The sequence below is a fragment of the Astatotilapia calliptera genome, chromosome 1 (genome assembly GCF_964374335.1).
Source record: "Astatotilapia calliptera chromosome 1, fAstCal68.1, whole genome shotgun sequence".
NCBI lineage: Eukaryota > Metazoa > Chordata > Actinopteri > Cichliformes > Cichlidae > Astatotilapia > Astatotilapia calliptera.
The window spans coordinates 2,342,930-2,463,899 of record NC_137422.1 but is presented as its reverse complement, the minus strand read 5'-3'; the positions used below and the strand labels follow the sequence as shown (position 1 = coordinate 2,463,899).

At 40.9% G+C, this 120,970-nt stretch overlaps 6 protein-coding genes and 7 long non-coding RNA genes across 14 annotated transcripts; 7 read left to right on the top strand and 6 right to left on the bottom strand.

Moving 5' to 3' along the window:
- The first annotated feature begins 22,835 nt into the window (after positions 1 to 22,835).
- On the top strand, positions 22,836 to 32,971 carry LOC113024925 (ankyrin repeat and death domain-containing protein 1A-like). Its single transcript, XM_026172229.2, has 8 exons — positions 22,836 to 22,987; positions 23,072 to 23,170; positions 23,639 to 23,737; positions 23,837 to 23,935; positions 26,303 to 26,398; positions 29,598 to 29,790; positions 31,418 to 31,549; positions 31,744 to 32,971. The coding sequence occupies exons 2-8, from the start codon at positions 23,078 to 23,080 to the stop codon at positions 31,803 to 31,805; spliced, it is 774 nt and encodes a 257-aa protein (XP_026028014.2). The 5' UTR covers positions 22,836 to 22,987; positions 23,072 to 23,077; the 3' UTR covers positions 31,806 to 32,971.
- A 410-nt stretch (positions 32,972 to 33,381) lies between these two features.
- On the bottom strand, positions 33,382 to 35,689 carry LOC145428698 (uncharacterized). The gene is made up of 2 exons (XR_013909015.1): positions 33,907 to 35,689; positions 33,382 to 33,595 (listed from the first exon to the last, which is right to left on the bottom strand). It is a non-coding gene; the product is annotated as an uncharacterized LOC145428698 (long non-coding RNA).
- A 3,815-nt stretch (positions 35,690 to 39,504) lies between these two features.
- On the bottom strand, positions 39,505 to 40,074 carry LOC145428695 (uncharacterized). Its single transcript, XR_013909012.1, has 2 exons — positions 39,941 to 40,074; positions 39,505 to 39,769 (listed from the first exon to the last, which is right to left on the bottom strand). It is a non-coding gene; the product is annotated as an uncharacterized LOC145428695 (long non-coding RNA).
- Positions 40,075 to 44,135: 4,061 nt separating this feature from the next.
- On the bottom strand, positions 44,136 to 55,872 carry LOC145428692 (uncharacterized). Of its 2 annotated transcripts, none has more exons than XR_013909010.1 (3): positions 55,445 to 55,872; positions 54,939 to 55,104; positions 44,136 to 44,353 (listed from the first exon to the last, which is right to left on the bottom strand). It is a non-coding gene; the product is annotated as an uncharacterized LOC145428692 (long non-coding RNA). The 2 variants fall into 2 exon arrangements; XR_013909008.1 differs by lacking the exon at positions 44,136 to 44,353 and adding an exon at positions 54,438 to 54,805.
- Positions 55,079 to 55,910, top strand: LOC145428694 (uncharacterized). The gene is made up of 3 exons (XR_013909011.1): positions 55,079 to 55,240; positions 55,482 to 55,657; positions 55,865 to 55,910. It is a non-coding gene; the product is annotated as an uncharacterized LOC145428694 (long non-coding RNA).
- Positions 55,911 to 59,877: 3,967 nt separating this feature from the next.
- Positions 59,878 to 62,911, top strand: LOC145428691 (uncharacterized). Its single transcript, XM_080301242.1, has 6 exons — positions 59,878 to 60,512; positions 61,028 to 61,154; positions 61,772 to 61,942; positions 62,027 to 62,061; positions 62,296 to 62,460; positions 62,569 to 62,911. The coding sequence occupies exons 1-6, from the start codon at positions 60,474 to 60,476 to the stop codon at positions 62,707 to 62,709; spliced, it is 678 nt and encodes a 225-aa protein (XP_080157368.1). The 5' UTR covers positions 59,878 to 60,473; the 3' UTR covers positions 62,710 to 62,911.
- Positions 62,912 to 64,263: 1,352 nt separating this feature from the next.
- On the top strand, positions 64,264 to 67,660 carry LOC145428690 (uncharacterized). The gene is made up of 7 exons (XM_080301237.1): positions 64,264 to 64,441; positions 65,041 to 65,120; positions 65,245 to 65,268; positions 65,499 to 65,752; positions 66,760 to 66,876; positions 66,951 to 67,072; positions 67,164 to 67,660. The coding sequence occupies exons 1-7, from the start codon at positions 64,376 to 64,378 to the stop codon at positions 67,236 to 67,238; spliced, it is 738 nt and encodes a 245-aa protein (XP_080157363.1). The 5' UTR covers positions 64,264 to 64,375; the 3' UTR covers positions 67,239 to 67,660.
- A 9,325-nt stretch (positions 67,661 to 76,985) lies between these two features.
- On the top strand, positions 76,986 to 78,131 carry LOC113035698 (serine/threonine-protein kinase pim-2-like). Its single transcript, XM_026191755.2, has 3 exons — positions 76,986 to 77,294; positions 77,381 to 77,551; positions 77,641 to 78,131. The coding sequence occupies exons 1-3, from the start codon at positions 77,063 to 77,065 to the stop codon at positions 77,730 to 77,732; spliced, it is 495 nt and encodes a 164-aa protein (XP_026047540.2). The 5' UTR covers positions 76,986 to 77,062; the 3' UTR covers positions 77,733 to 78,131.
- Positions 78,132 to 84,300: 6,169 nt separating this feature from the next.
- Positions 84,301 to 86,664, top strand: LOC113026139 (uncharacterized). Its single transcript, XR_003272876.2, has 2 exons — positions 84,301 to 86,139; positions 86,451 to 86,664. It is a non-coding gene; the product is annotated as an uncharacterized LOC113026139 (long non-coding RNA).
- Positions 86,665 to 87,074: 410 nt separating this feature from the next.
- Positions 87,075 to 91,911, bottom strand: LOC145428686 (uncharacterized). Its single transcript, XR_013909004.1, has 3 exons — positions 90,255 to 91,911; positions 88,497 to 88,628; positions 87,075 to 88,302 (listed from the first exon to the last, which is right to left on the bottom strand). It is a non-coding gene; the product is annotated as an uncharacterized LOC145428686 (long non-coding RNA).
- A 7,535-nt stretch (positions 91,912 to 99,446) lies between these two features.
- LOC145428681 (uncharacterized) lies at positions 99,447 to 101,070 on the top strand. Its single transcript, XR_013908999.1, has 2 exons — positions 99,447 to 100,671; positions 100,806 to 101,070. It is a non-coding gene; the product is annotated as an uncharacterized LOC145428681 (long non-coding RNA).
- On the bottom strand, positions 100,719 to 102,954 carry LOC145428680 (uncharacterized). Its single transcript, XM_080301219.1, has 2 exons — positions 102,569 to 102,954; positions 100,719 to 101,680 (listed from the first exon to the last, which is right to left on the bottom strand). Exons 1-2 carry the CDS (start codon positions 102,826 to 102,828, stop codon positions 101,410 to 101,412), a joined length of 531 nt encoding a protein of 176 aa, XP_080157345.1. The 5' UTR covers positions 102,829 to 102,954; the 3' UTR covers positions 100,719 to 101,409.
- Positions 102,955 to 110,447: 7,493 nt separating this feature from the next.
- Positions 110,448 to 115,423, bottom strand: LOC145428215 (uncharacterized). The gene is made up of 7 exons (XM_080300088.1): positions 115,246 to 115,423; positions 114,567 to 114,646; positions 114,419 to 114,442; positions 113,935 to 114,188; positions 112,811 to 112,927; positions 112,615 to 112,736; positions 110,448 to 112,523 (listed from the first exon to the last, which is right to left on the bottom strand). The coding sequence occupies exons 1-7, from the start codon at positions 115,309 to 115,311 to the stop codon at positions 112,449 to 112,451; spliced, it is 738 nt and encodes a 245-aa protein (XP_080156214.1). The 5' UTR covers positions 115,312 to 115,423; the 3' UTR covers positions 110,448 to 112,448.
- Positions 115,424 to 120,970: the final 5,547 nt, after the last annotated feature.

Below are 120,970 nucleotides of genomic sequence, written 5' to 3'. Positions count from 1 at the left end.
CAAAAACAACACACGAAGCTAGAGATGGACCGATCCGATATTACGTATCGGTATCGGTCCGATACTGACCTAAATTACTGGATCGGATATCGGAGAAAAATAAAAAATGTAATCCGATCCATTAAATATCACGAAAGCACCTCGCAAAACTTGCAACACGCCGTAACTCACCTCAGAACGTTAGCACTCGGAGCAGTATGCATCACGTGATAGAGCAGCTGTGGCATGCCGGACCTGTCGGTGGTCTGGATAGCATGTGGAGCTTCGCTAGCAACCTGGCATTTCATCTCCGACAAAGTTATCCCCGAGAGAAGTAAAGCAAGTGTGTAAGTCCATCTCTGAATGTTTGTAAAGCATTCCCACGTTAAGCTTAACAAGCGACTGCCTCTCGCTCTCCGGCTGCTACTTCAATCATGAAACTGCTTAATGATCAGCTGATCGGCTTTTCTGTCGCGAGTCCGTCTCTCTTGTTTGTTTTTGGCCCACTTTGCACCAGAAAGAGGAAACCAGCGGCTGAACAACAGCAGCACGTTTAAGCTTGATAAGCTGTTGTTAGAATTTATTTATTATTACTTTCTACTCGAGGATCTTTTTCTACGTAGCTGACGGCTGGTAACTGTGCAGGGGCGGATCTAGCAAAGTTTAGCCAGGGGGGCCGATAGGGCATGAACAGGGAAAAGGGGGCACAAAGACATACTTTTCTTTCTTATTCTCATTTAAAATGTCTAGCTTTTAATAAATAATTATCTGACACCCAAAGTTTTAATTTGATGTAAAATGAATAGAAGTCAATTACTGTATATAGTGACTATTAAGTCTAATATATACCCTAGTAAGCTATAGTACTTTTTCCTTTGGGAAGGTACCATCTGTGCAGTCTGCAATTTTGTTGAAGAAAGATGTTGAATCTATTTAATATTTCTTGAAAAATAATTGATTTCTGTGCATTTTTTTTCACACTGCATCAAATTAAGGTTGATTACGTCGATTAAGCATCATGAGGTGGAGCGTGAGGGGTGGTTCCCTATTTTTTATTTATTTATTTTTGTTGTTGCTGGGAGTTGGAACCCTATTAGTTAGGTTGCTTAATATTTACGCTAAGTACTCTTTAAAATACCAGAATAGGGAGGATGGTGTAGGTCTAAGTTTATTAGATTGATCAGTATTGCTGAACTATGAAATATTTTTTTTGTATACAGGTATAACAGAATAGCTTTAGTGTAGTTGTTGTTTTAAACTTGAGTATGAACTTGCAGACTTGCAAAATGCAGCAAGATATTTTAAAAAACAGTTTTGTTGATTAAAAAACACTATATCGGATTCATATCGGTATCGGCAGATATCCAAATTTATGATATCGGTATCGGTATCGGACATAAAAAAGTGGTATCGTGCCATCTCTACACGAAGCACAGAGCGCACCGTCGTAAATTCCCCCTAATTTTGATATGATCCGAGCTCAGGCACTAGGCGACTGAGCACAGCACACATGTGAGCGAGAAGCTGCTGCCTGCGAGTTTGCTGCAGACAGAGGAGAGCTTAAGTTTGACCAGGTACCAAAGCAAATCATTCATACTGAACTAATAATGTAAATATGACGGTGTATCACAAAAGATTGATATCAAACTGATCACTTGGTTGCGTTACTTGCTCTTCGAGTGAATCAACAAATAGACAAATAAAAAGCCGAACAGCAACGCTGATTTTTTAGAGTCTTAGCTTTCATTTCATATTTTCAGTTGTTTCCCTCCACGGCTAAACAAACCCTCTCAATCGGTTTCAGTTGTGTACTGATGAACACAACAATGGACATAAGGAGCTTCTTTCAAAGAAAAAACTCTGGTAGATGTTATTTTATATATTATGCTTTGTATGTTGTTCAGTATATCTATGCAAAACAAGAGGGATTTCAATACACAGCAGGATATTCACAGTTGAAACCAGATGTTTACACTTTATGGAAAAAACATAAAAACTTTTTTCTACTGTTAAACATCAGTTTAGAGTAAACTTCTGTTTTAGATAAATAAATATTGAAATATCTTTCGAATTAGTTAAATGTCAGAATAAAGAGAGACAGAGCTTCTATTTTTATCACTTTCATCAAATGTAGGAGTACATATACACTAAGTTTATTGTTAATTAATAAGAAAACTGCAGACGATTCCATTCTGAGCTGAAGAAGCTTCTGATTGGTTCGTAGAGTCCATGTGAGTAAACTGGTGGCACAGCTGTGGATGCATATAAGGCAAAACACAGAGCCTGTTTCTGTGACATGGGAACATCAGGAGATGTCAACCAAAACACCAGGAACAGAATTGTGGAGCTCCATAAGTGTGGCTCAGTTTGAATACAATTTGGTGCCATTTGCAATTAAGAAATACAGACAGTTTGATGCAGCCCCGACTTTGTTCTGCCTTGCTGCTTAATTAAAAAAATAGTTTAAGGTGTCCTGCATATGTGATTTTTTTTTCCTATATGAAGTCATTCTTTTTTGAACAAAACTCAAAATAGAGCCTGATAATCTTTCAGTCATTTCTACCCTCACCTAATTTCCTTAAATTCCTGTGTGAGAGCTGCTCGGCTCTCACACAGGGGCTCAGCTATGCTCCAATCCCTCCATACTGCGGCCAATCACATGCGAGGATATAGGATAATATCATTATGTGAAAAACAGAGAGGGTGAGAGACGCGACAGTCACGTGGAGCGTGCGTCTGTCCTCTCAGTGAGTAAGATAGTGGACAGCGGTGAGGAGGGCTGTGTGAAAGCAAAAACACATAAATATGCCTGACACCCGTAAACGAAACAGCATCTGGCTGCAGTTTAAAGACTTTTTTTGTCTCGGTCTTTGTCTCATCTTAACTTGGTTATTTCTTGGTCTCGGATTAGGCGGTCTTGACTACAAGTGTAATATTATCTCACCAGTGGGTCTACTCCAGGGCTTGTCCCAGTGGGACATGCCCAGAACACCTCACCCAGGAGGCATCCTTGTCAGATGCCCGAACAACCTCAACTGGCTTCGTCCGATGTGGAGGAGCAGCGGCTCTACTCTGAACCCCTCCCGGATGGCTGAAATCCTCACCCTATCTCTAGGGTAGAGGGCAGCCACCCTTTGGAGGAAGCTCATTTCTGACGCTTGTATCCACAATCTCATTCTTTCGGTCACTACCCAAAGCTCGTGACCATAGGTGAGAGCAGGGACATAAATCCACCAGTAAATCGAGAGCCTCAGACTTGGATGTTCTGACTTCCTGTCTGTTCACACTCTGGTGCTAACCACTCCAAACAAAATCAAACAAAATTGGTGTCAATCAATTGTGCTACATTTCTGCTGGTTTGTGCTACAAAAATGTTCGTTTGTGCCGCTATCATTTTAAAGATATTATCTAAAGTTTTTAGAGAACTCACACATGCACTGATAAACACAGTCCCACCCACATTCCAAGGATTCCCTCTATAAACCACCACTGTGCAATAACTATTTATATGTAAATACTGTCCAATACTGTCCAAGTGCTGCAGAAACTAAAACTCACTTCCTGCAACCTCCATCCGGTCGAAGCAGATGGCTGCCATGACCTCTGTTTACTTGTTTATAAGACAGGAGGGAGGTCTTTACCTTACAATATAAAGTGCTTTGAGGCAACTGTTGTTGTGATTTGAAGCTATAAAAATAAAATTGAATTAAACTAATTGAATTTAGAGTGGAGTAGCCAAGAACTGAACCACTGACCTTCCAACTGTTAATCCAGCTTCCTTTTTTCTTTATAAAAAAGGAAAGAAAAAGAAACGAAAAGAAACGAGGTACATACTGCAGGTATAAAGGCGATTCACTCGAAGGATGTCATTGGCACTCATCTCTGTAGCTCTGCCAATGGCTACATTCTCATCGGGTATGGGAACGATGGTTGGCTCCCTGTCTCTTGAGAAGGCAAACCTGGGGTGCAAACACACAGTAGTAAGGCAAATTGTGATTGTAGTCTCAAACAAGTGTCATTATAACAACTACAAAGAGAAGGCTAAAAACATGAAATTATAATATGGGCTTCAGCTTGAGCAATGCAGCAGGGAAAGGTCAGTCAAGAGGATTATCTACCTAATTATTACCTAATTGACTCTGCCAAACAGAGTCCTTATTGCCATTTCAGACATTTAACAGAATGGGATATAAATGTTTCAAGGTTTATCATCTGCCCAAAAAGAGCCCAAAGGCAAAGTCCTGCACGCCATTATTGTCCATCATGTAGCATTTGCTCGTTAGGCAGCAAGCTAGCACTCTGTGACGAGCTAATGTGGCTTTTGTCTATAAATGTGTGCGTTGTAGGCAGCTGCAATATTATTACTGATAATAAAATTATCATCATTATTATTGTTATTATTATTATTGTTATAGCACTCAATGTGTAAACTGTTTCATTGGTTACCACAGCTTTATACTGGTTTGAATTACTGGTTTTCTCAATGGCCAGTGTGGTAAGAGAAGTTGATTACAACACACATGTACACAGGATGTAGAAAATTAAAATCTTGAAAATGAAAGGACTGAAAACAGATAAAACTGTGTCAAATAAAACTGTGTTATTATGACATAATTTTTAAATAAATATACATTTGAAGCATGTTCAGGGAGTGAACTGATATCTTACCTTCCATAGTGCATAACAGAGTTGTAGTCATAGGGAGTATCAAGGTTCCTTGTGTTGATTTTCCTAAAGTTATGCTCCATCCCTGTGGGGGTTCAAACAACTCAGTCAATGTTTGTCTCTTACTCCAGGCTGAGCATTAAAATGTCACAAAAGTTCAGTTCACCCTACAGCTGTGTGAGAGCACCTGGGTAACTTTTTTCCTTTGCACAAAAACAAAGAAATCTATTGATTTGTGTCCATGGACACAAGAGCTTTCCAGCTTTAAAGAGAGAGCTCTCCATATGGACATGGGAGGGCTGGGACAGTTGTAAGTCATTTCACCTTGCGCTTCCACATAGTGACTTGTGCATTTATTTTGATGCTACTTTTACACTTAAGAGGTGTGACTTCTTTTGCTGCTGACTTCCATTTTGAATAATGTTTGCCTATGTTAACCCTTTCACGCATGGTGGTTGCTACAGTTTACAGCTATTTAAAGGCTGTGTTCTTGTATTTGTGTCACTGCTGATGGTATACTTGCAAAATAAACCATTACACACTGATGTGTCACACCCACTGGTCGTTTAATGTTACAATAGATGTATGAAATGTTTCATTGTAATTTTATTATTTAACCCTGTCATGCATGAATTATGACAAACTCAATCAGGATTTATTTGTATTCATCTTTTCATGCCTAAAGATGAATACAAATAAATCCTGATTGAGTTTGTCATAATTCATGCATGACAGGGTTAATATACAAAAACTACTCAGGTTTGGACAATAAAATTACTTGGTTAACTTTAATACTTTTTGTTAATATTCAATTCAATTTTATTTATACAGCACCAAAGCATAACAAGGCACTTTATATTGAAAGGTAGACCCTCCAATAATACATACAGAGAAAAACCCAACAATCATATGACCCCCTTTGAGCAAGCACTCTGGCGACAGTGGCTCAGGGAGGGGCGCCATCCGCCGTGACAGGTTGGGGTGAGTGAAGGAATGCAGGTCAAAAGACTAATATACAACACATATCCATCCATCCATTCGCATCCACTTATCCTTTTCAGGGTCGCGGGGGGCGCTGGAGCCTATCCCAGCTGTCATAGGGCGAGAGGCGGGGTACACCCTGGACAGGTCGCCAGTCTGTCCCATTTTATCTACATATCTTAACTATAACTAACTTTGAGTGTTATTATATTGGGATATATCATAGGTTCAATAACAAGACACCCCCAGTGTAATGTCTGTGGCACTCTGGATGCTTTGTCAGGTAATTCCCTGGAGAAAACTTGTCAAACTTGCCAAAATAAATAAATAAATTTTTTTTGATTGTGACACTGGAAAAAGGTGTAAATTTTATTTGTAGTTTCCTCTAACTAGTTCCTGCACTTTTGAATTAAAGAGCGCCTCTTGGGTTGGATTGAGCCAAAAGCACAATGGAAGGAAAAAGGCATTAGAACCGAGAAAACAGCAATTTTATCTGCAACATTAAGGTCTTCAAAATTGCGACTGAATATCTTGTATCAGTCTCCATGCTAAGCTTTGGCAAAGCTTTATATATAATTTTATATTACATCTATCTGATACAGATTGATGTATATTTAGGTTGTTTTTTTTTATATATCGGAGGAAATTTATGTGTAACTTGTCACGGCGACGGATGGCCGGTACTGAATAGGACTCAGGTGCAGAAACCCAGAGCGGAGACAGTAGATGATTCAACAGTTTATTACGGTTAAGTGCAAGGGGGGAAAAAAAAGGAAACGTGGCAAAGACAGAAAATGACGAGACGTGGAGCCTTGGTGTGGCGTGCCCAGGGGAACGTGGCTAGGGCGAGGGAACGAGGCCTGAGAAGTGGAACGGAGCTGAGTGGGGAACAGTCACACTGAGGGGAGAGGATATAGGAGTTAGGCAGGTAGTGAAGGCAGCTCAGAAGTGGCCAGTATAAGTGCAGCAATTCTTACTTGCAGTTAGGGACCTGGAGTGTTTGAGAGGGGGATGATGAAGCCGACAGCCACACCTTCTGCCCTGGAGCGTACCGAGGAGCTGGCGACCGTAGACGATCTGCATAGCGGCAGTGGCGGGCAGCAGCTTTCTTCAGTGCCTCCTGGGTCCGAGTCCAGACGCGGCGGCAGCGCTGGAGATGGTGCTGGACGGAAGGCACAGCCAAATCAGCCTCTTCCTCAGGGAAGAGGGGAGGCTGATAGCCCAGGGACGCTTCAAATGGAGAGAGACCAGTGGATGCGGAAACATGAGAATTGTGCGCATACTCCGCCCATGGGAGATGTGCTGACCAGGTAGCCGGGTTATGGGAAACCATGCAGCGGAGCATGGACTCCAGCTCTTGGTTGAGCCTCTCAGTCTGCCCGTTGGTTTGAGGGTGGTAACCAGAACTGAGGTTGGCTCGAGCACCCAGGGCAGAGCAGAAAGATTTCCAAACCTGGGATGTAAACTGAGGTCCCCTGTCAGAAGTGACCTCGGCAGGAATCCCGTGGAGTTTGAAGACGTGGTCAACCATCAGTCTTGCAGTTTCCGTGGCAGTGGGTAGTTTCTCCAGGGCAACGAAGTGAGCTGCTTTTGAAAACCTGTCGATTACAGAGAGTATCACTGTTTTACCTGCTGACCTAGGCAGTCCAGTGACAAAGTCCAGGGAAATGTGGGACCAAGGACGAGAAGGTACGGCTAGAGGTTGTAGAAGACCGGATGGTCGCTGATTTCGGGTCTTGTTCCTGGCGCACACGTCACAGGCAGAGACGTAGTCCCGCACATCATGTTCCAGAGTTGCCCACCAGAAGTGACGACGTAGTAGTGCGATGGTGCGGCCGATTCCAGGATGGCAGGAAAACCGGGAGGTATGAGCCCACTTAATTACAGCCGAACGGGTTGCTGTGGGAATGAAGCGGCGGCCCGGAGGACCTGTGCCAGGGTCTGGTTCATCCAGTAAAGCACGCTGGATGGATTCCTCTATGTCCCAGGATAAAAACGCTACGCGGCAGGAGGCAGGAAGCACAGGAGCTGGTTCGGTGGGTTCAGCGTCTGGGTCGTAAAGACGAGACAGGGCATCAGCCTTGGCGTTCTTGGAACCTGGACGGAAAGAGATGGCAAACTTGAAGCGATCAAAGAACAGAGACCAACGGGCCTGGCGGGCGTTTAGACGCTTAGCTGTTTTGAGGTAAGTAAGGTTTTTATGATCTGTGAAGATGGTGAATGGGTGTTCAGCTCCTTCCAATAGGTGACGCCACTCTTCCAGGGCTAACTTAATAGCCAGCAACTCTCTGTCTCCTACATCATAGTTGCGTTCAGCTGACGAGAGTCGACGTGAAAAAAAGGCACATGGGTGTAACTTGGCCTTGGAACCTGAATGCTGTGAAAGGACCGTTCCGACGTCGGACGCGTCTACCTCTAGAACAAATGGCTTGGAGTGATCTGGGTGACACAATACTGGAGCTGAAGTAAATAGGCGCTTGAGCCTACTGAATGCTACCTCAGCTTCAGGTGTCCAGATGAACTGTCTTTTGGTGGATGTGAGTGTAGTGAGAGGAGTGGCTACCTGGCTGTAGTTGCGAATAAACCTCCGGTAGAAATTGGCAAAGCCGAGGAAACGCTGTAGGTGCTTGCGTGACGTGGGCGTGGGCCACTCCAGGATCGTGCGGATCTTGGCTGGATCAGTCTTCACCTGCCCTCCTGCGAGTATATAGCCAAGAAAAGTGACAGATTGTGCATGAAACTCACATTTCTCGGCTTTGACGTAAAGTCGGTTTTCCAGGAGGCGTTGGAGGACTGCTCGGACGTGGACATGGTGTTCCTGGGGGGTCTTGGAGAAAATGAGTATGTCATCAAGATAAACAAAGACAAACTGGTTCAGGAAATCACGGAGCACATCGTTGACCAGGTTCTGAAAGACAGCGGGGGCATTGGTTAACCCAAACGGCATGACCAAATACTCAAAATGACCTAGGGGCGTATTAAAAGCCGTTTTCCATTCGTCCCCCTCCCTGATGCGGACAAGGTGGTAGGCATTGCGGAGATCCAGTTTGGTGAATACGGTGACTTCATGGAGGGGTTCGAAGGCTGAGCTGATAAGGGGTAAAGGATATTTGTTTTTAATGGTGATGTCGTTTAACCCTCTGTAGTCTATGCATGGACGGAGTGATTTATCCTTCTTTTCCACAAAAAAGAAGCCGGCGGCCACTGGAGAGGAGGATGGGCGGATGATACCTGCAGCTAATGACTCGTGGATGTACTTTTCCATGGACTCTCTTTCTGGTCTGGAGATGTTGAATAGCCGGCTAGAGGGAAGCGGAGCACCAGGTAGAAGGTCGATAGCGCAGTCATAAGGCCTGTGGGGTGGTAAGGACGACGCTTTGTCTTTACTGAAAACTTCCTGGAGGTCATGGTACTCAGGTGGGACGAGTGTGAAGTCAACCGGATCAACGCCCGAGGTGTTAGTGTCAGGGGCACCCGGCGGTAGGGCAGACTTGAGGCAGTGGGCTAGACAAAAAGGGCTCCAACTAGCGATTTTACTTCCAGACCAGTCTATATGAGGGTTGTGTTTCTGTAGCCAGGGGTAGCCTAGGATGAGTGGTGAATCAGGAGAAGAGAAGGTGAATAAGGTAATGGCTTCATGGTGGTTCCCAGAGGTGACAAGGGTTACGGGGCCAGCCTGATGGGTTATCTGAGAGAATATTTGATCGTTTAATGCGGTAACAGGGATGGGAGGATCGAGAGTCTTGAGTGGCAAATGAAGGCGTCTACCGAGAGCTAAATCTATTAAATTTTGCTCTGCTCCGGAATCAACGAGAGCATGGAGGGGGTGAGAAACCTTATTTAGACACAGGGTGACTGGTAGAATTAACCGGGGTTTGGAACTGAAAGAGGATCCGCCCACCTGTATCCCCGAAATTACCGGCGGGCGGAGCCTTTTGGCCGAACCGAACACTGCGCTAACCTATGCTCCACTGAGCCACAGTAAAAACACGCGCCCGACCGAAGCCGTCGTTCTCGCTCCTCTGGTGTGAGACGAGAGCGGCCGATTAGCATAGGCTCCGGAGCGGCGTCCGTTTCCACGGAAACGGGAGCGGATGTTGACACCGGACGTGACGGTGGAGGAAGTGAAAACGTACGAGGCGCAGGTTTACGATGTTTCTGGTTCTTTTCTGCCTCCCTTTCCCTCAGGCGATTATCTATCCGAAGGGAAAGGGAGACCAAGTCTTCAAAGGATTCGGGCTCATCGCGGGAAGCGAGCTGGTCTTTGAGCTCGTCGTTTAAGGCGCGACGGAACACTCCCCGAAGGGCATGATCGGGCCAATTGGCCTCGGCGGCTGCGGTACGGAAGTCGATAATGAACTCAGCGACACTCCGGCTCCCCTGTTGCAACCCGAGCAACCTTTCATCAGAACTACCCTCCGATACTGGGTGAGTAAAGGTCTTTTTAAACTCGCACAGAAAATCATCAAACGAGCAGGTTGGGAGCGGGTGAGCTGACAGGTACGCCTCGGCCCATAACAGCGCCTTGCCCTGTAGCTTAGCCACCAGATATGCTACCCGAGCTGATTCGCTAGTAAATGAACGGGGTGAATGCGTGAACGCGAGAGAACATTTCAGTAGAAAGGCCGTACAGCGGCCCCGCTCCCCAGAGTACGGCTCGGGTTCTGGGAATGCAGCATCGCGAAACACGGAGCCCGAAGGGGTCGGAGCTGGGGAAGACTGGGGAGGTTCTGCCACGGGCGCAGGGGACGCGGAGGATGGGCCTGGAGGAGGGGAAAGAGCCGACTGAATCTCCTGCAGGGAAGCTAAGATCCTAGCCTGGGTCTCGCCTATGGCTTGACACCGGGTGTCGAGAACCTGCAACGCTTGCTCATGAGCCCCTAAAATGGCTCCCTGCTTGGAGACTGCTGCACGTACTGGGTCTGCTGAGTCCATTTGTTGGCCAGTTCGTACTGTCACGGCGACGGATGGCCGGTACTGAATAGGACTCAGGTGCAGAAACCCAGAGCGGAGACAGTAGATGATTTAACAGTTTATTACGGTTAAGTGCAAGGGGGGGAAAAAAAGGAAACGTGGCAAAGACAGAAAATGACGAGACGTGGAGCCTTGGTGTGGCGTGCCCAGGGGAACGTGGCTAGGGCGAGGGAACGAGGCCTGAGAAGTGGAACGGAGCTGAGTGGGGAACAGTCACACTGAGGGGAGAGGATATAGGAGTTAGGCAGGTAGTGAAGGCAGCTCAGAAGTGGCCAGTATAAGAGCAGCAATTCTTACTTGCAGTTAGGGACCTGGAGTGTTTGAGAGGGGGATGATGAAGATCCAGGGGAGGCTGAGTGGCGTGGAAAGGCTGACCTGAGATCCGGGGCTCCAGATGGAGTGTGATGGCAGGAGGGCAGGCAGGTGAGGCACAGAGGGATTTCCAAAATGATCACTAGGTATCCCGAGTCCGGAGGTGGAGTGAGTCAGGGTGGGTACAGCAACTGTAGTACAAAAGAGTCTTTGTTAGTAAGATAAATCACAGCGAGAATTTGAAACACAAGACCTGTTACCAACATGGGTTGATGACGAACTGGCAGTGAGTGAACATTGATGTGTGGTTTAAATCCCTCTGGCTTGATAGCCTGCAATAGGCTCCAGGTGTGCAGGAGCTGGAGTTGGCCCTGCCCAGGGGCAGATCCCAGGTCAGTTCAGGAGCCTAATGGAAACTCCAGCCACCCACCGTAGACCATGACATAACTGACTAATTCCTTTTTTAATAAACTGTCCTTTTCAGTTTCCTTGGTAGTATTTTTAAACTCTTTGTATTCTCTGTACACAAAAACCTTTCTGTATGTCATTAAAATACTTGTTTAGTGTTTAGTCTTTTGACCAAACAGCTGTATTTGAAGCCCTGAGATGAGAACCCGTTGATTTCTCTTTGTATTTAGAGGACACTAAAATGTGGAATCTCAGAGGGAAAAGGTTTGGGAAGCAGCTTTGCCCACTAATGGAAAAACAAACAAACCCCAAAACAAACCCTACAGACGGAGAAAATCATTCTAATAGTTTTCAGTTAAACCTGAAAAATTAGCAGAAAGCTCAATAAAAAGGAATGTTTCCATGTATCTAGACTTACAGTACTGGTCGGAGATTCGATAAGGTACAACAACTCTGCCATTGTTTTTAGGCCACAAACAGCCTCGAGCCGTACACGAATCAGCGTTCTGTAGACCTGTTGGCACTGCTATGTCTCCAAATATGACCAGAGGTTCATCCAAGTTCTTTCCTGTAAAGTATGGAAAGAAAAACATATTTTCCGTGTACTTTCGATGGTTTCATTAACACATCAACTCAGTTTTTAAGGTTAGCCCCTGGATGTTGTTACTAAAGCTGTATATTTACTACTGATGAATAGGAACTGAAGTGAAGTTGAACATACCAAGATTAGCATTAGCCTTCTCCAGCAGTGTCGAGATACTGAAATCATCACCCTCAGTGTTGTTTCCTGTTCAATATGAAGCACATATGTTTGACTGTTCTATAAGGACAAGGTCACATGTTACAACATCACAAAGACATGTCAAGGAGTCAGGCAAATCCAATATGGACCAATTATAATAAATAAATAAATGAATACAAATCAACATGAATAAGAGCATATCTCATAGTGTGATGACATACAAGTGCTAAATGTAAAAAATAGCAAAGTCTTACCGGAGTTTTCAACACTTTTTTAAAAAGGTGCCTGTAATAAGATAAAAGGGTTTATAAGGACTAGTATTTGATTTGTTTGCAAGTTCAAAAATGCTTGAAGATTAAAATTGCAAATTCCAATTTATACAATAAATTAATAAAATGAAAAACAGAAGTATTCTCTTTGTGTTCTTATGTTTTGTTTTGAAGAAAGCTTGTATTCCATTTTAACAAAATAAAACATCTTGGTCAAATCAGAGAGGAAATCTACGTCTGCATACTTAACTACAACGCTTACCTCTATAACAAAAGTGTGGGCGAAGCACAAGAACACGCTGAGCACAGCCGCCTGGAGGATCATGGCTGGTTACTGAAGAAGAGCAGCCGACTGAGAAAATACCTGCTGAAAACACAAGTGTTCGGCTTATATAGTTAGAAAGGCCAGCTGAATTCTGTCCTAATATGGCATGCTGTTCAACCAGTACTCATTACTCAACTGAAAATGACAGTTGTTACTTAAACACGTCTGTTTCAACATATTATGAAATTAGACAAAAAGGCTGTTGCTGTCTTTATATTATGTCACAGTCCAAATATTATAGTTACCATCAATGTATTTAAATCTGTCAAACATGGTGGAGGAGTGTTATGGCACAGGCATGTATGTGCGGCTGTTAGTGGCACGGGGTCAGTGTTCACTGAAGATGTGGTTGCTGATAGAAGTTATAGGGTGAATTCTTAAGTTTACAGCCTTATACTCTGCTAACATTTAGCCAACTGCTTCAAAACTCTCCTAGTGACTAACCAGAGCATGCTGTTCATTTTCTGAAGATGAAATTGGAACAGCCTGAAGACAATCTCAGGACAAAAACCAACCTCCCAGGCTGCAGGAGACTTGGGGTGGGTGAATGACCTAAATAAATATTTTAATAGGTTTGATCAAACGCCCACCACAGCATCGTCCCCCCTGCTGCAATCTCCTTCATCTTCAGGGACCGCCTGTCCTTCATCTCAGGACTTCACACCTCTCAGCTCCCAGCCATCACACCCACCCCAGGCTTCTGTGGACTCCAACATACACACCCCTCCCCCAAAATCCACTCTTTCTATCTCAGCACTTCAAGTGAGGAATGAGCTTCGCAAGATCAAGGTGCAGAAGGCTGCAGGTCCAGATGGCGTCAGCTCCAGGCTCCTGAGATGCTGTGCAGATGAACTGTGTGGCATCCTAGGATATCTGTTCAACCTGAGCCTGTCACTGGGGAAAGTACCACAGCTGTGGAAGACCTCCTGTGGTACCGCTACCAAAGACCTCCCGTCCCAAGGACCTCAGCAGCTACAGGCCGGTAGCCCTGACATCGCATCTGATGAAGACCCTCGAGAGGTTGGTTCTAAACCATCTGCGCTCCCTGGTGAGGTCTTCATTGGATCCGCTGCAGTTTGCTTACCAGCCTGGCATCGGGGTGGAGGACGCCATCATCTACCTCCTGCACCGAGCTCTGACTCACCTGGAGAAGCCTGGAAGCTCTGTGAGGATCATGTTCTTTGATTTCTCCAGTGCTTTCAACACCATCCAGCCACGACTTCTGAGAGACAGGCTGGAGCTATTGGGAGTGGACCACCACATGTCCCAGTGGATACTGGACTACCTCACAGGACGTCCACAGTATGTGAACATCCAGGGAGTGGACATTGAGATAGTGGACTCTTATAGGTACCTGGGTGTTCACCTGAGTAATAAACTGGACTGGAGTCACAACAGTGATGCTCTTTACAGGAAGGGTCAGAGCAGACGCTACCTGCTGAGGCGGCTGAGGTCATTTGGAGTCCAGGGAGCGCTTTTAAAGACCTTCTATGACTCTGTGGTGGCATCTGTCATTTTTTACAGTGTGGTTTGTTGGAGCAGCAGTTTATCTGCAGCTGAGAGGAAGAGGTTGGATAAACTCATGAGGAAGGCCAGCATCCAGGTAAGGAAATTTCAAAAAGTTGATTCTGTTCATCTGGATGTAGTGTTTTCAGTGGAAGAAATGTTTTGTCACTCATCCAAGGCACCTAAAAAAGCTCCAGCCGATCCAGGAAAGAAGGTGAAACTGCCGTCTAAGCAAAAACCCTTAGTGATCCCGTATGTATCAGGAGTATCAGAACAATTGGGGCGATCGTGGCTCAAGAGTTGGGAGTGAGCCTTGTAATCAGAAGGTTGCCGGTTCGAGCCCCGGCTTGGACAGTCTCGGTCGTTGTGTCCTTGGGCAAGACACTTCACCCGTTGCCTACTGGTGATGGTCAGAGGGCCCGGTGGCGCCAGTGTCCGGCAGCCTCGCCTCTGTCAGTGCTCCCCAGGGTGGCTGTGGCTACACCGTAGCTGCCATTACCAGTGTGTGAATGTGTGTGTGACAGAATATGTAAAGCGCTTTGGGGTCCTTAGGGACTAGTAAAGCGCTATAAATACAGGCCAGGCCATAATTGAGACACATTTTTTTCTAAACACAGAGTTACTATGGCTTTTAAACCCCAAAACACACTGTGCCAAAAATTGGTTCCACCAACACAAATAGAATAATATAGTGTTCGCTGTTAAGTGCCAGGAGGTTTGCCATGATTTGTACATCTGGGAAACCAAACAAGGTTGCATGGCAATTATCTTGGGGCAAGATAGTAACCCCAAGTTTCTCTCAGATGCATCCAGCGCGCGAAGAATGTGTGTGAACATTAGATAAAAAGGACTTACATAGAAAGCGCTATACAAATACAGGCCATTTACCATTTACCAAAGAGCATGTGCGAATGGGTGTGAGTCCATTTACCATTTACCGTTACCATGATAGTTTACTTGTTATGCACCCCTAAGAGTACCGAAGAAAGAGCCCATACATCTCTATGACAACCGTGTGCCCACCCCTGAAGCCACCCATTCTGCCATCCCAAACCAATCCCACCATCAAGAACAGCGTCCCACAGGGAGCAAGGCTTTGCAAGCCATAGACCCAGATGAACGGATGCCCCCCAGATCCAGCACCTCTGGACAGGGTGCAGGAAACAGGGTTGTTATAAAGGGTTTAACCCTTTAAGACCTACCATAGAACCAAGTTCGCCAGAGCTTATATTATATTTTTACATGCTGTGGAGCCATTTTTGGGAGCATTTCAAGTTGCTATACATCAATACAACCATTATAGCCCAAACTTTAATAATATGTCTGCATTAGGTGCATAGTAATTACATAAATTGCAAAAAAGTGCAATAAACTACAAAAAAATTGAAAATCGTTTTTGTTTTTTTAACATATATTTCTAGTTAGAGAAATTTAAGAGGCTTATCCCTCAAAACTGTAAATACAAAAAAGTTGCACAAACTAGTTTCCCACCACAGGAAATTTATTTTAAGTGTCTTCATAGTTTTATTTTTGAAATACACCAATTTTTATATACTGCAGGAAAAACGAAAATAAATATTATAGTGCAAATTTGCAAAATAACAGCATATGCATCAAAATAAACTATTTCCAGCAGTGCAATATGAGTCTTAAGCATCCCAGAAACGACACAGAAAGTCATAAAGTCAAACATAACTTTTTAAAACACATAACAAGTAAAACACAAGCTCATAAGGCCCCGATCGTAAAAAAACTACATTTCCGCAAAATGACGTCACTTCCGGTTTCGGGCAGGTCATGCGGTCATGTGATAGTTCGCGCTGATGGACGTAGGAAGTGTTACAAACAGCTGATGGATCGGCGAAGCGTGTTTCTGGAATATCATGTTTTTGTTGCTGCAAGTGATTTTTATGCAGTTTTTGCAAAGCTATATGTGGAAGGAAACTGTGACCTAGGACAAGCTGATGGCATAAGATGTAAGTACAACTCCTCCAGTTTCATATGCAAAAAAAATTATTGCGCTAGCTTACTTGGTTGCAGAGCTACCGGGATTTAAAAATAGTTACGCAAAACAGAGCGTGCCCGCTCCGATCGGCTGTAAAGGGTTAACAGAAGTGTTGCATTAATTGTTTAGGAATTATAGAAATTTTTATACTCTTTTAAACCTTTGAGGCTCAAAAGCATTTGGATACATGGCTGCCAAGCAGTTTTGTGGCCATTTAAGACTTTTCCCATAATTATTCTATCAGTAATTAAGCAGAGATATAGAGATAAGTGTTGAACTTACATTTAGTAGATGTCCAGTGAAACCCTTTGTATGAGGTCCAAAGAGATGCTGACACAAGCGAAGGCTAAGATTGAACAAATTACAGAAATTGTAATTGCCAAAACACTTGTGTACCTAACTGTGTGTTGTGTTGCAGACCAGAGCAGCCTTATGATGTCCAGAACCTTAAAGAAGGGTGAATCCTATCAATCAGTGGGTCCTGCCACTGAAGCATTTTTCTTGTTTTCTTTTTAGCCATCCACTCACCCATTCAGGGTCATTGATGGGCTGGAGCCTATGTCACCTCCATGGGGAGAGATGCAGGGTATACCTTGAACAGTCTGCCAATCTGTTACAGTGCTAACACAGAGAGGCAGACAACCATTTACACTTGGCATTGGGTAGCTGTTTACTGGAACACTTAATATGAGTTTTAAGGAGATGCTGATGAAGCAACAGAAGCCATCATTAAATGAAAAACTAAATAAACATATCAGAGAGAGATTAAAAAGTTTTATGAGGAGCCAAAATAACATTTGGGACATTTTCAACCAGAAGGAATATACTAGCCAGCTCAGACAGTTTACAACAAGGTGTACACCACTGGTTACGCTCAAGAACAGGAAGAGCAGATTTGAATTTGCCAAAAAATAAAAGAACTTTCTTTTTTTTTTTTTTTTTTTTTTTTTATATTCTTTATTTCTACAATATTACCTCATAAAGATGATTACAGGCATTAATTAACACAGTTTACAAGAGAAAAACGAAACAAAACGAGAAGAAAGACAGATAGAAAGAAAGAGAAAGAAAAAAAAAAAAGGAAAAAAAAAATATATATATAAAATAAAAGGAGAAAGCTCTGTCGGGAGTAAACAATTAACTAAATTGGTGGTTTCAAGCTTTAAAGAGAAAATTCGGTTTATAGGTATTAACATATTGGACCCACTTATCCCAGCACAGATGGAACCAGGCCATCCTGTCATTAACATGAGCTGTTACTTCCTCCATCCTATATATCTCTAACGTAATTTCCCACCATAATGACAAAGTCGGTATGTCTTGCGAGGACCATTTCTTTGTTATACATTTCTTACTTGCAACCAATAAAGCTCTTAACAGACATATGTCATTTTTGGACCAGTTCTGCGGTATACAGCCAAAAAAAATTGTCTTCATATCCTGAGGGAATGTACAGTTAAAAATGCCTTGTAATATACCATGAATGTCTTTCCAGTAAGTCCGTAGCACAGGACAGTCCCACATAATATGGGTGTGATGGGCTCCTTGGTATCCACAGTTTCGCCAGCACACGGGAGGATTCCCATCATAGTGAGCCTTTTGACATGGAGTGATAAAGAACCTTATCAGAGTTTTCCATCCGAACTCCCTCCAGCTTTTGGAGGAAGTACTCCTCCATTGCCATTCCCACATCTGAGTCCATTCTTCCCTAGAAATACACATCCCTCCCTCCTTTTCCCATAACATCTTCACATAATCAGTTGAGTGTGGAAGCTTATTCATAAAAAAATTGTACCAAAAAAAAATGAGTCTTGTGTCAACATCCCCACTGTACGCCTGTCTAAATAAAGTTACCAATTCCACGTTAGTATTTGACATCTGACCGATTGTTGTCTTTATATAGTGTCTTATTTGCAAGTATCGAAAAAAATCCTGTTTTTCTAGATTGTGTCTCTGTTTCAGCATGTCAAAACTAATAAGGTTCCCATCCTTTATCAAACTATCATATGTAGATAACCCTTTAGCAGGCCAGCTTTTAAAACGTGAGTCCAATTTATTCGGGGTAAAGTCAGAATCATATGCATACCATTTGAATAAAGCCAAATCCTGTTCAAGTTTGAATTCTTTCACAACTTTTCTCCATATATTAAGTGTGCACGACACCCAGGGGTTATGAATCTTGTCAATATATTTTCGAATATTCGAGTCCATCAGGACAGCTTGTATTGGGGAGGAAAATATATTCTCCTCTATAGTCTTCCAGTGTGCTTGGTAGCTTGTATCACACCAATTAACCACCGTTTTCAACTGAGCAGCCCGATAATAATTTTTTAGTGATGGCAACCCCCATCCTCCCACCTTCTTATGTAATTGTAAAGTTTTAAAACAAACCCTCGGCCGCTTCCCCCCCCATATAAACCGCGATATTATTTTATCCCATTCATTGAAACGACTTGGATCAATGGATATTGGTAGTGTTTGGAATAAATATAATATTCTTGGCAAGATATTCATTTTAATAGATTCAACTCGTGAGTGTAAAGAAAGAAAGGGGATCATGTTCCATCGCCTAATATCACCCACTATTCTCCTTTGTAGAGAACCAAAATTCTCCTCAAATAGTTTAGTTAAATCCTTGGGAATAACAACTCCTAGATATTTCAATGATTGTGCTTGCCAATTCATTGGATATTGAACAACCATGTGAGCTGGGGGGTTGTAGTTATAGCTGAGAATTTGAGTTTTAGACATATTAATTTTATATCCAGAGAGTTTCCCAAATTTTTGACACAGATTCATCAGCGAAGGCAAGGAGTTAGTGGGCTGATCTAAATAGATCAATATGTCATCCGCATAACAAGCGAGCTTGTGTTCCTGTCCTGCAATAGTGATCCCCTTAATGTCTTTATTTTGTCTAATTGATTGTGCCAAGGGTTCTAAGTACAATGCAAACAGGAGCGGGGACCAAGCACAGCCTTGTTTATTTCCTCTCTGCAGAACGAAGCTATTTGAGAGAGAACCATTAACTTTAATTCTTGCGGTGGGGTTAGTGTATAGTGCCCTCACCGTATCAACAATTCCCTTATGTAAGCCGAATTTATCCAGGACTTTATATAGAAAGTCCCAATTTACAGAATCAAAGGCTTTTTCTGCATCAATACTCATAAGCATGGCTGTACTCTTAGATGTCTGTATCTGATGTATTACATGAAGAGTTCTACGTATATTATCCTGGGTCTGTCGTCGTCTTATAAACCCCGTTTGATCATTGCTAATTAAGTCAGGTAAAAATTCTTCCATTCTCCTGGCCATTATCGAAGTAAACAATCTATAATCTATGTTAAGGACAGAAATAGGTCTATATGAGCCACACTCCATTTTGTCTTTCCCTTCTTTCGGAATAGCCGAAATAATTGCCTCCTTCCAACTCGGTGGAATTTGCGCTGTTTTTAACACCCAGTTAAAAGTAGTAAGTAGTGTAGGGATCAAATCCTGTTTGAATTCCCGATACCACTCCGCGGTGTAACCATCGGAGCCTGGTGACTTATTTGATTTCAGCCTATTGATGGCATTCACAAGTTCAGCTTCGGTCACCTCCGCTATCATCGTTTTATTTTGTTCCTCGTTAAAGCTTGGTAGGCATAAAGAGTTCAGGAAGTTGTCCATTTCGTGTTCAGCCCCCCCTGGGACTCCCGCATATAATGTTTTATAAAATGATTCAAAGGCGTTCTGTATCTTGCAAGGATGAGTCATTATATTCCCCGTCTCTGGGTGTTTGATTTTAGTTACAGTATTCTCCGCTATCTTCTTCTTAAGTTTCCATGCTAAAATTTTCATTGATTGCGATCCTCCATCATAATGTTTCTGTTTCAAATATAACAATTTTCTCTTTATCGTCTGTATACTCTGCGTATTTATTTCATTTCTAATCATTGTTAGTTTCTGCAAGGTGCCCGCTGAAGGCTTATGTTTGTGCTCACTTTCTAATTGTTTTTGAATCGCTTGTAAATCTTCCATTTTTTTCTCTCTTGCTTTTTTTTGGAAGGAGGCAAATGCTATAATCTTCCCCCTCATAACAGCTTTTAATGCGTCCCATAGTATCGGGGGTAAAACCTCCCCATTATCATTAATTTCAAGGTAATCTTTGAGCTCTGCCTTTATTACTTTCCTAAATTCTACATCTTTAAGCAGGGATGAATTCAATCTCCAAATTGAAACTTTTGGGTGTACATTCATATCAATCGTTAGGTACAGCGGTGCGTGATCACTTATATCTATCAAGCCCATCTCGCATGTTAAGATTTTATCCCTATCTCTTCCAAACATTAAAAAATAATCTATCCTCGTGTAAAGTGAGTGTGGGGCTGAAAAATGAGAGTAATCCCTCCTTGTAGGAAAGCGATTTCTCCATACATCAATTAAACCCACCTCATCGAACAGTGCTGAGATTCTTTTATATAATGTACTCGATCCCGGCTTCTTTCTTTTAGAGCTATCTAGGTCCGGTTGTAGGCGTATATTCAGATCACCGCCGCAAATTAAAGGGCCTTGAGTTTCTGTCACCATTATGTTAACAATGTACTTAAAAAAGCTTAGGTCACTTCCTGGTGGGGCGTACACATTCATTAGAGTAACCTGATTACCATCAACTGTTCCCCGTACCAGTATAAATCTCCCATCCTTATCTTTAAGTTCAAATGACTTTTCAAAGTTCAGTGCCCTGGAAATCAAGATTACCACGCCCCGTCTGCGGCCTGATTCATACGCTGAGGAGAACATATTTGTAAAACCCATCCTCCTGAGTTTTTCATGTTCATTATTATTCAAGTGTGTCTCTTGTAAATATACTATCTGCGCTCGATCTTTCTTCATTTTATTCAAGATTCGGCTTCGTTTAATGGGGTTCGTGAGCCCATTCACATTAAAAGATATAACCTTAATTCCTCTAGTAGTCATTTATCCGAAATAAAATATCCAGACTTAATTAATTTATCAACTGGTAAACTCCCTTTAACAACCCAAATAATAAACAACCACAATCGTCCAGAATCGGACAAAGAAAAAACAAAACAAGACAAAAAAACAAAAATAATATGTGATTCCAAGGTTGGGGTCAGTCCTAACAGACCCTGGCACGTATATCCCATAGACAGGGGGAAACCTCCCCTTGCTGGAGGGCAAGGGCCCCTGCTAGCTCCTTTAAGGTGCATTTCTCCACAGTCTCTCTGCAATCTTAATCATCTAATAAGGGAAAAGTTTTTGTTATCTCACCCATTGCGGCCGCACAGTATATCTCCATTAGTCTCCTGTCGTAGAGGGAGAGCACCTTCTAGATAGCTGAAGCTGCTCACTATTGGGACTTTCTCTATGTCCCTCCGAGTCACACCGCTGCGACTTTCCAATCTTCGCCCACGTCAAATTTGACAGCTGTTCCATTAAAGTCTGCTTCTGGGCAACTTTATCAATCTGAAATCCCCTTGTCCGCATGTCCGCGGTTGCTTCCTCCGCCGTCGCATAAAGCATGGTTCCCTCTTGATAGAAGACCCTTAATTTAGCAGGATAAGGAGTCTGGAACCTTATGTTCTGTTGTTTCAGAGCTCTTTTAGCTTCAGCGTAGCCTTTACGTTTTCGCAGAATAGCTGGTGCATAATCCTGATCGAAATATATTTTCTGACCGTTCAACAGAACAGTCCTCTTGGCCCACGCTTTACGCAAAACTTCTTCCTTGGTGTTGTAACGTGCAAAACAAATCAATATCGAACGTGGGGTTCCCTCTCGGTTCCTCACTGCTCCCGGGGCCCGGTGTGATCTCTCAATACCAAGCTCTGTGCCCTGGGGGAGGTCGAGGCATTCCGTCAATACTTTTTCCACAAAAACTGTCATCGAAGACCCCTCCACTCCTTCAGGGACATTATACAGCCTCAGATTCTTTCGCCGGGCCCGGCTTTCCTGATCCACAATTTTGTTTTCTTGCTCGTTGATAATTTTTAGCATCTTTAGCATCACCTGTTCCGCGTTTTGGACCCGGTCTTCCAGCTTTGCAATGCGGGTTTCTGCTTCGGTTATCCTGTTATTGGCTCTGACCAAGTCGGATTTAAATTCTTGGAACTCTCTTCGAAAGTCCCGTAATTCTTCCAGTATCATGGTCAAGCCCGAGCCTTCATCCATATTGGCCCTAGTATTGACTTCATGTCGAGATGGCGATGCCGCTGCCATAGGCCCTTCGTTTACACGTTCTTCTGCTGAGCTTTTCTGTTTGTCTCTTTTCCCCATGTTCGCCCCGCTTGTAACTCTACTATCTATCAAAAATTGGTAATAATTTTGACACTTCGCGGGGTGAACAAATCATATATGAGAGAGCGCTACTCGTTAGGCTGCCATGCGTTGGGATGACGTCACCGGAAAAACAAAAAGAACTTTCACAGCATGGGGAAAAACTATTAGTAATGTTAGTTTATGTGGTTTCCTCAGTAAACTGGGTGAGGTAGCTGACTCCTAATCACAGCGATTTCTCTAGTTTCAAGTAGCCTGGCCCTTTGACCCAGGACCTGTTGGCCTTGCAAGACCCTTCTAAGCAAAAATGATTCCTACTCACCAAACTCTTGGGATCACTCAAGCATTTTGAACCTGAAAAAACACATTTCTTCATGCTTGTGAATAATAAGCTTTAAACTGTAAAAACCTTTGACCTTGATTGTACCTGTTGTATTGTGTTGTTGTAGGATGATCTCACACCATTGCACACGGCAGCTGACGGAGGTCACTATGAATGCGTTAGACTTCTGCTGGATTCTGGCTGTAATGTCAATGCACAAACTAATGTATGCTTGTTTACTTAAATATGCAATTCAAGAGTGGGTTGGCAGTGTTATTTTCATGAATTAATATTTATCTTCTGTCTGTAGAGAAAAATGAATGCTCTCCATTATGTGGCACAGCATGGTCATGACAGAGAGGCCAGCTTGCTGCTGAAGGCAGGAATCAATGTAGATGCTATAAACAATGTAAGCACTGTTAGCTATCTCCGGAAAAAAATAATTATGATAATTCTTTTAAAGTACCCATATGCAAAAGAAATAGAAGAAATTTATAAAAGACTTGCATAAGATTTGGCTTACTTCATATAAGGCTTATATGATTTACTCATGAAAGTGGCCACTTTCTCATTACTTTCATATATTGTTTTAGTAAGTATCCAAAACAAGTTTCATTTATATAATTTATCAAAGGATCTTATATCTGTTTTCACTCTTGTATGCTTTTCACACAAGTTTCACATAACACAAAGCTTTATAAGATTTATATATATCTTTTCCATATGGGTATTCTTACACAGTGGTATGTTAGCATGTTAGCATTTTGGTGCATAAAATGAAGAAGAAATCTAAAATTAGGCAGTAAACACTTGTAAACGTTTTAAAAGTTAATATCATAGAGAGCAGCTTTTTAATACCTGTTTCTCTTTGAAACAGCAACACTGCACACCACTCCACCTGGCTGTTTTCAACAATCACACAAAAGTTGTACGATTGCTTATCGATGCTGGCAGCAACCTGAATGCCACTGACATTGTAAGTACAAAGTTCCACAGCCACATGAACACAATGCATAATAAAATGTCCTATAATACAGTAATTTTACTTAATGGTTGTCTGTCATGTGGGCGACAGAGGCAGCAGACCGCACTACACATTGCCTCAGAACATGGCTGGCATGACCTGGCTGAGATGATGCTGATTTCTAGAGTTAGTCTCAGTCTAACTGATAAGGTACCACACACAGCTTCACACAGAATATTATGTACACTGCTCAAAACAATAAATGGAGTACTAAAGTCACACATCAGACCTTAAAAAATATTCATGTTACTTTGACGTACGTTTTGAAATTCATTGAAAACAAGAAGGGGTCAGGGGTCACAAAGGTCAGTGAAAACCATAATCATCAGCCTTTTGAAGGCTGGATGAGATGGTGGATGGTGGTGGGGGGATCTCCTCCCAGATTTGGATGAGGGATTCAGGTGTGTGAAACATGAGGGCCAGGCAGTGACATCAGTGTCTTCATCATTATATAATTGCCAGGTCACTGGGTATTGCCCTGCAACACAAACCCAGGACCGAGTGCATTAAGACAAGCTCTGAGGATTTCATCCCAGCAGTAAGGGTACTGTTGGCTAGCATGGTTAATGATAAAGGAGCTTTACACAACATAATTTACCAATTCAAACCTGCATACACGCAATTCTATCTAGCATTCACACTGCGATGAACTTTCAGCTCTGGCCTGTCTCCTACTATCTGCTCCTCACTCTTCAGACTGTGCTGGGAAACACAGGCTACGTCCACACTAAAATTTGAAAATGGCGTTTTTGTCTGAAAACGCTCCTCGTCCACACTATCGTTTTCAGTCGTTTTCACAGAGTTGTGCGTCCACATTGAAACAGCCGAAAACGCTTCCGTTCCAGTCCTGCGCATGCGTGAAACGCAAGAAGATTCGGCCTGCCTCATTTCCGTCTGCCATTTATTTACTTTTCCGGCTCTTTGAAACGTCGCGGCAAATGTTGAGGAAAAGCACCGAGTTTTTTAAATGGACTAACAATGAGCTGGAGTTGTTGCTGCGAGTAACACAAAAGTACAAAGTTGCAAAAGCGAGTGAGAGTTAAAGAATTTGAAGAAAAGCTCTGGAGCACGTACAGACTGATATTAATCTTTAATAGCGCTGTCAAAACTGAGAGCAAACAAAACAAACGCTGTATAATGCCCTCCGCTATCTTAGTTTGATTGGTCACATGACTGCATCACATCACTAAAATGTGTCATCGTTTTTGAAAAGGCTCGGGATTCGCTGTCCACACTGCAACACGAAAACGGCTTTGGATAGCGTTTTCAAAACGCTGCGTTTTCCTTCACCGAAAACGGCGTCTCAGTGTGGACATGGCCACAGTGTAACCTGGATGTGCTGCAGGTACTCTCTCATCAAACCAGTACTGACGAGGATATCAAAAAGCAATTCTAGGAGAGAATAATGGTCTGTCCCATCACCTGCAGAATCATTTACTTTATGGAGATTGTCTTGGAACTGTAAGAGCAGTTTGGCGAGGAAGAACAGCTAGCAGGTCCAGCGAGCATGTGGTGTGGAGGTTAGCTGGATAACTCAAAGTCAGTCAGTTAAATCGAACAACACATTTATTTGATGTTAGCAACATAAGACCATACAAGCCAAGTCTCCACGGCTCTACTCTGTCCGTACGTACATGTGCGGAGATGGGTAGTCACCGGCGCCAGCCCGTTACAAAGGTATGGTTTCTCTCAGAACAGACACACAAGCATGTAATGGCTGCCACACTATACTCACACACCCACTACGAGACTCCCCCAACTACTACAGTTGTTAAAAGTCCGCTTGTTCATTGTAACTGTTTATACTACGTTACCCATGATGCACCTCGGTATCTGTACTTCCGGTTGGGAACGTGTTCAGCGCAGTTCTGCACAGATGAGAGGTGTGTCGGAGGATAACGTATTTACTTGCATTCCTGTATGACCACACACACCCATATACACACTCACACCCCCTTTACCTGCATGTGAATACTGTAATGCCTCCCTACCAACGCTGTACATCCTGTTGATGTCATCTGCCACCTCCTTAGTAAAGTAGGGCAACCCCCTCTAGTGGTGCTATAACACAGTAAGGTTTGTCTTGGAACGTCTTCAGTACACCTGTTTGATTTGCACCAAAAAAAGGTGAAATTAATTGATTCACTTACACTTCCGAAGACGACAGCTTGATATCCGTAAAGTTTAACTTGTGGTTGATGATCAAGTGTTCCTTTACTTTTTTGAGCTGTGTATTTCACATTGTACACTAACAAATAAAAACAGTTTTCAGTTGGTGCATTGATCCTTCTATATCATATTAATTAAGATCTTTGTTACGCTAGTCTTAAGTAGAATATTTATCTTTTTTCACACCATTTGAAACCTTGATGCGTAGTTCACTTTTTCTTTGTCCGGACAAAGTTAATCTTGTAGCACAGCATCATGATAACTGTTTTAGTATAGATTCAGATCTATGACACTCATAGCTGTGTCTTCTAACAAAGCAATGCTTTTCTGGCCATCTAATGTACACAGCAGGGAAAAACATGTCTGGAAGTGGCAGCAAGAGGAAACCATGTCGTCCTGGTGGACATGATAATTAAAGCTGACCGTTTTTCTAAATGGGAGAAGGTGAGTGTTGCTAACGCTATATTAATACTAAATACACTCTCCTTATATGAAATCTGTGCTCATATTCGATAAATACATTTTCACTCTTTTCCAGCGTATCAGCACCCATGTCCTGTTGAGTTTTTCACATTATATACATATTAATTGTTTTGGATTTTGTAATAAAAAAAAAATCCTGGCATACAGGCATAGTTATAAAGAACGAGAACAACTCAGAGCATACACTATGACTAGGTCTCCAAGATGCTTAAAACATAAGAAATCAGGAAGGGGCATGTAAAGGAATTTCTTTTACTTATGTATTAATCACATTATTTTATTGTATGATGCCTTGGTGCCACTGGATTTTAACATGTCTCACACTCATACAGTAAGACAAATGGTGGGGGTGTAGTAAGGAAGTTGGGGGAAGCAGACGACTCCACAGGAAGAGTCTTTTGTGTCTTTGAGGACTCTGGGAGGCAGCAAGGGAGTGTGAAACAGCTGTGTACTGCCTTTTGTTCCTGGAGATATTTAACTGAGAGCCATGCTGGGCTCAGACTCTGCTGACCGTCTGTCCCGCGGTCATGCAGGGACTTCATCAAGCTCGGTTGTCTGTTCTTTGTGTGTTTGATTAAAGAATGTTAGCTACCGCTCACCGCTCGTCTGCAGGCTTTATTTAAATGGAAAACTTCCACAACAGCCAACAAAAAGCTTTTTGCTAAAAAAAAGATTCAGAGCAGAAGTTTTTTGCACTGCATTTTAAAATGAAAACATATTGCATTTATTTACAATTAAAGACACAGAGCAGAAAGTGTGTTACTGTTTTACATCCACAGACACACAAGAAAAGAAGCAGGCAACATGAGGTCAAGTTATGGCAATTTTATTTGTGTGTTTCAGTTTTTAAAAAACAAGCAAACGTCCCAAGAAGAAGGATGGGGTGAAAGAAAGGTGGAGATTTTAACATTAGGAGGAAGAAACTATTGATGCTGCTGGGTCAGTTCTTTCTCAGCAGTCTGCTCCAGAATCCCCTCCTGTCCTCAGCTTGCTTTTCTTTTTCTTTTGCCTTCAGTTCGTTTAAGGTCTTGTTGAGCTGCTCCTCGGCATCTTTAAATTTTTCTTTCAGCTGCTGTTTGGCCAGTTTCCCTTTGTGTTTGAGGAGCTCTTTAGCTTCCTTTTTGTGCTTTCGCATTTCTTTCAGTGCGTCTTTGCAGTCTTTCTTGGTCACCGTCATTTCTTTCTTGAATACCTTCACCTCAATTTTCTCTTCTGCAAGTTCTTCTTGCACTTTCATCAGTTCCTTCTTCATGTTTTCATTGTGACTCTTTGTATGTTCCATTTCTTTCTTTGCTTCCTGTATTTTAATTTTCTCTTCCTCCAACACTTTTTGAGCTTCCAACAATTCTTTCTTCAAATTTTCAATCTCATTTTCTGCCTCATCTTTACGTCTTTTCTCCTCTTCAAGTTGTTGCTTTACATGCAGTAATTCCTTCCTTAGTGTTTCAGCTTCAGCTGTTACATTTGCAGCTTCTTGTGTTGCCAACTGCATTTTCTTTTTTCCCTCTTCAAAAGCTTCCTGCACCTCCTGTAATTCCTGCATCACATTTCCTGCCTCCTTCTTTGCAGTTTGATATTTATTGTTGGCTTCTTGTGCTGTGCTTTTCTCTTCCTCCAATGCTTTTTGAGCTTCCAACAGTTCTTTCTTCATCTTTTCATTCTCCTTTTCTGCCTGTTGTTTTCCCATTTTCTCTCCTTTAAGTCTGAGACCCACATGCAGTAATTCCTGCAATACTACATCAGTTTCAAACTTTGAATCTTTAGCTTCTCCTCTTGATTTTTCTGCCTCTTCTTTTAATTTGATATTTTCAGCCTGTATCATTTGAAGTTCTTCTTGCAGGTTAATCAGCTGTACTGAATTGTGAGGTGAAGCACTCGCCGATCCTCTTCTCGTTCTCCCTCGATTCATTTTGGCCTTTTAAACAAAGGAGCCAACGTTTTGTAGAGGAGTGAAGTGAAGTTTTCGATGTTTCTTCGTCAACTGTCGTTTGTCCTGCACAGAGATGCTGCTGTAGATGTGTCTCTAACTGTGTCTGGATACAATGAAACATGCTGGAACTAAGTGCTTGTGTTGCACAGTTCTACTGAACATTCCATTTCATGCATGCTCCGCCCACATGGTCAGGAATGTCAGGTGCTGCATCACCAAATGCTGCTCCCGTTGCCTAGCAATAACAGCTGTTTACTTTTGGGGTCTGGTTCATTATTTAATAAAGAAAACATGTCCAAGTATTGGGTGCTGAGGCTCAGCGCATATTCTAGCCTGCTGTGTGGGTGGGCAGCTAGAAATCACTGGTGGGCAACATGAGTGAGGAGAAAACTGGAGCAGCCAAGCAGGGAGCTGCAGGTTGCTGGTTTGAGTCTCTGTTCAGATGCTGGTGTCTCCTCTCTCTGAGATGTCTGCAAACAGTCCCAGATAAAACAATAAGGATAATAAACAAACACGTGACTAAAATAACAGTTATGACTCTGATGTGTTTCATGTGTAGCAGGATGGCCTCTATACAGCAGTCGCTGCAAGCATCCACATCGCCACACTCACTTTTCTTTAAGCAGGCGTGCTGGGCTCCTCCTAAGGAAAGTTTGAAACTTCATTTCCTTCATGCTGGTGAACTTTTTACCAAATATTTCCATCAAAGCTTCTCCATCACTGACAGGGATTGTTTGGATCTTCACACTCATCTCCACCAACCCTAAAAAATGAGTCTCACTTTGCTCATATAATGCCAGGAGTGTCTCCATATTCCACAAAAGTCTGTGCAAACATGTAACACTATCCCATATTCATATGAATATTATTGATATTATAACAAAAGCTGTCACCAACACAATTGTCCCAAGTGCTTTTTTTTATTAGTTATTGCAAATGCTTGATTGCAGTTCTTGCTAGATGACAAAACCACGTATTAGGTTTAGAAGGAAATGACTTTTGGAGGTAGCAAGGGAGTGTGAAGCTTAAGGTGTAAAACAGCTGTGTACTGCCTTTTGTTCCTGGAGAAGGTATTTAACAAACCAGCTAAGTATCTTGTAAATTCTTTGTGCTAGTTTTAAAAGCAAGAGGTACTGAGAGTTTGTTTTCTTTGTACATCATATGCATAAAACGTGATAACATCCTTTTAACTTCGAACGACTCACAAAACTTTCTCCCTGTTGAATTCAGGATCACGGGGGATGTGAGCAGGTAAGAAAACCTCTGAGCTTCAAACAGGACCATCAGCCAGAGACACAGCACTTCCGTTCTGTCTTATGGACCCTCGCCACAAAGCATCTGTGTTATGGGGAGTGGAAGATTCTCGCTCAGCATTGGGACTTTAGTGAAGCACATATACAAGCTATAGAACAACAGTGGACAGGTGAGCAGTGCTGAGTTCCTAAAAAAATTATTGACAGTTTTATTGCTATTTTTATTACCTTTTTTGTACTTGTTGGGTTTTTTCATATATATATATATATAAATCTTTACACAGGAAATCATACAAGTTTGAAAAACTGTAATATAAGGCCTGTAATGTCCAGAACCATAGAAGCACTGTTTCATGGGTCCAGTGATTTTATTGAAAATAAATTCTCAAATTTGGCACTGACTGATTCACTCTACAGCATTCTGAGTACCTGAGGTGATTAACTCTGGTCTAGGTCAATTTTAACCCAGATCAAGAATTCTTTCTACAATTCTACTACAACAAATGAACTACAGATCTATTTAGAATATATGGATAGTCTGACATGAGTAAATGGATGCTTAATCCTTAATATTTCAGAGAGCAGATGGTGTTGTTTTTCTTTTGGTTTTTTTACAACATCACTTTTTTTGTAGAAAAACGTCTATTATCATACAATATCTTGTCTTATAATGATGACCTGAAGCACAACTACAACTGCCTATACCTGATACCTGAATCTTGGTTAACCAGAGAGATAAAAGCCAGGAGAATAAACCAGATGTTCTCCACTGAACTACCCAAAGTATAGTCTGAATGGCAGCAGAACAAAATGAGAACAGCCCCGCCAACGCTGGAGACAGAGCAATACTGAAGAGTATATGTAAGAAGGATGCAACACATAACAGAAATGCTCAGTGCCTAGTGGATCTAAGAGCAGACTGCAACAACCTCCCTGAAAGGATCCAGTAACCATCACAGTGGCAGACATGTCAAGCAGAGGGATTGGACAGCACCATTCCCTGCCATGTTTAACACCTACTGGATAGGGAAGCTAACAAGCTAACTCCATTAGCATCCTGCAGCACAAATGAACCAGGTGCTAATGGTTGAGACCCACCCGGAATGTCTAACCGAAGGCTGTCCTGATCCCCAAGGATCCCAAGAAGGGGCCGGTCCCATCCAACTACTGGCCAATAACTTGGCTAAACTGCCCACCAGATTGCCCTCCTCCTGAATGGTAGATACTGTACCTCCGTCCATCCAAACCCACACTTGTCCTTGTTGGACATAGTTGGATATAATTGCTAATCTTTCTCTTTGGGTAGATTGGTCCTCCAACCAAGAGCAGTCTCTCCAAGATGACAGCAGTTTGCAACATGGATTGTAATAAGTTTTTCAGCTTTTGTACACTGTTGCAAGAGTTACATTCTGGGCACAGCTTTTTTCTTTAATTCCAAATGCCAGATCTTTGACACCTTGCTTTTAAACTCTATTTGACTTTTAACCTGTTGAACCTTTTTTTTAATTTAAAGTTGAACTTTAAATAAAATATTAAATTATATAAAATAAAATATTGTTTCATTTTGTTGGAGCACTTAAAATGTAAGATATCAGGATGTCATTCAGCTTTGCTTACTGGCCAAGTACCTCGCTTGCTTAACGCTGGTCTGTGGTTACAATACAGACCCAGTGGACTATATGAACTAGTTAGTTACTGTGATTCTATAAATGTTCTGATGGTATAAGAACTGTCTACAGTGACTGTGTTTAACTAAAAGTTCAGATGGATAATGCTTGATATAAATCTAAATTGAAGGTAAGAAAAGCTTCAAAGATCATGGTCACCGGATGCTGTTAATCTGGCTTCATGGAGTGCTCGTAGCTGGAGAAAACCCTACCAAAGGCCTCTATGAGGGGTTGGTGGAAATCTCCCGGACAGATTTGGCAGGTGAGCTAATCAGGGAGGTCACTTCCTTTCACTGGTCAGACTATTTGTCAGTTTTAACAGTCATACAATATTAGTTAACAATATTTCTCCACAGAAAGACCAATAATGCCGTAAGACTGTTTTTCTGTTTGTTCACTGGAATGTGTCTACTTTTTTTTCTTTTCTCTGTTTTCCTCTTCTGGTTTGTTATCCAGAGTTCATCCGACAGAAGGCAAACTCCCAGACCAGCTCTCCTAAAATGTGCTGCGTAATGTGACGGCAACAAGTTTATGCTTATCATCGAGCTATTGTGTTAGCTTTGTTAAAACTTTCTTTATTTAAAGAAATAAAAATGTTATTTTCTATAAATAAAATTACATGATTTGAATTGTGAGTCACATAATGGTTTACATTTTTTAATGAAAGATAGGTGTGTAGCAGCCAGGGGAAAGTTGCTCTCTATTTATTTCTTTTTTTTTTGCCGTGCAATTTTGTCAGGTTTTCTCTACTGCAGCACTTGAACTGTGTTTACCTAGAAGGGCTGTAACAACAGCCTTGCACTGCTGCAGATTTCCATGTGCTGCATCCCATGCCAGTTATCCACACACAAAGAAAGGACAAGACAAGCTGCCCCTAACCTACCCAAAATGCCCCACGCCTGCTGCTTAGGTGTGGGATTTTGCTTCCCCCAAAGGTCCTTGAGGTTCCTGAGATTCCCTAAAGCGCAGATCATACCTCCCAACATGGGCCAGCTCGCTCCACATGATAGTGCATCCGAGGAGGCGTGGACCCCCCTGCGGAGGCGTGGACCCCCCCTGCGCATGGAGAGACCAAACCATGAAACTGGCGACTCCGGGCACTGGTGCTCCATACTCCTTGCAGGCCCCCTGCATCCCAGACCCCAAACCCCAAGACCCTCACACCAACACTAGTTCACTGGATCTAAGACAGAGCCCAGCTCCTAACAAAAAGCGCCCCTCACAATGATGCTTTACAACACTGCATCTGATGTTTTGTGTTGCACTTGATGTTGTAAGGCTTGGATGCAGCTGCTTGGCCATATAAACCCATTCCATGAAGCCCTCTATGCACTGTTGTCGAGCTAATCTGTAGGCCACATGAAGTTAATATTTGCCTCTCTGCCCTTTGTCCTCCCCTCAAACCGGCTGTCACTCCCTAAGCCGTGGTCTGCTGGAGGTTTCTTCCTGTTAAAATGGAGTTCTTCCTCCACACTGACTCCAGGTGCTTGTTAACAGGGGCTCATCTTACTGTTGGGGTTTATTGTAGGGTCTTTATCTTAAACATAAAGCACCATGAGGCGACTGTTGTTTGGATTTGGTACTGTATAAACAAAATTAAAGTGACAGTCCAAAATAAAGTCATTTTAATGAAATTCTTATTTACTCATTGTGAATAAAGTACAGCAGTACATAACACATTTGATTGATGATTGGTGGTTGATTTATTTAAACTAATATAATCATCCTGCTGCAACCAGGTTTCTGTAAGTCAGAGTAAATCAAATTCTTGTACTAACAGAGAGAGCAAACCCCAAGTTAGCAGTTCAGTCAACAGTAAAGCAACATGGAGCGAAGGCGGTGTGCATTTCACTTACTCTTTTGACTGGCCTTACTCTTACTTTGAGGAGAGTAATACTGGGAAAATAATATTGTTTTTCTCACTGAAAGCCATTTCCACTCTGTTTGACTGTTACTTAAGTAGATTAACCTTTGGTTTTATATCTTTTTGTCAGGAAAATACTAGTACAAGACTGAGTTCATATCTTTACTTGTTAAATGTGTATTTTTGACCTGTAGACTTGTAGGATTTGTGGAATAAAGAAACAAACTTACTAGAAATGAAAATGAACGTTTATTTTTGTTCATTTTTTAGTATTTCATACAGCTGACTAGCAATTACACAAGCGTGATTGGGATTAAGTCAACGGACAGGTGAAAAGTATAGACAATGATACATTTTCATTTCTCATTTTAAACAAAGCTATTTCAGGCAAATTTGAAAAGCATAAAATTCAAGCTGCATCAATCTCTCCCATCTCTTGGTTGTCTGTGGAAACAGAAAGAAGATGTTACACATATGTAGTATCTGCACAAAAAAATCACAAACACAGGCTGTAAATTGAGGAGATGTGTTCGTCTGGTGTTCTGGTTTATATGCCTTTCACTCATCCCAGCTACATGCTTCTGACCCTGATCAATTAAAATATATGACATTTCATTGTTTTTTGTTTTAAACCAAATGTTTCCACTAAAGTTATCCTGACAAAGCTTTAATTGGTAAAATAAATGTATAGGAACATGATTTTCTATTATAATGAAGTAAACAAAATTCGAAAACATCCGAGCTTATTTACTTACTTTTTCTAGAACAACTTGTTCCTTTGCACAGGTATGGGCACATTTGAGCCTGTCAAACAACAAACAGAGAGAAATCTTTAAACGCTGCTGCATTTCTTTAAGACACCACATGAACATCTGAGTTTGATGAACAGTTTGATGTACTATATCTATGTTGGTGTTTACTAGTCTCCATGATTGTTCTGTGAAACTAGTGGAGGTAGAAAAGTAAGCCGGGGGCTGAGCAGATAGGTTGAAAGAATTTAAGGTCTTCAGCACACAAAGCAGATAATTAAATAAGCATGCTCTCATGGTTATGATATTCTGAAGCATATTATTATCTATAGACAATAATACCAAACAGAAATTGCTTCCTCTTCCCTCCATTTTGCATCACCCAATGTCAGTTTTGTGTACATATTTGATCTTCAAACACGTTTTACCCCAGTGACGTTGGTTTTTCTGCTTGTTTGTTAACAGGATTCCAGGTTTTTGTGCCTGTCCCAACTTTTTCTATTTATATAATTATTATTTGAGGAGGAGACAGCTTCATAGTACAGTTACATTTTGTTTGAATTTTGAAAACCTCTCAACCTTTAAGCACAAATGGGTGCAGTAGTAGGTTTGGAAACTAAAGGTGGTGCAGAAAAACGGCAAGTAGACTGGCACTTATACAGTGTTTTTGTGCTCTAATTGAGCACTCAAAATTCTTATTAGCCAGTCGCACAAACATTCATGTAAATGCTCTTTCTTATACTTAAGTACCAGACACACATTTGCATAAATTTATCAATAGCGACTCAGAGTTCAGTATCTTGCTCAAGGTCATTTCAAAATACTTCTTGGTGTTGTCTCAGTCTGGAGTATCACTTCCTGTTCTATCTTACAGTGGTATTTTTGCATTGCTTATCTGTGTAGCCAATTTAATTAAAAACTTATAGATAACGTCTTATTTCATAGTGTAATCTTCCTGCGCTTTATCCAAAGCACACTCTGTTGAATCAGCCACTAATTATATTTACAGTGTTCAGTCACTGTGTCTTTAGGGATTCGCTAGCTTAGCATTAGCTCTTCACCTGTCTCTCCTACTCTTTCCTGCTCAGATGTTTAGTTACCCCTTGGCCTACTTTACTAATAACTATACTTGTTATAAATGTAGCTTGTTTGTAGCTCCGGAGGCCCCGTCAGTTCTCTTCCATCGGATTTTCCCGAGCAGTTGGGAAAACATGATTGCTGAGTGATGGTGAGGAGGAAGCGTAGTCCTAAATAGAAGCCCCCGGTACACTACCAACCCAACCATGTGTTGAAGCATTTTTCCCCACATGGCGACACACCTGGAACATCTATACATCCATCCATTTTCTTCAGATTCTCTGGGGCCGGGTAGCAACCTAAGCAGAAAAGCCCAGACCTCCCTCTCCCTAGCTCAGGGGTGGGCAACTCCAGGCTTCGAGGGCCGGTGTCCCTGCAGGTTTTAGATGTGTCCTCGAACCAACACAGCTGATTTAAACGGCTAAATTAGCTCCTCAACCTGTCCTGAAGTTCTTCAGAGGCCTGGTAACGAACTAATCATGTGATTCAGGTGTGTTGACCCAAGGTGAGATCTAAAACCTGCAGGGACACCGGCCCTCGTGGACTGAGAATGCCCACCCCTGCCCTAGCTGCCTCCTCCAGCTTGTCCAGGGGAACACCAAGGAGTTCCCATACCACCCAAGAGATATTATCTAGAGTTGGATGTCTCGAGACTGGTCTTGGTCTCGAGACCACTTTTACGTGGTCTTGGTCTCGACTGACTTTGGTCTCGGTCTTGGTCTTGCTGTTTCGGTCTTGCATTCTCAAATCGACATAGTGTTCGGGAGATTTGGAGTCAATATTAAACCCAAAGTACTTACTAGCTAACTGACTGGATGCCCATTAACCTTATAACTCCTGTTGTGTGTGTGTGTGTGTGTGTGTGTGTGTGTGTGTGTGTGTGTGTGTGTGTGTAAAAACTGAGATGTTCAGAGGTCTTGCTTCATGGTATCGAACAGCCCGCACAAAACAGGTTCTTTATGTTTTAGTTTAAGTGCTGATGTAAACCACAATGTTCAGCAAACATCTATCAGGTCATTGGACTGTATTTTTTTAAAGCTTAAGTATGCACACATGGGATATATTAAAAACTGACAAGCCGTTTGAACACATGATGTGAAATCACTTCATTAACCTGCTGGATTTGCCAAAAGTTCAAATATTTATACTACTTTGGCACATTACTCCTAACTTATTAAGTGGCTCTTAGTGAGGGTCATGATAATCAATTCAATTGAGCAGAAGTGACATTCTTACTTCGATTCGTCCAAATTCATGTGAGTTTCAGTCTGTTCAGCCTGTTTCTGTGTAGCACCAAGCAGCAGACCTAAACCTGGATGTGCTTCTGGCTTCTGCCTCTAATGAAAACGGATGAGTGTAAAATGCAACCATTGTTTGTAGTTTGCTGCCACCTACTGAGTGAAAAAAGAACTGAAGCTGTAAAAAGTCAGTATTCCTAATGATAGGCTTCGTTTTGTTTCAGTTTCAGTTCACTATACAGCTCATCAAACTGTTTTCCCTTTACGTTTTGATATAATAGCTTTTTAGTACTACTGAGACACATACTGCCTTTTCCTTCTGTCAGAGTAATATTTTCTTGAGCTGTGTAACTGGATTGTTCAAACATAGAGGTAGTTTGGATTCACTGACACAGGAGCCATACGCCCTTTCTGCAGTTTCTATGCTTCCTTAGCTCGTTTATGTCGCCATTGTTAATCCTGTCCTGTGCAAACAAAAGCTCAAGCTACACTTGTCTGACTGACAGAAGGTTCAAGAGAAGGACATTTGCTCTCAACTCTTTCCCTGTTGAAATGTTATTCCAAGGAAGTGAGTTTCCTACAGGGTATGGAGGGTTAGTATGTGTTAATGATTTCAGTGTCATGCAGGGGAAAGCAGCATTCAGTGGAAGCTTCTCGGTGACTGTTTTAAATCCAAATATGACCCTTATTTGTGGCGCATGTTAACATACGGTCAGCTCAGGAGTTAGTATCAGTGATGTGGTTGTCACGAGGTTACGCACAGCATCACCGGCAAGAGGGCTTGGTTTGAGAGGTTTTTGGCATCTGTGATGTTATTTACAACCATCCACTCATGTACAGTAAGAAGCCGCACTCACAACCGTGGGCATCAGCAAGTTGGTGAAATTTAAACAAAACAAAACAGCGTTACATCTGAAACTCTCTTATTGTACCCAAAATACAAATTTTAGTGATTACATGTGGCTTCATTAATTATGTTCAAAAGGATGAATACATAACGCAAGTAATAACTTTATGATCAGTCAGTGAATGAAGGAGCTCAAGAGTGCAAATATAGTTGCAATAAAGTGACAAATATGCCCTTTTATGTCAAACAAAGACCGAAATAAGTGGCATCAGTGTGAGGATGAAAATGAGCGATCCAACCTCACACTGCAGATATCAGGGCAAAGCACAGTGGGGGGGTTGCAGTCTGCACGCACAAGAGGGCTAACAACGCTGTGAGTGACGGAATCCACCCAAACTGAGGAACAGCTTCTTCCCCAGAGCTGAAGCCTGCACTGTTTGCACTATAATATAATATAATATAATATAATATAATATAATATAATATAATATAATATAATATAATATAATATAATATAATATAATATATCATGTTGCTATTTAATGTTTTTTGTTGCAGCTGCTCTGTGAGCCAAGCTTTCGTTGTCTAAATTCAATGGCAATATATCTCTGCACCACACGATGGCGATAGATTCTCACAGACAGTCTGTGCTCTGCTTCCGCCACCAGTCATCTTTAAATCTTTTTTTTATTCAATGAAACCTTTATTTAACTGTCCATCTCGCAGCATTACTTTAAAAAAAATCATATTTAAATACGTAAATAAATATAAAAGCCAAGGGTAAAAGAAAAAGGTAACAATTATAAGAATACACGCAAAAATTCACATACATATATTGTTTTGAGCCTTTTTGTTGGTGCAGTCTGATATTGATTGTATGTGCATGTGCACATCCTTAAAATAATGACAGAAATATGGTGTTTTGTTAGTAAACTTACATTTATGGATCAAAAATTTAGCTAAAAGTATTAAGAAATTTATCATAAAAAAACATTTCTCATACTTCTTGGGGAACTTAAAGAAACAGAATAAAACATTTTCCCATCGTAAAGAAAACTCCCTTAAAATATGGACAATAACAAAGCTGCTAAATTCCTTCCAGAATCTCTGTGTAAAAGAACAGTACCAAAAAAGATGTGTCACAGTTTCTGGATGATCCCCACAGAAAGTACAATTAGTATTTATGTCCCTTTTAAATTTGGCCATGTAGTGACTGGCTGGATAACATTTATGTCGAATTTTAAAAGAGACTTCTTTCACCTTATTTACAATCAAATATTTATGGGGGACCATCCAGACTATCTTCCACTTGATATCTGGAACATATCGGTTCCAATAAGATATTATATATGGGAGAGAGACGATATCTTCTTGGAATAAACTACGTATTCTCTTATTGCTGTTACCAAGTTCCTGTGAAAAGCAGATTTTTCCTATTGGTGACTCAGCTGGATCAGGGAGAGTGACTGAGGTAGAGATCGAGCTGTCAGTGTTTTTATATAACATTAAAGTCCCTGAGGGTATGGCACCAAGCACCATTGAGAATTCCTGAACACTGATTGGAAAATTATATAGTGCAATAAAGTCGTTGTAAGTAAGTAGTTGTCCCTCTTTACTAACCAGCTGAGCCACCAATAGGATCCCATTTTGGAGCCAAGTTTCCAGGAAAAGTGATTTATTTTTCTATAAAATCTCTCTGTTGTTCCAGATGAGGTATTTGTGAGGTGAGAAGTTGTGTTTATAAATGAGGGTCCACGCTAAGAGGACCTGCTTATGGAAGGATGAAAGCTTTACAGGGAGTTTCTCAACATTGTAATTACAATTTAAAGTAAAATTAAAGCCACCAAAACGAGAGAAAATATGGTATAAAGTTCCAGACAGAGGTAGGGTTTTAAGAAAATGTTTGCGACGTCGAAAATAGCGACGGCCATCTGGGACTTTCTAGTGGACGACTTCATGGCTGCGCCTTCACCTGGAGACTGGCGCTCCATCACAGAGGGATTCCAGGAGCGCTGGAACTTCCCTCTGTGCTGTGCAGCTCTGGATGGGAAGCACGTCCAGACAAAGGCACCCCATATATCATATAGGAGACACACACTTTGATATACACTAAATATTTATTGTATTTCTTTTTTGTGGTGCCCAAATTTATGCACCTGCTTGATTTTGTTTAAACAATTATTGCACACTTTCTGTAAATCCAGTAAACTTCTTTTCACTTCTCAAATATCACTGTGTGAGTCTCCTGTATGATATTTAACTGACATTTTTTATTGTAACAACCAACGATTTATACAGGAAAATAATGTCTATTAACAAGGTTGCCCAAACTTCTGCATCCCACTGTATTAGTATATTTTGTCATTAGTATAATATGAAATAAATTCTACATGTGTCAAGTCGTGTGCCAACATTTGCTGTGTAGTAGAACTGAGACATTAGTCATTATAAAAATTTATTTGAAATAATATTAAAATTCTCAAACAGAAAAACATTAAACATAAATATATAAAATATAAGAATTTACAGAGAGACAGGAATAAAAAGGACCAGCTGCTCTCCAGAGCAGGAACAAGGCTGAGGAGGAAATGCTCCATTGGAGACTGGTGTGGTCTCTTCAGGGACTCCAGGATGGCCAGCTCCACCGCCGATGGACCGTCCTGGGACCCGTCCCTCATCTGCCTCGGAGCCGTCCTCCTCTGTGGGCCTGTAAAACAGCACAAAACACAAAGAAATGAGAAGGCTGCTACTAGATTTTAATTTCAACAGTGAAAAAAAACAAAAACAGGATATAATCAGATTGGTTGTAGATATTTAGTAAAGGTGATCACAAGGCAATCCCACCGACTAAAAAGGTATCAGTGCTTGCTGTACATACCTGTGGGTGCAGCAGCAGGAGCTCAGGGACTGGGGAGCCAGGAGAAGCAACAGGGGATGCTCTGCTGCAGAACCAGTTGGCTCTATCAATACAGTATTAAATGCTAACAGGTTGAATATAATCAGAGAAAGTATATACTAGAGATGGACCGATCCGATATTACGTATCGGTATCGGTCCGATACTGACCTAAATTACTGGATCGGATATCGGAGAAAAATAAAAAATGTAATCCGATCCATTAAATATCACGAAAGCACCTCACAAAACTTGCAACACGCCGTAACTCGCCTCAGAACGTCGGAGCAGTATGCATCACGTGATAGAGCAGCTGTGGCATGCGGGACCTGTCGGTGGTCTGGATAGCATTTGGAGCTTCGCTAGCAACCTGGCATTTCATCTCCGACAAAGTTATCCCCGAGAGAAGTAAAGCAAGTGTGTAAGTCCATCTCTGAATGTTTGTAAAGCATTCCCACGTTAAGCTTAACGAGCGACTGCCTCTCGCTCTCCGGCTGCTACTTCAATCGTGAAACTGCTTAAATGATCAGCTGATCGGCTTTTCTGTCGTGAGTCTCTCTTGTTTGTTTTTGGTCCACTTTGCGCCAGAAAGAGCAAACCAGCGGCTGAACAACAGCAGCACGTTTAAGCTTGATAAGCTGTTGTTACAATTTATTTAATATTACTTTCTACACCAGGATCTTTTTCTACGTAGCTGACGGCTGGTAACTGTGCAGGGGCGGATCTAGCAAAGTTTAGCCAGGGGGGCCGATAGGGCATTAACTGGGAAAAGGGGGCACAAAGACATACTTTTCTTTCTTATTCTCATTTAAAATGTCTAGCTTTTAATAAATAATTATATGACACCCAAAGTTTTAATTTGATGTAAAATGAATAGAAGTCAATTACTGTATATAGTAACTATTAAGTCTAATATATATACCCTAGTAAGCTATAGTACTTTTTCCTTTGGGAAGGTACCATCTGTGCAGTCTGCAATTTTGTTGAAGAAAGATGTTGAATCTATTTAATATTTCTTGAAAAATAATTGATTTCTGTGCATTTTTTTTCACACTGCATCAAATTAAGGTTGATTACGTTGATTAAGCATCATGAGGTGGAGCGTGAGGGGTGGTTCCCTATTTTTTATTTATTTATTTTTGTTGTTGCTGGGAGTTGGAACCCTATTAGTTAGGTTGCTTAATATTTACGCTAAGTACTCTTTAAAATACCAGAATAGGGAGGATGGTGTAGGTCTAAGTTTATTAGATTGATCAGTATTGCTGAACTATGAAATATTTTTTTTGTATACAGGTATAACAGAATAGCTTTAGTGTAGTTGTTGTTTTAAACTTGAGTATGAACTTGCAGACTTGCAAAATGCAGCAAGATATTTTAAAAAACAGTTTTGTTGATTAAAAAACACTATATCGGATTCATATCGGTATCGGCAGATATCCAAATTTATGATATCGGTATCGGTATCGGACATAAAAAAGTGGTATCGTGCCATCTCTAGTATATACAGTGGTCCCTCCTTTATTGCAGCAGGGGTTCTCAGAATAACTAGCCCCTGGCCACGCACTTTATACACTGTTTTCCCCACACACATGAACATTGGTCACAGTTCTCACAATTGATTCTCAAAGTGCAAACTTTTGTAGATTGCAAAACGTAAAAGTATTATTATGCCGCGTTTTGTCTTCATCTGCCCGCCACTTTCGTGCGCCCTTTCCCCTCGCGGTGCAGGTGTCTATTTCCGAATGAGGCTCATAGTTATGGGTGTTTTTGTGCTGTTTTTTCTATTGGACGTGATGGTTATCAAAACCAAACATGATAAATTTGGCAAGCGCAGGAGACACGACACGGAGCAGATTTGTCAATCAGGCTGCAGAATGCAATGCTGTACGGTGCAAAAAAAAGAAAAGGAAAATCAGCGGAAAAGCGAAGCAGTGACAGCGGGACCACTGTGTGCTGCTTATTAATAAAGAAAATATATTCCTATATGACAACATGCATGAAAGCAGAACGGTATTTGTACGTCAGTGGGAAAATAGCGGTGGCTTGCTAGCTTTTGTGCGGCTTCCCCGGGTCAGCGAAAACTTAAGAGAAAACTTAAGAGAAATGAATGAACCAGGTTGCCCTTCACATATCTTCCTCCAAGCTCGGTCCTTTATATTCCTGTCTCGGTCCAGAAAGCAGCTGGTGTCGTACAGCTCCAGGTTGTTTGCTACGGCGTTGATTAGCCTTCCTTCCATTGAAGAATGAAGGGGTTTGGCTGGATCTGCCCCTTTGACCTAGGTCACAGCCACGTCACCAGGCTCCTGATTGGTTGTCGCGGCACGATTTGACGCTGGAGTTCAGATTTTTCCAACTCCAGGTAGACGCGTAACGCGCGTATGCACAAAATGCAAGACAAAAACTCACGCACGTGGTTTTATTCGCGAGTCAAACGCTCCAAACGCGCTAGACTGACGCGCGTTTCAGGCATTTTGGCGTTTTGGCGACACAAATCTGCTTCCGAATTTTCGCGGGAGCCGCAATCGCGGGTCATCGCGCTTTTCCATTGACTTTACATGTAAACCTGACGCTCTGTTCGCGTCTATCGCGTTCGGTGTGAACACACCGTAAGAGCTTTTTATAGAATAAATTGCATGACTGCAGTGAGAAAGCAGTAACATCACGACAATGTCAGTAGGGAGTGGGGAGAGGGTTTTAGGAAAGATTCGAGTGCCCGGTCTTACAACTGCAGCACAGATCATAATAAAATTGCTATTTGCTTGGGTATTACCTTCATGAATGACATCCATATTACTAGGAAGCAAATTCTGCATCTTCAAGTTAGGATTTTAAGGGGGATAAGGGGCGGGGACACCAACTGATGTGCAACTTCTACTAAAGCTTTAGCATCATACTAATGATTCTTGACGCCAGCGAGGCTGACAAAGTGGTGTAACAATTTGGTTTTTTTTAAAGATAGAATTTCCTATTACTGACATCCTTTAGAAACTAGGGTTTGACTCCTGTGTGAGACCGTAATTTTCTTTATTTATGTAACTTTTGTTTTCACTGGCAGTTTAGTGTTAGGTTAGGACAAAAAACAAATTAGGAAGGTTAAAGACAGAACATTACTAGATTGTGGTTTTAATTAAAATGTAGCCTGTGACAATGCTGAACACATGACAAGCTACTTTAAGGCATATCACCCAGTTTGTAATATTGCTAAACATTTCTGAAGGCAGACGAGTCATGCTGGCTGGGTCAGTGTCATTTTTGTTGTAATTGATGTCTGGTTTGTTCTGTTCCCTAGTGATGGGTAGGGATGGGTACCAGTATCCGGTGCCATAATGGCACCGGTTCTGACATAATCCTTGAAATAGTAATAACACAGTATCCTCAGCAAAGATGAATTAAACAAGTTTTATTTTAATGGAAGTTTACTTCAAGTCTTCAGATTTTTACTGTTTTTTATTTGATTACTTTAAAGTATATGATTACATTTGAGTAATTAAATAAAGACAGTTTTGATGGAGCTCCTGAGCCAGCCCAAGCTCTCTATGAAGACGAGGAAAAACTCCCCTGGGGGGGCCAGATTGACGGGAAGAAACCTCGGGAAAGCCCATTCAAAGAGAGATCCCCTTTCCTGGGATGGCTGGGGGGGTTACAGGAATTCCAAAACACTGAAATTTAAAGTGGGCCAATTAAAAAAATTATTTCCTGAAAAAAAGAAAGGTAATTCATACATCACACATAAATGATAACGTCTGAATTGTGTGTGTTTGTGTGTGTGTGATAGGCTTATCTCAGCCAAGTGTGATGCTGTAGGTCCTCCAGCGTCGGCCGCGTCTCCGGGACTTTGGTTAAACACGCGTCCAAGAAATCCCGGCAGTCTGGAAAGAAAGGAAAGAGAAAAAACATGAAGATGATAGTTCCAGTGGTCCAAGCCATCAGTCAGTCTTGAAGTGTGACGTTTTCTTACTTTTGGACAGATGTCTTTTGAATTTCAGGCGCTTTTTGAGGAAGCTCGTGGTGTCAAAGTCCCCCGCATGAAGCGCTTCGTACAGAACCACTCCCATTTGCCATACCGTGGTGGGTCCATACCTGTAGCAACTGCGCCCGTACCACTCAGGAGGGGAGTAAATTTCTGTACCTAATAAACAGACACAATTGCAATTTCTTCTAAAACAAAAGGCGAAAACTGTGACATCTGTGAAGAGCAAGAGCAGAATATGTTACCATAGAAGAGGCGGTACTGCGACCGCTCCTTAAAAAAGCAGCTGAGTCCAAAGTCGATGATACGAACACGCGGTACATCTGAGCCGGTCTCAATTAGAATGTTCTCACTCTTGATGTCCCGGTGAAAGATGTGTTTATCCTCCAGGTGCTTCGCAGCATCAACCAGCTGCTTCAGAATGACCTGGAAATAGAGCAGGGCGATATGACCAAAAATATTCATCACGATATACATTTGAAAAGTTGCGATAACGATATAACTGACGATATAACTGACACTAGACAAAATACTTTACAACTCCACAACTTTATTAGTGCAAAAAACCCCATCAATGTATTTTCACTTAAACAAGCAGCTGTTTTTTTATGTCCATTAAAGTTATATAAAAATGTAACAGTGCAAATTCCTCGCTGACAGTTTAACCAAAAGGCATTTCCAGTGGAAACTGCGAGACATATCCTCAGCATAACCATGTATAATATCCACAAAACTTAAAAAGAGGTTATACACACACAATACGGTAATATCATGTTGAGGTGCAGTACGTATCACTCCGCGAGGCGCCTGCCTACGATAGCCGTAATGCTCCGACAATCCATCGAGCGGTGCGGCTTTGTAGCTTAGCAAAGTCGCCGTGCACATAAAACCGTTTCGAGGTCAGTAAACACAACCAGAGTTCATACATAAGGCGCACGGGATTATAAGGGGCTCTGTCGAGTTTCAGAAAATTCAAAGGGTTGATTTTATGTGTGCCGTATTTTCCATACAACACGGTAATAACGACGGCCTGCTAGCATGCGCTACCAAAAATTGTGCTTTGTTGTGTATCTGACGGACGAAAGCTAAACCAGTTCCACACCACTGAAGCTGCAGCATTTTTACAAACCAGAAACTTAAACAACTGAGTTAAATCAACACAACTTTTTCATATTCAATAAACCTGTGCATTTTGTGTTCATAAAATGCGATTGAAACATGTTCAGATGAAGTAAGTTGAGCTCTTGGAATATTTCAATCCTTCACAATTTTGTCATTTTATTTCAACAGTATTCAATAACTTTTTCCCCAATACTACTTGGTCACTTAAATACTACATGCTGTCTTCATATTACATAATGTTCAACAAAGTCTAGATCCTGGTTACCATAAAAATTGAATGGGTCTTCAACAACTACCATCCTTCTATCTTTATCCTGGTTGCAGGAGGGCTGGGAAATAACCCTGAAGTGATAGGTTACAAGGCACGGTACACCCTGGACAGCTGACCAGTCTATCACATAGAAACAAACAACCATTTGCAACAGCACTAACCACCATGCCAACAATCTAGGAAATGTAGGAAAGCTATGATTTCCTGTATTTGATGCAGAATTGTTTTGTTTTGTAATAATACACAATAAATAGCAATAGCAATAGCATGCACGTGGTGCGTGTGTAGTGCCTCTTATAACTCCTGCAGTTTGAAATCTTGTGTGATCTTGTGAATTTCATGAGTTCAGCAACTAACCACTCTCACTAGATTGTATCAGCTCATCTCAACAAGAACAAATTAAGTTGTTGAATTTCGTACAGATTCTTCATGATTTAATTACGTTCATAGAAACATGAAATTATTGTGTTCAAATTACAAGTTAGACTTTTTTAATGTAACAACCACCCAACTTACTTTTTTTGGTAAAAAACAGTAGAGGTGGCTGCTCGACTTGACTGAGATGGATGCCTTCCTGAAACCACGATCTAAAGAGCGCGAGTCTGAAACCCGTGCAGTGTCGTGGTCGTGGGATTTAACATTGATATATTATTGACTTACTTCACTTGAACATGATATAAACAATTTAATCTAGCCTCTCTGCATGTCATGTAGTTTCTACACTATGTAGTTACACTTAACTTTAAAGCATGAGGCAATTGTGTTAAATACACGCAAGATGCTTACGTAAATCCAAGAGCTGGCCAATCCCTTTTTTTCAGTGTACTTACCTGGATGATTGAGCATGTATCAAGACAATGAGTCATTTACTTTAGTAAAACTGTGTAATGCAACAAGAAAAGAAAAAATATCCGAACTATAGCACCGACTTTTAAATAGCAATCAAGCCCAATAAACAGTTTCTTTTGTTAAAAGAGGGGCCTAATGTCCTCCACAGTTATGTGAGATGATAAAGCCATACAGAAAATGATTACTTCAAGATATAGCTGCTAAAAGTCGTTCTACTACCGAATTATGTGTATGTATCCTCTCCTGATTTATTTCCAAAGTTTACTCACTTGATTTGGATTACTGAATGGAACCTAATCATTTTATTAATCTATACACACAGAAATAGCCACACAAACTAAATTAGTTGGTCAAATTTTATTCAGACACTTGATGAAATAATCACACAATGTGGTCCTTCTAATGACAGCAACATAATCTTGTTAGGAGGTGGTGGGATTGTCACATGCAGTGAGCTAGCATGATTTACTTAAAGCTGATGTGATTCCCAGATTGGACGAACTATTTGCATTTTCCTCATCATTATTTTTATTTTTGTTTTCTGATTGCTGATTGGTAGTGGTTGCCAGAATTATGCTTTCGCTTAAAATACAGTGTTAGCTACTAGTGCCTCAATTTCTTGGTTGTCTAAGAAATTCATCCTATCAGAGCCTTCAAAAACAAAAAATAAAAACAAAAAATATATTTTACAAAACATAATTCCAATTAAAATAGTTAGCTGGGTAAAATGCCACATTTTTTATGTCACAGTTAGTGCGATTCTTGATTCTTATGATAAAATGTAATTATATTTTAATCCCACAAATTTCTTTTTTCTTTTTATGAGAGCTCACACACTTAAAGGATATCCCAAAGTCACACATTTTACAACAGCAACCTCATTTTATAAATGCAATACACTACAAAACAAGTGGAATAAAAGCAAAACATTAATAATATGCTTTAGTGGAATTACTACAGTATCTTGAAATTTGCCGTTTCCGTTCGTGCTTTTATTTTGAAGGCAGCCCATTGAAACGGAAATCGTTGCGCTGGGTCACCTGGCTACCGTTTAGCGTTTACTTTCCGTTAGCAAAGTTGTAGATTGCAAGAAGTTTTTTGCGAGTATACATTTGAGCACACCAGAACAAAGGGATTACACACATATAAAGCACGGTATGTACACCGAGTTGTTGTAAAGAAAACAAAAACAGGCTTGTAGGCTTGTGAAATGGGACGGTCTAGCCTCCCTCGCGCTGCCCAGGTTGCCTATCAACCGTTATACTAAAAGCGGGAAACGTTTCATACAGCTTTGTTTGACAGAAACGGAGTAGAACATATTTTGTTCATTTGTTTCTACATGAGCTTTGTGTGATGTGATAAGTATCTGAGGCTGAGACCACACGACTGTAAAACATGATTGTTGGGCTTCATTTTTGTACTGAACAGTCATTTTAAGATTAGCTAGTAAATAACAATTAGCTCATGTTGCTCATGAGACTAAAGTCATCTTACTTTGGTAATGTAAATATAATATGGCCAATATGATAGTTATTATCTTAATCATTATTAGTTATCACAGCAGTGAGTTCGAACTCTGTGTCAAATACTGAGCTTCAGTAAAGATTCTATGGCGTTATTTTAGTGCCACTATGCTCAAATTCTTTTTACTTGCGCTCAGAATAGTGGCACAAAAATAACGCCATAAGATTCAAGTTACAATTATTTATATTTCCTATCTCCTTAAATCTTCACTCAAAGACAAGTATGTTTGACAGTGTGTATATAGATGTATCATATAGAAAAGACAAATATTGTTCGTTTAATATGCTGGCATTACTAAATTTGGCTCAATGCTTACATATATGTGTAAAAAGAAAATGTGCGAGCTGTGGTAACTGTGTCTGATAGAATGAAGAGTAGACTGATACATGAAATATTCCTTTATTGGGTGAGAAAATCAGACCATGTCATAACTGCTTTAAGTCACACAGAATAGATATCAGAGCCTTAAACAGGCTGACGTCTGCTAAATGGGTCAAACTGGGCAGAAAGTCTACAAACACATAACATCCTTATAGAATATGATGTAACACTATAGATCAACTTAGCTCAGAATATATAAAGCATATAAACAATTACAGCAATATGATGCAACAAACACAGCAGTGCTACTGATCCAAAATACTCAAAGCTTCATAGAACTGAAACAAACATTTATTTTTAGCTCCATTCTGCTGCTGATACAGACTTTAGGTTTCTGAACATTGAACTTGTTGCTGCCTTTCATAGTGTGTAACTTGAAGGCCCTGAGTACTTTCTCTCACACTGGAAACACTGGGATGATAACATTATTTGAACATTACCTAATAAGACTGATTCAGCACAGACAGTTATGTTAAACTTTCCTAGCAGTCCTTCACAAACAGGGAACAGTCTGTCTATTCTCTCCATCTGTCAGCTGCTGCTGGCTCTTCCTCCTCCTCTTCCTCACACACTGCTGAGTTTGTCCTGGTGGATCATCAGGGGTGCAAAGCCTCACAGATGATGTGCAGCAGTGGGTCCCTCAGTCTGTCCTCACTCTGGACACTTGCAGGTGTCACACATGGAAATGAAATGTGTGATAAGCTGCAGGATTCAGACACAAGTGTAACTTATAAACACATGTTCATACTTTTATTCCACAATCAGAGAGAAAGAAACAGAGAGAGAGTGCAGGACAGACAGACAGGTGACAGTCTCAGGTGTACACACTGCTACACAACAGCACCAGAGAAGGAGGATTTAGTGTTTGTGTTATTACGAGTGCTACACAAGAAGAGTTCCCAGATGGTACAGTGGACACATGTGTGACTGCTGTGATTAAAGCATCTTTCTTTCAGCTTAACGAGTGAACCGTCAGCTCGTTCAAACACACGTTAAAGTCCGTTTGGCTCGACACCACCGAACAGAGGCAGCAATATAACATAGCTAACATTAACAGTGCAGTGAATCCTGCTTGTTGCGATCATGTTTAGGGGGTAGGAGGATGTGTTCATGACTTATGGCAGTTTGCACCAGTCCAGGTCCATCTGTGTGGATTTCATCTTTCCAAGATTCTGAGGCCCAGTACAACTCATTAACCTGTTTTCTTTGTTTTCTTTATTTTTAACTTTCCAGCTTTCCATTGCCATCGAAGCGTTACACCCCTTCTCCTGCACCAGGGTACAAACAGAGCCCCCTACATGGTAGGCTCCCAGGGAGCTCTTTACTGATCGGACAGCAAGCTGCATGCTTGCGGCTGGCTCAGCTGAAAGCCCGCCTTGCGTTGACACAGATAAATAACGCCATTGCTATTGGTGGCCGAACCAATACACGCGCCCCATTTATATCTACAACACCCCCCTTTCCTGACAGCTGCAGCCATCAGTCTACTAAACCTTCTGAAGGTTGCTAACACCATGTCCCATCCCTTATATAACCCCTATGCCTCTGGGAAACAAAGTTCAGCCCAGGGGCGCTATGGACAGTCGAGTATGCAGGCAGAGAGAGACTCTCATAAGACACCTCCTCATCTTGGGCCTGGGTCCAGCTTTAGCTCTTCTGGAGTTTCATCTGCGTCTCCTGCAAAATCTGGAGGAACAATCCCATCACTGCTAACTATGCCAATGAGCTGCAGGCCAGAAGAGAGTAAGACTTCAATGGAAGAGGACATAAAGAAGTCCAAACCTGTGGGCTCTGCAGAGTCTACTTCAGAAACAGCTGTGAACATCCTTATGCAATTTGGACTTGAAAAAGAGGACCTGGAACATCCAATCTCATACTCTGAAGATCAGATCACTCCTGACAACCTGCCTTTTACCTTACAAGTGACAGAGGATATCCCAGTGCTGGCCCAGATGCAAGACTACACTGCCACTTCACCTAGGGTCTTTCCGCATACCTGCTCTCTATGTAACAAGGAATGTAATCAGATGAAGGTAAGTCGAAGATTGTTCGATGTTTTTGCTTTCAGTCAGTTTTTATTTATTTGAAACGCAATGTTTTTTGTTTTGTTTTGGGATTGTTTTTAATTATTTGTCTTTGAATGCCATTATAGGATTTTGGTTTTGAAAAAGCTTCATGGATGCTACTTTAAAGTTTATTTGGTTTGTTTTATTCACTATTACTGCATAATGATGACTGTAGGAAGACTACCAACTTGGACTGCAAACATTTGGACACATTTTCCCATATTTCTGCAATTCAGTATTCTGTAACAGAACTTTTGAAGGATTACAGTCCAGACTAAACTTAACTATATGTCTACCAGATGTTGTAATTTAAAAAACTACTTCAAAGAGACCTTCAGAAACTTCAGTGGTCTGTACTTGCAATTGATAGATTTAATGTCTTTTGACTTGATGTAAACCCATGCGAAGACATTCAAGGCATTTGCTAACAATGGAGCCAAGGCCTCAGATGACGTGATGAGGAAGAATCTGCAAGCATGAAGAACCTGTGCATCAGAAAATGTTGGAAGATGGCTGTTTTTTCATTTGTCTCTGTCCTTGGGCTACTGTTCCACAGTGCTCATTCAGCTTTGCTTTTCCTGGAACTGTTGCTGAATGTAAAAGTTCCCCTTTTTGTCTTTTGTCACTAGAGTGAACAATAGTGTGTTTGGTCCTTTATTTTATATCAGTAGGCACCTTGTTTTTGTGTTATACTAATTTTCTTTGCTCATACTTTAAGTTAGTGTTTCGGTGTCACAAGACTTTTACTACCACAAACATAAGCACCCTGGGCGCAGCGCCCAGTCATGAGCTACACAAGCACCAGCTTTAATTTGACTGATTGTTGAATCTCTCTTTATGGATGTGCCTTCCTTTGCTGCACCAAATTTCACATTTGGGCTCCTCGTCAAAGAAACAGCGCCTTCCTCTTCTGGCCTATTTCAACATCATCTTCCTGTCGCTACTCTAACTGTGATCAACATAGGTGGTGCATTTTGTCCTAATCCAAACTTGGCCTCTCCTGAGACGACCTTCTTGGAACCTTGGGAAATTTTGATGCCATAAGAAGAGCCTGAGTAGGGCTGGGTATCGTCACTGATTTCTAGAATCGATTCAATTCCGATTCACAAGGTCCCGAATCGATTCGATCCACGATTCGATTTAATTCGATTCGATTTAAATCTGGGAAATTTTGACAGTCAGAAATATTATAATTCAGATCAGTACATTTACATATTTTTGTATCAATCAAAAGGAAGCTGACACACGCAAGACTTTATCACAGGTGTAAGCGTCACAGCAGATGCTTTTGTGTCAAAGTAGCTGAAGATAAAACACAGAAAAACATGAAGGTGATTTTCCTGGCCTGGGATTTTATAAAAATGTTCTGCAGTACATCAAAAATGAAAGAAAACCATTAATCAACATATGAACATCACCTCTGACGTTACAGCGGTTTTATTAGAGACACGGTTAAGCGTTTTACATTTTGAATAATTTTTAAAAGTTTAAATTTGTTCAGTATTGAACAGCAGAAATGAGGTTTTCTTTTCGGAAGAATGTAAAAGGGAAAAAAACAGCGGCCGACAGCGCTGTAAGCAACAGTAGACTTGTGCGTAACAAGCAAGCGAATAATGAAGAAAGGGAAACTGTTCTTGAAGTACAGAGAGAGGGAGAGAGAGCTGTGCATCGCGGTGGAAGCAAAACAGTAAAAGTCAGAGTGAATTCATGATGATGTTTATGTGAAGCGTTTGGATCTTCTTTTGCTGCTGGTTCGGTCAATATTGTTTGGAGAGAGATCAAACTAACAGCTTTAGAATCAGCGCATAAAGGGCGTGAACACACAGCGCGGACCCGCCGACAGATCAGAATCAGCGAGCTGTCGGCTTTCAGCCCCGACCGTGAGAAAGGCGACATCTCACTGATTCTGATCCGCGGGTCGCGCTGTGTGTTTAAGTCTATGTGCAGAAGCCGTGTTCCTGCTCTCATTTACTGTCTTAACTGTTTGGTGGTTCTTGAAATTTTGTGAGATGTCACCTGAGATTCTGGCATTTTGGGCAAAATAAATTTATATTAAAAAATCGATTCAGGATTTTAATGAATCGATTTTACGTTATCCAAGCCAGAATCGATTTTAATCGATGAATCGATTATAAAAACCCACCCCTAAGCCTGAGAGTCCAGAATCCAGAGCCTAAGATGACCCTTTTGTTTTGGTTGTTTGTAGTCAGATGTTTGACTTGTGTTTTCCATATATACTAAATAATTTCATCTTTAAAATTGTATCCCAGGAGAGGTATAATGTGTCATGCTTATTTGTTCCTGTTTTGTTTTTGGCCCATGAAGGTTTCTAAGTGCAATCCAGGCTCCTGGCTAATGTTATAATGCTTCTCCGTTCAGTGAAGGACTAACTGTTAATATTTTAAGATTTTTTTTAAGGCCACTGCAAAGTTTAGTGACCTTTTTATCAGCAAGTGATGTCAATGACAAACATTGCTCCTGATAATAATGAATCTGGTCTAAATGTTTGTTTTTTGTTGTGACCACTAGGATTGGGTCTCCCACCAGAATACCAGCCTTCACATCGAGAACTGCAAACTTCTGCGAAAGCAGTCAGTCTTTCTTCTCTGTACTTCGTGATTATGAACCGATATCTTTGGGGCAGCGCAACCATGGTTGTGCCGAAATGATGTCGGGGTTGTAATGCTAGGATAGCTTCCTAAGAACTGTTCATTTGTATTTTTTCATTTTTCTTTGTCATATTTGTTGCGTTCCTGTAAAGCACCTTAATGATTTATTGTTAAAAGGCTGAATACATTTCTAAGTTTTTGAATTAATGAACAATAATATATTTTTAAGGACATTCTACCTGGCAACATCTGACAAAAATGTACCTGTGTTTTTCCACAGATACCCAGAGTGGAACGGTGAAATAGCATCACCGCGAGGGTAAATATCTTCATTTGAAGTCATTTGGCGAATAAAAAAACATGCCAGCATTGGAGCCTTTCATTTTCTTTCATTTAACTGTGCTTTTCTTTTTAATGCACTTGTTAGTGCGTCAGGTGCCAAGCCCTCTCCCGCAACGTCTGCTGAGACTTCCCAGAAGAAAACCAGACATGAGAGTCGTTCCCGTTCCTGCAGCCCCCGCAGTCATCGTGACTCGGAGCAAAGCAGCGACAGGCGAAGAAGGCTTTCCCGCTCTCGCAGACCCCGCACTCATCGTGACTCGGAGCGTAGCAGGGACAGGCGAAGCAGCCATTCCCGCTCCGGCAGCCCACGTCGCCACCGTAAGTAAGTAAAATTTATTTATATAGCGCTTTTCACAGATAAAAATCACAAAGTGCTTTACAACACAGAAAATGGGAATATAAAACAATATAACAGTAAATAAAACAATGTAAAACAATAAAACTATAAAAACAGCATAAGAAGAAATTAATCAAATGCTTTTCTAAATAAAAATGTCTTCAGCTGTTTCTTAAAACAATCAATGGAGTCCGTGCAGCGAAGAGACAGTGGGAGAGAATTCCACAACCGTGGTGCCACAGTCTGAAAGGCCCGATCACCACGAGTTTTAAAACGAGTGCGTGGTACCACCAACAGTCTCTGATCTAATGACCTTAAAGCCCGAGAAGATGTATGTGATTTCAGCAGGTCAGATAAATATTGAGGAGCCTGACCATGCAGGGCCCTAAAGGTTAGAACTAAAATTTTAAACTGAAACCTAAAATTTACAGGCAACCAGTGAAGGGAGGCCAAGACTGGAGTGATATGCGATCTTCTCTTGGTGCCTGTTAAGAGACGTGCTGCAGCATTCTGCACAGTCTGAAGACGATTTAAGGCTGATTTGTTAAAACAAGTAAAAAGGCCATTACAATAGTCTAAACGAGAAGAAATAAAAGCATGAATAATCATCTCAAGTTCAAGCTTTGATACCATTAGTCTGAGTTTAGAAATATTCCGTAAATGATAAAAACAGTTTCGGACCAGCTGCTTAGAATGCTGCTCGAGCGACATCGAGCTGTCAAATAAGACACCGAGATTTCTAAGGCTTGATTTTACGTAAGGGTCTAAGAAGCTGATATGCTGTCTAATTTCTGGGACCATGTGGTCTGGAGCAGTAATTAGAGTTTCTGTTTTATCAGAGTTTAGTTGGAGAAAATTGTCATATAACCATTTGTTGATTTCTGTCAGACAATTACTTAAATTAGACAATTTATAAAACTCAGACATTTTGAAGGAACAGTATAGTTGGATGTCGTCAGCATAGAGATGATAGGAGATATATTTATAGCAATTAATAATCTGGCCTAGGGGAAATACATAAAGTAAAAAGAGAATTGGACCCAGGACAGATCCCTGAGGTACCCCACACGGCAAAACTGTTGATTCTGATGTGACATGATTCATGCAAACAGTAAAAGATCTCTCAGACAGATATGATATAAACCATTTTAAAACAACACCAGTAATCCCAAACAAGTTCTCGAGTCTGTTTATCATGATACTGTGATCTACAGTGTCAAAAGCAGAGCTGAGATCCAGCAGGACCAGCACTGTGTATTCTCCGTGACTTGCAGAATAGGAGGAACAGTCATTCCTGTTCTCAATTACGCAGCCGCCGAAGGGAGAGACACAGAAGCCAATCACGATCTCTGTACAGGTCCAGACGCAATCGCAGGTCTGTCCAACAAACATTTTGAGAACTAGGATCAATCAAGAAGATTTAGCTCTCCAGTGGATTGTTAAAGGGTGAAATATAACATATATATAAAAATATCAACTTGAAAAAACTTAATTGGTGGACAGCATTTACCTTTTGTATCCATGCTGGGTGTGTGCTTTGAGATGTTTCTGAGTTATTAAGTTCTTTGATCCATACTTTTTTCAGGTCCCGGTCTCATTCTGACTCCTCGTGGTATGACCGTCCTTCCTCTTCACGATATCGATCACGCTCAAGGTGCCGCGAGAGACGATCCTCACTGAGAAGAAGAGATGAGAAACGTTCATCACCGAGGAAAAGCTGGGAGAGGCGATCGTCGACTGAGAGGTCATCTCCGAGGCGAAAGAAGTCAAGCAGCTCAAAGATCTTGGCAAAGAAACTGCTGGAAACATCAGGTTTGAAAATTGCTTCATGTTTTATTTTTTTGTATGTACTCATTAGTTTTTCTAAGATCAAAGTTCTCCTCCCCCCTCACAACCTTAACTTTACTAATGTAAAGGATAAATAAAGACCAGTGCCACCAGAAATGTCAGCATAGTTTTTTCTACTATTATAAAACTTTCAGAAACGGTAGATGATTTTCGAGACTTGGCACCCACCAAAGTGTGAATCTCTTTTGCACCTGTGGTCTTTTAGCTCTCCAGTCCTTATCAAACCAGTCTGACCTGGAGACTGTCGTCAAAACTTTGGCTCCTGCCCTGCTGGCTGAGCTAGTCAAGATGAAGTCGTCCCCATCAACATCATCATCATCGTCCTCACGTTCTGCATCTCCAGAAACAACTAAAGGGACGCCTAGCACAGAGAAGACAGAGGTGACTTCATATTATGCCTTTTTTCATGAATGCACAGTTTTGGACAATTTATAATGTGATCAGTGACAGATGACGTGATTGTTGATGCCACACAACCAAGATTAAATCTTTCAACACAGATTTATACAAGCAGATAGTTTGAGTCAAGTTGTCATGATGAAATCTGCATTTGGTTTGTTCATAATTTTCTTCCCTGTGTTTCCACAGGCTGGCAAATCTTCCCCTCCGACCATGGTGAGGCTACAAGGGACTGTAAGTAGTCTCTGTCACAGTGATGTGATTTCTGCTATGGAGAAAACATTTTGAAAAACTAAGTCAGTTGTTTTGTTTAGGTCAAAATTACAGGTATGTACACTGAAATTTGTTCACTGTTCAGGGGCGGATCTAGAGAAATTTTCTTAGGGTGGCAAAGAAATCAAATAGGGTGGCAAAATCGAAGCCTTCTTATTTTTCAAACACATATGCAGGTGGTTACATATGGTTAGAATAATTCAAATGCAGTAAGTATACACGTTTTTCATATAAATATAGTCTAGAACTTAATTATTGTCTGTAGCCCACATAATTACACACTTTAGTTACATAAAACATGTGAGTTTCTGTATAGCCTGTATAATAAATAAATATGTAGCCCAACAAGTATAAAATCCAGACACACTGTTAGAAAACAGTCACATTGTTACAGCTTAAATGACACAAAATGTCAGAAATCTGCACTGTCATGAACAACAATTTAAACCTAATTTTTCATGATTTGTTGGATGAACCCACTGAGGTCTGAAATACAATCGGCCATTTTTGACTCCTTTTGAGTTTACGTTTGTATTTCACCCTCAGATTGTTTCATTTTATTTTGTTCCCCTTGCCTTGTTTGGTGTCATTCTTTTCAGCTCAACTGAATTTAGTTGTTTTTTTCACTGACATACTGCATTAGTATTACTGATCTGAAACCACACAAAGAACGTAAAATCCTAGTAGTATGTTTTTACTGTAAAAAAAAAACACCACAGTATATTTTTATAACTTGAAATGCAAATATAAATTGTACATTTTGTAAACATATACAACTATTTATCTAAAAATGCAGCCGATACACCTGCCGTTTTTTTTTTTTTTTCATTTTGTATAAGAATTTAAAAATATTACTACAACTAAAATGAGAGAACAATTAGGTGTCGCACTAAGATGCCCCACAAACTATGTGTGCCAGTAAAAAAAAAGTTTGTCCACCAAAAGACAGAACAGCACAGGGACAAACCTGCAGGCCTGATAACAGCAGCTGTATCACTCCGCTGGTTTTCTACTTAGTGACAGTGTTTACATTGCAAATGTGCCTTTGTGACATTCATTAGTGCCCTCACTGACACACAAAACAAAACGACTACACAACAGAACTACACAAGACAACACACTAAGTAAACACTCCACACTAAACGTCACAAATCTCCCACATCTAAAAACTCTCTCTCTCACTTGCTTGCTCTGTCTCGCTGCCGTTACCGTCACTCCTAAAACGTTTCCCTCTTCCTAAACAATCAAATCCCACGCGTTGACTGTTTTTTTAATTGGTCGACATGGTACATTTAGGAAGGTGGTGGCTTTTTTTCTTTCTTTACTGTTTTCGTGCTGTCCTTACAAAACGCTTAAAACACACACACACAAAAACGTGACGACAGTATTTAGAACAAAGCGTGGCTTATATATATTATCATAACTCTGGATTTACTGGCCTGTAATTAAAATTTAAAAACTTTGAAGTCCGAATTTTCAATGTGGGCTGAAATAGAAACTCAGCGTGGCTGCAGCTTGTTGCTGTGTCAGCTTACATCAGTCATGTGATTTGGAGGTGCAGCGTGTCCGTGGACCACAGAGGGTTAATAACACTCACCTTCCTTCCATTTCCAGAGTGTAACATCCACCCACCTGTGTAAAAAACGAAATTCCCATGGTGTTGTTCAGAATGTGCTCTGGCACAATCATAAGCATCGCTTGCTACTGAAAACAAGAAAAAAGCCGGTCCTGCTATGGGCTGAACCATTTGTTAATGGTGGAGGGGGGAACACTATGCAATATTTTCAGTTTTAGCATTTATATTCACTGTTGACTGTAACTACGTTCAAACTGTTAATGCTGTCTTATTTTAATAAACAACACTGTCATATGCAAAACTGGGGTGGCACTTGGGGTGGCAAGGGATCATTTTAGGGTGGCACTTGCCACCCCATGCCACCCTTCTAGATCCGCCCCTGTCACTGTTATAGATGGATGAGTTCATTGACCTACTTGTGAATCGAGAGAAAGTTCCTCTCCTGTTTGTCTCCTGGTTTGCTTCTGCAATCTAAGATAGATATTTATGCACCGTAGCTACAATTCTCTATAAATATACTGTCCGTTCACGGTTGTAGTCCTGCATTCATTATGCGGTTTAAAGTCAGTTGGTTATCCTTACATTTCTTCTACAGTCTCGCACCCCTCAAATTCATAGTTACTTTGGATTATACTGAGCTTTTATATAGTCATCCCCATGTCAGGAAGCTTCCGCTCAAGTCTAATGCTATGAAAGCATACACACTGTACTTTGTTTTTATTTTGCTGTGTTGCATTATGCATTTTTTAAATCTATATATACACATTGCACTGAAAACATCCTTGGAATCGCACTGGTTGCTTGCAAGTTGCCACAGTTGCTTGTGGTTTGCATGGAAGACTCCAACTTGTCTGTAAATACTTGTAAGCTCATGACAAGTGCTCATGTATGATTCTTAGTGTGAATGTAGTAACTTAACAGTTTTGGTAGTAATACAAACTAATGTATGTTCGTTGTGTGTGTGTTTGTAAGGAAGCTGCGGTGGCACCTAAAAATACAGCCAAGGCTACGGAGGCTCAAGTAGGTGTAAATGTAGAAAAATGTTAAAAATTCACTAGGGATGTCGCAATACCAGAGATTTTGTAGTCAGTATAGACACCAATAGAATTGCACCATTCTTGGTTACCAATTTAGTATTGTAATAAAACAATTATCTCATGTACTAACACATACTAAAACTCCTTTATTGAAAAGCTAGTTTAACATGTTCAAATTATATGCACAGTCATCCAGGACATGGTGGTTTTGAGTGCTTAAAAAGGTTTTTCCTTCCCAAGTTTGACATGTGCAATAGTGCTGTTTACACATTGCCTTTTGGGAATCAGTTATCACTGTTTATGGATCCACCTTAAATGAAAAGTACTTTCATAGCTGACTCTTACTGCCTTTTTTGTCAGTGAGTCAAGGTAGAGCTGCACTACGTGAAACAAAGAAAGAAAAAAAGAAGTAAAGGAAAATTAGCATCAGAAACATTTTGTAATAGGTACCTGATTGTGTTCATAGTTGTAGACAGTGCTCAAAGTGAGGTTTATAAGTTAATGTTTGCATTTTTCAGATTTCTGTCTGGAATTTCTTCCATTGCAATTGTGAACTGATCCTGAAATTCTTTTCGTTTGCACAGCTTGTTTCGCTTGATTACAAGGTGCTGTTAATAAGCAACCTGCCAGAGTATCACGATGGCTGTTACGCAGAGGAGGACATCGCCGGTCTGCTCACTCGACACCGATTTGAGTATTACGACGACACGATCTACGTTATACCACAGGCACGCATGGTAAGCACCAGTTTGCATTGGGCTGGGTTATGACCTTCATTTTAATGGCGCTCTAAATCTCTTTTCTAAGACGACCTAACTAACATTTAGTTAGTTAATACATATTTTGTGAGTGCCTGTCTTCATGGTTATTCAGTAAAAATCAGTGTTTGGTTGTTTGTTTTTCCTTCAGGCTTTTGCCCTCATGCCGACAGCAGTGGCAGCTAAAAACATCGTGCTAGCATCAGAAAATCACGATTTTATTCTCAGTGGGTCTAAACTTCGACTGCAGGTTGAGAAGGGCAACATTTTAATGACGCCGGTAAGCACTGTGTGTAGATAATGCAATCTACTGTTGTGACAGATGTTATTACAATTATTTGAAAATATTTGTTTCTGCTTGTTTATTTAAAGTGTGATTATAAATGTAAAAAATATTTCTTTTTGTAGAAAAAAATACCTTTAAGCTGAAATAAATCGAACCGAATCCGAAGTGATGTAATGATTTTGAACTGTTTTTTTTCTTTCAGCTTGAGTTTTATAAGTCTCTGATGAAACGGCTATGCTATGTAAGTAACGCACATATCTCAGAAACAAAGACTGCACTCGAATACCTTTAGATTTATTGGTCAGAGTATAAAGTCATAACTGGAAGCACTCACATCCAAGTCAAAACACCTTGAAAAATGGGGACATACCCGTTTTTTCAGATATTCACACAGGGCTAGGAAAGGTTTGGAGAACTCTTTTCCTGGAATAGATTAAATCCTCATTTAAAAATGCATTTTGTATTTTTTTTAAACATTTGTTTAACGATTTGAAACTTGTGCAAAAAATTAGGAAATTGGGAACGAGCCAAATGCGTTTTCCACGGCACTGTGTGTACATTAGTTTAAATACTTTTTCAACCAGTGTTATCAAAAACAGCGAGAGCTGCAATTATAAATTGTTTGGAAAATGAAGATAGCTGCCAGGGTGCATACCTGCTGTGTGAATATAAGTGCAAACTTATGGCCTTGATCTTGGAGCTGTAGTATAAGAATGTTTGGAATGTCATACTGTTTGTGGGGTTGTTGTTTTTTCACGTTAACCCGGTTTTCTCGAAGCAGCAAGTGACTGACAATGGAGCACGATTAATCTACATCAGGAACATCTCGCCAGGCGAGTCCCGGCATCTCAGAGAAGCTTTGAAAAAAATGGATTGTGTAAGAAACTACCTGCCTCTTCTCAACAAGGTATAAACACACTCATAAATGCCAACAAGTGCATGTGTTAGAAGTCTGTGAAAGGCTGTGTGAGATATGTGCTTGTGTAAGTGTAATCTTAACCATACAGAAAAATTGACAGATTAACCGCTTGCACACCAAACTAAAGGACGTGCACCAACCTTCATAAATCCATCCTTCAAAAGAGATAATGTGTCTAGATTTGGATGCTACTTATCTTGAGGAAAGCACAACTGCAAAACTATAGCGATAGTAAAGAGAGACTGCCGATAAGCTGCTCGCTGAGCAATTCTTCATATGCTCATGCGCACTAGTATTTATCACATTACAGCATTAGTGCAGGGGTCATGTTGAGCATGGCTCCAGTGCATCATTGAGCCAGGATTTCTGACTCTTGAATCCAGTGAACTCCACAATAAAGCTGTACTTAGTTCACTCTTTCCACGTGTGCTTAGCACTTGTTTTCTAACATTTACAATGTGAAGGTAAAATGTTCAGAATACATTTTCTTTCTTGTGTTTCAGGTGTTTATCGAATTTCAGTCTCTTCGTGATGCTGATCGCCTTGGCGTTTGGTACAGCCTTCTAAAACGGCCCACCGGCCACAAATTGTCAAGGCTGAAAATACCACAGTGTGGATGTACCTCACTGCGTAAGTGTTTTTTAAATGGGATTTTAAACAAATATGCTTTAAACGGAAACAAAAAGATGGGTTAAGTTAATGGAAGGTCATCTGGTAAGACCTTTCTTTCGCTTTCTGTTTGTGAAACACTCATGAATAGATTTTTCAGGTCTCCCCTGGGCTGTGGATAAAGTGCAGACAAAACTGCTGATTTATTGTTGTTCACAATCAATCATTGTGACACATTCCCTCAACTTTTATCCACTAACACTGTGATTCTGGTTCCCACAAATCCTTTGATGCTCATTTGCCTTATTATCTCTCTGACCTCTTTTCTGGCCCCTCCAGAAATCTTTGCTCCATCAGTGGTCAATTTCCTTCTGCTTGTCTCTGCCCCAGACACATGAGCCAGAGCCATTACTTAAACTGCACTTTTTCAGTCTGGCATTTGATCTAACCCACTAATCGTTGTTTTTCTGATGTCTATGATACCTTGGGTATCTGTAAAGGTGCTTAAAGTTCAAATAAAAGTCAAAACATTGATATTACTGGATCATTGTAAACATTAAAAACCTGTTTTGCACCACTCGTTTTTCCTTTTCTTTCCCCCACAAAACTTTTAACAAAACTTATTTTTGCTTGTGCAGCACCAAGATTGCCAGACAAAGCTTTGCCAGACAGCGAGGTTGCTGTTGATGGTGCAACTGTCCCAACAGAAGATATTACCATCCCACAACGCAGCACTTCACCATATTGGATCACAATGACAACTAGTCCCTTTGTGTTCCCCACTGTCTCTCCTTGGTTCACAATCCCAGGTGAGAGAAACAGCTGGAAACTAAAATTAACCTCCAGATATAAAGTGTTGACTGTTACTAACTGTGTCTGTTTTACACTTCTAGAGTATTTAACTGTCAGTGAACCTGATGACATTGAGGTGAGTGCATCTTATAAACCCAGGTTTCATGTGTTAAACAGGAATCCTTGAGTAAATACCAAGAGGTGTCCATTTTTCCAAATACTCACCTCAAAAACCACATTTCTTTTTTTCTGCTAAACTTGGTTTCATTTTGTCTTCTCTATGTGCTCAGTAATAATAATATATTTTTTAAAAAGTACCGCAAAGTTTCTCTTCGAATAAACTTTGGTTCTTGAACCTTGTGTCTTGCAGAAAGCCCAATCTCAAGGTTCTACGTTCTCCACCATCATGTTGACCGGTTTGCCAGAAGGAAACTACAGACAGGAGGATGTCACCAAGCTGGTGTGGCGTTACGTCCCTGATCAGACTGTTCAGACTCTGTACTACAAAATAATCGTTTTATCACTGCAGAGGAGGGTGAGGAGTAGACCCAGCAGGCTGATACAGAGAAATTTGCATTTGCAAATTGAATTCAATTTAATGATTGATATTGAATGTTTCCTCTGCATCATTTTTCCCCTCCAGGCCTTTGTGTTTTTTAACAGCTGGGATGCGTGCTGCGATTTTGCCAGGGATTACCTCAAAAATCCAGTTACTGTTGGAGAGTGGACGCTCAGAATCCACATTGTTTTACAAGACATGCTTCCTGGTACAAGTGAGGTATGAAAATGGAGCAATCGGGGGCTGTTAAATCGGGGGCATGCTCCTGTTTCACTCAAACTATTCAGATCCCAATCAAAACAGATTTCTCCTCTAAGGAGTGAGCACAGCATCATCCTTCTCTGGGCTAATATTACTAGAATGAGAATACTCAGAGTACTTTATTGATCCCTGGGGGAAATATATTGGTTACAGTACAAACAGTAACACAGACAGATACAAGAAGTAAGGAATAGCACAATATATACAATATATACATACATATAAGTCACTCATTGATAAATATCTGAATAAGAAATGGAAAAACTAAAAATATGCATGAATTTCAAATCAACTATTTATTGTTACTTCGTCTGTATTTGTTCTAGTGATGGGATTTCCGGCTCTTTTTAGAGATCCGGCTCTTTCGGTTCGGCTCACTAAAAAGAGCCGGCTCTTTCGGCTCCGAACCGGCTCTTCAGGTTGTTTTGTTGCTTTAATTAATTTATTATTAACAATAATATAAAATTATGCACAAAAGGAATTACTAACGTAAAAACAAGTGGTTTTATTTATATATGTTTATATATAAATATATGCGGTGGCCCCTAGAGACAAAACACGTACAAACTCCAAAACACATTTCTAGCATGAACTGAACTTCCAAAGCAGAGCTACTAGATCACTTAAATTACACAATTGAAAGCATGTGTGTATTGTTTGTGTATTTATACACAGGCACTCATATATATATTCAAATAATTTAAAAAAAAAGTTCATTTACCTGTTATTACCACACACCAAATCCGGTCGTTGGTACTTGCTGGCTTGTGTAGCCACAAGATAACAAAGGCTCAACACTGCGCCCAGCATCCTGGAGCACTTCTGTTGTCTTTTGTACGTGTTTTGAGTTTTTATGTGCTTCTGTTTTTATATGCTTCTGAGTTTTTACGTGCTTCGGAGTTTGTACGTGTTTTTACATGTTTTGGAGTTTTTACGTGTTTTGGAGTTTGTACGTGTTTTTACGTGTTTTGGAGTTTGTACATGCTTCAGAGTTCGTACGTGATTTGAAGTTTGTATGTGCTTTGTCTCTAGGGGCCACCGTAAACTTTTATTTATTCACTCCACATAAAATGTAATAAATAAATCATATAATACAAAAATCAACTATTCACATTTCAACTTTTAACTATTTAAATTTTCAGCTTTTTCCTTTCACAAATTTAAAGTGAAAAGAACACAAAACACTGCAAACCACAACACAATTAAATATAAATTATAATATGAAAACTAAAAGAACATGCATATTCTCTGTCATATGGGCCTGCATGAACAAACTTTCTCAATCCTTTATCATCTGCAACCGAAAATAGTTGTGGATGATTACTATACCTTTCTAATGTTGTTGTCCCTGCCTCTCTTTCTCTCTCTCTGGCTCTGTTCCTGTGCTACTGAGTGTAACTACCGCCCCTCCCCCCTCTGCCCAGCGTAAAGCACAAGGCCCGCGTGCAGAGTGAAGCGGGAAAAAAGTGCGAGAGAGAGGCTGAGAGAAAGAAAAAAAAAAATAAATAAGCAGCAGGCTCGGGTCTCCCTGATCTTAACGCTGGTTGTTTTTCAGCATGTTCCAGAGTCGGAGTCTCTGGAGGACCGGCTGCTGAGTGTGGAGGTCTCCGAGGTGAATGTGGACCTTGTCATGATGATCATGGAAGTGGTGGCGTCCATCGCTGCTTTTGTCAGATTCTTGCCGCTTGCCAACAGGGTACGATTTCATAAACACGTGCAACTGTTTTATGTTTTACAGAAGGCTGCAAGGCTTGTCATGGTGTCTGCTGTTCTTTTCATATTGAGAAACATTTTAAATGAGTCTGAAGGAGACTTTGTGGTTTTTTAACACGAGTTGAGCAAGTTTAAATATTCCATGTACAGACAGTCCCTGCGGCAGGCAATCTGAATTACACATGCCTTTGCAAACACTGGTGAAGAAGGACTGCCTGAAATGCACCAAGTTCTCAACCAAGTAGTAATCTTATGACCTGTTCAGCCTTTTGTCCTGGCCCATCGAGCAGGGGAGATCCCTGCAGTTTGAGGCAGCGCTAAGTTATTCTTTTAGTGTTTCTTGCTCAGTGGTTTTATTGTTCAATCAAAACTTTGCAAAAGTATAGAAATATGTTTGCACTTATTTCCCATTTGCAAGTTTAAAACTCCAAGATTTTTTTTTCTTTGCCTTGTACTATCGTACAGGGCAGTAAAGAAACTCGCCAGGACAAATTCTTTATCGCCCTGTACAATACAAATCGTGCCTGTAGCACACCCATTGAGTACCACTGTGTTGCTCAAATATCCGTTCTGTTCTCTCAGATATGCATTGAGATGGCCGAACCTGGTGGATTAACACAGGTGATGGAGAGCAAAGTCACCAAGGACTATTTATCTGCTTGGTAAGTGTGTCCCACGATCAGAAGTGAGAAAAAGAGGAAATTTATTTTACACTGTGTTTCTTCATTTTCTTTAAAGTGTCTTCATGTCTGTCTGACCTTGTGCTTCTTTCTCTCCTCTTCATAGCAGTAAAGCTGGACGTATTGAGTCGTGAGTATCTTTCTTTTTCAGCTTTAGTGGCAGAGTCAAATATACCATACGCTCCTCAAGGTCGTCTGTAGTAAACAGTTCCCAAAGATGCAAAAAGAGCAGCATGTGATTTAGATATAAGCAACTCTAGATTAGGAATTTGAAATGGAATTTCTTATTTCACATGAACATTTTGTGACAACAAACCTCTTTTCGTGGTAACCTACTGGCATCTTTGCTTTCAAATTCAGTTTGAAGAGCCTGAAACAGCGTCTGCAAGACTCTGGTGACAACCTCAAAATGAAAACCAAGAAGACCGCAGAATCGACTGATGCAGTGACCAAAGGTGACTGCCAGGCGGAGAGCCAGAGGACCGAGGAGGAAGCAGGGACCCAGCCCGATGCTGCAGCCGCCCCTGCTGGACAGCAGCCAGAGCCCAAGTGTCCTGATGACGAGACACAGGAGGGAGAGGAGAATGATGGATGGAGCATGGCCGACATTAAAGGTACAAAGAGCTGCTTTAAATCAGCAAAATACACCGCTCTGACAGCCAAAACACAGTAAAGTGAATATAAAAAGACAAGTTGTGATATTTTGTGGCTCTGATCTCATATTTGTGCTCCTCACTGTGCTACAGACATTCAGCCTGGTGGTAGTAATATATTTTATATATGTGGTGTTTAAGAAATGCTCCGTTGGTGCGATGACTATGTCCCACACCATCACCAGCCTGAGATTTTGATACAAGGCAGGATGGATCCAAGATTTCTGACCCTACCATCCTAATGTCACAGCAGAAACTGAGATTCAACAGACCAGGCAGCGTTTTTATTTTACAGCGTTGCTGAGCCTGTGTGAATTGTACCCTCAGTTTTGCGTTCTTAGCTTAGAGAAGTCGAACCCAGTGTGGTCTTCTGCTGCTGTAGCTCATCTGCTTCAGTGTTGGATGTGCTGTGCGTTCAGAGATGCTCTTGTGCATTGTAATAAGTGGTTGTTTGGCTTGCTCTGGCCTTCCGGTCAGCGTGAAGCAGTTATTTCATTCTCCTCTAAACTCAAAAATGCATTTCCTCCAGGGAACTGCCACTCACTGGATATTTTCTGTTTCAGACGGTTTTATGTAAACCCTAGAGATGCTTCTGTGGGAAAATCCCAGCACATCAGCAGTTTTTGAAATGCTAAGCTCAGCAAACATGCCACGTTTAAGTGACTTAAATTATTTTTCTTCTTCATTCTGATGCTCAGTTTGAATTTCAGCAGGTCACCTGACCATGTCTACATACCTAAATCACTAAGTTGCTGCCATGTGATTGGCTGATTAGAGAGTCGCATTAATGAGCAGTCAAACAGGTGTACCTAATAAAGTGGCCGATGAACGTTTCAGCTTTTCAAGTAAATCGAAATCATTTGTTCAATTATTATTGAGTTATAATTGAATGTTTAAATATGTTATAAACCCAGTGGCTCCTGTAGCAGATTCGTTGATGATTAACGTGTCGCTCTTTTCATTTTCAGTTGTGGCTAAACGCAGGAGGGAGCTTGTCGGAGCTGAGGCAAAGCCATCTCGCTCTCAGTCTCCGTGTGTTGTAGCAGATTTCAGACTGCCTCAGTTCAACCCTAACAGCCCCATCGGTCAGACACACACACTCTAAATTCAAATGTGTTGTTAATACTTGTCTAATCTTCCTGTTTCTGCTTCTCTGCAGGTCAGGAGTTTGTGGTCCCTAAATCAGGATTTTTCTGTAACATCTGCTCTGTTTTCTGCCTGAATGAGAAGACCGCCAAGGAACTCCACTGCTGCAGCCAGAAACACTACGACAACCTGCAGGTACGCACGCACATACATATACACGATTCAGCACACAAAATCACACTGTTGGCCTAACGATGTTTGTTTTCTCACTTTTCCCTTTTTTTAGAAATATTATGAGGAACGTCGACAAAGAGCTACAAAAGCTTTGTCTCAGACGTCTCCAGGCTCCGTTTCTGACTGATGGACCTGATCTACTGTATTTTTAACACATAACTGTGCAGAGTGTATATATATGTATATGTGTGTGTATGTGTGTCCTGGATGACTGTGGATATGTTTGCGGTTTTGTGATTTGTTTCTTATTTCCTGTTTTACTTTGAAAGTTCATGTCTTATGTCAGTGTGTTCAGTTTTACCTCTCCCGTCTCGTTAGCCTGATTTCTCCCAGCTGTGTCTCCCTCCCTCCCGCACGCCCATTCCCTAATTACTCCCCTGTGTATTTAAGCCCTGTGTTTTCCTGGGCTCCCTGTCGCGTCGTACCTTCAACCTGCTGTGTGTTTGTAATGTCCAGTCCTCCAGCACCTCGCTTTAGAGTCTTGTTTTCCTTTTGTAAGTTTTATTTTGTCAGTCATTCTTCCAGCAATAAAGCTGCGTTTTCAGTTTATTCCCGTCTCCAAGAGTCCTGCATTTTTGCGTCCACCGCTTCTGCTCGCCTGCCACACAGCCAACCATGACAATAGCAGAATCTAGTATAACATGGAAACACCTACCTGAAACACAGACTTTATGTATTTTAAGTACTTGAGTAAATGTTCCCACTACTATCTGCACTCACTTCTGAAGATATTTAGACTAGTGAGAGAACTCTGAGCTCCTCCGCTTCATGTGAGATTCACTTTCCACTGTTTCCTTTCTTTCTTTCTTTTTTTAAATCCCTTTCCATTGCATTAATGTCTTGAAATACCAGGAAACCAAGCATCTGCCTCTGGAGACTTTTGACTCAAAAGGCAATAAAAACCAAAACAAATGTAAAAAAAATGAATACAGGAAAAATTCCATTTTCACAAATGTCAAAACATTTTTTAATTAAAATTAATCTTTTTTTCCTATTAAAAAGTTGTAAAAATGAGTCCAAGGCCATGATGCCATAGCAGAGGATGTACTTCCTGAGGGAGCTGAAGAAATTCAACCTGCCAACACGGGCGATGATGCAATTCTACACTGCAATCATCGAGTCCATCCTCAACTCCATCACCGTGTGGTACGCTGGAGCCACTATCAGGGACAGTGGCGGTCCTAGCCTGTTTGGCGCCACGGGCGAACACTCTCTCTGCCCAATGGTGTGCTTGGTTATCCTTTCATGAGTTATTTACAAGTTTCTCTTTGTTCACAGCCATTGATATGTCGAAGAGGTTAACATGTTAGGAGCGGATCGAAATTGTGTTGATATCTGGTGAACGCAGTAACCGGGTCATTGCAGCAGATTTCAATGCAAGACACCCTACGAGACCACCCATCTCCCATGCTACAGTCAGCAAACTGCTCGCTAAGTTTTGTGAAACTGCTTCAGTGTTTATTTTGCGAAGCAGCAGGCGCACCTCGCAAACGGAGGGCGCCCTTACTCCCAGCAAATGGGCGATAGAAAACCGATCGGTGCCTGTACCATTCCCAATATGCGCCGGCTGATGTCGGGGCAGCATGAGTACGAGCAATTTTTTTTTTTTTTTTTTCGCCGATGCCCGTGATGCCGCCCCCCACCACGATGCCGCCCCGGGCAACCGTTGTGCGCTCTGCTGAGAAGGTGATTGGCTGCAAACTCCCATCTCTGCAGGACCTGTACACCTCCAGGACACTGGGGCGTGCAGCTCAGATCACAGCTGACCCTTCTCACCCTGGACACAGTCTGTTTCTGTTAAGAAAAAAATATACCATCTCAAAAGAAACACAACTCAAACATGCACACAACAAGACAACACAGCCTGTTCCCCTACAGCACAGCAGATTTCAACATAAGCCACAGCACTATAACCCAGCTCAGTGTATTCATCAGCAGAAATATCTTATTTTAATAGTTTTTAAATAGAGTGTTTGACAGCTTCGCGTGTCATTTTTCTACAATGCCAATCCGATTACTCATATCATGTGAGGATGAAGACAGCACTGCTTGATAAGATTGTCAAGGTGTGCTGTGTTTTGGTGAATATGTGCCCCAGTGTGGTTGTCAAACCAGGGCCAAATGTAACTTGCTCTTGTTGAATATTCATAAAACTGCTGTGTTGCATGTACAGTTCATTGTAAACAATTGTACTTTGTGTGGCATGAGTGTAAGGTAATAAAGGGTAATAAGAGAGATGTAGAGCGGGCGGAGGACTTGGCTGGAAAAGGCAAAAAGGAAACGCGAGTGCGCTTCCCCGCTACCCGCGCAGGGCCGTGGCGGTGAGTTCGTGGGGGGTTCGAACTGGCGGAGTTCTGTAGCAGGGTGCTCCGCCACATGTCATGCGCCAAACGGCCGGCCGAGTGAATGCTTAAAAAAAAAGCACATTTATCATTTCTTCTTCAGACACCTTTTTTTCCCCATTGTTTTTACAACTACACATTAAGCTTCTTCTGCAATAACACACTAATTACACATGCAAACCTACCTATTTCTTTCTTCATTGGAAACAATTACACTTTATGGAAAGTGCTTTCAATAAAACACAAAACAAAAGTACCTTTTCTTTTACATTTTTTATTCAACATCTCTTCACATGTACTTAGCAAGAGTCACTACACAGCGTTAAAAAATCCTACTTAGTGTAGTGAGGAAGGCCAAAAGCAAAGAGAGCGTATGAAGGAAGTGGTGAAAGGCAAAGGCATGAGTGTAAGCCACATTGGGATTTTCGGCTAATAAAAGGTAATGAGAGAGATGTAGAGCAGGCGGAGTACGGTGGCCCCTAGAGACAAAGCACGTACAAACTCCAAAACACTTACAAAATCCAAAACACGTGCAAAATCCAAAACACATGCAAGCTCCAAAACACTTACAAAATAAAAAACACATGCAAAAGACAAAACACGTAGAAAATATAAAAAACATGCAAAATCCAAAACACATACAAAATACAAAACACGTGCAAACTCCAAAGCACTTACAAAATCCAAAACACGTGCAAACTCCAAAACACTTACAAAATAAAAAACACATGCAAAAGACAAAACACGTACAAAATACAAAACACATGCAAAATACAAAACACGTACAAAATACAAAACACATGCAAAATACAAAACACGTACAAAATACAAAACACGTACAATATACAAAACACGTGCAAAATACAAAACACGTGCAAACTCCAAAACACTTACAAAATACAAAACACATGCAAAATACAAAACACGTACAAAATACAAAACACGTACAAAATAGTGATGGGATTTCCGGCTCTTTTTAGAGATCCGGCTCTTTCGGTTCGGCTCACTAAAAAGAGCCGGCTCTTTCGGCTCCGAACCGGCTCTTCAGGTTGTTTTGTTGCTTTAATTAATTTATTATTAACAATAATATAAAATTATGCACAAAAAGAATTACTAACGTAAAACAAAGTGGTTTTATTTATATACCGGTATGTTTATATATAAATATATGCGGTGGCCCCTAGAGACAAAACACGTACAAACTCCAAAACACATTTCTAGCATGAACTGAACTTCCAAAGCAGAGCTACTAGATCACTTAAATTACACAATTGAAAGCATGTGTGTATTGTTTGTATATTTATACACAGGCACTCATATATATTCAAATAATTTAAAAAAAAAGTTCATTTACCTGTTACTACCACACACCAAATCCGGTTGTTGGTACTTGCTGGCTTGTGTAGCCACAAGATACCAAAAGCTCCACACTGCGCCCAGCATCCTGGAGCACTTCTGTTGTCTTTTGTACGTGTTTTGAGTTTTTATGTGCTTCTGAGTTTTTACATGCATCAGAGTTCGTACGTGATTTGAAGTTTGTATGTGCTTTGTCTCTAGGGGCCACCGTAAATATACTTTTATTTATTCACTCCACATAAAATGTAATAAATAAATCATATAATACAAAAATCAACTATTCACATTTCAACTTTTAACTATTTAAATTTTCAGCTTTTTCCTTTTACAAATTTAAAGTGAAAACAACACAAAACACTGCAAACCACAACCCAATTAAATATAAATTAAAATATCAAAACAAAAAGAACATGCATATTCTCTGTCATATGGGCCTGGATGAATAAACTTTCTGAATCCTTTATCATCTGCAACCGAAAATAGTTGTGGATGATTACTATACCTTTCTAATGTCACGTTTTTGTCCCTGGCTCTCTTTGTCTCTCTCTCTCTCTCCATCTGACTCTGTTCCTGCTACTGAGTGTAACTACCGCCCCTCCCCCCTCTGCCCAGCGTAAAGCACAAGGCTCACGTGCAGGCGAGAGAGAGGGTGAGAGAAAGAAAAAGAAAAAAAAACCCACGTGACGGCTCGCGATAAGGAGCCGGCTCGCGTCGTTCACGTCAAAGAGTCGGCTCTAAGAGCCATTTCGTTCGCGAACGACCCATCACTAGTACAAAATACAAAACACGTACAAAATACAAAACGCGTGCAAAATCCAAAACACGTACAAAATCCAAAACACGTGCAAACTCCAAAACACATGCAAAATACAAAACACATGCAAAATACAAAACACGTGCAAAATACAAAACACATGCAAAATACAAAACACGTACAAAATACAAAACACATGCAAAATCCAAAACACGTGCAAAATCCAAAACACGTGCAAACCCCAAAACACGCGCAAACCCCAAAACACGCGCAAACTCCAAAACACAACGGAAGTGCTCCAGGACGCTAGGGGCAGTGTTGAGCTTTTGTTACCTAGTAACTACACAAGCCAGGAAGTACCAATGACCGGATTTGGGGTCTGCAGCCTTAAAGGCCGCATTTTAAGGCTGATTATGTCACAGCGACACGACAAAGACTGTCCCAATTCAAAGGCTGCTCGAAATGCGGCCCTCAAATGTGTCCTTAATTTCCCTGAATTTTAAGGATGGGTCTGTGTAGCCTTCATGGCCCAACATATCCCAGACTTCATAGCGCGGCGGTGGTTTGGATAATTTTGCCGAAAAAAAACGGCGGAAGCGGAGCGGACGAAGAGTAAACTTCCAGAAGTAAGTACTGAATATTATGTCACTTATTTATGCGCAAATGTTTTTATAATGAAGAACATTAAAACATTACTGTTGGCAACATGTCGGGAAAGTTATGTGACATTAGCGACGTTTGTACTAACTTGGTTTTAAAGCCTTCACTTCAAAATATTCGCCGTTCAATAGCTGACTTTAATCTTACAGAGAATGTGATGATTTTATGCGTAATTAAAGTCAGTCATGTCAGTCAGCTGACGGTTCACTCGTTAAGCTGAAAGAAAGATGCTTTAATCACAGCAGTCACACATGTGTCCACTGTACCATCTGGGAACTCTTCTTGTGTAGCACTCGTAATAACACAAACACTAAATCCTCCTTCTCTGGTGCTGTTGTGTAGCAGTGTGTACACCTGAGACTGTCACCTGTCTGTCTGTCCTGCACTCTCTCTCTGTTTCTTTCTCTCTGATTGTGGAATAAAAGTATGAACGTGTGTTTATAAGTTACACTTGTGTCTGAATCCTGCAGCTTATCGCACATTTCATTTCCATGTGTGACAACTGCAAGTGTCCAGAGTGAGGACAGACTGAGGGACCCACTGCTGCACATCATCTGTGAGGCTTTGCACCCCTGATGATCCACCAGGACAAACTCAGCAGTGTGTGAGGAAGAGGAGGAGGAAGAGCCAGCAGCAGCTGACAGATGGAGAGAATAGACAGACTGTTCCCTGTTTGTGAAGGACTGCTAGGAAAGTTTAACATAACTGTCTGTGCTGAATCAGTCTTATTAGGTAATGTTCAAATAATGTTATCATCCCAGTGTTTTCAGTGTGAGAGAAAGTACTCAGGGCCTTCAAGTTACACACTATGAAAGGCAGCAACAAGTTCAATGTTCAGAAACCTAAAGTATGTTTCAGCAGCAGAATGGAGCTAAAATAAATGTTTGTTTCAGTTCTATGAAGCTTTGAGTATTTTGGATCAGTAGCACTGCTGTGTTTGTTGCATCATATTGCTGTAATTGTTTATATGCTTTATATATTCTGAGCTAAGTTGATCTATAGTGTTACATCATATTCTATAAGGATGTTATGTGTTTGTATACTTTCTGCCCAGTTTGACCCATTTAGCAGAAGTCAGCCTGTTTAAGGCTCTGATATCTATTCTGTATGACTTAAAGCAGTTATGACATGGTCTGATTTTCTCACCCAATAAAGGAATATTTCATGTATCAGTCTACTCTTCATTCTATCAGACACAGTTACCACAGCTCGCACATTTTCTTTTTACACATATATGTAAGCATTGAGCCAAATTTAGTAATGCCAGCATATTAAACGAACAATATTTGTCTTTTCTATATGATACATCTATATACACACTGTCAAACATACTTGTCTTTGAGTGAAGATTTAAGGAGATAGGAAATATAAATAATTGTAACTTGAATCTTATGGCGTTATTTTTGTGCCACTATTCTGAGCGCAAGTAAAAAGAATTTGAGCATAGTGGCACTAAAATAATGCCATAGAATCTTTACTGAAGCTCAGTATTTGACACAGAGTTCGAACTCACTGCTGTGATAACTAATAATGATTAAGATAATAACTATCATATTGGCCATATTATATTTACATTACCAAAGTAAGATGACTTTAGTCTCATGAGCAACATGAGCTAATTGTTATTTACTAGCTAATCTTAAAATGACTGTTCAGTACAAAAATGAAGCCCAACAATCATGTTTTACAGTCGTGTGGTCTCAGCCTCAGATACTTATCACATCACACAAAGCTCATGTAGAAACAAATGAACAAAATATGTTCTACTCCGTTTCTGTCAAACAAAGCTGTATGAAACGTTTCCCGCTTTTAGTATAACGGTTGATAGGCAACCTGGGCAGCGCGAGGGAGGCTAGACCGTCCCATTTCACAAGCCTACAAGCCTGTTTTTGTTTTCTTTACAACAACTCGGTGTACATACCGTGCTTTATATGTGTGTAATCCCTTTGTTCTGGTGTGCTCAAATGTATACTCGCAAAAAACTTCTTGCAATCTACAACTTTGCTAACGGAAAGTAAACGCTAAACGGTAGCCAGGTGACCCAGCGCAACGATTTCCGTTTCAATGGGCTGCCTTCAAAATAAAAGCACGAACGGAAACGGCAAATTTCAAGATACTGTAGTAATTCCACTAAAGCATATTATTAATGTTTTGCTTTTATTCCACTTGTTTTGTAGTGTATTGCATTTATAAAATGAGGTTGCTGTTGTAAAATGTGTGACTTTGGGATATCCTTTAAGTGTGTGAGCTCTCATAAAAAGAAAAAAGAAATTTGTGGGATTAAAATATAATTACATTTTATCATAAGAATCAAGAATCGCACTAACTGTGAGATAAAAAATGTGGCATTTTACCCAGCTAACTATTTTAATTGGAATTATGTTTTGTAAAATATATTTTTTGTTTTTATTTTTTGTTTTTGAAGGCTCTGATAGGATAAATTTCTTAGACAACCAAGAAATTGAGGCACTAGTAGCTAACACTGTATTTTAAGCGAAAGCATAATTCTGGCAACCACTACCAATCAGCAATCAGAAAACAAAAATAAAAATAATGATGAGGAAAATGCAAATAGTTCGTCCAATCTGGGAATCACATCAGCTTTAAGTAAATCATGCTAGCTCACTGCATGTGACAATCCCACCACCTCCTAACAAGATTATGTTGCTGTCATTAGAAGGACCACATTGTGTGATTATTTCATCAAGTGTCTGAATAAAATTTGACCAACTAATTTAGTTTGTGTGGCTATTTCTGTGTGTATAGATTAATAAAATGATTAGGTTCCATTCAGTAATCCAAATCAAGTGAGTAAACTTTGGAAATAAATCAGGAGAGGATACATACACATTTCGGTAGTAGAACGACTTTTAGCAGCTATATCTTGAAGTAATCATTTTCTGTATGGCTTTATCATCTCACATAACTGTGGAGGACATTAGGCCCCTCTTTTAACAAAAGAAACTGTTTATTGGGCTTGATTGCTATTTAAAAGTCGGTGCTATAGTTCGGATATTTTTTCTTTTCTTGTTGCATTACACAGTTTTACTAAAGTAAATGACTCATTGTCTTGATACATGCTCAATCATCCAGGTAAGTACACTGAAAAAAAGGGATTGGCCAGCTCTTGGATTTACGTAAGCATCTTGCGTGTATTTAACACAATTGCCTCATGCTTTAAAGTTAAGTGTAACTACATAGTGTAGAAACTACATGATATGCAGAGAGGCTAGATTAAATTGTTTATATCATGTTCAAGTGAAGTAAGTCAATAATATATCAATGTTAAATCCCACGACCACGACACTGCACGGGTTTCAGACTCGCGCTCTTTAGATCGTGGTTTCAGGAAGGCATCCATCTCAGTCAAGTCGAGCAGCCACCTCTACTGTTTTTTACCAAAAAAAGTAAGTTGGGTGGTTGTTACATTAAAAAAGTCTAACTTGTAATTTGAACACAATAATTTCATGTTTCTATGAACGTAATTAAATCATGAAGAATCTGTACGAAATTCAACAACTTAATTTGTTCTTGTTGAGATGAGCTGATACAATCTAGTGAGAGTGGTTAGTTGCTGAACTCATGAAATTCACAAGATCGCACAAGATTTCAAACTGCAGGAGTTATAAGAGGCACTACACACGCACCACGTGCATGCTATTGCTATTGCTATTTATTGTGTATTATTACAAAACAAAACAATTCTGCATCAAATACAGGAAATCATAGCTTTCCTACATTTCCTAGATTGTTGGCATGGTGGTTAGTGCTGTTGCAAATGGTTGTTTGTTTCTATGTGATAGACTGGTCAGCTGTCCAGGGTGTACCGTGCCTTGTAACCTATCACTTCAGGGTTATTTCCCAGCCCTCCTGCAACCAGGATAAAGATAGAAGGATGGTAGTTGTTGAAGACCCATTCAATTTTTATGGTAACCAGGATCTAGACTTTGTTGAACATTATGTAATATGAAGACAGCATGTAGTATTTAAGTGACCAAGTAGTATTGGGGTAAAAGTTATTGAATACTGTTGAAATAAAATGACAAAATTGTGAAGGATTAAAATATTCCAAGAGCTCAACTTACTTCATCTGAACATGTTTCAATCGCATTTTATGAACACAAAATGCACAGGTTTATTGAATATGAAAAAGTTGTGTTGATTTAACTCAGTTGTTTAAGTTTCTGGTTTGTAAAAATGCTGCAGCTTCAGTGGTGTGGAACTGGTTTAGCTTTCGTCCGTCAGATACACAACAAAGCACAATTTTTGGTAGCGCATGCTAGCAGGCCGTCGTTATTGCCGTGTTGTATGGAAAATACGGCACACTTAAAATCAACCCTTTGAATTTTCTGAAACTCGACAGAGCCCCTTATAATCCCGTGCGCCTTATGTATGAACTCTGGTTGTGTTTACTGACCTCGAAACGGTTTTATGTGCACGGCGACTTTGCTAAGCTACAAAGCCGCACCGCTCGATGGATTGTCGGAGCATTACGGCTATCGTAGGCAGGCGCCTCGCGGAGTGATACGTACTGCACCTCAACATGATATTACCGTATTGTGTGTGTATAACCTCTTTTTAAGTTTTGTGGATATTATACATGGTTATGCTGAGGATATGTCGGCCAGTTTCCACTGGAAATGCCTTTTGGTTAAACTGTCAGCGAGGAATTTGCACTGTTACATTTTTATATAACTTTAATGGACATAAAAAAACAGCTGCTTGTTTAAGTGAAAATATATTGATGGGGTTTTTTGCACTAATAAAGTTGTGGAGTTGTAAAGTATTTTGTCTAGTGTCAGTTATATCGTCAGTTATATCGTTATCGCAACTTTTCAAATGTATATCGTGATGAATATTTTTGGTCATATCGCCCTGCTCTATTTCCAGGTCATTCTGAAGCAGCTGGTTGATGCTGCGAAGCACCTGGAGGATAAACACATCTTTCACCGGGACATCAAGAGTGAGAACATTCTGATTGAGACCGGCTCAGATGTACCGCGTGTTCGTATCATCGACTTTGGACTCAGCTGCTTTTTTAAGGAGCGGTCGCAGTACCGCCTCTTCTATGGTAACATATTCTGCTCTTGCTCTTCACAGATGTCACAGTTTTCGCCTTTTGTTTTAGAAGAAATTGCAATTGTGTCTGTTTATTAGGTACAGAAATTTACTCCCCTCCCGAGTGGTACGGGCGCAGTTGCTACAGGTGTGGACCCACCACGGTATGGCAAATGGGAGTGGTTCTGTACGAAGCGCTTCATGCGGGGGACTTTGACACCACGAGCTTCCTCAAAAAGCGCCTGAAATTCAAAAGACATCTGTCCAAAAGTAAGAAAACGTCACACTTCAAGACTGACTGATGGCTTGGACCACTGGAACTATCATCTTCATGTTTTTTCTCTTTCCTTTCTTTCCAGACTGCCGGGATTTCTTGGACGCGTGTTTAACCAAAGTCCCGGAGACGCGGCCGACGCTGGAGGACCTACAGCATCACACTTGGCTGAGATAAGCCTATCACACACACACAAACACACACAATTCAGACGTTATCATTTATGTGTGATGTATGAATTACCTTTCTTTTTTTCAGGAAATAATTTTTTTAATTGGCCCACTTTAAATTTCAGTGTTTTGGAATTCCTGTAACCCCCCCAGCCATCCCAGGAAAGGGGATCTCTCTTTGAATGGGCTTTCCCGAGGTTTCTTCCCGTCAATCTGGCCCCCCCAGGGGAGTTTTTCCTCGTCTTCATAGAGAGCTTGGGCTGGCTCAGGAGCTCCATCAAAACTGTCTTTATTTAATTACTCAAATGTAATCATATACTTTAAAGTAATCAAATAAAAAACAGTAAAAATCTGAAGACTTGAAGTAAACTTCCATTAAAATAAAACTTGTTTAATTCATCTTTGCTGAGGATACTGTGTTATTACTATTTCAAGGATTATGTCAGATACTGGTACCCATCCCTACCCATCACTAGGGAACAGAACAAACCAGACATCAATTACAACAAAAATGACACTGACCCAGCCAGCATGACTCGTCTGCCTTCAGAAATGTTTAGCAATATTACAAACTGGGTGATATGCCTTAAAGTAGCTTGTCATGTGTTCAGCATTGTCACTGGCTACATTTTAATTAAAACCACAATCTAGTAATGTTCTGTCTTTAACCTTCCTAATTTGTTTTTTGTCCTAACCTAACACTAAACTGCCAGTGAAAACAAAAGTTACATAAATAAAGAAAATTACGGTCTCACACAGGATTCAAACCCTAGTTTCTAAATGATGTCAGTAATAGGAAATTCTATCTTTAAAAAAAACCAAATTGTTACACCACTTTGTCAGCCTCGCTGGCGTCAAGAATCATTAGTATGATGCTAAAGCTTTAGTAGAAGTTGCACATCAGTTGGTGTCCCCGCCCCTTATCCCCCTTAAAATCCTAACTTGAAGATGCAGAATTTGCTTCCTAGTAATATGGATGTCATTCATGAAGGTAATACCCAAGCAAATAGCAATTTTATTATGATCTGTGCTGCAGTTGTAAGACCGGGCACTCGAATCTTTCCTAAAACCCTCTCCCCACTCCCTACTGACATTGTCGTGATGTTACTGCTTTCTCACTGCAGTCATGCAATTTATTCTATAAAAAGCTCTTACGGTGTGTTCACACCGAACGCGATAGACGCGAACAGAGCGTCAGGTTTACATGTAAAGTCAATGGAAAAGCGCGATGACCCGCGATTGCGGCTCCCGCGAAAATTCGGAAGCAGATTTGTGTCGCCAAAACGCCAAAACGCCTGAAACGCGCGTCAGTCTAGCGCGTTTGGAGCGTTTGACTCGCGAATAAAACCACGCGCGTGAGTTTTTGTGTTGCATTTTGTGCATACGCGCGTTACGCGTCTACCTGGAGTTGGAAAAATCTGAACTCCAGCGTCAAATCGTGCCGCGACAACCAATCAGGAGCCTGGTGACGTGGCTGTGACCTAGGTCAAAGGGGCAGATCCAGCCAAACCCCTTCATTCTTCAATGGAAGGAAGGCTAATCAACGCCGTAGCAAACAACCTGGAGCTGTACGACACCAGCTGCTTTCTGGACCGAGACAGGAATATAAAGGACCGAGCTTGGAGGAAGATATGTGAAGGGCAACCTGGTTCATTCATTTCTCTTAAGTTTTCTCTTAAGTTTTCGCTGACCCGGGGAAGCCGCACAAAAGCTAGCAAGCCACCGCTATTTTCCCACTGACGTACAAATACCGTTCTGCTTTTATGCATGTTGTCATATAGGAATATAGTTTCTTTATTAATAAGCAGCACACAGTGGTCCCGCTGTCACTGCTTCGCTTTTCCGCTGATTTTCTTTTTCTTTTCTTTTTTTTGCACCGTACAGCATTGCATTCTGCAGCCTGATTGACAAATCTGCTCCGTGTCGTGTCTCCTGCGCTTGCCAAATTTATCATGTTTGGTTTTGATAACCATCACGTCCATTAGAAAAAACAGCACAAAAACACCCATAACTATGAGCCTCATTCGGAAATAGACACCTGCACCGCGAGGGGAAAGGGCGCACGAAAGTGGCGGGCAGATGAAGACAAAACGCGGCATAATAATACTTTTACGTTTTGCAATCTACAAAGGTTTGCACTTTGAGAATCAATTGTGAGAACTGTGACCAATGTTCATGTGTGTGGGGAAAACAGTGTATAAAGTGCGTGGCCAGGGGCTAGTTATTCTGAGAACCCCTGCTGCAATAAAGGAGGGACCACTGTATATACTTTCTCTGATCATATTCAACCTGTTAGCATTTAATACTGTATTGATAGAGCCAACTGGTTCTGCAGCAGAGCATCCCCTGTTGCTTCTCCTGGCTCCCCAGTCCATGAGCTCCTGCTGCTGCACCCACAGGTATGTACAGCAAGCACTGATACCTTTTTAGTCGGTGGGATTGCCTTGTGATCACCTTTACTAAATATCTACAACCAATCTGATTATATCCTGTTTTTGTTTTTTTTCACTGTTGAAATTAAAATCTAGTAGCAGCCTTCTCATTTCTTTGTGTTTTGTGCTGTTTTACAGGCCCACAGAGGAGGACGGCTCCGAGGCAGATGAGGGACGGGTCCCAGGACGGTCCATCGGCGGTGGAGCTGGCCACCCTGGAGTCCCTGAAGAGACCACACCAGTCTCCAATGGAGCATTTCCTCCTCAGCCTTGTTCCTGCTCTGGAGAGCAGCTGGTCCTTTTTATTCCTGTCTCTCTGTAAATACTTATATTTTATATATTTATGTTTAATGTTTTTCTGTTTGAGACTTTTAATATTATTTCAAATAAATGTTTATAATGACTAATGTCTCAGTTCTACTACACAGCAAATGTTGGCACACGACTTGACACATGTAGAAGTTATTTCATATTATACTAATGACAAAATATACTAATACAGTGGGATGCAAAAGTTTGGGCAACCTTGTTAATAGACATTATTTTCCTGTATAAATCGTTGGTTGTTACAATAAAAAATGTCAGTTAAATATCATACAGGAGACTCACACAGTGATATTTGAGAAGTGAAAAGAAGTTTACTGGATTTACAGAAAGTGTGCAATAATTGTTTAAACAAAATCAAGCAGGTGCATAAATTTGGGCACCACAAAAAAGAAATGCAATAAATATTTAGTGTATATCAAAGTGTGTGTCTCCTATATGATATATGGGGTGCCTTTGTCTGGACGTGCTTCCCATCCAGAGCTGCACAGCACAGAGGGAAGTTCCAGCGCTCCTGGAATCCCTCTGTGATGGACCGCCAGTCTCCAGGTGAAGGCGCAGCCATGAAGTCGTCCACTAGAAAGTCCCAGATGGCCGTCGCTATTTTCGACGTCGCAAACATTTTCTTAAAACCCTACCTCTGTCTGGAACTTTATACCATATTTTCTCTCGTTTTGGTGGCTTTAATTTTACTTTAAATTGTAATTACAATGTTGAGAAACTCCCTGTAAAGCTTTCATCCTTCCATAAGCAGGTCCTCTTAGCGTGGACCCTCATTTATAAACACAACTTCTCACCTCACAAATACCTCATCTGGAACAACAGAGATATTTTATAGAAAAATAAATCACTTTTCCTGGAAACTTGGCTCCAAAATGGGATCCTATTGGTGGCTCAGCTGGTTAGTAAAGAGGGACAACTACTTACTTACAACGACTTTATTGCACTATATAATTTTCCAATCAGTGTTCAGGAATTCTCAATGGTGCTTGGTGCCATACCCTCAGGGACTTTAATGTTATATAAAAACACTGACAGCTCGATCTCTACCTCAGTCACTCTCCCTGATCCAGCTGAGTCACCAATAGGAAAAATCTGCTTTTCACAGGAACTTGGTAACAGCAATAAGAGAATACGTAGTTTATTCCAAGAAGATATCGTCTCTCTCCCATATATAATATCTTATTGGAACCGATTTGTTCCAGATATCAAGCGGAAGACAGTCTGGATGGTCCCCCATAAATATTTGATTGTAAATAAGGTGAAAGAAGTCTCTTTTAAAATTCGACATACATGTTATCCAGCCAGTCACTACATGGCCAAATTTAAAAGGGACATAAATACTAATTGTACTTTCTGTGGGGATCATCCAGAAACTGTGACACATCTTTTTTGGTACTGTTCTTTTACACAGAGATTCTGGAAGGAATTTAGCAGCTTTGTTATTGTCCATATTTTAAGGGAGTTTTCTTTACGATGGGAAAATGTTTTATTCTGTTTCTTTAAGTTCCCCAAGAAGTATGAGAAATGTTTTTTTATGATAAATTTCTTAATACTTTTAGCTAAATTTTTGATCCATAAATGTAAGTTTACTAACAAAACACCATATTTCTGTCATTATTTTAAGGATGTGCACATGCACATACAATCAATATCAGACTGCACCAACAAAAAGGCTCAAAACAATATATGTATGTGAATTTTTGCGTGTATTCTTATAATTGTTACCTTTTTCTTTTACCCTTGGCTTTTATATTTATTTACGTATTTAAATATGATTTTTTTAAAGTAATGCTGCGAGATGGACAGTTAAATAAAGGTTTCATTGAATAAAAAAAAGATTTAAAGATGACTGGTGGCGGAAGCAGAGCACAGACTGTCTGTGAGAATCTATCGCCATCGTGTGGTGCAGAGATATATTGCCATTGAATTTAGACAACGAAAGCTTGGCTCACAGAGCAGCTGCAACAAAAAACATTAAATAGCAACATGATATATTATATTATATTATATTATATTATATTATATTATATTATATTATATTATAATGCAAACAGTGCAGGCTTCAGCTCTGGGGAAGAAGCTGTTCCTCAGTTTGGGTGGATTCCGTCACTCACAGCGTTGTTAGCCCTCTTGTGCGTGCAGACTGCAACCCCCCCACTGTGCTTTGCCCTGATATCTGCAGTGTGAGGTTGGATCGCTCATTTTCATCCTCACACTGATGCCACTTATTTCGGTCTTTGTTTGACATAAAAGGGCATATTTGTCACTTTATTGCAACTATATTTGCACTCTTGAGCTCCTTCATTCACTGACTGATCATAAAGTTATTACTTGCGTTATGTATTCATCCTTTTGAACATAATTAATGAAGCCACATGTAATCACTAAAATTTGTATTTTGGGTACAATAAGAGAGTTTCAGATGTGACGCTGTTTTGTTTTGTTTAAATTTCACCAACTTGCTGATGCCCACGGTTGTGAGTGCGGCTTCTTACTGTACATGAGTGGATGGTTGTAAATCACATCACAGATGCCAAAAACCTCTCAAACCAAGCCCCCTTGCCGGTGATGCTGTGCACAACCTCGTGACAACCACATCACTGATACTAACTCCTGAGCTGACCGTATGTTAACATGCGCCACAAATAAGGGTCATATTTGGATTTAAAACAGTCACCGAGAAGCTTCCACTGAATGCTGCTTTCCCCTGCATGACACTGAAATCATTAACACATACTAACCCTCCATACCCTGTAGGAAACTCACTTCCTTGGAATAACATTTCAACAGGGAAAGAGTTGAGAGCAAATGTCCTTCTCTTGAACCTTCTGTCAGTCAGACAAGTGTAGCTTGAGCTTTTGTTTGCACAGGACAGGATTAACAATGGCGACATAAACGAGCTAAGGAAGCATAGAAACTGCAGAAAGGGCGTATGGCTCCTGTGTCAGTGAATCCAAACTACCTCTATGTTTGAACAATCCAGTTACACAGCTCAAGAAAATATTACTCTGACAGAAGGAAAAGGCAGTATGTGTCTCAGTAGTACTAAAAAGCTATTATATCAAAACGTAAAGGGAAAACAGTTTGATGAGCTGTATAGTGAACTGAAACTGAAACAAAACGAAGCCTATCATTAGGAATACTGACTTTTTACAGCTTCAGTTCTTTTTTCACTCAGTAGGTGGCAGCAAACTACAAACAATGGTTGCATTTTACACTCATCCGTTTTCATTAGAGGCAGAAGCCAGAAGCACATCCAGGTTTAGGTCTGCTGCTTGGTGCTACACAGAAACAGGCTGAACAGACTGAAACTCACATGAATTTGGACGAATCGAAGTAAGAATGTCACTTCTGCTCAATTGAATTGATTATCATGACCCTCACTAAGAGCCACTTAATAAGTTAGGAGTAATGTGCCAAAGTAGTATAAATATTTGAACTTTTGGCAAATCCAGCAGGTTAATGAAGTGATTTCACATCATGTGTTCAAACACAGCTTGTCAGTTTTTAATATATCCCATGTGTGCATACTTAAGCTTTAAAAAAATACAGTCCAATGACCTGATAGATGTTTGCTGAACATTGTGGTTTACATCAGCACTTAAACTAAAACATAAAGAACCTGTTTTGTGCGGGCTGTTCGATACCATGAAGCAAGACCTCTGAACATCTCAGTTTTTACACACACACACACACACACACACACACACACACACACACACACACACACACACACACACACAACAGGAGTTATAAGGTTAATGGGCATCCAGTCAGTTAGCTAGTAAGTACTTTGGGTTTAATATTGACTCCAAATCTCCCGAACACTATGTCGATTTGAGAATGCAAGACCGAAACAGCGAGACCAAGACCGAGACCAAAGTCAGTCGAGACCAAGACCACGTAAAAGTGGTCTCGAGACCAAGACCAGTCTCGAGACATCCAACTCTAGATAATATCTCTTGGGTGGTATGGGAACTCCTTGGTGTTCCCCTGGACAAGCTGGAGGAGGCAGCTAGGGCAGGGGTGGGCATTCTCAGTCCACGAGGGCCGGTGTCCCTGCAGGTTTTAGATCTCACCTTGGGTCAACACACCTGAATCACATGATTAGTTCGTTACCAGGCCTCTGAAGAACTTCAGGACAGGTTGAGGAGCTAATTTAGCCGTTTAAATCAGCTGTGTTGGTTCGAGGACACATCTAAAACCTGCAGGGACACCGGCCCTCGAAGCCTGGAGTTGCCCACCCCTGAGCTAGGGAGAGGGAGGTCTGGGCTTTTCTGCTTAGGTTGCTACCCGGCCCCAGAGAATCTGAAGAAAATGGATGGATGTATAGATGTTCCAGGTGTGTCGCCATGTGGGGAAAAATGCTTCAACACATGGTTGGGTTGGTAGTGTACCGGGGGCTTCTATTTAGGACTACGCTTCCTCCTCACCATCACTCAGCAATCATGTTTTCCCAACTGCTCGGGAAAATCCGATGGAAGAGAACTGACGGGGCCTCCGGAGCTACAAACAAGCTACATTTATAACAAGTATAGTTATTAGTAAAGTAGGCCAAGGGGTAACTAAACATCTGAGCAGGAAAGAGTAGGAGAGACAGGTGAAGAGCTAATGCTAAGCTAGCGAATCCCTAAAGACACAGTGACTGAACACTGTAAATATAATTAGTGGGTGATTCAACAGAGTGTGCTTTGGATAAAGCGCAGGAAGATTACACTATGAAATAAGACGTTATCTATAAGTTTTTAATTAAATTGGCTACACAGATAAGCAATGCAAAAATACCACTGTAAGATAGAACAGGAAGTGATACTCCAGACTGAGACAACACCAAGAAGTATTTTGAAATGACCTTGAGCAAGATACTGAACTCTGAGTCGCTATTGATAAATTTGTGCAAATGTGTGTCTGGTACTTAAGTATAAGAAAGAGCATTTACATGAATGTTTGTGCGACTGGCTAATAAGAATTTTGAGTGCTCAATTAGAGCACAAAAACACTGTATAAGTGCCAGTCTACTTGCCGTTTTTCTGCACCACCTTTAGTTTCCAAACCTACTACTGCACCCATTTGTGCTTAAAGGTTGAGAGGTTTTCAAAATTCAAACAAAATGTAACTGTACTATGAAGCTGTCTCCTCCTCAAATAATAATTATATAAATAGAAAAAGTTGGGACAAGCACAAAAACCTGGAATCCTGTTAACAAACAAGCAGAAAAACCAACGTCACTGGGGTAAAACGTGTTTGAAGATCAAATATGTACACAAAACTGACATTGGGTGATGCAAAATGGAGGGAAGAGGAAGCAATTTCTGTTTGGTATTATTGTCTATAGATAATAATATGCTTCAGAATATCATAACCATGAGAGCATGCTTATTTAATTATCTGCTTTGTGTGCTGAAGACCTTAAATTCTTTCAACCTATCTGCTCAGCCCCCGGCTTACTTTTCTACCTCCACTAGTTTCACAGAACAATCATGGAGACTAGTAAACACCAACATAGATATAGTACATCAAACTGTTCATCAAACTCAGATGTTCATGTGGTGTCTTAAAGAAATGCAGCAGCGTTTAAAGATTTCTCTCTGTTTGTTGTTTGACAGGCTCAAATGTGCCCATACCTGTGCAAAGGAACAAGTTGTTCTAGAAAAAGTAAGTAAATAAGCTCGGATGTTTTCGAATTTTGTTTACTTCATTATAATAGAAAATCATGTTCCTATACATTTATTTTACCAATTAAAGCTTTGTCAGGATAACTTTAGTGGAAACATTTGGTTTAAAACAAAAAACAATGAAATGTCATATATTTTAATTGATCAGGGTCAGAAGCATGTAGCTGGGATGAGTGAAAGGCATATAAACCAGAACACCAGACGAACACATCTCCTCAATTTACAGCCTGTGTTTGTGATTTTTTTGTGCAGATACTACATATGTGTAACATCTTCTTTCTGTTTCCACAGACAACCAAGAGATGGGAGAGATTGATGCAGCTTGAATTTTATGCTTTTCAAATTTGCCTGAAATAGCTTTGTTTAAAATGAGAAATGAAAATGTATCATTGTCTATACTTTTCACCTGTCCGTTGACTTAATCCCAATCACGCTTGTGTAATTGCTAGTCAGCTGTATGAAATACTAAAAAATGAACAAAAATAAACGTTCATTTTCATTTCTAGTAAGTTTGTTTCTTTATTCCACAAATCCTACAAGTCTACAGGTCAAAAATACACATTTAACAAGTAAAGATATGAACTCAGTCTTGTACTAGTATTTTCCTGACAAAAAGATATAAAACCAAAGGTTAATCTACTTAAGTAACAGTCAAACAGAGTGGAAATGGCTTTCAGTGAGAAAAACAATATTATTTTCCCAGTATTACTCTCCTCAAAGTAAGAGTAAGGCCAGTCAAAAGAGTAAGTGAAATGCACACCGCCTTCGCTCCATGTTGCTTTACTGTTGACTGAACTGCTAACTTGGGGTTTGCTCTCTCTGTTAGTACAAGAATTTGATTTACTCTGACTTACAGAAACCTGGTTGCAGCAGGATGATTATATTAGTTTAAATAAATCAACCACCAATCATCAATCAAATGTGTTATGTACTGCTGTACTTTATTCACAATGAGTAAATAAGAATTTCATTAAAATGACTTTATTTTGGACTGTCACTTTAATTTTGTTTATACAGTACCAAATCCAAACAACAGTCGCCTCATGGTGCTTTATGTTTAAGATAAAGACCCTACAATAAACCCCAACAGTAAGATGAGCCCCTGTTAACAAGCACCTGGAGTCAGTGTGGAGGAAGAACTCCATTTTAACAGGAAGAAACCTCCAGCAGACCACGGCTTAGGGAGTGACAGCCGGTTTGAGGGGAGGACAAAGGGCAGAGAGGCAAATATTAACTTCATGTGGCCTACAGATTAGCTCGACAACAGTGCATAGAGGGCTTCATGGAATGGGTTTATATGGCCAAGCAGCTGCATCCAAGCCTTACAACATCAAGTGCAACACAAAACATCAGATGCAGTGTTGTAAAGCATCATTGTGAGGGGCGCTTTTTGTTAGGAGCTGGGCTCTGTCTTAGATCCAGTGAACTAGTGTTGGTGTGAGGGTCTTGGGGTTTGGGGTCTGGGATGCAGGGGGCCTGCAAGGAGTATGGAGCACCAGTGCCCGGAGTCGCCAGTTTCATGGTTTGGTCTCTCCATGCGCAGGGGGGGTCCACGCCTCCGCAGGGGGGTCCACGCCTCCTCGGATGCACTATCATGTGGAGCGAGCTGGCCCATGTTGGGAGGTACGATCTGCGCTTTAGGGAATCTCAGGAACCTCAAGGACCTTTGGGGGAAGCAAAATCCCACACCTAAGCAGCAGGCGTGGGGCATTTTGGGTAGGTTAGGGGCAGCTTGTCTTGTCCTTTCTTTGTGTGTGGATAACTGGCATGGGATGCAGCACATGGAAATCTGCAGCAGTGCAAGGCTGTTGTTACAGCCCTTCTAGGTAAACACAGTTCAAGTGCTGCAGTAGAGAAAATCTGACAAAATTGCACGGCAAAAAAAAAAGAAATAAATAGAGAGCAACTTTCCCCTGGCTGCTACACACCTATCTTTCATTAAAAAATGTAAACCATTATGTGACTCACAATTCAAATCATGTAATTTTATTTATAGAAAATAACATTTTTATTTCTTTAAATAAAGAAAGTTTTAACAAAGCTAACACAATAGCTCGATGATAAGCATAAACTTGTTGCCGTCACATTACGCAGCACATTTTAGGAGAGCTGGTCTGGGAGTTTGCCTTCTGTCGGATGAACTCTGGATAACAAACCAGAAGAGGAAAACAGAGAAAAGAAAAAAAAGTAGACACATTCCAGTGAACAAACAGAAAAACAGTCTTACGGCATTATTGGTCTTTCTGTGGAGAAATATTGTTAACTAATATTGTATGACTGTTAAAACTGACAAATAGTCTGACCAGTGAAAGGAAGTAACCTCCCTGATTAGCTCACCTGCCAAATCTGTCCAGGAGATTTCCACCAACCCCTCATAGAGGCCTTTGGTAGGGTTTTCTCCAGCTACGAGCACTCCATGAAGCCAGATTAACAGCATCCGGTGACCATGATCTTTGAAGCTTTTCTTACCTTCAATTTAGATTTATATCAAGCATTATCCATCTGAACTTTTAGTTAAACACAGTCACTGTAGACAGTTCTTATACCATCAGAACATTTATAGAATCACAGTAACTAACTAGTTCATATAGTCCACTGGGTCTGTATTGTAACCACAGACCAGCGTTAAGCAAGCGAGGTACTTGGCCAGTAAGCAAAGCTGAATGACATCCTGATATCTTACATTTTAAGTGCTCCAACAAAATGAAACAATATTTTATTTTATATAATTTAATATTTTATTTAAAGTTCAACTTTAAATTAAAAAAAAGGTTCAACAGGTTAAAAGTCAAATAGAGTTTAAAAGCAAGGTGTCAAAGATCTGGCATTTGGAATTAAAGAAAAAAGCTGTGCCCAGAATGTAACTCTTGCAACAGTGTACAAAAGCTGAAAAACTTATTACAATCCATGTTGCAAACTGCTGTCATCTTGGAGAGACTGCTCTTGGTTGGAGGACCAATCTACCCAAAGAGAAAGATTAGCAATTATATCCAACTATGTCCAACAAGGACAAGTGTGGGTTTGGATGGACGGAGGTACAGTATCTACCATTCAGGAGGAGGGCAATCTGGTGGGCAGTTTAGCCAAGTTATTGGCCAGTAGTTAGATGGGACGGGCCCCTTCTTGGGATCCTTGGGGATCAGGACAGCCTTCGGTTAGACATTCCGGGTGGGTCTCAACCATTAGCACCTGGTTCATTTGTGCTGCAGGATGCTAATGGAGTTAGCTTGTTAGCTTCCCTATCCAGTAGGTGTTAAACATGGCAGGGAATGGTGCTGTCCAATCCCTCTGCTTGACATGTCTGCCACTGTGATGGTTACTGGATCCTTTCAGGGAGGTTGTTGCAGTCTGCTCTTAGATCCACTAGGCACTGAGCATTTCTGTTATGTGTTGCATCCTTCTTACATATACTCTTCAGTATTGCTCTGTCTCCAGCGTTGGCGGGGCTGTTCTCATTTTGTTCTGCTGCCATTCAGACTATACTTTGGGTAGTTCAGTGGAGAACATCTGGTTTATTCTCCTGGCTTTTATCTCTCTGGTTAACCAAGATTCAGGTATCAGGTATAGGCAGTTGTAGTTGTGCTTCAGGTCATCATTATAAGACAAGATATTGTATGATAATAGACGTTTTTCTACAAAAAAGTGATGTTGTAAAAAAAACAAAAGAAAAACAACACCATCTGCTCTCTGAAATATTAAGGATTAAGCATCCATTTACTCATGTCAGACTATCCATATATTCTAAATAGATCTGTAGTTCATTTGTTGTAGTAGAATTGTAGAAAGAATTCTTGATCTGGGTTAAAATTGACCTAGACCAGAGTTAATCACCTCAGGTACTCAGAATGCTGTAGAGTGAATCAGTCAGTGCCAAATTTGAGAATTTATTTTCAATAAAATCACTGGACCCATGAAACAGTGCTTCTATGGTTCTGGACATTACAGGCCTTATATTACAGTTTTTCAAACTTGTATGATTTCCTGTGTAAAGATTTATATATATATATATATGAAAAAACCCAACAAGTACAAAAAAGGTAATAAAAATAGCAATAAAACTGTCAATAATTTTTTTAGGAACTCAGCACTGCTCACCTGTCCACTGTTGTTCTATAGCTTGTATATGTGCTTCACTAAAGTCCCAATGCTGAGCGAGAATCTTCCACTCCCCATAACACAGATGCTTTGTGGCGAGGGTCCATAAGACAGAACGGAAGTGCTGTGTCTCTGGCTGATGGTCCTGTTTGAAGCTCAGAGGTCTTCTTACCTGCTCACATCCCCCGTGATCCTGAATTCAACAGGGAGAAAGTTTTGTGAGTCGTTCGAAGTTAAAAGGATGTTATCACGTTTTATGCATATGATGTACAAAGAAAACAAACTCTCAGTACCTCTTGCTTTTAAAACTAGCACAAAGAATTTACAAGATACTTAGCTGGTTTGTTAAATACCTTCTCCAGGAACAAAAGGCAGTACACAGCTGTTTTACACCTTAAGCTTCACACTCCCTTGCTACCTCCAAAAGTCATTTCCTTCTAAACCTAATACGTGGTTTTGTCATCTAGCAAGAACTGCAATCAAGCATTTGCAATAACTAATAAAAAAAGCACTTGGGACAATTGTGTTGGTGACAGCTTTTGTTATAATATCAATAATATTCATATGAATATGGGATACTGTTACATGTTTGCACAGACTTTTGTGGAATATGGAGACACTCCTGGCATTATATGAGCAAAGTGAGACTCATTTTTTAGGGTTGGTGGAGATGAGTGTGAAGATCCAAACAATCCCTGTCAGTGATGGAGAAGCTTTGATGAAAATATTTGGTAAAAAGTTCACCAGCATGAAGGAAATGAAGTTTCAAACTTTCCTTAGGAGGAGCCCAGCACGCCTGCTTAAAGAAAAGTGAGTGTGGCGATGTGGATGCTTGCAGCGACTGCTGTATAGAGGCCATCCTGCTACACATGAAACACATCAGAGTCATAACTGTTATTTTAGTCACGTGTTTGTTTATTATCCTTATTGTTTTATCTGGGACTGTTTGCAGACATCTCAGAGAGAGGAGACACCAGCATCTGAACAGAGACTCAAACCAGCAACCTGCAGCTCCCTGCTTGGCTGCTCCAGTTTTCTCCTCACTCATGTTGCCCACCAGTGATTTCTAGCTGCCCACCCACACAGCAGGCTAGAATATGCGCTGAGCCTCAGCACCCAATACTTGGACATGTTTTCTTTATTAAATAATGAACCAGACCCCAAAAGTAAACAGCTGTTATTGCTAGGCAACGGGAGCAGCCTTTGGCGATGCAGCACCTGACATTCCTGACCATGTGGGCGGAGCATGCATGAAATGGAATGTTCAGTAGAACTGTGCAACACAAGCACTTAGTTCCAGCATGTTTCATTGTATCCAGACACAGCTAGAGACACATCTACAGCAGCATCTCTGTGCAGGACAAACGACAGTTGACGAAGAAACATCGAAAACTTCACTTCACTCCTCTACAAAACGTTGGCTCCTTTGTTTAAAAGGCCAAAATGAATCGAGGGAGAACGAGAAGAGGATCGGCGAGTGCTTCACCTCACAATTCAGTACAGCTGATTAACCTGCAAGAAGAACTTCAAATGATACAGGCTGAAAATATCAAATTAAAAGAAGAGGCAGAAAAATCAAGAGGAGAAGCTAAAGATTCACAGTTTGAAACTGATGTAGTATTGCAGGAATTACTGCATGTGGGTCTCAAACTTAAAGGAGAGAAAATGGGAAAACAACAGGCAGAAAAGGAGAATGAAAAGATGAAGAAAGAACTGTTGGAAGCTCAAAAAGCATTGGAGGAAGAGAAAAGCACAGCACAAGAAGCCAACAATAAATATCAAACTGCAAAGAAGGAGGCAGGAAATGTGATGCAGGAATTACAGGAGGTGCAGGAAGCTTTTGGAGAGGGAAAAAGGAAAATGCAGTTGGCAACTCAAGAAGCTGCAAATGTAACGGCTGAAGCTGAAACACTAAGGAAGGAATTACTGCATGTAAAGCAACAACTTGAAGAGGAGAAAAGACGTAAAGATGAGGCAGAAAATGAGATTGAAAATTTGAAGAAAGAATTGTTGGAAGCTCAAAAAGTGTTGGAGGAAGAGAAAATGAAAATACAGGAAGCAAAGAAAGAAATGGAAGATACAAAGAGTCACACTGAAAACATGAAGAAGGAACTGATGAAAGTGCAAGAAGAACTCGCAGAAGAGAAAATTGAGGTGAAGGTATTCAAGAAAGAAATGACGGTGACCAAGAAAGACTGCAAAGACGCACTGAAAGAAATGCGAAAGCACAAAAAGGAAGCTAAAGAGCTCCTCAAACACAAAGGGAAACTGGCCAAACAGCAGCTGAAAGAAAAATTTAAAGATGCCGAGGAGCAGCTCAACAAGACCTTAAACGAACTGAAGGCAAAAGAAAAAGAAAAGCAAGCTGAGGACAGGAGGGGATTCTGGAGCAGACTGCTGAGGAAGAACTGACTCAGCAGCATCAATAGTTTCTTCCCCCTCTCTCCACCTTTCTTTCACCCCATCCTTCTTCTTGGGACGTTTGCTTGTTTTTTAAAAACTGAAATGCACAAATAAAATTGCCATAACTTGACCTCATGTTGCCTGCTTCTTTTCTTGTGTGTCTGTGGATGTAAAACAGTAACACACCTCCTGCTCTGTGTCTTTAATTGTAAATAAATGCAATATGTTTTCATTTTAAAATGCAGTGCAAAAAACTTCTGCTCTGAATCTTTTTTTTAGCAAAAAGCTTTTTGTTGGCTGTTGTGGAAGTTTTCCATTTAAATAAAGCTGCAGACGAGCGGTGAGCGGTAGCTAACATTCTTTAATCAAACACACAAAGAACAGACAACCAAGCTTGATGAAGTCCCTGCATGACCGCGGGACAGACGGTCAGCAGAGTCTGAGCCCAGCATGGCTCTCAGTTAAATATCTCCAGGAACAAAAGGCAGTACACAGCTGTTTCACACTCCCTTGCTGCCTCCCAGAGTCCTCAAAGACACAAAAGACTCTTCCTGTGGAGTCGTCTGCTTCCCCCAACTTCCTTACTACACCCCCACCATTTGTCTTACTGTATGAGTGTGAGACATGTTAAAATCCAGTGGCACCAAGGTATCATACAATAAAATAATGTGATTAATACATAAGTAAAAGAAATTCCTTTACATGCCCCTTCCTGATTTCTTATGTTTTAACATGTTTGTTATGTTACGCCCCAGTCTAGGGGTACAGGAACGCAACACAAGTTTGAAAGAATTGCCCCGCCCTGGTCCCCAAAACCATACACAAAGGGAAACCAATTTCTTAGTGAATCGTGATTTATTTTTCTGCACTGCAAAAATGAAGCTCCGGGGTGAACAAAGGCCAAAATAACAAACAAAACAAGCTAAGTCAGGAGGAGGTGTTATCTACAACCCTGGGTGAAATCAAATATCAAACAAAAGACAAGCGCTACACCTAACTCCCTAACTGAAATAAACAGGAGAAAACAGTGCAAGGAAAAACAATAAGGCAGCTCACCCCTTCTGTTGCAGTGCTATTTACAAGGCTATTTACAATGAAAACTAATGTACACACTATATACAAAACTCCAAAAAAGTCGCACAAAGTCACAGGCACAAAAGTCTCAGGTTTTGGAGGCCAGGGTCAGGTCTGCTGCTGCTGTCAGTGGCTGCCCCGGGACAACTGCTGGTGAGGGATTTGAAGAAGATCACATGGCCAGGGGACCAATCAGCAGCCGTCAGCTCATCCACTCCGGGACCTGCAAAGACTTAAAGGAACAGACAACAACAGCCACCAAAACAGATTATGGACAGGGCCATAACACCCCCCTTCCCAAGACCAAACATCTCCCCTAAAGATGTTTGGCGCTTAGGGGTTCCGAAAACCACGTGACAGCGCATCTGCCAGTACATTCTCTGTCCCTTTCTTGTGATGGATCTCCAGATTGAAATCTTGTACTAAGAGGGACCATCTCATGAGCCTTTGGTTAGAATTTTGCATTCGGGTCAAAAACACGAGGGGGTTGTGGTCTGTGTAAACAATGACAGGTGCTGAACTGGAACCGACATAGACCTCGAAATGCTGTAGAGCAAGCAATAGAGAGAGGGCTTCTTTTTCAATGGTGCTGTATTTCTGTTGGTGGGAGTTGAATTTTTTCGAAAAGTAACCAATTGGGTGATCAACACCCTGTCTATCCTCCTGCAACAGTACCGCACCTGCACCATTGGCGCTGGCATCCACCTCAAGTTTAAACGGATGTGTGAAAACAGGAGCGGCAAGTACTGGTGTGCTGCAGAGGAGAGCTTTGGCAGACTCAAAAGCATTCTGGCATGTGGGGGACCATACAAATGGTTTTGACACACTTGTGAGACTGGTGAGAGGTGCAACTACATCTGCAAAATTCTTACAGAAGCCACGATAATAGCCGGCCATACCAAGGAACCGGCGAAGCTCACGTCTAGTGCGAGGCACAGGGAAATCTAGGATAGCCTGGATTTTAGCCAGAAGGAGGCGCACCTGTCCCTGACCCACCTGCTTCCCTAGATAAGTCACAGTGGCCTTACCAAAGTCACATTTGGCAAGATTTAGGGTAAGGGATGCCTCTTTTAATCTTCCAAAAATCTCCGTGAGTGTTCCAAGGTGATCTGACCAAGTCTCTGAATAGGCTACAATGTCGTCTAAGTACACTTCACAGTTTGTGACACCACCTAAGACAATGTGCATAAGGCGTTGGAATGTGGCAGGGGCATTTCGAAGGCCAAAAGGCATGACGGTGTATTGGAGGAAGTGATCAGGAGTGACAAAAGCAGAAATTTCAGATGCACGCGGAGTGAGGGGAACTTGCCAATAACCCTTTAATAAATCCAGTTTGGTGACAAACTTTGCGGAGCCAACCCTATCCACACAATCTTCCATGCGGGGAAGAGGGTAGGAGTCGGGTTTGGTCACACTGTTCACCTTGCGAAAATCACTACAAAAACGTGGAGTTTTGTCTTCCTTCGGCACAAGAAGGCATGGGGAACTCCAGGCACTCGAACTAGGGACAGCAAGACCATTTTCCAGCAAGTAGGAAACTTCTTGCTGAAAAAGTGCACGTTTGGTAGGGTTCACACGATAAGCGTGTTGTTTGATCGGAGGGTGGTCACCTACATCTATGTCATGTTCGAGGACAGTAGTGCGAGACGGAGTGTCAGCAAACAGAGATGGGTAAGTATTGATCAGAGAACACACATCGGTCTGGGCAGCCTCATCTAAATGTTTTAGGTGGGAATTCAACTTATCCAATACTTCAGAGTTTCTGAGTCGGGAGCAACCCTCAGCACAAACGAAAGCTAAGCCATCACTTTCTGGGCTATACTGAGACGGGGATGCTGGCACAACTACCGACACGGCAGACAGCGCAGCGGGGGATGAGGAGGAGTTTACACCTGCATCACGAACAAAATAAGGCTTCATCAGATTAACATGACACACACGACGCTTTCTCCTACGGTCTGGGGTACCTATGACATAATCTGTGTCACTCAGTTTCTCTTGGACAGTATAGGGCCCACAGAACTTTGCCTGGAGAGAGGATCCAGGAACGGGTAGGAGAGTCAACACTTTGTCACCCACTTCAAATTTTCTCTGCATGGACTTTTTGTCGAATTTCCTTTTCATTTTTTCCTGAGACGCAGAAAGAGCCTCGCGTGCAATTTCGCATGCTTTATGCAGACGCTCCCTAAAACAACTTACGTAATCTAATACGTTCTGCTCGGGGGTAGCTGTGTCGGACAGATATCTCTCTTTAAGCAGCCGCAGGGGACCACGCACTGTGTGTCCAAACACCAGCTCTGCGGGACTGAAACCCGTGGACTCCTGCACACTCTCCCTCACCGCTAGAAGGAGAAGTGGCAGACCTTCGTCCCACTCTCTTCCTGACTCGAGACAGAACTTCCTCATCATGGTTTTCAAAGTCTGGTGGAAACGCTCAAGAGCACCCTGTGATTCGGGGTGGTACGCACTGGACTTTTGATGCTTGATGGATAGCGATTTTAAGACTTGAACGAATATCTTGGACATGAAGTTAGACCCTTGGTCTGTTTGAACTGATTTAGGCAAACCGAAAAGGGAGAAAAAGTTTACTAATGCTCTGACAATGGCTTTGACTTTGATAGTGCGTAACGGAATAGCCTCGGGGAAGCGTGTGGCGGCGCACATTAAAGTCAAGAGGTACTGATGTCCTGACTTGGTTTTTGGAAGCGGACCTACACAATCGATGATTATGTGCTCAAATGGTTCGCCTAAGGCTGGGATTGGATGCAATGGAGCAGGAGGAATAACCTGGTTGGGTTTTCCGCTGACCTGGCAAACGTGGCAAGAGCGGCAATATTTGGTCACATCAGTCTTCAAACCTGGCCAGAAAAAGTGACGCAGAATACGAAGGTAGGTCTTCCTAATTCCTAAATGTCCAGAGAAACTGCCACGTGCTAGGCTGAGTACTTGGTGTCGGAAATTTTGCGGTACAACTGCTTGTTGAAATACGTTCCAGCCAAGATCACTAGAGGAGGGAGGATGCCATTTGCGCATTAACACATCATTTTCAATGCTGTAGACACGGGGATTCTGATCGCTTGAATTTGCGGCAAGTAAACATTTGGCCAAAGTCGGGTCATTCTGTTGCGCATGAATAAAATCTGTTTTGTTTACCTCAAAAGACAGGTCAGGTGTAGCGGGTAGCAGTTTATCAGACACACATTTTTCAGCTTTTTCCACAGGCAGTTCGGCTTTCTCAGGAACAGCTTCAGAACATAGAAAAGAGTCAGACAAGTCAACATCACCATATTTACGCTTGTGGGCGCGTGTGACAACACAGGCAGGAAAAACAGAGGGCAGACTGTCAGCAGCAGGCTCGGAAACAAAATCAAAATCATCGACGGGGTTTTCAATTACTTCAGGGATCGGGAAAACTTTCCCATTGGCTAGATCATTCCCCAGAATCATAGTAACCCCCTGCACGGGCAAGCAAGCGCGCACCCCCACTTTATGTTACGCCCCAGTCTAGGGGTACAGGAACGCAACACAAGTTTGAAAGAATTGCCCCGCCCTGGTCCCCAAAACCATACACAAAGGGAAACCAATTTCTTAGTGAATCGTGATTTATTTTTCTGCACTGCAAAAATGAAGCTCCGGGGTGAACAAAGGCCAAAATAACAAACAAAACAAGCTAAGTCAGGAGGAGGTGTTATCTACAACCCTATGTGAAATCAAATATCAAACAAAAGACAAGCGCTACACCTAACTCCCTAACTGAAATAAACAGGAGAAAACAGTGCAAGGAAAAACAATAAGGCAGCTCACCCCTTCTGTTGCAGTGCTATTTACAAGGCTATTTACAATGAAAACTAATGTACACACTATATACAAAACTCCAAAAAAGTCGCACAAAGTCACAGGCACAAAAGTCTCAGGTTTTGGAGGCCAGGGTCAGGTCTGCTGCTGCTGTCAGTGGCTGCCCCGGGACAACTGCTGGTGAGGGATTTGAAGAAGATCACATGGCCAGGGGACCAATCAGCAGCCGTCAGCTCATCCACTCCGGGACCTGCAAAGACTTAAAGGAACAGACAACAACAGCCACCAAAACAGATTATGGACAGGGCCATAACAGTTACACTTACATGTTTCCAATTTCAAATGTTAACACAGATGTTCAGAGTAAATACAGATTGTAGTTTTTCAAATGATGATTTAATTTAGTTTGGGGAAACAGCTCCAACTTTACCTCATGTAGAAAAAGTCATTTCCTTCTAAACCTAATACGTGGTTTTGTCATCTAGCAAGAACTGCAATCAAGCATTTGCAATAACTAATAAAAAAAAGCACTTGTGACAATTGTGTTGGTGACAGCTTTTGTTATAATATCAATAATATTCATATGAATATGGGATACTGTTACATGTTTGCACAGACTTTTGTGGAATATGGAGACACTCCTGGCATTATATGAGCAAAGTGAGACTCATTTTTTAGGGTTGGTGGAGATGAGTGTGAAGATCCAAACAATCCCTGTCAGTGATGGAGAAGCTTTGATGAAAATATTTGGTAAAAAGTTCACCAGCATGAAGGAAATGAAGTTTCAAACTTTGCTTAGGAGGAGCCCAGCACGCCTGCTTAAAGAAAAGTGAGTGTGGCGATGTGGATGCTTGCAGCGACTGCTGTATAGAGGCCATCCTGCTACACATGAAACACATCAGAGTCATAACTGTTATTTTAGTCACGTGTTTGTTTATTATCCTTATTGTTTTATCTGGGACTGTTTGCAGACATCTCAGAGAGAGGAGACACCAGCATCTGAACAGAGACTCAAACCAGCAACCTGCAGCTCCCTGCTTGGCTGCTCCAGTTTTCTCCTCACTCATGTTGCCCACCAGTGATTTCTAGCTGCCCACCCACACAGCAGGCTAGAATATGCGCTGAGCCTCAGCACCCAATACTTGGACATGTTTTCTTTATTAAATAATGAACCAGACCCCAAAAGTAAACAGCTGTTATTGCTAGGCAACGGGAGCAGCCTTTGGCGATGCAGCACCTGACATTCCTGACCATGTGGGCGGAGCATGCATGAAATGGAATGTTCAGTAGAACTGTGCAACACAAGCACTTAGTTCCAGCATGTTTCATTGTATCCAGACACAGCTAGAGACACATCTACAGCAGCATCTCTGTGCAGGACAAACGACAGTTGACGAAGAAACATCGAAAACTTCACTTCACTCCTCTACAAAACGTTGGCTCCTTTGTTTAAAAGGCCAAAATGAATCGAGGGAGAACGAGAAGAGGATCGGCGAGTGCTTCACCTCACAATTCAGTACAGCTGATTAACCTGCAAGAAGAACTTCAAATGATACAGGCTGAAAATATCAAATTAAAAGAAGAGGCAGAAAAATCAAGAGGAGAAGCTAAAGATTCAAAGTTTGAAACTGATGTAGTATTGCAGGAATTACTGCATGTGGGTCTCAAACTTAAAGGAGAGAAAATGGGAAAACAACAGGCAGAAAAGGAGAATGAAAAGATGAAGAAAGAACTGTTGGAAGCTCAAAAAGCATTGGAGGAAGAGAAAAGCACAGCACAAGAAGCCAACAATAAATATCAAACTGCAAAGAAGGAGGCAGGAAATGTGATGCAGGAATTACAGGAGGTGCAGGAAGCTTTTGAAGAGGGAAAAAAGAAAATGCAGTTGGCAACTCAAGAAGCTGCAAATGTAACAGCTGAAGCTGAAACACTAACGGTGTGTTCACACCGAACGCGATGGACGCGAATAGAGCGTCAGGTTTACATGTAAAGTCAATGGAAAGGCGCGATGACGCGCGATTGCGGGTCCCGCGAAAATTCGGAAGCAGATTTGCGTCGCGAAAACGCCAAAACGCGTGAAACGCGCGTCAGTGTAGCGCGTCTGGCGCGTTTGACGCGTGAATAAAACCACGCGCGTGAGTTTTTGTGTTGCACTTTGTGCATACGCGCGTTTCGCGTCTACCGCTCGAGTTGGAAAAATCTGAACTCCAGCGTCAAATCGCGCCGCGACAACCAATCAGGAGCCTGGTGACGTGGCTGTTACCTAGGTCAAAGGGGCAGATCCAGCCAAAGCCTTTCATACTTCAATGGAGGGGAAGGCTAATCAATGCGGTAGCAAACAACTCGGAGCTGTACAACACCAGCTGCTTTCAGTACCGAGACAGGAATAAAAAGGACCGAGCTTGGAGGAAGATATGTGAAGAGATCGGGCAACCTGGTAAGTTCATTCATTTCTCTTTTGAAAGTTTTCACTGACCCGGGGAAGCCGCACAAAAGCTAGCAAGCCACCGCTATTTTCCCACTGACGTACAAATACCGTTCTGCTTTTATGCATGTTGTCATTTAGGAATATATTTTATTGTTTATTAATAAACAGCACACAGTGGTCCCGCTGTTCATCCGTCACTGCTTTGCTTTTTCGCTGATTTTTTATTGCACAGTACAGCATTGCATTCTGCAGCCTGATTGACAAATCTCCTCCGTGTCGTGTCTCCTGCGCTTGCCAAATTTATCACGTTTGGTTTTGATAACCATCGCGTCCAATAGAAAAAACAGCACAAAAACACCCATAACTATGAGCCTCATTCGGAAATAGACACCTGCACCGTGAGGGAAAAAGGCGCACGAAAGTGGCGGGCAGATGAAGACAAACCGCGGCATAATAATACTTTTACGTTTTGCAATCTACAAAGGTTTGCACTTTGAGAATCAATTGTGAGAACTGTGACCAGGGGCTAGTTATTCTGAGAACCCCTGCAATAAATGAGGGACCACTGTCTACTCTACGATTATTATATCCAACCTGTTAACATTTAATACTGTATTGATAGAACCAACTGATTCTGCAGCAGAGCATCCCCAGTCCCTGAGCTCCTGCTGCTGCACCCACAGATATGTACAGCAAGCACTGATACCTTTTTAGTCGGTGGGATTCCCTTTTACTAAATATCTACAACCAATCTGATTATATCCTGTTATTGTTTTTTTTTTTTCTTCAATGTTGAAATTAAAATCTAGTAGCAGCCTTCTCATTTCTTTGTGTTTTGTGCTGTTTTACAGGCCCACAGAGGAGGACGGCTCCGAGGCAGATGAGGGACGGGTCCCAGGACGGTCCATCGGCGGTGGAGCTGGTCACCCTGGAGTCCCTGAAGAGGCCACACCAGTCTCCAATGGAGCATTTCCTCCTCAGCCTTGTTCCTGCTCTGGAGAGCAGCTGGTCCTTTTTATTCCTGTCTCTCTGTAAATTCTTATATTTTATATATTTATGTTTAATGTTTTTCTGTTTGAGACTTTTAATATTATTTCAAATAAATGTTTATAATGACTAATGTCTCAGTTCTACTACACAGCAAATGTTGGCACACAACTTGACACATGTAGAATTTATTTCATATTATACTAATGACAAAATATACTGATACAGTGGGATGCAGAAGTTTGGGCAACCTTGTTAATAGACATTATTTTCCTGTATAAATCGTTGGTTGTTACAATAAAAAATGTCAGTTAAATATCATACAGGAGACACACACAGTGATATTTGAGAAGTGAAAAGAAGTTTACTGGATTTACAGAAAGTGTGCAATAATTGTTTAAACAAAATCAAGTAGGTGCATAAATTTGGGCACCACAAAAAAGAAATGAAATGAATATTTAGTGTATATCAATGTGTGTGTCTCCTATATGATATATGGGGTGCCTTTGTCTGGACGTGCTTCTCATCCAGAGCTGCACAGCACAGAGGAAAGTTCCAGCGCTCCTGGAATCCCTCTGTGATGGACCGCCAGTCTCCAGGTGAAGGCACAGCCATGAAGTCGTCCACTAGACAGTCCCAGATGGACGTCGCTGCCTGGGGGGTGATCTGGCTCACCGTGGACACACCGACTCTGAAACTGAACGCGATGGTCCTGAAGGAGTCCCCGGTGACAAGGAACCTGGACAAAATTGTTCAAAATCAGTATTATGTGTACTGCAGTTACAAAATACATTATTCAAATTCCAAAATACTTTTGTGACGTCAGATTTAAATCACAAAACTTAAATCTTACATAAAACATTTTGTAATTATAAGGATAATTACAAAATGTATATTAGATAATATCTAAAACAGTTGTGTTTTATTTTAACTTTAATATATCATAATTTGATTGGTAGCAACTTTCACAACTACAGTGAGCCAATCACTCATAATTCCTAAACATGTCAATCAGGTAGGAATGAAGTGAGACATTAATAGAAATAAAGAGTTGTATGTTGACATGTAGCCCTTTCCTTGCTTAAATCATTAATATTTTTGAAAAATTAATCTGTGATAAGACAGCTTATCAAGATAGAACCCTGTAACTAGAGATGAACCAAACTGTTCACAGTTTTATCTAACTCTGTTTTAATAAAGGCTGGTGACCCCTGCTATAGAGTCTGACAGCTGCAGGGATTATATACAAATATTCAACTATCCCAGAATTAAACCAGGTCTAAATAAAAAGGAGTGAGTATCACTACAAGGTTAACTCAGTGGTCCTAATGCTACAGTTTGATATCAGCAAACACCGAGCGCATACATTGATGTGACACCACAGCCATGCTATCATGCAAACACTGATAACAGCATAAATCGAATTAAATCGGGACTTGATGAGAGCTTCTGAGTATCACTAGAAATATTATAAAGAGTCGTCTCTGTACCACAGTTTGCTTTCAGTAAACACCGACAGCATTCACTGTTAGCATAGCACATCCATGTTAGCAGTGTATAACTGGATGGATTAGCATATTAGCACAGATATCAATAAAGGACTACCGTATTAAATAGTTTTACTAACCTCAGGCAGACGGACAGGCGCTCTGCAGGTGGGATTGAGCGTCTGTAGTTGGTGTCTAGGCGGGCGATGCTGGGACCGACGAGGGAAAGCAGGTCCTCAAACTGGCCGACGGTGATAGCGCTGGAATCGGCCGTCATCCAGGCGCAGCTCCTGGAGCAAGTGGTGAAACTCACCAAACTGCTCATGCCTTTGGAGGACCTGATGGACCCAGGTACGGCGAGGATGTCTTTTACGCTGCTGCTCTGCTCTCCACAGTACATAGAGAAGGGAGACTCTCTCTTCAAGCGCTAGCTCGATAGCTGCCATCTTGCAAAGATACCGGTCTGGCACAACTCCCTCCCACATTCCTCCCACATTTCCGGTTCACGCGCGTCAAAATATGATATTTTGACGCGCGATGGATTTTTCTTGGACACGCGTTGAGACGCGAATGTACACGCGTCAAATTAGGGGCGTTTTATTCGCGTCCATCGCGTTCGGTGTGAACACACCGTAAGGAAGGAGTTACTGCATGTAAAGCAACAACTTGAAGAGGAGAAAAGACGTAAAGATGAGGCAGAAAATGAGATTGAAAATTTGAAGAAAGAATTGTTGGAAGCTCAAAAAGTGTTGGAGGAAGAGAAAATGAAAATAGAGGAAAGAAAGAAAGAAATGGAAGATACAAAGAGTCACACTGAAAACATGAAGAGGGTACGGTGGCCCCTAGAGACAAAGCACGTACAAACTCCAAAACACTTACAAAATCCAAAACACGTGCAAAATCCAAAACACATGCAAGCTCCAAAACAATTACAAAATAAAAAACACATGCAAAAGACAAAACACGTACAAAATATTAAAAACATGCAAAATCCAAAACACGTACAAAATCCAAAACACGTGCAAACTCCAAAGCACTTACAAAATCCAAAACACGTGCAAACTCCAAAACACTTACAAAATAAAAAACACATGCAAAAGACAAAACACGTACAAAATACAAAACACATGCAAAATACAAAACACGTACAAAATACAAAACACATGCAAAATACAAAACACGTACAAAATACAAAACACGTACAATATACAAAACACGTGCAAAATACAAAACACGTGCAAACTCCAAAACACTTACAAAATACAAAACACATGCAAAATACAAAACATGTACAAAATACAAAACACGTACAAAATAGTGATGGGATTTCCGGCTCTTCGGTTCGGCTCACTAAAAAGAGCCGGCTCTTTCGGCTCCGAACCGGCTCTTCAGGTTGTTTTGTTACTTTAATTAATTTATTATTAACAATAATATAAAATTATGCACAAAAAGAATTACTAACGTAAAACAAAGTGGTTTTATTTATATACCGGTATGTTTATATATAAATATATGCGGTGGCCCCTAGAGACAAAACACGTACAAACTCCGAAAAACATTTCTAGCATGAACTGAACTTCCAAAGCAGAGCTACTAGATCACTTAAATTACACAATTGAAAGCATGTGTGTATTGTTTGTGTATTTATACACAGGCACTCATATATATTCAAATAATTTAAAAAAAAGTTCATTTACCTGTTACTACCACACACCAAATCCGGTTGTTGGTACTTGCTGGCTTGTGTAGCCACAAGATACCAAAAGCTCCACACTGCGCCCAGCATCCTGGAGCACTTCTGTTGTCTTTTGTACGTGTTTTGAGTTTTTATGTGCTTCTGAGTTTTTACATGCTTCGGAGTTTGTACGTGTTTTGGAGTTTGCACATGCATCAGAGTTCGTACGTGATTTGAAGTTTGTATGTGCTTTGTCTGTAGGTGCCACCGTAAATATACTTTTATTTATTCACTCCACATAAAATGTAATAAATAAATCATATAATACAAAAATCAACTATTCACATTTCAACTTTTAACTATTTAAATTTTCAGCTTTTTCCTTTTACAAATTTAAAGTGAAAACAACACAAAACACTGCAAACCACAACCCAATTAAATATAAATTAAAATATCAAAACAAAAAGAACATGCATATTCTCTGTCATATGGGCCTGGATGAATAAACTTTCTGAATCCTTTATCATCTGCAACCGAAAATAGTTGTGGATGATTACTATACCTTTCTAATGTCACGTTTTTGTCCCTGGCTCTCTTTGTCTCTCTCTCTCTCTCCATCTGGCTCTGTTCCTGCTACTGAGTGTAACTACCGCCCCTCCCCCCTCTGCCCAGCGTAAAGCACAAGGCTCACGTGCAGGCGAGAGAGAGGGTGAGAGAAAGAAAAAGAAAAAAAAACCCACGTGACGGCTCGCGATAAGGAGCCGGCTCGCGTCGTTCACGTCAAAGAGTCGGCTCTAAGAGCCATTTCGTTCGCGAACGACCCATCACTAGTACAAAATACAAAACACGTACAAAATACAAAACGCGTGCAAAATCCAAAACACGTACAAAATCCAAAACACGTGCAAACTCCAAAACACATGCAAAATACAAAACACATGCAAAATACAAAACACGTGCAAAATACAAAACACATGCAAAATACAAAACACGTACAAAATACAAAACACGTGCAAAATCCAAAACACGTGCAAACCCCAAAACACGCGCAAACCCCAAAACACGCGCAAACTCCAAAACACAACGGAAGTGCTCCAGGACGCTAGGGGCAGTGTTGAGCTTTTGTTACCTAGTAACTACACAAGCCAGGAAGTACCAATGACCGGATTTGGGGTCTGCAGCCTTAAAGGCCGCATTTTAAGGCTGATTATGTCACAGCGACACGACAAAGACTGTCCCAATTCAAAGGCTGCTCGAAATGCGGCCCTCAAATGTGTCCTTAATTTCCCTGAATTTTAAGGATGGGTCTGTGTAGCCTTCATGGCCCAACATATCCCAGACTTCATAGCGCGGCGGTGGTTTGGATAATTTTGCCGAAAAAAAACGGCGGAAGCGGAGCGGACGAAGAGTAAACTTCCAGAAGTAAGTACTGAATATTATGTCACTTATTTATGCGCAAATGTTTTTATAATGAAGAACATTAAAACATTACTGTTGGCAACATGTCGGGAAAGTTATGTGACATTAGCGACGTTTGTACTAACTTGGTTTTAAAGCCTTCACTTCAAAATATTCGCCGTTCAATAGCTGACTTTAATCTTACAGAGAATGTGATGATTTTATGCGTAATTAAAGTCAGTCATGTCAGTCAGCTGACGGTTCACTCCTTAAGCTGAAAGAAAGATGCTTTAATCACAGGAGTCACACATGTGTCCACTGTACCATCTGGGAACTCTTCTTGTTTAGCACTCGTAATGACACAAACACTAAATCCTCCTTCTCTGGTGCTGTTTTGTAGCAGTGTGTACACCTGAGACTGTCACCTGTCTGCAGGCCCGGCCCTAACCAATCTGGCGCCCTAGGCAAGATTTTAGGTGGCGCCCCCCTACATCGGCAGTGTAGTGTATGTACTCACAAGAAACCGAATAGCTTTGTCTTTGACCTTTTTTTTTTTACTTAAAGAAAGCAAATTCACAATCAGAATAATTAACAAGATAAAAAAAGATATGAATAAATAAATGAATACAAAAAATAAAAAATGAATATATGAAATACAATAAATTTTACATACATAAACACAATAAAACGTGTCAACAAGTTGGATAAAATAAATTAAAAATACAATATAAATAAGGCAACAGGAAGACCGCTTGATGCTGCTGCATCATGGCTGGGTTGTGCTGCTGATGCTGCATCACTGGTGGGTTGTGCTGCTGAAGTGGAGGCAGCAGCGGTAGATGTGGTAGATGGTCCAGGGGTGGGATTTAGAAACTTCAACAGTGCATCTGAAGAGAGGAGTATGTGACACCACTGAGTATTAAAGTCTAATAATAAAAACATATGATTCCAGGAATAAAATGAAATGATATAATATAAATGAAAAACCAAAGAGATATATGTATGATGTTAACTGATATGCAGATTAGATTAGATTCAATTTATTGTCGTCATTACAGTGAAATGCTGAATAGCAGAATGCAAAGTAACAGTATAATATCATATGAGAATGTTATGTTATGATTATCTTTGACCGAATCACAGCAGTGCTCATATTAAAAAACAGCATTCCCTCTCATGTGATATTGCTTAATTAACATTAATGATGTGCACTTTAACAACTAGGCTTACAACTATAATATATACAGGGGTGGAAAAGTGACTATTACCTGCAGGGTAAACGTTAGCTAACCAGAAGGCAATAACAATGTAAACAAAAAACACCTGCTTAAAAGATGAATACAAATGAGGAATGGTGGGAAAGGTGGGAGTACTGTAATTACCTAACGTTACATTATTATTTTCCATAACAATTTAGCCCCCTCCACAATATTAACTGACGTTAAAACAGTTAACTAGCTATTTATTGATTAGCAATTAGCGAATCATGTAACATTAGCTTAATCCTAAAAATTTAGGTTACTATCACATTCAGACAAATAATTTCATGTAGGCTAACGTTACCTACCTCTGTCTTTTTCTCGTTTCTCCTCCTCTTCTTCTCTCTTTTTTCTTCCCTGGGCACCTGACAGTTTTGGCCTTTTTGACATCTTGTGTTGATTTTTTGATGTGGTGACGTCCAAAAGGAACCATGATACGGGAAGGGAGGGGGCGCACCGTGCGGGGAGGGGGGGCATAATGTTGTAACAAATAATGTTTCTATTAAATAAGCTTTACTTTGCATTTTAATTAACGTGGGATTATTTTTTGTATTTAGAAATAATAGTACCAACTTTTTCTTTTTTTTTTCAACATTTATGGCACTGGCGTGGCGCCCCCTGATGGACGGCGCCCTTAGCATTTGCCTATACGGCCTATGCCACGGGCCGGCCCTGCCTGTCTGTCCTGCACTCTCTCTCTGTTTCTTTCTCTCTGATTGTGGAATAAAAGTATGAACATGTATTTATAAGTCACACTTGTGTTTGAATCCTGCAGCTTATCACACATTTGATTTCTATGTGTGACACCTGCAAGTGTCCAGAGTGAGGACAGACTGAGGGACCCACTGCATTACATCATCTGTGAGGCTTTGCACCCCTGATGATCCACCAGGACAATCTCAGCAGTATGTGAGGAAGAGGAGGAGGAAGAGCCAGCAGCAGCTGACAGATGGAGAGAATAGACAGACTGTTCCCTGTTTGTGAAGGACTGCTAGAAAAGTTTAAAATAACTAATTGTCTGTCCTGAATCAGTCTTATTAGGTAATGTTCAAATAATTTTATCATTCCAGTGTTTCCAGTGTGGGAGAAAGTACTCAGGGCCTTCAGGTTACACACTATGAAAGGCAGCAACAAGTTCAATGTTCAGAAACCTAAAGTATGTATCAGCAGCAGAATGGAGGTAAAAATAAATGTTTGTTTCAGTTCTATGAAGCTTTGAGTATTTTGGATCAGTAGCACTGCTGTGTTTGTTGCATCATATTGCTGTAATTGTTTATATGCTTTATATATTCTGAGCTAAGTTGATCTATAGTGTTACATCATATTCTATAAGGATGTTATGTGTTTGTATACTTTCTGCCCAGTTTGACCCATTTAGCAGACGTCAGCCTGTTTAAAGCTCTGATATCTATTCTGTATGACTTAAAGCAGTTATGACATGGTCTGATTTTCTCACCCAATAAAGGAATATTTCATGTATCAGTCTACTCTTCATTTTATCAGAAACATATATATACTATTATATATTGTACATATATTTATTAGTTTCAGATGTAGCCATTCTTGTATTTTGCTTGTTTACATTATTGTATTTTGCACAACTCTGTTGCTTGTGAAGCTCGCACACAAGAATTTCACTCACATGTGCTGTACCAATGTACCTGCACATGTGATGTGACAATAAAAGTGATTTGATTTGAAACAGCTCACAGCTTGTACATTTTCTTTTTACAAATGTATGTAAGCATTTGAGCCAAATTTAGTAATGCCAACATACTGAAGGAACAACATTTGTCTCTTATATATGATACACCTATGCACTGTCAATATACATTTTGAACCAGCTGCAGATGTCAGAGTAACAACTGACTGACCCCCACATAAAGTGCGTTACAGTTAGGGTTGCCAACTCCCTGAAAAATAAATAAGGGACACCTCGTGGCCAGGGCCGGGCGACCCAATTGTCTTCACCCTTCCCAGTGTGGTGAATTTTCTAGCTCTTTTTTTGTGTGTGAAATTATTTTTTTAACCATTTGACTTGAATTTGATTTAAGTAGATGTGTATTCTTTGTGATATGAACACATGTGAAATAGTGATGGGTCGTTCGCGAACGAAATGGCTCTTAGAGCCGGCTCTTTGACGTGAACGACGCGAGCCGGCTCCTTATCGCGAGCCGTCACGTGGGTTTTTTTTTTTTTTCTTTCTCTCAGCCTCTCTCTCGCACTTTTTTTCCGCTTCACTCTGCACGCGAGCCTTGTGCTTTACGCTGGGCAGAGGGGGGAGGGGCGGTAGTTACACTCAGTAGCACAGGAACAGAGCCAGAGAGAGAGAAAGAGAGGCAGGGACAACAACATTAGAAAGGTATAGTAATCATCCACAACTATTTTCGGTTGCAGATGATAAAGGATTGAGAAAGTTTGTTCATGCAGGTCCATATGACAGAGAATATGCATGTTCTTTTAGTTTTCATATTATAATTTATATTTAATTGTGTTGTGGTTTGCAGTGTTTTGTGTTCTTTTCACTTTAAATTTGTGAAAGGAAAAAGCTGAAAATTTAAATAGTTAAAAGTTGAAATGTGAATAGTTGATTTTTGTATTATATGATTTATTTATTACATTTTATGTGGAGTGAATAAATAAAAGTATATTTACGGTGGCCCCTAGAGACAAAGCACATACAAACTTCAAATCACGTACGAACTCTGAAGCATGTACAAACTCCAAAACACGTAAAAACACGTACAAACTCCAAAACACGTAAAAACTCCAAAAACACGTAAAAACACGTACAAACTCCGAAGCACGTAAAAACTCAGAAGCACATAAAAACTCAAAACACGTACAAAAGACAACAGAAGTGCTCCAGGATGCTGGGCGCAGTGTTGAGCCTTTGTTATCTTGTGGCTACACAAGCCAGCAAGTACCAACGACCGGATTTGGTGTGTGGTAATAACAGGTAAATGAACTTTTTTTTAAATTATTTGAATATATATATGAGTGCCTGTGTATAAATACACAAACAATACACACATGCTTTCAATTGTGTCATTTAAGTGATCTAGTAGCTCTGCTTTGGAAGTTCAGTTCATGCTAGAAATGTGTTTTGGAGTTTGTACGTGTTTTGTCTCTAGGGGCCACCGCATATATTTATATATAAACATATATAAATAAAACCACTTGTTTTTACGTTAGTAATTCCTTTTGTGCATAATTTTATATTATTGTTAATAATAAATTAATTAAAGCAACAAAACAACCTGAAGAGCCGGTTTGGAGCCGAAAGAGCCGGCTCTTTTTAGTGAGCCGAACCGAAAGAGCCGGATCTCTAAAAAGAGCCGGAAATCCCATCACTAGAGAGCAGGAAAAAGCAAAAAGGAAACGCCAGTGCACGTCTCCCCGCCCCCCAAGCGAGGCACTGAAACAGCCGGCCAGAGAGGGCTTGAAAAAAAAGGACATTTATCATTTCTTCTTCAGACACCTTTTTTTCCCCATTGTTTTTACAAAGTACACATTAAGCTTCTTCTGCAATGACACACTAATTACACATGCAAACCTACCTATTTCTTTCTTCATTGGAAACAATTACACTTTATGGAAAGTGCTTTCAATAAAACACAAAACAAAAGTACCTTTTCTTTTACTTTTTTTATTCAACATCTCTTCACATGTACTTAGCAAGAGTGAGTACATACAGCCCTGGTTTGACAACCACACTGGGGCACATATTCACCAAAACACAGCACACCTTGACAATCTTATCAAGCAGTGCTGTCTTCATCCTCACATGATATGAGTAATCGGATTGGCATTGTAGAAAAATGACACGCGAAGCTGTCAAACACTCTATTTAAAAACTATTAAAATAAGATATTTCTGCTGATGAATACACTGAGCTGGGTTATAGTGCTGTGGCTTATGTTGAAATCTGCTGTGCTGTAGGGGAACAGGCTGTGTTGTCTTGTTGTGTGCATGTTTGAGTTGTGTTTCTTTTGAGATGGTATATTTTTTTCTTAACAGAAACAGACTGTGTCCAGGGTGAGAAGGGTCAGCTGTGATCTGAGCTGCACGCCCCAGTGTCCTGGAGGTGTACAGGTCCTGCAGAGATGGGAGTTTGCAGCCAATCACCTTCTCAGCAGAGCGCACAACGGTTGCCCGGGGCGGCATCGTGGTGGGGGGCGGCATCACGGGCATCGGCGAAAAAAAAAAAAAAAAAAATTGCTCGTACTCATGCTGCCCCGACATCAGCCGGCGCATATTGGGAATGGTACAGGCACCGATCGGTTTTCTATCGCCCATTTGCTGGGAGTAAGGGCGCCCTCCGTTTGCGAGGTGCGCCTGCTGCTTCGCAAAATAAACACTGAAGCAGTTTCACAAAACTTAGCGAGCAGTTTGCTGACTGTAGCATGGGAGATGGGTGGTCTCGTAGGGTGTCTTGCATTGAAATCTGCTGCAATGACCCGGTTACTGCGTTCACCAGATATCAACACAATTTCGATCCGCTCCTAACATGTTAACCTCTTCGACATATCAATGGCTGTGAACAAAGAGAAACTTGTAAATAACTCATGAAAGGATAACCAAGCACACCATTGGGCAGAGAGAGTGTTCGCCCGTGGCGCCAAACAGGCTAGGACCGCCACTGTCCCTGATAGTGGCTCCAGCGTACCACACGGTGATGGAGTTGAGGATGGACTCGATGATTGCAGTGTAGAATTGCATCATCGCCCGTGTTGGCAGGTTGAATTTCTTCAGCTCCCTCAGGAAGTACATCCTCTGCTATGGCATCATGGCCTTGGACTCATTTTTACAACTTTTTAATAGGAAAAAAAGATTAATTTTAATTAAAAAATGTTTTGACATTTGTGAAAATGGAATTTTTCCTGTATTCATTTTTTTTACATTTGTTTTGGTTTTTATTGCCTTTTGAGTCAAAAGTCTCCAGAGGCAGATGCTTGGTTTCCTGGTATTTCAAGACATTAATGCAATGGAAAGGGATTTAAAAAAAGAAAGAAAGAAAGGAAACAGTGGAAAGTGAATCTCACATGAAGCGGAGGAGCTCAGAGTTCTCTCACTAGTCTAAATATCTTCAGAAGTGAGTGCAGATAGTAGTGGGAACATTTACTCAAGTACTTAAAATACATAAAGTCTGTGTTTCAGGTAGGTGTTTCCATGTTATACTAGATTCTGCTATTGTCATGGTTGGCTGTGTGGCAGGCGAGCAGAAGCGGTGGACGCAAAAATGCAGGACTCTTGGAGACGGGAATAAACTGAAAACGCAGCTTTATTGCTGGAAGAATGACTGACAAAATAAAACTTACAAAAGGAAAACAAGACTCTAAAGCGAGGTGCTGGAGGACTGGACATTACAAACACACAGCAGGTTGAAGGTACGACGCGACAGGGAGCCCAGGAAAACACAGGGCTTAAATACACAGGGGAGTAATTAGGGAATGGGCGTGCGGGAGGGAGGGAGACACAGCTGGGAGAAATCAGGCTAACGAGACGGGAGAGGTAAAACTGAACACACTGACATAAGACATGAACTTTCAAAGTAAAACAGGAAATAAGAAACAAATCACAAAACCGCAAACATATCCACAGTCATCCAGGACACACATACACACACATATACATATATATACACTCTGCACAGTTATGTGTTAAAAATACAGTAGATCAGGTCCATCAGTCAGAAACGGAGCCTGGAGACGTCTGAGACAAAGCTTTTGTAGCTCTTTGTCGACGTTCCTCATAATATTTCTAAAAAAAGGGAAAAGTGAGAAAACAAACATCGTTAGGCCAACAGTGTGATTTTGTGTGCTGAATCGTGTATATGTATGTGCGTGCGTACCTGCAGGTTGTCGTAGTGTTTCTGGCTGCAGCAGTGGAGTTCCTTGGCGGTCTTCTCATTCAGGCAGAAAACAGAGCAGATGTTACAGAAAAATCCTGATTTAGGGACCACAAACTCCTGACCTGCAGAGAAGCAGAAACAGGAAGATTAGACAAGTATTAACAACACATTTGAATTTAGAGTGTGTGTGTCTGACCGATGGGGCTGTTAGGGTTGAACTGAGGCAGTCTGAAATCTGCTACAACACACGGAGACTGAGAGCGAGATGGCTTTGCCTCAGCTCCGACAAGCTCCCTCCTGCGTTTAGCCACAACTGAAAATGAAAAGAGCGACACGTTAATCATCAACGAATCTGCTACAGGAGCCACTGGGTTTATAACATATTTAAACATTCAATTATAACTCAATAATAATTGAACAAATGATTTCGATTTACTTGAAAAGCTGAAACGTTCATCGGCCACTTTATTAGGTACACCTGTTTGACTGCTCATTAATGCGACTCTCTAATCAGCCAATCACATGGCAGCAACTTAGTGATTTAGGTATGTAGACATGGTCAGGTGACCTGCTGAAATTCAAACTGAGCATCAGAATGAAGAAGAAAAATAATTTAAGTCACTTAAACGTGGCATGTTTGCTGAGCTTAGCATTTCAAAAACTGCTGATGTGCTGGGATTTTCCCACAGAAGCATCTCTAGGGTTTACATAAAACCGTCTGAAACAGAAAATATCCAGTGAGTGGCAGTTCCCTGGAGGAAATGCATTTTTGAGTTTAGAGGAGAATGAAATAACTGCTTCACGCTGACCGGAAGGCCAGAGCAAGCCAAACAACCACTTATTACAATGCACAAGAGCATCTCTGAACGCACAGCACATCCAACACTGAAGCAGATGAGCTACAGCAGCAGAAGACCACACTGGGTTCGACTTCTCTAAGCTAAGAACGCAAAACTGAGGGTACAATTCACACAGGCTCAGCAACGCTGTAAAATAAAAACGCTGCCTGGTCTGTTGAATCTCAGTTTCTGCTGTGACATTAGGATGGTAGGGTCAGAAATCTTGGATCCATCCTGCCTTGTATCAAAATCTCAGGCTGGTGATGGTGTGGGACATAGTCATCGCACCAACGGAGCATTTCTTAAACACCACATATATAAAATATATTACTACCACCAGGCTGAATGTCTGTAGCACAGTGAGGAGCACAAATATGAGATCAGAGCCACAAAATATCACAACTTGTCTTTTTATATTCACTTTACTGTGTTTTGGCTGTCAGAGCGGTGTATTTTGCTGATTTAAAGCAGCTCTTTGTACCTTTAATGTCGGCCATGCTCCATCCATCATTCTCCTCTCCCTCCTGTGTCTCGTCATCAGGACACTTGGGCTCTGGCTGCTGTCCAGCAGGGGCGGCTGCAGCATCGGGCTGGGTCCCTGCTTCCTCCTCGGTCCTCTGGCTCTCCGCCTGGCAGTCACCTTTGGTCACTGCATCAGTCGATTCTGCGGTCTTCTTGGTTTTCATTTTGAGGTTGTCACCAGAGTCTTGCAGACGCTGTTTCAGGCTCTTCAAACTGAATTTGAAAGCAAAGATGCCAGTAGGTTACCACGAAAAGAGGTTTGTTGTCACAAAATGTTCATGTGAAATAAGAAATTCCATTTCAAATTCCTAATCTAGAGTTGCTTATATCTAAATCACATGCTGCTCTTTTTGCATCTTTGGGAACTGTTTACTACAGACGACCTTGAGGAGCGTATGGTATATTTGACTCTGCCACTAAAGCTGAAAAAGAAAGATACTCACGACTCAATACGTCCAGCTTTACTGCTATGAAGAGGAGAGAAAGAAGCACAAGGTCAGACAGACATGAAGACACTTTAAAGAAAATGAAGAAACACAGTGTAAAATAAATTTCCTCTTTTTCTCACTTCTGATCGTGGGACACACTTACCAAGCAGATAAATAGTCCTTGGTGACTTTGCTCTCCATCACCTGTGTTAATCCACCAGGTTCGGCCATCTCAATGCATATCTGAGAGAACAGAACGGATATTTGAGCAACACAGTGGTACTCAATGGGTGTGCTACAGGCACGATTTGTATTGTACAGGGCGATAAAGAATTTGTCCTGGCGAGTTTCTTTACTGCCCTGTACGATAGTACAAGGCAAAGAAAAAAAAATCTTGGAGTTTTAAACTTGCAAATGGGAAATAAGTGCAAACATATTTCTATACTTTTGCAAAGTTTTGATTGAACAATAAAACCACTGAGCAAGAAACACTAAAAGAATAACTTAGCGCTGCCTCAAACTGCAGGGATCTCCCCTGCTCGATGGGCCAGGACAAAAGGCTGAACAGGTCATAAGATTACTACTTGGTTGAGAACTTGGTGCATTTCAGGCAGTCCTTCTTCACCAGTGTTTGCAAAGGCATGTGTAATTCAGATTGCCTGCCGCAGGGACTGTCTGTACATGGAATATTTAAACTTGCTCAACTCGTGTTAAAAAACCACAAAGTCTCCTTCAGACTCATTTAAAATGTTTCTCAATATGAAAAGAACAGCAGACACCATGACAAGCCTTGCAGCCTTCTGTAAAACATAAAACAGTTGCACGTGTTTATGAAATCGTACCCTGTTGGCAAGCGGCAAGAATCTGACAAAAGCAGCGATGGACGCCACCACTTCCATGATCATCATGACAAGGTCCACATTCACCTCGGAGACCTCCACACTCAGCAGCCGGTCCTCCAGAGACTCCGACTCTGGAACATGCTGAAAAACAACCAGCGTTAAGATCAGGGAGACCCGAGCCTGCTGCTTATTTATTTTTTTTTTTCTTTCTCTCAGCCTCTCTCTCGCACTTTTTTCCCGCTTCACTCTGCACGCGGGCCTTGTGCTTTACGCTGGGCAGAGGGGGGAGGGGCGGTAGTTACACTCAGTAGCACAGGAACAGAGCCAGAGAGAGAGAAAGAGAGGCAGGGACAACAACATTAGAAAGGTATAGTAATCATCCACAACTATTTTCGGTTGCAGATGATAAAGGATTGAGAAAGTTTGTTCATGCAGGCCCATATGACAGAGAATATGCATGTTCTTTTAGTTTTCATATTATAATTTATATTTAATTGTGTTGTGGTTTGCAGTGTTTTGTGTTCTTTTCACTTTAAATTTGTGAAAGGAAAAAGCTGAAAATTTAAATAGTTAAAAGTTGAAATGTGAATAGTTGATTTTTGTATTATATGATTTATTTATTACATTTTATGTGGAGTGAATAAATAAAAGTTTACGGTGGCCCCTAGAGACAAAGCACATACAAACTTCAAATCACGTACGAACTCTGAAGCATGTACAAACTCCAAAACACGTAAAAACACGTACAAACTCCAAAACACGTAAAAACTCCAAAACATGTAAAAACACGTACAAACTCCGAAGCACGTAAAAACTCAGAAGCATGTAAAAACAGAAGCACATAAAAACTCAAAACACGTACAAAAGACAACAGAAGTGCTCCAGGATGCTGGGCGCAGTGTTGAGCCTTTGTTATCTTGTGGCTACACAAGCCAGCAAGTACCAACGACCGGATTTGGTGTGTGGTAATAACAGGTAAATGAACTTTTTTTTTAAATTATTTGAATATATATATGAGTGCCTGTGTATAAATACACAAACAATACACACATGCTTTCAATTGTGTAATTTAAGTGATCTAGTAGCTCTGCTTTGGAAGTTCAGTTCATGCTAGAAATGTGTTTTGGAGTTTGTACGTGTTTTGTCTCTAGGGGCCACCGCATATATTTATATATAAACATATATAAATAAAACCACTTGTTTTTACGTTAGTAATTCCTTTTGTGCATAATTTTATATTATTGTTAATAATAAATTAATTAAAGCAACAAAACAACCTGAAGAGCCGGTTCGGAGCCGAAAGAGCCGGCTCTTTTTAGTGAGCCGAACCGAAAGAGCCGGATCTCTAAAAAGAGCCGGAAATCCCATCACTAGAACAAATACAGACGAAGTAACAATAAATAGTTGATTTGAAATTCATGCATATTTTTAGTTTTTCCATTTCTTATTCAGATATTTATCAATGAGTGACTTATATGTATGTATATATTGTATATATTGTGCTATTCCTTACTTCTTGTATCTGTCTGTGTTACTGTTTGTACTGTAACCAATATATTTCCCCCAGGGATCAATAAAGTACTCTGAGTATTCTCATTCTAGTAATATTAGCCCAGAGAAGGATGATGCTGTGCTCACTCCTTAGAGGAGAAATCTGTTTTGATTGGGATCTGAATAGTTTGAGTGAAACAGGAGCATGCCCCCGATTTAACAGCCCCCGATTGCTCCATTTTCATACCTCACTTGTACCAGGAAGCATGTCTTGTAAAACAATGTGGATTCTGAGCGTCCACTCTCCAACAGTAACTGGATTTTTGAGGTAATCCCTGGCAAAATCGCAGCACGCATCCCAGCTGTTAAAAAACACAAAGGCCTGGAGGGGAAAAATGATGCAGAGGAAACATTCAATATCAATCATTAAATTGAATTCAATTTGCAAATGCAAATTTCTCTGTATCAGCCTGCTGGGTCTACTCCTCACCCTCCTCTGCAGTGATAAAACGATTATTTTGTAGTACAGAGTCTGAACAGTCTGATCAGGGACGTAACGCCACACCAGCTTGGTGACATCCTCCTGTCTGTAGTTTCCTTCTGGCAAACCGGTCAACATGATGGTGGAGAACGTAGAACCTTGAGATTGGGCTTTCTGCAAGACACAAGGTTCAAGAACCAAAGTTTATTCGAAGAGAAACTTTGCGGTACTTTTTAAAAAATATATTATTATTACTGAGCACATAGAGAAGACAAAATGAAACCAAGTTTAGCAGAAAAAAAGAAATGTGGTTTTTGAGGTGAGTATTTGGAAAAATGGACACCTCTTGGTATTTACTCAAGGATTCCTGTTTAACACATGAAACCTGGGTTTATAAGATGCACTCACCTCAATGTCATCAGGTTCACTGACAGTTAAATACTCTAGAAGTGTAAAACAGACACAGTTAGTAACAGTCAACACTTTATATCTGGAGGTTAATTTTAGTTTCCAGCTGTTTCTCTCACCTGGGATTGTGAACCAAGGAGAGACAGTGGGGAACACAAAGGGACTAGTTGTCATTGTGATCCAATATGGTGAAGTGCTGCGTTGTGGGATGGTAATATCTTCTGTTGGGACAGTTGCACCATCAACAGCAACCTCGCTGTCTGGCAAAGCTTTGTCTGGCAATCTTGGTGCTGCACAAGCAAAAATAAGTTTTGTTAAAAGTTTTGTGGGGGAAAGAAAAGGAAAAACGAGTGGTGCAAAACAGGTTTTTAATGTTTACAATGATCCAGTAATATCAATGTTTTGACTTTTATTTGAACTTTAAGCACCTTTACAGATACCCAAGGTATCATAGACATCAGAAAAACAACGATTAGTGGGTTAGATCAAATGCCAGACTGAAAAAGTGCAGTTTAAGTAATGGCTCTGGCTCATGTGTCTGGGGCAGAGACAAGCAGAAGGAAATTGACCACTGATGGAGCAAAGATTTCTGGAGGGGCCAGAAAAGAGGTCAGAGAGATAATAAGGCAAATGAGCATCAAAGGATTTGTGGGAACCAGAATCACAGTGTTAGTGGATAAAAGTTGAGGGAATGTGTCACAATGATTGATTGTGAACAACAATAAATCAGCAGTTTTGTCTGCACTTTATCCACAGCCCAGGGGAGACCTGAAAAATCTATTCATGAGTGTTTCACAAACAGAAAGCGAAAGAAAGGTCTTACCAGATGACCTTCCATTAACTTAACCCATCTTTTTGTTTCCGTTTAAAGCATATTTGTTTAAAATCCCATTTAAAAAACACTTACGCAGTGAGGTACATCCACACTGTGGTATTTTCAGCCTTGACAATTTGTGGCCGGTGGGCCGTTTTAGAAGGCTGTACCAAACGCCAAGGCGATCAGCATCACGAAGAGACTGAAATTCGATAAACACCTGAAACACAAGAAAGAAAATGTATTCTGAACATTTTACCTTCACATTGTAAATGTTAGAAAACAAGTGCTAAGCACACGTGGAAAGAGTGAACTAAGTACAGCTTTATTGTGGAGTTCACTGGATTCAAGAGTCAGAAATCCTGGCTCAATGATGCACTGGAGCCATGCTCAACATGACCCCTGCACTAATGCTGTAATGTGATAAATACTAGTGCGCATGAGCATATGAAGAATTGCTCAGCGAGCAGCTTATCGGCAGTCTCTCTTTACTATCGCTATAGTTTTGCAGTTGTGCTTTCCTCAAGATAAGTAGCATCCAAATCTAGACACATTATCTCTTTTGAAGGATGGATTTATGAAGGTTGGTGCACGTCCTTTAGTTTGGTGTGCAAGCGGTTAATCTGTCAATTTTTCTGTATGGTTAAGATTACACTTACACAAGCACATATCTCACACAGCCTTTCACAGACTTCTAACACATGCACTTGTTGGCATTTATGAGTGTGTTTATACCTTGTTGAGAAGAGGCAGGTAGTTTCTTACACAATCCATTTTTTTCAAAGCTTCTCTGAGATGCCGGGACTCTCCTGGCGAGATGTTCCTGATGTAGATTAATCGTGCTCCATTGTCAGTCACTTGCTGCTTCGAGAAAACCGGGTTAACGTGAAAAAACAACAACCCCACAAACAGTATGACATTCCAAACATTCTTATACTACAGCTCCAAGATCAAGGCCATAAGTTTGCACTTATATTCACACAGCAGGTATGCACCCTGGCAGCTATCTTCATTTTCCAAACAATTTATAATTGCAGCTCTCGCTGTTTTTGATAACACTGGTTGAAAAAGTATTTAAACTAATGTACACACAGTGCCGTGGAAAACGCATTTGGCTCGTTCCCAATTTCCTAATTTTTTGCACAAGTTTCAAATCGTTAAACAAATGTTTAAAAAAAATACAAAATGCATTTTTAAATGAGGATTTAATCTATTCCAGGAAAAGAGTTCTCCAAACCTTTCCTAGCCCTGTGTGAATATCTGAAAAAACGGGTATGTCCCCATTTTTCAAGGTGTTTTGACTTGGATGTGAGTGCTTCCAGTTATGACTTTATACTCTGACCAATAAATCTAAAGGTATTCGAGTGCAGTCTTTGTTTCTGAGATATGTGCGTTACTTACATAGCATAGCCGTTTCATCAGAGACTTATAAAACTCAAGCTGAAAGAAAAAAAACAGTTCAAAATCATTACATCACTTCGGATTCGGTTCGATTTATTTCAGCTTAAAGGTATTTTTTTTCTACAAAAAGAAATATTTTTTACATTTATAATCACACTTTAAATAAACAAGCAGAAACAAATATTTTCAAATAATTGTAATAACATCTGTCACAACAGTAGATTGCATTATCTACACACAGTGCTTACCGGCGTCATTAAAATGTTGCCCTTCTCAACCTGCAGTCGAAGTTTAGACCCACTGAGAATAAAATCGTGATTTTCTGATGCTAGCACGATGTTTTTAGCTGCCACTGCTGTCGGCATGAGGGCAAAAGCCTGAAGGAAAAACAAACAACCAAACACTGATTTTTACTGAATAACCATGAAGACAGGCACTCACAAAATATGTATTAACTAACTAAATGTTAGTTAGGTCGTCTTAGAAAAGAGATTTAGAGCGCCATTAAAATGAAGGTCATAACCCAGCCCAATGCAAACTGGTGCTTACCATGCGTGCCTGTGGTATAACGTAGATCGTGTCGTCGTAATACTCAAATCGGTGTCGAGTGAGCAGACCGGCGATGTCCTCCTCTGCGTAACAGCCATCGTGATACTCTGGCAGGTTGCTTATTAACAGCACCTTGTAATCAAGCGAAACAAGCTGTGCAAACGAAAAGAATTTCAGGATCAGTTCACAATTGCAATGGAAGAAATTCCAGACAGAAATCTGAAAAATGCAAACATTAACTTATAAACCTCACTTTGAGCACTGTCTACCAGAGGTGGGACCAAGTCATTGTTTTGCAAGTCTCAAGTAAGTCTCAAGTCTTTATCCTCAAGTCTCAAGTCAAGTCTCAAGTAATGTCAGGCAAGTCAGAGTCGAGTCTCAAGTCACTGGTGTAAAAGTCCGAGTCAAGTCACAAGTCTGAAACTTTGAATTTCAAGTCCTTTCGAGTCTTTAAAAAAAACAAACGAAAAAATAATGTTGCAGTTATATGCTAAATGTAAATATTAGACCATGTAATTTTAAAATCTGTGTTTTTCTCAACACATGACAAAATAGTGAACTTAGAAAATATACACAAATTG

What these genes read in the sequence shown, in the direction of transcription:
- LOC113024925 (XM_026172229.2), top strand. Translation starts at nt 23,078, where the DNA reads ATGAATGCTCTCCATTATGTGGCACAGCATGGTCATGACAGAGAGGCC. An exon ending in GTCTCAGTCTAACTGATAAG is followed by an intron (nt 23,936 to 26,302) that starts GTACCACACACA and finishes TAATGTACACAG; the next exon opens with CAGGGAAAAACATGTCTGGA. An exon ending in GTTTTTCTAAATGGGAGAAG is followed by an intron (nt 26,399 to 29,597) that starts GTGAGTGTTGCT and finishes TGTTGAATTCAG; the next exon opens with GATCACGGGGGATGTGAGCA.
- LOC145428691 (XM_080301242.1), top strand. Translation starts at nt 60,474, where the DNA reads ATGGATTGTGTAAGAAACTACCTGCCTCTTCTCAACAAG. An exon ending in ACCTGCCTCTTCTCAACAAG is followed by an intron (nt 60,513 to 61,027) that starts GTATAAACACAC and finishes CTTGTGTTTCAG; the next exon opens with GTGTTTATCGAATTTCAGTC. An exon ending in TCCTTGGTTCACAATCCCAG is followed by an intron (nt 61,943 to 62,026) that starts GTGAGAGAAACA and finishes TTACACTTCTAG; the next exon opens with AGTATTTAACTGTCAGTGAA.
- LOC145428690 (XM_080301237.1), top strand. Translation starts at nt 64,376, where the DNA reads ATGATGATCATGGAAGTGGTGGCGTCCATCGCTGCTTTTGTCAGATTC. An exon ending in AAGGACTATTTATCTGCTTG is followed by an intron (nt 65,121 to 65,244) that starts GTAAGTGTGTCC and finishes TCCTCTTCATAG; the next exon opens with CAGTAAAGCTGGACGTATTG. An exon ending in AACACTACGACAACCTGCAG is followed by an intron (nt 67,073 to 67,163) that starts GTACGCACGCAC and finishes CCCTTTTTTTAG; the next exon opens with AAATATTATGAGGAACGTCG.
- LOC113035698 (XM_026191755.2), top strand. Translation starts at nt 77,063, where the DNA reads ATGTATATCGTGATGAATATTTTTGGTCATATCGCCCTGCTCTATTTC. An exon ending in GCAGTACCGCCTCTTCTATG is followed by an intron (nt 77,295 to 77,380) that starts GTAACATATTCT and finishes TCTGTTTATTAG; the next exon opens with GTACAGAAATTTACTCCCCT. An exon ending in CAAAAGACATCTGTCCAAAA is followed by an intron (nt 77,552 to 77,640) that starts GTAAGAAAACGT and finishes CTTTCTTTCCAG; the next exon opens with ACTGCCGGGATTTCTTGGAC.
- LOC145428680 (XM_080301219.1), bottom strand. Translation starts at nt 102,828, where the DNA reads ATGTACTGTGGAGAGCAGAGCAGCAGCGTAAAAGACATCCTCGCCGTA. An exon ending in CGCCTGTCCGTCTGCCTGAG is followed by an intron (nt 101,681 to 102,568) that starts GTTAGTAAAACT and finishes AATTTTGTCCAG; the next exon opens with GTTCCTTGTCACCGGGGACT.
- LOC145428215 (XM_080300088.1), bottom strand. Translation starts at nt 115,311, where the DNA reads ATGATGATCATGGAAGTGGTGGCGTCCATCGCTGCTTTTGTCAGATTC. An exon ending in CAACCCTAACAGCCCCATCG is followed by an intron (nt 112,737 to 112,810) that starts GTCAGACACACA and finishes GCTTCTCTGCAG; the next exon opens with GTCAGGAGTTTGTGGTCCCT. An exon ending in AACACTACGACAACCTGCAG is followed by an intron (nt 112,524 to 112,614) that starts GTACGCACGCAC and finishes CCCTTTTTTTAG; the next exon opens with AAATATTATGAGGAACGTCG.